Consider the following 129,920-nt stretch of genomic DNA (forward strand, 5'->3'; position numbering starts at 1 on the left):
CATATTTTCTGGATAAACATTATAATTCTTTTCTTTTATGTTTTGTGATTTGGAGTTATGTGTTAAAAACTCTTCCCTACAATGAAGTCATGAAGATATTCCCCTGTATTTCCTTTGAATATTTCCATAGTTTTGCTTTTTTACATTTAATTAATTTTGCTGTATGATTGAGGTAGGAATCCAATTTTCTTTCCTCCACACGGATAACTGATGGTCCTGTATATGTTTCCTAATTTCTTGAATTTTTAGTTTCTCCTCAATGGAAGTGCACACCGTGAGAAGGTTAAGAGTGCCCCTCGGGGGGCGCCTGGGTGGCGCAGTCGGTTAAGCGTCCGACTTCAGCCAGGTCACGATCTCGCGGTCCGGGAGTTCGAGCCCCGCGTCGGGCTCTGGGCGGATGGCTCGGAGCCTGGAGCCTGTTTCCGATTCTGTGTCTCCCTCTCTCTCTGCCCCTCCCCCGTTCATGCTCTGTCTCTCTCTGTCCCAAAAATAAATAAACGTTGAAAAAAAAAAAAAAAAAAAAAAAAAAAAAAAAAAAAAAAAAAAAAAAAGAGTGCCCCTCGGAAGTCAGCTGGGAGCTTCTGCCCTGCTGACGCCTGCGCTTGAATGATGTTTCCTTGTTTCTTGTATCCAGGTAGGGCTAAGAGACCAGGTCCTGGCTCACGTATAGCCTCGGTGGGCTTTCGTTCACTGATCCACCTGCTAGCCCTGCCACAGATCAAGTTTCCAAACACGTTCCGTTTGTCTATTCCTGTGGGATGAACACATCGTCTGAATTACAGTAGTTTAAAGTATGTTTTCATATCTGGCTGGGCAGGCACCCCCACCCCACCCTTGGTCCTTCTGTAGGAATGTCTTTACAACTTCTGGCTCTTTGTTTTTCCATTTAAATAACAGAGCCAGGTTGTCAGTTTCCACAAAAGAAATTTGCACAGACTTGACTTGTCTCAAGTGACTACAATTATTCTTTGCTCGGATGCTCAGATTGCCACAATTTGGCCCCATTAGTTGGGACCCTTTTTCCTTTCAGGCGTACAACAGACATTTTAAAATCATCTGAGTTTTCCGCCCGCAAAAAAATGATCCCAGTTCTTGACCTAACGTGTGGGATCAACTACTTTGAATAGGAAATCATGACAGAGCCCAAGTTTGGACGCTGGGGCACAAATATCCAATTGTTCCTTGTGCATATTGGCGACAGACAAAAACAAAAAACAAAAAACAACATTGCATATCCACTAGTAAGAGCTGGAGAGAAGGTATATCTTTCCAAAGTCATGAATTTACATCGATAGTTTCAGTGAACTCTACCATCACAAAATTCGCTCAAATTTTTACTGTAAAAATTTTAATTTTATCTTCTTTAAGCTTAATAACTATTCTTATAATTATAACCCCGTACCTCCTTCTCTGAAACATGAGGCTTCGCCAATCGTTACCAATCTTTGTTACATTTATGTGCATGAAGGTCCAAGTTGAGTCTCCAGCTTCTTCACATTCAGAGTCTGAATGAATCGTTTGGTTTTTTTTATTTATTTATTTATTTTTTTCAACGTTTATTTATTTTTGAGACAGAGAGAGACAGAGCATGAACGGGGGAGGGGCAGAGAGAGAGGGAGACACAGAATCGGAAACAGGCTCCAGGCTCTGAGCCATCAGCCCAGAGCCCGAAGCGGGGCTCGAACTCCCGGACCGCGAGATCGTGACCTGGCTGAAGTCGGACGCTTAACCGACTGCGCCACCCAGGCGCCCCTCGTTTGGTTTTTTTTAATGTTTGTTTTTGAGAGGAGAGAGAAGGAGAGAGAGAGAGCGCGCGCAAGCGGGGTTGGGGCAGCGAGAGAGGGCAGGACAGAGGATCCAAAGAGGGTCCCAAGCTGTCTGCACAGAGCCCAACTCGGGGCTCAAACTCACAAACCGCAAGATCATCACCGGAGCCGAAGTTTAACGCCCTACTGAGCTACCCAGGTGCCCCTAAATGAATTGTTTTGACCGCTCTGGTAACAGGCTTCTCCGTATCATTTCAGCTCAGGACCCCAGCTGCTTTAGAATAGTTGGGACCAACAATATAATTCTACAGCATATCAGAGAAAGGGGGGGGGGGTTCACCTACTTTTCCCAAATGCTTGAATTTTTATTACCTTATTGCGTATATCGAATTATATTTCGAATTATATATCACAGAAAGTGCCACAGCTTCTGGCGGCTTCTGACGGAGGGAGGCTTGGTACCTGAATGAAGAACGTTCATGATACGTTGACCAGCCTCTCTTCATCTTTGAAGAATCTAGGACACGGTGGCAGATGACGTCCTGTCTTTAGAGCTCTCCAAAGAAACGGATCCAACAGGTCTGTTGGTGTATATATAAGTATATACCAATAGGAAATGTATATACACGGAGAGAGAGATTCATTACAAGGAATTAACTCACACAGTCATGGAGGCTGGCGAGTCCTAAGATCTACAGGGTGAGTCAGCAAGCTTGGGACCCAAGAGAGCCAATGGTTTGTTCAAGTGCAAGCCTGAAGGCCCGAGAACCGGGAGAACCGATAGTGTAGTTCTAGACCAGTCCAGAAGCTGGCAGGCTCAGGACTCAGTTTGAGTCTGAAGGTGGGATAAAAGCCAAAGCCTCAGCGCAAGGAAAGTCAGGCAGGAAAACTCTTATTTGGGACGGGGTCAGGCTTTTGGTTCTATTCGGGCCTTCACTTGATTGGACAAGGCCCACTCACATTGGGGAGGGCAATCTGCTTTACTCAAAGTTCACCAATTTATATGTTAATCTCACTCAAAAACACCCTCACAAAAACATCTAGAATAATGTTTTGCCAAATATCTGGGCACCCCACGGCCCGGTCAAGCCAATACATAAAATGATGGGAACCATCACACTTCCCAACACCATGCAGACTCAGGTGCACATTCTAAGCCATCATGATCAGTCCACCCCTTTGCCGGTGGTTACTTCCAGGGGGGCAGCCCTAAGCTGTTTGGTACATGAGGTGTGAACCCTGCTCTTAGGGCTCCTAGGAAAAGCTCCCTTCATCCGAAGAGCGAAGAGCCTGCTCATGATACAGTGCTCTCTTCCTCCTCTGCGTGTTTTATGGTCGAAGGTGATGATGGCCAGAGAAATGGACAAGCTAGGTCCTTTGTCACGTTGCCACTGACTCAGCCTGCCCCGGAGCCCTCCTCCCTCCCATCCATCTCTCAGCTGAGATAAGAAACGGCCTTATTGTTCACGCCACTTCAAGTTGTGGTGTGTGTTCCTTGAGGTCGAGGGCTTCCTAATATAGATCTACCCAAAGAGACTTGCCCCTCTCTGCAGCCTTTAATTACACTGCCTGTCTATGACAGGCAATCTTCTGTAGGCATAATAAATTAAATGTCACTGCTGCATCAGGGTTCCATTTTTCTAACAACATTCAAAGTGACAAATATGTTTCTAGATTTTAATTAAAAGTCAACCATGCATGGTGCTGTCAATGCAATCTATCCATCAGAGGTCACAGAGGTGAAGACACTCTCTCCTTGAGGTGGCACATAGACACCTGTCACCTCTCCTGGTGCCAGGTTTCCCTTGGCAATGACTACAAGGTGTAACTCGATGTCACAAATGTTAAAATGTGAGAAAAATGCGAAACTTAGAACTGAAGAAGCATCTTTTTTGTTGGATGTGAGGAGGTAGACGTTTCTACTGGGTTTCTTTTTCTGGGGGGCGGAGGTCAGGACTGAGCGTGGAAAACGGAGATGACCAAAGAAGGGACTCTGAGCTGAGGACGGGATCGTCCGGTATGCAGATGGGGGACTTGACTTCTAAAGCATAAGATGCCACAAAGAGGATGCTCCTTTATTCTCCAGGTATGTCCTGTGCACCGCTCTGTCACTTTGTGCCCATAGCAGGAAACCATGAGCCACGGTGACCCATATTTCTGCTAATGCGAAAAGGTTTTCCTTCCTTTCTTCAATAACTGTTACCAGAAACCTCTACGGAGTGACGGTGCCAGGCCTTGGGCCAGGGACAAGAGACACAGAGGTAAATAAGGCACACTCCTTTCAAGGACCTCAGTGTCGCAGGTAAAGTGCACCAGCGATAATACGTGTATCATACGTGTGTGTGTGTGTGTAATAGATACGTATGTGCTTGTATATCGTAGGGCTATAGTCTGGATGTGCGTGTCCCCCCGCAAGTTCAGACGTTGAAATCCTATCCCTCGGGGCGCCTGGGTGGCTCAGTCGGTTGAGCGTCCGACTTCGGCTCAGGTCACGATCTCACGGTCCGTGAGTTCCAGCCCCGTGTCGGGCTCTGTGCTGATGGCTCAGAGCCTGGAGCCTGTTTCGGATTCTGTGTCTCCCTCTCTCTCTGCCCCTCGCCCGTTCATGCTCTGTCTCTCTCTGTCTCAAAAATAAATAAACGTTAAAAAAAAAATTAAAAAAAGAAATCCTATCCCTCCAGGTGATGGTATTGATGGGGGGGGCCTTTGGGAGCTGATCAGGTCATGAAAGTGGAGCCCTCGTGAATGGGGTCAATGTCCTTATAGGATACACCTCAGAGAGTTAACTCAATCTCTTCTGCCATGTGATGTGGGCCCTCTGGGGCATCCAGGAAGTGGGCCCTCATCTGACACTGAATCTTCCAATGCCACGATCCTGGACTTCCCAGCCCCCAAGGCTTGAGAAATAAATGTTTGCCATTTATCAGCTGCCCAGTTTGGGGTATTTTGTTCTATTAACCTGAATGGACTAAGACACACAGAGAATAAGAGTTGCAAGGGAACCCTCCAAGACATCGACCGCTCTTACCTGCCTCCTTCATATTTTGGACTCTATTAGTTTTTAAAAACTTTTAAAATGTGTATTTAAAAATTTTTTTTAATGTTTATTCTTTTTTTTTTTTTTTTTTTTTTTTTTTTTTTTTTTGAGAGACAGAGAACGAGCAGGGGGAAGGGCAGAGAGAGGGAGGCACAGAATCCGAAGCAGGCTCCAGGCTTCGAGCTGTCAGCACAGAGCCCCATGCGGGGCTCGAACTCACAAACCGTGAGATCATGACCTGAGCTGAAGTCAGATGCTTAACCCAAGTGCCCCTGTTAATATAATTTTAACTGGCAGGTATTACAGAGACGGGAGGGAGACCAGGGAGGAGGGTCTGCAGGGGTCCAGGTGAGGGATAGTGGCAGCTTGGGTGGCCAGGGCGTAGAGGACAAAGGGTTTTGCCTGGACTGGATGCTACAGAGGAGGGGAAGGAGGGGCTCAGTCCTGGACAAGAGAAGAGGAGGAGACAAGGACGGCTTGAGTGATGGGATGGGCGGTGGGGGGCACACTGGAAATGCTGTTTGGGGGCAGTCCCTCGGGTAGCACCTGCCCAGGTCGATGCAGGATGAATAACACCTCTGCAAGGTTCCCTTGAGCTGTTCACTCAGCATAACCTCCCTAACTGGAGAGGTTGGCTAAGAACCCCACAGCAAACCTCACCTCCCAGCGGCCTCTTTCAGGGGCAGCTGTCCATCCAGCACCCGAGGCTGGGTGCCAGTGCGGTCTACCAGTGGACCAGTGGTTCCCCTGCTCATTATAAACTGGGGGCTTACAAGCCAGCGCTGTGGGGCCAGGCCTTGTCAGGGCCTGTCCTGGGTGAGGCTCCCCCGGAGGCAGCTCCATGCTGCTCTCTGGCATGCTAGAAGGCCTGAGTAGTAGCTCTCTGGGGACTTCACCCATCCACCCCGTCTGGGTCACTCTGGGCCTTGGCAGAGAAGGGCCCGAGCAACGACTCTTTCCAGAGTGAGTGCAGAAGGTGCAGCCAGGGCCCGTTCACACAGGGTGGAGTGGGCCCCCAGCCCAATCTCCAGAATCTCATGGGGGAGGGGGATGGATCCTTCTCCGCTTTAGAGAAGGGGTCGTGAAATCAGGGAGAAAAGCGGGGCGGAGGCTTCCCGAGGATGGGGAAGGGAGAGATTTGCTGAGCTTTCAGGGGGCGTCGGCAGTGCTGGGATCGAGGGGTAGCCATGGCGGGAGGAGAGCAGGTCTGCACCTGAACGAATCAATTAATGAACAAATAGTAGCTTATCTTTAGTCCACTGTTAACTCAGAATCGAGAGTTGGAAAATCCACTCTCCCCTCGCGGAGCGAAAAAGTCTCCTGGTTAGTTTTCGTCTTCTCACCTGTTGCAGCTTGCGTTGAAAGATTTAGGTGCCGCGCTCCATGAGCAGGCGGGCTTCTCCCGCTCGGAGAATCAGGCCCTCCTTGGTGGTCGCCGCGACCCCAGAATTCGGCAAGTCTGCGCTGGAATCAGAGCGCGGTTCCGGCAACCCGATTGGCCGCCCCACACCCCGGCCGCGCCCCCGGACAAGGCCCCGCCCAATCCCCGCCCCTCCAGCCCTGACCCCGCCCTGTCTGCGGACCGACACCACGGCGCCGTCCGGCTCGCGCCTCCGCCCCCGAGCTCCCGCTCCCAGGCGGGCGGAGCTGCGGGCGAGGGGCGGGATGTTTTGGGGGGCGGGGGTCCCGATGACGGCATCGGAGCGCGCCGCGCGGAGGCTCGGAGTCTGACTGCACCCCTGGGGGACTGTGCTCCCACCGAGCAGGTGGGTTTGGGCCCGGGAGGGGTGGAGGTCGAGGAGGGGGGCGGGGGAGGCGCGCGCTCGCCCCCTCCCTGCGCAGGCCTGGGCCGGGTGGCAGCGGGAGCCGGCACTTGGGGAGCACTGGACCGAGCACGAGGAGCCCCGATCCTTGCCTACCAGCCTCCTGGAGGCCCCTCCTTGAGCGGGCGGAAGCGCCCCCTTCCCTAAATCGGGGGCCTGAGGCCAGCATCCCGGGCCTGGCCGGCAGGGGCGAGCGCCGACGCTGGGAGAGTCGGGCCCGCATTTGTAATCACTTTTCCAAACTCCGGGAGCTCCTGTCGCGTGCCCGCTTCCTCCCGCGCCAGACCGCACCCGTGGAGTTGTCCCGGAGCCTTGGGTGCGCGGAGTTCTGTGTCCCGAGCGCTGGAAGAGCTCAGGGTGCGGGGCGAGACGAGGCGCCCACTGTATTGCGCGATAGTTACCGCTGTATCCCCAGGGCCGGGCACCCAGCGAGGCACTGGAGGATTGAGTGAGGGAAGGGACGAACCGTTACGTGTGCTCAGAGAAGTTCAGTAGTGACAAACCAAGTGCTGCGGGCCCGTGGGTAGGAGGCGGTGTGGACCGTGATAAGAAGAGAACGGGGACGGGGAGAGTTTTTTGGATGCAGTTTCATCATCACTGTTGGGCAGCTACCAAGCGTCCGACCTTGTGCTGGGCGGTGGAGATCCAGCAGGAAGGGAGACGCAGGCTCCCTGCCTCCCAGCTCCCTCTGCTACAGAGTGGCCAGTGGCGGGTGGGAGCGTCACCGGGCGTCGTGTGTGCGCCGCGGTGCGGACACGGAGCAGAGGCGCTTCCCTGGCTCCCTGAGGGAGAGGGGGCCAGTCCAAGACCAGAGAAATGAGGAGCCTTGGGCAACACGGGGTGGGGTGCAGGAGGGGAGCAGACAAGGCAGGGCTGTTAAAGTTTGGATGGCCGTGGGGAGCCTCTCTTGGGAGAGTGTCAGCAGGGGGGGGGGGTAACATGATTGCATTTGCAGTTTTGAAAGATGCTCCTGGTTGCTGCGTTGGAGACAGAACAGTGAGGAAGCTGGTCACAGCCATCCTGTGGAGATGTCAGTGGCCGGGAGCGGGGCTTTGGCAATAAGACGGGGAGAAGCAGGTGCACTTGAGAGATGTTTAGGAGATGGAATTGGCAGGTTTGGTGGTAGGAGTTTGGTCTCGAAGGATCTGGCTTTTTTGAAGAAGGCGGGGCAGGGGGGAGTGAGGTGACAAGGGCGGAGGTGATGGAGACCCTGGTGGGTATTAGGGAAAGGGGCTCCCTGATGTGGTGGTGGTGGAGCGTGCGTGTTCTAGGAGATGGGGTCACCGGGGAGGGGTGCGGCTGGAACACGGAAGCCCTTGGGAGTCAAGCGGAGGAGTTGGGGGCCTTCTTTGGCCAGTGACGGGAACCACGCAGTGTTACCGTGTAGGACCGCACGTGGCCCTCGCAGTATTCGGACACCAGGCACCCTCCCTTCCATGTCCCCAAGGTCGGGAGCCCCGGGATCTGGCTCCGGGTCACCTGCAGGTGCTGATGGCCAGGGGCCTCTTCCTCTCTCTCCAGGACCGGGAGCTGCCCTCCCCCAGCATGGGGCTGGAGGCCCAGAGGCTGCCGGGGGCCGAGGAGGCCCCGGTGAGGGTGGCCTTGAGGGTCCGGCCGCTGCTGCCCAAGGAGCTGCTGCACGGGCACCAGAGCTGCCTGAGGGTGGAGCCGGGGCACAGCCGCGTCACCCTTGGTCGAGACCGCCGCTTTGGCTTCCACGTGGTGCTGGATGAGGACACGGGGCAGGAGGCCGTGTACCAGGCCTGCGTGCAGCCCCTCCTCGAGGCTTTCTTTGAGGGCTTCAACGCCACGGTCTTTGCCTACGGTCAGACGGGCTCCGGGAAGACGTACACCATGGGGGAGGCCAGTGTGGGTGAGTGACCCAGCGGGAGGCCCCGTGCCCTTGTGGAGTCTCCCCAGCTTCTGCCCCTGCGTTCCTGCTGCCACACCCCCGTCGAAGGCGAGCCGGGTTCCCAGTCTGACCTGCGGCCCCGGGTGGGAGCGGCCGTGTCGCGAGGCTGACCAGGACGGGAAGGAAGAGTCCTTGACGTGGGGAGCCTTTTGCACCTGCACAGAGATGGGGTCACACTGCGTGGCTCCGGGGACCTCAGGGGGAGGAAGGGCGAGGCAAGTCGGCTGGTCTCTGGAGGTCGTCAGGATGGCTGACACGGCTCAGGGACCCGTGTTCTAGTCAGAGTAGTGGGAGGGGGGATTGTTCTGGAAGAGCCGAGTTTGGCTGCTGCCTGGCAAGGGGGCCGGCAGTTCAGTGAGGCCCTGGAGCTTTCGTTTGGGAGGGATGCTTTGGGCCAGTTGAAGGAACTGCCCCACGTTAAGTAGCACAAACGTTCTCTCTCTTAGGTTACAAACGCATACGGGTGTGCCGTAGAAAGTTAGGAAAATACAAACACGAGCATTTGGTACCTTCCAGAAATCACTCGCCCTGATACCGTTCCAATTTCTCTGAGAAAATTATTTTACCTTTTAAAAAACGGATTATATTGTACCTGTGCTTTTATATCCTGTTTTTTTTTTCTTACAATATATCATCCACATGTCTCTAGATCATTAAATATTCAAGCTAATTAAAAAAAGTTTAATGTTTATTTTTGAGAGCGAGCGACAGAGTGTGAGCTGGGGAGGGGCAGAGAGAGAGGGAGACATAGAATACGGAGCAGGCTCCAGGCTCCGAGCTGGCAGCACAGAGCCCGACGCGGGGCTCGAACCCACAAGAGATCATGACCTGAGCTGAAGTCGGACACTCGAGCGACTGAGCCACGCAGGCGCCCCTCCAAGCTGATTTTTTAATGGTGGCTTGGCATTCCGTTGTGTATATAAGTTAACTTATTTAACCAGACCCCTATTGGATCTTAGGACGGACTCTTAGGATGTTTGCATTCTTTTGAAGTTATGAAGAGTGCTGTTCTGAACACCCTCTTATTACTTCCTTGGGATAAATTTAGGAGGTCCTTCCTTTAGCTAACTGAGCGTAGACTATAGTAATGAGCTCCCTGACCCGGGGAGTAATCAAGCCAACGGTATCTGATGATCTAGCAGAGATGTGGTGGAGGGGATGCTTATTACTTCATGAAAGGGGTTGGCCGAACCTTGAGAGGTTGCTTCCAACTCTGAAGTTCCCTAATTCTGCCTGACCTTCCTGGAGCGCGGTCTGGCTCAGGCTACCCAGCCATCCTGGCCTCCGCTGCCACGCTCATGCTGGGGCCCTGCCCTCCAGCTGCTGGCTGGGGCCCTGGGGCCTCGAGCCATGTCCGCCGGAGGCATGGTGGCAGGAGGCTCTGCCGTGTCTCCCCAGCCTCCCTTCACGAGGACGAGCAGGGCATCATCCCACGGGCCATGGCTGAAGCCTTCAAGCTTATCGATGAAAATGACCTGCTTGACTGTCTGGTGCACGTGTCCTACCTGGAAGTGTATAAGGAGGAGTTCCGAGATCTGCTGGAGGTGGGCACCGCCAGCCGTGACATCCAGCTGCGGGAAGATGACCGCGGAAACGTTGGTGAGGAGCTCCTGGGGCCTCCACTGGCTGGGAGCGGGGCATGTGGCTTGACGCGCCTTCACCTGCTGAGGGGTGGCTCACCTGTCTGGGAGGGCTACCTCCTGACTGCGAAACCCGAGCCCTGGAACGTTTTGCCTTCCTTTCTCCCGCCTCCCCGGAGTTCAGTATATACTTCTGTACCCAGAGTGCAAGGTGGGCACGGGCAAGCGGGAGCCCCTGGGGCCCGAGCCGGGATGGGCAGGACCCTTCCCCCCCCCCCCCCCCCCCCCGCCTGTCAGGCATGGGGAAGGGGCATCTGAGTCGGGAAGAGCTGGCGAGGGCTAGCCCTGCTCTGCCTGCCCTCCTGGCCAGGCCCGGGCTGCCCCTGCGCTGGGCTCACAGCCTTGCGTGTCCTCAGCGCTGTGTGGCGTCAAGGAGGTGGACGTGGAGGGCCTGGACGAGGTGCTGAGCCTCCTGGAGATGGGCAACGCGGCGCGGCACACGGGCGCCACACACCTCAACCGCCTGTCCAGCCGCTCACACACCGTCTTCACGGTGACCCTGGAGCAGCGGGGGCGCGCCCCCGGCCGCCCGCCGCGACCCCCTGCGGGCCAGCTGCTGCTCTCCAAGTTCCGCTTCGTGGACCTGGCGGGCTCGGAGCGGGTGCTCAAGACGGGCGGCACGGGCGAGCGGCTCAAGGAGAGCATCCAGATCAACAGCAGCCTCCTGGCGCTGGGCAACGTCATCAGCGCCCTGGGCGACCCCCAGCGTCGCGGCAGCCACATCCCCTACCGGGACTCCAAGATCACCCGGTGAGGGCCCTGCGGCCTGCGGCCCGCGGGCGCAGGGGCCCCTCTCCGGCCGCTGGGGGTCAGGGGGCGGCGGGAGGCGAGGCGAGGAGGGGGTGGGGCCCCTCCGGCTTTCCGGTCCGAGGCCCCCCGGGCGACGAATCAGGGTGCCGGGGCCGGGCGCGTCCGGGCGCTCCGGCGCCCCTGACGCGCCCCCGCCCGGCGTCCTCAGGATCCTCAAAGACTCGCTGGGCGGGAACGCCAAGACGGTGATGATCGCCTGCGTCAGCCCCTCCTCCTCCGACTTCGACGAGACCCTCAACACCCTCAACTACGCCAGCCGCGCCCAGAACATCCGCAACCGCGCCACGGTCAACTGGCGGCCCGAGGCCGAGCGCGCGCCCGAGGAGGCGGCGGCCGGCGCGCGCGGCCCCCCGCGCCACCGCTCGGAGACGCGCATCATCCACCGCGGACGGCGCGCCCCCGGCCCCGCCGCCGCCGCCGCCGCCGCCGCCCCCGCCCCCGCCGCCGCCGCCGCCGCCGCCGCCGCCGCCGCCGCCCGCCTGGGCGCCGAGTGCGCGCGCTACCGGGCCCGCACCGACGCCGCCTACAGCCTCCTGCGCGAGCTGCAGGCCGAGCCGGGGCTGCCCGGCGCCGCCGCCCGCAAGGTGCGCGACTGGCTGTGCGCCGTCGAGGGGGAGCGCAGCGCCCTGAGCTCCGCCTCCGGGCCCGACAGCGGCATCGAGAGCGCCTCCGCCGAGGAGCAGGCCACGCAGGGGCCCGGCGGGCCGAAGGTGGCCAAGGGCCAGGTGTGGCCCCGGGGAGGGAGGGAACGGGGAAGGGAGCCGTCTTCATACGGCCAGCGGCGCCCCTGCCCCTTGTCCATCAGCGCAGCGCATTCCGGATTCAGAGGCGGTGCTGATGACCTTGACCGAGTCTCAGGGTCTCTGTCTGTGAAACAGGGATAACGTGGGTATCTACCTCCTAGGCCTGTTGTAAGGGCCGAAGGTGTACCAAGTGCCCAGCGCAGCACGCTAGTGGAGCCTCAGTGGGTTCCCAATAATAGTGATGCCGTTATTATTGTTGATAAAAGTCTAATTCATAATCCAAGAGATGGCCCAAATAGCTTGCAGAGGGGACCACAGGCTGGGTGCGCTCTGGAGCCCCATTGCAGGCAGGGCTTGCAGCAGGGTAGCAAGCTGGACTAGGGGAAGCCCTGGCAGGGCAGAGAGAGGGCCGGGGTGTCCCAGAGACAGGCAGGCTTGTCGGCCGGCTCCTGCCCCTGAAGCCTCTCTCCTTGCCCCTATCATAGGAAGATGGGGCACTGCAGTTGCTCGCCCTGCAGAGCCAGGTGGCCCGGCTGGAGGAGGAGAACCGAGACTTTCTGGCGGCCCTGGAGGACGCCATGGAGCAGTACAAACTGCAGGTGGGGGCAGGCTTCCTCAAGGTGGAATCGAGCTGAGCTTCCGGGGACAAGGGGGAGTTAGCCAGGGCGGGAAGAGATGGAGGGGGCACAACTGAGCAACAGCGTGGAGGTGAGGAAGAGAATGGTGCGGGTGGTCGTGCCTGATGGCCATGACCCTGGATGAGAGGTGGGACTGGAGGGGCGGGCGGTCGGGTCCCCGTCGTCCCAAGGCAACTGGGTCAGCATTGCTCCCGGCGCCCTCTGGCGGCAGTGACTGGCATGAACGTGGAGGACTGACCTGGAGCTAGCGGGGTGGGGTGAGAGCTTGACCCTGAACAACTGGCGTGCGTGTGCGTGTGTGCGTGTGTGCGTGTGTGTGTTTGGGCAACAAGTGGTCAGAGGTATCTGGCCCTCCTCGGTTTTAGCCGAGAGAGGGTGGGGTGGCCCCTTTCTTCAGTTTCCCGCGCTTGTGCCTGCCAGCGTCCCGGCACCCTCCCCGTCCGCACCCCCCATCAGCACCCGGAACATGTCTTCCAGAGCGACCGGCTTCGGGAGCAGCAGCAGGAAATGGCGGAGCTTCGGCTGCGGCTAGAGCTGGTGCGGCCTGGCTGGGGGGCCCCAGGGCTCCTACGGGGCCTGTCCGCCGGCTCCTTTGCGCCCCGGCCTCACACAGCCCCCCTCGGCGGTGCCCACAGCCACATGCTGGGCATGGTGCCCCCCGTCTGCCTTCCCGGAGATGAGGTTGGCCCTGAGACCTGGGGAGAGGTGAGGAGGCCGCGAGGCTGGGGGTCTTGCGTTGGACGGGCTCGGGCAGGGGAAGGGCGGTGCTGCCGGATGTATCCGGCCTTTCCCGGGACCAGCTGTGAGATACCCCTTTCCAGTGCTCCTAGAGAAAGGGCCAAAATTTGGGGGACTCTGTAGGGCCGCTCAGAAGGGTCTGGTACCACTGGGCATCCCTGGGCTGGCTGGAGATTTTTGAAGTGAGGACGTTACAGAGGGAGTTGGGCTCCAGGCGCCGGATGGAAAGCTTGCACACCTCCAGAGATGGGGGGCTTATCACCTCTGAGGCCACCCCTTCTGTCTCTGCAAGTATACTTTTCCATGAGCCCTAATCTCCCTGAGCCCGGCCTTCTAGTCACTTGGGACCTTTTGGACGAAGGCTGTCCTGCATCTCCCTGAAAGTTCTGGGTCATCTCAGCTGTAAAAGCCCAAGGCATTGCGGGGAGGGAGGGTGTGGGTTTGACCGGAGTCTGTTATACATCCACCACTCTGGCAGGGCATTGCTGGTGAGCTGTATACAAAGATAGGGCAAGCCGTCATCCGTGGGGTCCCAGGTGCTATGGGCGCCACAGGGGAGGGGGCGCTGGGGGGTTGGGAGGAAGCTCCTACTCTCACTTGGGATTGGCAGGGCTGTGAGGAGGGCGGGCAGGGCCGGGCATAGGCACGAGCAAAGATGAGTGATGGAAAACGGCTGATGGACGGTGCCCTGGGCGCTTTCTGTCCTGAAACCCTGGCCCTCCCCTGGCAGGTGACAAATGGCAGAGAGGCTGGGGCCCAGCTGCTGGCAGAGGCAGACAGCCAGGGGAGCGGCTCTTCAGCTGCCTCGGAGGAGGAGGAGCAGGAGGAGGGGCAGGAGGAGGGGCAGCCGCCCCTGCGGCCCCCGCACCTGCGCAGGTGAGTGGGACCAGCTGCCCACCTGACCCGAAGCACCTCGGGAGCCAGGCTGGGCTGGAGGAGGGCCCCACTGTGGTCTCAGGGAGCCCTCACCTCCGTTGCCCCGTCCGGTGGGGAGAGCAGATGGGGACTGTGGGCTTGGAACCGGTGGGGTGAGTACGCCACAGGGTGGGCCCCGGGCCTCCTGGTTCTCGGCCTTCACGGCGGCCTTCGGTGCCCCCAACAGCCCAGCCCCCTGGCCTCAGTTCTGCCAGACCGACGCCCCGAGGCTCCGTTGACCCCGAGAGGACAGAAGACCACAGGGGCCTCTCTTCCTTCCTCTGAGTCCTGCTTCTGTCTTCCAGGAACGGGATCAACAAGTGGAGCCAGAGGGTGGGGGCCCGCCCAGGAAGTCCATGTGCCGGGAACGGCCCAGAGCTTCACCCCGAAGAACCGGGTGCAGCCGTCCCGGGGCCCAGAGGTGAGCTGGGCCTGGTGCAGAGAGGGCTCTGACCCTCCCCTCCGTGATCCTGGACTGGCTGTCCCAGACGGTCCACACGCCATGCCTCGCCGCCCCTGCCCGGGGCGTGCCTCTCCCCTCCCCCGCCTCCCCCACTGATCGTTGGGGTGGTGGCCTTGACGGCGGGCTTGTTACAGTAGCCGGTGGGAGCAAGGCCCCGGCGCGGCCCCGCCGGACCCCAGCTGCCACGGCCTCTGAGCGGCGGCTGGCCCAAGCCCAACAGAAGATCCGGGAGCTGGCCATCAACATCCGCATGAAGGAGGAGCTCATTGGCGAGCTGGTCCGCACAGGTGAGGCGGTGGGCCTTCGGGCGGGCCTCCCGCCTGAGGGTGGTTAGGAGCGGGGACCAGGTGGCTTAGTGTGGTAGCCGACTCAGCCTCTTGGGGCTGTGTGACCTTGAGCAAGTAGAATAGCCCGTCTGTGGCTCTGTTTCCTTCTCTCTAAAGTGGGGCTAGTAATTGTACCTGCTTTTTGGGCCGTTGAAGGGACTTCATTCAGCCGAAGCGCTAAGACCGGTTCTCAGAAAGCAATACCTACCTATTCGTGGTAGCGGTAGTTGTATTTGTCAGTCGCCTGCCGTGTCAGGCACCTTGCTGGGCACAGGATCCCCTACTCTTAGGGTGCAAACAATGGCCCCAAATCATGCTACGTCCGCTACTGGTGACACACGTAAAGAAGCAGCTGAGCCTTTTTATTTGAAGGGTTGTGTATTTATTACAAAATGCATTATGAAGGGCCGCCTGGGTGGCTCAGTCGGTTGAGCGTCCGACTTCGGCTCAGGTCACGATCTCACGGTTCGTGGGTTCGAGCCCCACATCGGGCTCTGTGCTGACAGCTCGGAGCCTGAAGCCTGCTTCGGATTCTATGTCTGTCGTCTGTCTCTCAAAAATAAATAAACATTTACAAAATGCATCATGAAGAATTTCAAACACAAGAGGAGGAAGGCTGGCACAGCAGGTCCCCGTGAGCCCGTCACCCGGATTTAGCATCACGAGCTTCTCCCATACATCCCTTTCCTTTGTCTCTTTTGTCTTCGCTGAGGTGTTTTGAAGCAAATCCCAGGCATCTTGTCATCTCACCCCCACACCGTTCAGTTTGCCTCTTTTTGGACACTTTAACCGACGTGCCATGAGCACGTCTAACGAAGCTCCACGTCCCCCCCACGCCCAGAGCACAAGCCTGTGCCCTCAGGTCTTTGGCAGAGCCCGTGGACAGCCGATTTGCTGGCACCCAGCTCCACACATGTCCCACACCGTGCTCGCGAGGCCTCTAAAGCGTCCCTTCTCCTGTCTCCTCACAGTCCTGTAGACTGTCCCAAACCCCTCGTGTTCAGGACTTGCCCATTGGCTTCCTTGTGGTGTTATTTAACTCGTCCCTCCGCTCGCCAGATTTCCCGCCAATGGAAGTCAGTTCTGGAGGCTTAATTACACGCGGGCCCAACCTGTGTATTTGTTAGTAGGTGTCAGGTGAAAATAAAGCCAATTTAGGGGTGGCCTGGGAGGCTCAGTCGATGAAGCTTTCGACTCTTGACTTCGGCTCAGATCGCGATCTCACGTCTCGTGAGTTCGAGTCCCGAGTCAGGCTCTGTGCTGGCAGCGCGGAGCCTGCTTGGGATTCTGTCTCCCCCTCTCTCCGCCCCTCCCCTGCGTACATGCACGTGCGTTCTCCCTCTCTCTTTCTCACCAAAACAAACATTTAAAAAAATAAAGCCAGTTTAACCCCTAATTTCTGCGGGTCATTGCTATGGATGAGGCTGATTTTTAAATTTTTTTTTTTCAACGTTTATTTATTTTTGGGACAGAGAGAGACAGAGCATGAACGGGGGAGGGGCAGAGAGAGAGAGAGGGAGACACAGAATCAGAAACAGGCTCCAGGCTCTGAGCCGTCAGCCCAGAGCCCGACGCGGGGCTCGAACTCCCGGACCGCGAGATCGTGACCCGGCTGAAGTCGGACGCTTAACCGACTGCGCCACCCAGGCGCCCCTGGATGAGGCTGATTTTAATTGAAAAAGTAAGTGGCTTAAAGGGAAATATGGTAAACCACTCACGGTGCCAGCGGTGCAGAGGCTTGGCAAAACCCCCGCAGGTGACCATGGCTGGCGGAGGTCTGGAACCCCTCCCAGGGGGGCCGAGCGATGGGCCCCTTGGGGGAGAGGCTCTGCCTGTGCTGATGAGGCCCCCGCTCTCTGTTCCAGGCAAGGCGGCCCAGGCCCTGAACCGGCAGCACAGCCAGCACATCCGGGAGCTGGAGCAGGAGGCGGAGCAGGTGCGGGCGGAGCTGAGCGAGAGCCAGAGGCAGCTGCGGGAGCTGGAGGGCCGGGAGCCCCAGGACGCCGGCGAGCGGTCCCGGCTCCACGAGTTCCGCAAGAGGGTCGCTGTCGCCCAGAGCCAGGTGCAGGTCAGTGTGGGGATCCCGGGGCAGTGGCTGGGGGCCTGGGACCAAGCCGGGTGGGCCCCGGGGCCGGGTCCACCGGCACCCGCGGGCGCTCAGGCCCTCGTGGCCCAGCCCCTGGCTGGCTTGGGGAACGGCCTCCGACTCCCAGGGTGAGGCCGGTGTTACACAGAAGTCAGCAGCGCTGAGCGGTGGGGGGGGGGGGGTCTCAGCTGTAAACACAGCAGAGGCAGGGAGGCCAGTGCTGCCTGCGGCCCAGTGAAGGGGGAAGGGTGGGCATCGAAAGCAAGCTACCCCTTCCTCATGCAGCCCCCCACCCCCCAGCCCCCCCGGCCACTTCTCTCTCCGTCCCGTCTCCTCTGTCTACCCCTCGGGCCGTCAGTCTGTCTGACTCGAACGTCTGTCTGTCACGCTGTTGGTTGGTAACCCCCTCCGGAGCTTCCCGGGTGTAACCTGAAACGGGTCCCTGTGTGCAGAGGGCAGGGAGAGACCAAAGAAAAGAGGCAGCCACCCCAGGTAGAAAGGTTTCCTAAGCAAGGGAGCTTGCATCCCAGTCTGGTCTTGGCGGCAGCAAGGTGAGTGGATCCCCGCACCCGCGCACCACATCTTAAAAGTTTGTGAGGCTCCCTGAACTGCGTTCAGTCGTGTGTACATGCAGCGTTCTCAGCGCCACATCACTCTCTCGAGGTCGTGTCCTTAGAGCCGCCTCGGGGAGTGGGAAAGGCGAGCAGAGCCCACGTTCCAAGGACAGGGGAGGGAGTGAGGAGCCTCTGATCACCTGGGTCCACCCAGCTCATGGGTCAACTAGATTCAACAAGGATCACACGTTAGCCGAACACACAACATTGTGTTTGGATAATGGCACAGGGGCCTCCTTGTAGGACAGTAATGTCCAAGGCCATTCTATTTTGGAGGATAGCTGTTCTCATCAGAGACCTTTCAGTGTTGAGGACAGGCTTCTTTGGCTGTCATTTAAGCTTGCTAGATGAATTTAGTAAGCGCTTCTATGTGTGCTATACTGTCCTCCAGCCCACTGGAGGGAACCAAGATGGCGGCCAAACGATCGTACTGTTGGAAAACAATGTCCGCCTGGCCTTGAGGAGAGGGAAGTTCGCAGCTTTAGGATATTGACCTGGGTGTGCGTACCGTACATGTTGGCTGGGGGAGGCAGCACTGCCAGGCGTGGAGAGATGGACTGGGGGATGTGCCCAACCAGGACTCCCACCTTCTTCCCTCTCCCAGTGGCACATTTACCATTCCGGGTCTAGTGCGTTTCACCAGGTCGGGCTTGTAGCAGGACAACAGGATCCCATTGGAGACCGAGGAGTTCCCTCGAAGTAACTCACCCATCCAGATGGGACACCCCAGGCAAGTTCTGGTAGACCATCCCTTTCCCAGGCGTGGTGGGGCTTGGTGTTCTCAGCAGCACAGCACATGGCTCCATGGTGAGAGTTGAGACAGTGGCTGTTTCCCATGACTTCCATACCTCGACGGGATTGGGTGCCTTGGCAAGAGGCCCCAGTCTGGCATATGGGGCACGGGCCTTACTGGTTGATCACTCAACTGTATGAAAGCCTGGGGGAGTACTTTAGTCCACCCAGCCAGAGTGGTTTTATCTGTTACTACTATAGTCTGCTGGGTTGTTTTGTTTTGTTTTGTTTTTTTGAAGTATAGTTGACATATTACATTAGTTTCAGGTGCACAACATAGTGATGCTCCAAGTGTGTACTTACGGTGTGCTCACGGCAAGTGTAGCTACCATCGGTCACCACACAACGTTGTTACAATCCCATTGACTTTATCCCCTATGCTGTGTCTTGCCCCATGAGTTCTTCATTCCATAACTGGAAGCCTGTACCTCCCACTCGCCTTCACCCGTGCCGCCTCCCCCTCCCCTCTGGCCACCATGAGTTTGTCCTCTGTATTTATGGGTCTGTTTGTGCTACTTGTTCTCTATATTCCACATATAAGCAAAATCATACAGTATTTGCGTTTCTCATATTTCACTTAGCATGAAACCCTCCAGGTCCATCCATGTTGTTGCAGATGGCGAGATCTCATCCCTTTTATATGGCTGAGTAATATTCCATTGTACATATACGCCACATCTTTATCCCTTCATCTATCGATGGACACTTGGGTTGCTTCCATATCTTGGCTATTGTAAATTACGCTGTAGTAAACATAAGGTGCTTATATCCTTTCAAACTAGTGTTTTCATTTTCTTTGGGTAAATGCCTAGTAGTGTGATTACTGGATCATATGGTAATTCTGTTTTTAATTTTTTGAGGAACCTCCATACTGTTTTCCACAGTGGCTGCACCAATTAGCATTCCCACCATCAGTGCATGAGGGTTCCTCCCCCCCCCCCCCATCCTCACCAACACTTATTTCTTGTCTTTTTACATCTAGCCATTCTGACAGGTGTGAGGTGATACCTCATTGTGGTTTTGATTTGTATTTCCCTGATGATGAGTCATGTTGAGCATCTTTTCGTGTGTCTGTTGACCGTCTGCCTGTTTTCTTTGGAGAAATGTTTGTTCATGTCTTCTGCCCATTTTTGATGTGAGTATTTTTTGGTGTTGAGTTGGGTAAGTTCTTCATATATTTTGGATGCTAACTCTTTATTGTAAATGTCATTTGCAAATGTCTTCTCCCATTCCGTAGGTTGCCTTTTAGTTTTGTTTACTGTTTGTTTTGCACAAGCTTTTTATTTTTATGAAATCCCAATAGTTTATTTTTGCTTGTTTTCCTTGCCTCAGGGGATCTATCTAGAAAGAAGTTGATGTCAGAGATGTTACTGCCTGTGTGCTCTTCGAGGACTTTTATGGTTTCAGGTCTCACATTTAGGTCCTTAATCCATTTTGAGTTTATTTTTGTGGATGGTGTAAGAAAGTGGCCCAGGTTCATTCTTTTGCATGTGGCGGTCCAGTTTTCCCAGCACCATTTGTTGAAGAAACTATTTTCCCCATTGTATATTCTTGCCTCCTTTGTTAAACATTGACCACATAAGTGTGGATTTATTTCTGAGCTTTCTATTCTGTTTTATTGATCTATGTATCTATCTTTGTGCTAGTACCATACTGTTTTGATCACTACAGCTTTGTAATGTAACATGAAATCTGGAGTTGTGATACCCACAGCTTTGTTTTTCATTTTCAAGATTGCTTTGGCTATTTGGGGTCTTTCATGGTTCCATACAAATTTTAGGATTGTTTGTTCTAGCTCTGTGAAAAATTCATTGGTATTTTGGTAGGGATTATATTAAATCTGTAGGTTGCTTTGGGTAGTATAGACATTTTATTTATTTATTTTTTTTATTTTTTTTTTTCAACGTTTATTTATTTTTGGGACAGAGAGAGACAGAGCATGAACGGGGGAGGGGCAGAGAGAGAGGGAGACACAGAATCGGAAACAGGCTCCAGGCTCTGAGCCATCAGCCCAGAGCCCGACGCGGGGCTCGAACTCCCGGACCGCGAGATCGTGACCTGGCTGAAGTCGGACGCTTAACCGACTGCGCCACCCAGGCGCCCCAGTATAGACATTTTAATAATATTTGTTCTTCCAATCAATGAGCGTGGAATGTCTTTGCATTGGTTTATGTTATCTTCAGTTTCTTTCGTCAGTGATTTATAGTTTTCAGAGTATAGGTCTTTCTCCTCTTTGAATAAGTTTATTCCTACATATTTTATTATTATTTGGTGCAGTTGTAAACGAAAGGGTTTTCTTAATTTCTCTTTCTGCTGCTTCATCATTAGTGTATAGAAATGCAACAGATTTTTGTATAACTTTGTATCCTGTGACCTTACTGAATTAATTTATCAGTTCTAGTAGTGTTTTGGTGGAATTTTTAGGGGTTTCTATATATAGTATCATGTTATCTGCATATAGGAGTTTTCCTTTTTCCTTTACCAACTTGGGTGCCTTTTATTTCTGGTCTGCTTGCAGTGGCTAGGACTTCTAGTACTATGTGGAATAAAAGTGATGAGAGTGGACATACTTTCCTTATTACTGACCATAGGGGAAAAGCTCTCAGTTTTTCATCATTAAGCATGATGTTAGCTGTGGGTTTTTCATATATGGCCTTTATTATGATGAGGTATGTTCTCTCTAAACCTACTTTGTAGAGGATTTTTATCATAAATAGATGTTGTACTTTGTCCAATGCTTTTTCTGCATCTATTGAAACGATCGTGTGGTTGTTTTCTCTTATTGATGTAATATGTCACATTGATTTGTGACTGTTGAACCACCCCCCTTGCACCTCAGGAGTAAATCCTACCTCATCATGGTGAATAATTTTTTAAATATATTGTTGGGTTTGGTTTGCTAGTACTTTGTTGAGGGTTTTTCTATCTATGCTCATCAGAGATATTGGCATGTAGTTCTCTTTTCTTGGTCATGTCTTTGACTCGTTTTGGTATCAGGGTAATGCTGGCCTCAGAATGGATTTGGAGGCTTTCCTTCCTCTATTTTTTGGAATAGTTTGAGAACAATAGGTATCACTCGTCTTTAAATGTTTGGTAGAATTCTCCTGTGAAGCCATCTGATCCTGGACTTTTGTTTGCTGGGAGTTTTTTTGTTTTTTTGGTTTTTTTTTTATTTATTTTTTTTATTTTATTTTATTTTATTTTTTTAACGTTTATTTATTTTTGGGACAGAGAGAGACAGAGCATGAACGGGGGAGGGGCAGAGAGAGAGGGAGACACAGAATCGGAAACAGGCTCCAGGCTCTGAGCCATCAGCCCAGAGCCCGACGCGGGGCTCGAACTCACGGACCGCGAGATCGTGACCTGGCTGAAGTCGGACGCTTAACCGACTGCGCCACCCAGGCGCCCCTGGTTTTTTTTTTTAATTACCAATTCAATTCCATTGCTGGTAATCAGTCTGTTCTAATTTTATTTCTTGGTGATTAGTTTTGGTAGGTTATGTGTCTAGAAATTTATCCGTTTCTTCTAGGTTGTTCAATTTGCTGATGTATCATGTTTCTTAATATTCTCTTTACCATCCTTTGTATAATTTCTGTGGTGTCACTTGTTATTTTTCTTCTTTCATTTCTGATTTTGAGCCCCTCCCCTGCTTTATTTTTGATAGGTTTGGCTAAAGGTTTATCAATTTTGTCGATCTTTTCGAGGAACCAGCTCCTGGTTTCATTGATCTGTTCTATTTTTTTTAGTCTCTTTTATTTCTGCTCTAATCTTTATTATTTCCTTCCTTCTGCTGGTTTTGGATTTTGTCTGTTCTCTTTCTTGCTCCTTTAGGTATAAGGTTAGATTGTTGATGTGAGATTTTTTTTCTTTTTGAGGTAGGCCTGTGTTGCCATAAACTTCCCTCTCAGAACAGCTTTTGTGGCATCCCAAAGGTTTTGGGCCATTGTGTTTTCATTTTCATTTGTCTCCATGTATGTTGTTGATTTCTTGGTTGGCTCATTCATTGTTTAGTAGTATATTTAACCTCCATGTATTTGTGTTCTTTCCAGATTTTTTCTTGTGGTTGATTTTTAGTTATGGTCAGAAAAGATGCATGGTAGGACTTTGATCTTTTGGAATTTGTTGAGACTGGTTCTGTGGCCTCATGTGTGATCTGTTCTGGAGAATGTTCCATGTGCACTTGAAAAGAATGTGTATTCTGTTTTAGGATGAAATGTTTTGAATATATCTGTTAAGTCCATCTGGTCCAGCGTGTCATTCAAAGCCACTGTTTCCTTGTTGATTTTCTGTTCGGATGATCTGTCCATGAATGTAAGTGGGGTGTTAAAGTCCCCTATTATTTTTGTATTACTATTAATTACTTTTTGTTTGTTATTAACTGCTTTATGTGTTGGGTGCTTCCGTGTTGGGTGCATAAATATTTACGATTGTTCTATCTTGTTGGATTGTTCCCTTAATGACTACTACATAATGTCCTTCCTTGTTCTTGTTACAATCTTTGTTTTAAAGTCTATATTGTCTGATAGAATAGATTACTACCCCAGCTTTTTTTTCACATCCATTTACATAATAGATGTTTCTCCATCCCCTCACTTTTTTATTAAGTTAATTTATTTATTTTGAGAGAGAGAGCGAGAGCGAGCATGATCAGGGGAGGGGCAGAGAGGGAGAGAGAGAGAATCCCAAGCAGGCTTTGCGATGACAGATTGGATCCCAATGTGCGGCTCAAACCCATGAACCATAAGACCATGACCTGAACCGAAACTAAGGGTTGGACACTCAAGTGACTGAGCCACCCAGGCATCCCACCATCCCCTCACTTTCAATATGCAGGTGTCTTTAGGTCTGAAATAAGTCTCTCTTAGGCAGTATATAGTGGGTCTTGTTTCTTTAATCCATGTCACGCTGTGTCTTTTTTTTTTTTTTTTAATGTTTTCTTATTTTTGAGAGAGAGGAAGGGAGAGCGGCAGAGAGAGAGGGGGGGGGGAACAGAGGATCCGAAACGGGCTCTGCACTGACAGCAGAGAGCCTGATGCGGGGCTTGAACTCATGAACCATGAGATTATGACCTCAGCTGAAGTCGAGTACTTAACCAACTGAACCATCCAGGTGCCCCGATACTGTGTCTTTTGATTGGAGCATTTAGTCCATTTACATTCAAAGTAATTTTTGATAGGTATGTGTTTATTGCCATTTTATTGTTTTTTTATAGTTCCTCTCAGTTTCTTTATTCTTTTGCTCTTTTCTTCCCAGTTCGCTGGCTTTCTTTAGTGATATACTTGAATTTGTTCCTCTTTATTTTTTGCGTATCTATTCCTGGTATTTGATTTGTGGTTACTGTTAGGTTTGTATCTAACATCTTCTACAAATAGCAGTCTATATTAAGTTGATGGTCGGTTAAGTTGGAACCCATTCTTTACTCCTCTCCCCACCACATTGTAGGATTTATGATGTAGTACTTTACAACCTTTTACTTTGTGAGTCCCCTGACTGATTTACAGATATACGTATTTTACTTCTTTCATGCTTCCTACTTTTCTTACTCTTACTTATGATCTTTTCTTTCCACTGAAAGAGTCCCATTTAACATTTCTTGCAGAATTGGTTTAGTGGTTGTGAACTCCTTTAGCTTTTGTTTGGGAAATTCTTTCTCTCTCCTCCTATTCTGAATGATGGTGTTACGGGGTAGATTATTCTTGGCTGCAGCCTTTTCCTTTCAGTGCCGTGAATGCCATTCCCTTCTGGCCTGCAAAGTTTCTGCTGAAAAATCAGCTCATGGTCTCATGGGGTTTCTCTAGTATGTAACTGTTTTCTCCTGATGCTTTTAAAATCCTCCATCACTACTTTTTGCCATTTTAATTACTCAGTGTCTTGGCGTGGGCCTCCTTGAGTTGATTTTATGGGGCGATTTCTGTGCCTCTAGATCTGGATATCTGTTTTCTTTCCCAGCTTCAGGAAGTTTTCAGGTATCATGTCTTGAAATAAATTTTCTGCCCTTTCTCTCTTTTCTTTCTGGGATCCTTATAATGCCAATGTTATTACACTTGATGGAGTCGCTGAGTTCCCTAAATCTGTTTTCATTTTGCATAATTTTTTTCTCTCACCTGCTCAGCTTGATTACTTTCCATTACTCTGTCCTCATCCATTCTTCTGCTTCTTCTAGTCTGCTATTTATTCCCCCTAGTGTCTTCTTAGTTTCATTTATTGTGTTCTTCATTTCTCGTTGGTTCTCTTTTTATGTTTTCTGTCTCTTTGTTCAGGGTCTCACTGATGTCCCCCACTCTTTTCTCAAGTCCAGTGAGTATCTTTATGACTGTTACTTTAAATCCTCTATCAGGCATATTACTTATTTCTGTTTTGTGTCGGCCTCTTGCTGTGATTTTGTCCTGTCCTTTCATCTGGGACATATCCCTCTGTCTCCTCATTTTGTCTAACTCTGGGTCGGGTTTTGTGTGTTAGGAAAGTCAGCTACATCTTCTGCTCTTGGAAGTGTGGCCTCATGAGGAAGAGGTCCTGTAGTGCAGTGTCCCCTGTTCACCAGAACCTGGTGCTTCACACATATCTCACATGTGCATCGTGTGCACCTGACTGTTGTGGCCGCTTTTGCCATCCGTCCAGTGGTCTGCAGGGGCTCTCTTTGTCTGCTGTGGGCAGAGTTTGGTCCCTGTGCCGTTAGTGGGCCAGTCTGGGGCCACGCCGGGCTTGAGTTGAGTCAGATCAGGGATTTGCCAGAGCCGTGGAAGCACCGAACTGCAGGGCCCTTTCCCTGTGTTTTCCCGAGAAGCTTTTGTGGATGCGCACGGCCTCCAGCAAGACCAGCTGTCTGCCCCCAGCCCGCTGCTGGCGCCGCAGTCAGACTAGTGTGGTTGTCTTCCCGTCTCTCTGGGGCAGGAGTCGCTTTGGAGTAGTGCCGGCCTCTGTGGGGGCTGCTTCCACACTGCCAGGCTGTGGCCTGGGTTGGATGGGCTCTGGCCCAGAGCATATTAGAGCGGACGGGTCTGCAACGTGCACAGGGGCAGGGCATCCAGTTTTAACGAGGTTTGTGAGCTGTCCTCTTGTGAGAGGGGACCTCCTGCTACTATGTCCAGGACCCGCCACGGGGGTGGAGGAGGTGGATCTGTAAAGTGTGGGGTGCGTGGTGTCTGCAAGGTTTGCGCCCGCCTTCTGGGGGAGGAGTCCTGTCTTGCTGGGACCGAGGCAGGTCTGGCTGCAGGGGCAGATCTGCTGGAGCGCCGTGGGATGAGGCTCAGTGTAAGTTAGGCAGTGAGTGTTGGTGTCGCGCTGGCCCCCACGAGGGGCTGTGTGTTGATGCTGGGGGGGCAGAGCGTGGAAATGGCACCTGCCAAGTCCTCTGTTCCTGGAGGAGTCCCTCAGTGATGTCTGTCCCTCCAGATTAGTAAATGACTCTCCCTCCATATGCCCTGGGCATTTTTCAAACTCCTGCTTCTGTCTGTATCTCCATGCCTGTGTGTTGTGCTGTCTCTTTAAGGGTGGGACTCCACTTCCTGTGGCCCTTGGGTTCTCCCAGACCTGAGCCCGCTGAGTTTTAAAGTTCTAATTTTTTTTTATTTTGCTTTTTTTTTGAGAGAGAGAGAGAATGTGCGTGAAGCAGGGAGGGGCAGAGGGGAGAGAGAGGGAATCTTAAGCAGGCTCCATGCTTAGCACAGAGCCTTACACAGGACTCGGTCTCATGACTGAGATCACGACCTGAGCCGAAATCAGGAGTTGGATGCTTAACTGACTGAGCCACCCAGGCACTCCTGAAGTTCCATGCTTTAAGTCCCACTACTTTTAAGAACTCTCAAAATTTGGCCCCTCTGGTTTTCAAAGCCAAATGTTAGGGTGATTGGTCTTCCCCGGGCAGGCTCCCTGGTGTGAGGGTCTGTTTCTGTCCCTTCTCCGCTTCCTTGGTGTCCCCCTTTCCCAGGGACGGTCCTGTGGTCCACGTAGCTCCCACCGTGTCTCCGCCCTTCCCACCCTCTTCCATGGGTGTCTTCTCTTCATTTAGTTTGGTTTGTTCTGCCTGTCTTCTGGTTGTTTTCTGGGTTGTTTGCTCCCATGTGTTTTCTAGTTGCATCCATGAGATGAGGTGAGCTTAGCGGCCTCCTACAACTCTCTCAGCTTTCATTTCAGCGCTCCAGCCATGAACCAGCCCGCTCACGTGGCTGGAGCTTTTATTCATATTCATGATCTTTCAGAGGCTGTGGACTGGATTTTGGACAAGGGAACTCCTCCAGCAGTCTGCATTTTATCGTGTTTTATTTTAGTTTTTTAAATGTTTATTTTTGAGAGAGCATGTGCCAGCAGGGAGGGGCAGAGAGAGAGGGAGGCAGAGAAACTAAAGCAGGCTGTGTGCAGTCAGTGCAAAGCCTGACACAGGGCTCAAACTCCCGAACCGTGAGATCATCACCTGAGTTGAAGTCAGATGCTCGACCGACTGAGCCACCCAGGCGCCCCCACCCTGTTTTTCACCCTTGTATGATCCCGTCCATCTGTCCACCCACCCTTCCATCCACCAGACTTTATAGCTGTCTGTCCATCCGTCTTCCCCCCCCCCCCCCCTTCCCATCTCCCTTCCTCAGCTCAGCTGTCCAAGAGACAGTTCAGTAGGATGGTCAAGAGCACGGGCTCTGGAGCCTGTCTGCTTGGGTTTGAATCCCAGCCCTGCCATTTGGTAGCCGTGTGCCCTCGGTCAAGTTTCCTGAGCTCTCTGTGCCTCAGTTTCCTAGTCTGCGAAGTAGGGATAATGATAATCCTATTTTTTCCATAGGATTGTTGGGATCGTTTGATACCCACAGAGCACGTGATGTGTGCCTCGTACAGAGAACATGTCCCGGTAGCCACCGTCTTTTGCTGTCATTAGTCCATTACCCACTGGCCTGTTTTCCCTTCCGTCCGTCCCTCTCTCCGTCCATCGTCCTTCGGTCCTGCCCATCCTGGTTGAGTGTCGGGGGTGGTGCCATCTCGTGGTGGCCCAGCCGAGGCTGTGTCGGTCCAGGTGCTGAAGGAAAAGAAGCAGGCGACCGAGCGGCTGGCGTCGCTGTCGGCCCAGAGCGAGAAGCGGCTGCAGGAGCTCGAGAGGCACGTGCAGCTCATGCGGCAGCAGCAGGGGCAGCTGCAGAGGCGGCTTCGCGAGGAGACGGAGCAGAAGCGGCGCCTGGAGACCGAGATGAACAAGCGGCAGCACCGTGTCAAGGTCGGGTCGGGTCGGGGGCGCCTGGGGACCGCGGGACCTCCCGAGCTGGCGGCTCGGCCTCCCTGAGTTTGTCCTCGCCCCTGAGAACGAGGAGAGCCCGAGGGCACGCGGGGCGGGCGGGACTCAGGAGGGGAGCCGTGCCCGCGGCCGGCGGCCGGCGGCCCGCAGGAGCCCAGTCCCAGGGAGACGTGGGTGGCGAGGCCATCTCCGGAGGGGCTCTGGGGAGACGCGGCCGCCCCGCCCCCCTGGGACCCTGCCCCTGAGCCGCTCGCCGGGCGCGTCCCCAGGAGCTGGAGCGGCGGCACGAGCAGCAGCAAAAGATCCTGAAGATCAAGACGGAAGAGATCGCGGCGTTCCAGAGGAAGCGGCGCAGCGGCAGCAACGGCGCTGTGGTCAGCCTGGAGCAGCGGCAGGTGGGCCGGGCCGGGCCGGCGTCCCCGGAGCCCCCGGCCGGCTGCCTCGGTCCCCCTGGGGCGCGGCGGAGGGGGGGCGCACCCTTCTCCCCCACTGACCCCGGGCGGTGGCCCGTGGGGCCAGGGGTGAGAGCTGAGTTCCCTCCGCCACCCCCGTCAGAAGATCGAGGAGCAGAAGGAGTGGCTGGACCAGGAGATGGAAAAGGTCCTGCAGCAGCGGCGGGCACTGGAGGAGCTGGGGGAGGAGCTCCACAAGCGGGAGGCCATCCTGGCCAAGAAGGAGGCCCTGATGCAGGAGAAGACGGGGCTGGAGAGCAAGCGCCTGCGGTCCAGTCAGGTGAGGCCCCGCCAGCGGGGTTTGCGCCGGCTGAGGTCCTGCCAGGTGAGATGCCATCGGGTGGCCCCCTCCCGTGGAGGTCCCTCCCGGTGACGGCCCTGCCGGGGGAGGCTCTTCCGGGCGATGCCCCTGCCGGGCAAGTTCCAGCCGCGTGAGGCTCCGTCCCCTTCGTTTCGCCCTCCGCACTTGCTGGGGGCCGTGCGGGCCAACGAGGAACAGCAGGTGTGGAAAGGGGGATGACCAAGGAGACGCAGGCCTCACAGGCGCTGGAGGCCGACGGACCTGGGCAGACGGCGGCCTCCCCGCTGCGCAGTGCTCTGTCCCCCCTGCGTCACTGCTTCCTCTTGAGTAAGGAGGTTCTGAGCCAGTGCCCTCTTCGGCCGGTGGAATCACAGTGGTGCCAGGATGGTGGGAAAGGGGGGACGTCAGACCCAGAGCCCAGAGCCCGGGCCCGGAGCAGGTGCTCGGACTCAGTGCCCGCGGGGGTCGAGAGTGCTCTGAAGTCCAGCAGGGTTCGGGGTGCTGCTGGATTGCCCAGTGCTGCCCCCTTTGTGCCAGGAGTGCCTTTTCCCATGCTTGCTGGGATCCTTCGGGGCCGTCTCCGGGGGTCCCTCCTCCGAGGCTCTGGTCCCGCTGGCCCCACTGGCCGAGCCGCCGCAGAGTCAAGAGCCGGGCCCTCCCGCCGGGCGGTACTCCCGGATCGTAGGGCTCTTGAGGGAAAGGCCCGCAGCCTCCGTAGCATCCCGTGGCTGGGCCGCTTCTGTGACCTCTGCGAGGGTGGGGCCGCCCCCTCCCTGACCCCCAGTGGCGCCGCCCCCAGGCCCTCAGCGAGGACATCGTGCGAGTGTCCAGCCGGCTGGAGCACCTGGAGAAGGAGCTGTCGGAGAAGAGCGGGCAGCTGCGGCAGGGCAGTGCCCAGAGCCAGCAGCGGCTCCGCGGGGAGATCGACGCCCTGCGCCAGGAGAAGGACTCGCTGCTGAAGCAGCGCCTGGACATCGACGGCAAGCTGAGGAGGGGCAGCCTGCTGTCGCCCGAGGTGAGCCCCGCAGCCCGGACCTCCGCAGCCGGCCTGGCCTCGGCCCGGCCTAGGGCCGGGCCCTGCTGCCCCCTGACACGCTTTCCCTGCGAGTGAGACCCAGGGCGTGGGGTGGCCGCAGCGGGCGTGCTGTCCTGGCCCTTCCTCCCGCTGCGGCCCCCGCAGCAGGGACGCATGGATTTGGCCCTCGCGGTTCCTGCCCGGCTGGACCCTGGGGGCGCTCTGTGTCCTGAGCCGTGTCAGCCCGCGCGTCCGCGCCTCGGCTCCCTGTGTGGGAATGAGCGGTGGCAGCACGTCCCCGCGCCTCGTGGCCAGTCCCTGAGCAGCCGAGAGAGCCTCGTTGCAATAAACTCACCCCGGCGGCCCCTCTGGTGCCCGTAGCAGACCCGCCGTATCTTCCGTTTGGCGTAGGGTGCTCTGTGCTTCTGTAGATCACGTGACAGGCGATACACCAGAGAGCAGCCCGTCAGCAGAGCCTGGCCTCCCCCGGGGTCGGCGCTGTGACGGAAGCTTCCTGTCCCTGCCATACCAGTCAGGGACACTTTGGATGTGCTGTGAGCTCAGGATGAGGCGACAGAGCATCTCCCTCATGGCTGGGTGCTGGTGACGTCTGCCCAGGGCTGCCATCCGGGGAGTGGGTGTGCGTGGTGTGGGCACCCGGGCCTCCCCTTCCACGCCCGCCCGTGTCCCGCAGGAGGAGCGGACGCTGTTCCAGCTGGACGAGGCCATCGAGGCCCTGGATGCTGCCATCGAATACAAGAATGAGGCCATCACGTGCCGCCAGCGGGTGCTGCGGGCCTCGGCCTCCTTGCTGTCCCAGTGTGAGATGAACCTCATGGCCAAGCTCAGCTACCTCTCGTCCTCGGAGACCAGAGCCCTGCTCTGCAAGTATTTTGACAAGGTGGGTCACCGGCTCCCGGGCCCTCCGCCACCTCCGTCTGGTACTTGTGTGGGGGAGGGGTCTGCTGGCAGCTCCAGACGGGGGTCTGTTTCCTCCCAGATGCGGGGACAGAATCAGGGCCAGCTCCAGTCTCCCGGGCTGCCTCAGACTCTCCTCCTTAAACCCTAACTTTCTTAGTGAAACGAAGACCCGGTCTCCTCTCCCCCCACTTTCCGGCCTCCTGGCCCCTTCAGTGCACCCAGATCGGTGGTTCTCGGCAGGGATGGTTTTCCCCCAGGGGACATCTGGCCGAGTCTGGAGATGCTTCCGGTCCTCACAGCCATGAGGGTAGAGACCAGGGATGCTGCTAACCCTACAGCAGGCAGGACAGGTCCCCACCACCACAGACTCCCTGCCTGAAATGTCAGTAGTGCGGAGCTTGAGAAGCTGGGCCTCAGCAAGGCTCTGCCCGCGCGCGGGCTTAGGAGCCTGGGCCTCGGAAGGAGCTTGAGGCAGGGGTAGGAAGTAAGCTTCCTCTTGACAGCTGACTCTTGTCATTTGGAAATCCCTGCCTAGAACACCGTTGAGAAGGTGTGGGAGGCCAGGTCTTGGCTCAGCGGGACACCCTGGTGATTCCTTAGTGACGTCCGCCCGTGGGGGGTGGTAGCTACAAGTTTGCCGAGTACCTGAGTACCTGAGTACCCGCCGCCGGTCGGGGATGGTCCGCGCTGGGGGCTGAGCCCGGCTGGGTCTTGGGACAGGTCGTGACGCTCCGAGAGGAGCAGCACCGGCAGCAGATCGCCTTCTCCGAGCTGGAGATGCAGCTGGAGGAGCAGCAGAGGCTGGTCTACTGGCTGGAGGTGGCCCTGGAGCGCCAGCGCCTGGAGATGGACCGCCAGCTGACCCTGCAGCAGAAGGAGCACGAGCAGAACATGCAGCTTCTCCTCCGGCAGAGCCGAGGTGAGGCCCCTCTCCCCGCCCGCGGCCCCTCCCCGCCTTCCTCGGCCCCTCCCCTCCTTCCTCCTCCGCCCGCCCCTCCCCTCCCGGCCTTCCTCCGTGTCCCCTCCCGTCTAGACCACCTCGGGGAGGGGCTAGCGGACAGCAGGAGGCAGTATGAGACCAGGATCCAAGCGCTGGAGAAGGAGCTGGGCCGCCACCTGTGGATGAACCAGGAACTGAAACAGAAGCTCAGTAGCCTGAGTGCGGCGGGCCAGAGCAGGGGTGAGGCTCACCTGACCCGGTTTGGGCCGGCCTCCGGGAAGGCTTGGGAACCCCTCTAACCTCCGCTCTTCCGCGGGCATCTCCCACAGGGGAGCTGAGGCCTCCGTTTCTGACGAGTGTCGTTGGTCTCGGTGACAGGTGGGGAGAAGAGGGCCCTGTGCCTGGAGAGCAGACCGGCTCCCGGGAACGAAGAGGAGCTGCGCCCCGTGCCCGAGCTTCTCTGGCAGCAGTCCCTCCCTGAGGGGGGCCCCCGCTCCCGCGACGAGGTGCGGGACTTGGTCCGGGCCCCGCTGCCGCTGACGTGGAAGCGCTCCAGCCTGTGCGGTGAGGAGCAGGGCGGCGCCGAGCCGCCCCTGGGAGGGCGGGCGCCCCCCGTGGGTGAGGCGGGCCCGCCCTGGAACCCCGGGCCCCCGCCCAAGCCCCGGCGGGACCCGCGCCGGGCCAGCTCAGGCATGATCGACGTCAGGAGAAACCCGCTGTAGGCTGTGCGCAGAGCCCGCCTCGCAGGGAGGCTGAGCCCGCTCCCGGGCACGGTCAACCCCGTTCGCTTCGTGAAAGACGGCCTTTAGCTCTCCCTCCAAATCCGGGTCCTGATCTTGACCCAGCCGGGATCAGCGAACCTGGGCCGCTAGCCCCAGTGGATCAGACTCCTATTTTTTCATCTGTAAATTCCTGCCCCTCATTTCTTTGAGCTCCGGTACCGGATTGCCATCTTTTGGCTTGAGAGTTCCCAAAAGGCAATTCTGGTCCCAGACCTGCGTGCGGGTGCCCCCAGTGCTGGGGTTCAGCCGGTGCTGGACACACAACAGTGAGTGGCAACCGGGTTGTGTTTTAAATGGTCTCATGTATATGGTGGGAAGTGGGAAGCTTGGCATAGTTTTAGACTTTTGTAAAACCATTTTATAATAAATGAGACGCTGAAGGGAAGAATGTGAGTTTTTACTTGGTTCGATTTACAAGACATGAGTCAGATTTGCGAACATGACAGGTGTGAAGGCTTTTTAGAGCCCCTGAGACAGGCCCAATTCAGAACCGCGGACCGGGGCCCCCACCAGGAGTCCCCAGAAGCTGCTCCTTGGGCCACGCCGGGCCTCTGTGTGACTCCGGTGCGTCCCCCCCCCTCACGGTGAGGACCGTTGGGCACTGGCTGAGTTTCAGGCCCGGGGATGTGGCTGCTCCAGGAACCACCAGAGCTCGGCCCTGCTGAGTAAGCAGAAATGCACGGAGTAGCAAGAGAGGACTTTATTATTGTACGGGGAAGGCAAGAAATTTATTCTGTCTGCCACCGCCCTCAGCTTTGTGCGTGGTGCTTTAGTTCACGAGCCCTGCCGGGATCTCCGGGTCCCAGCCTGACGGCAGCTTCATAAAGAACCCGTGAAGGGGCTGGGGGGGGCGTCGACTGACTTGCCTCGGTCTCTCGGAGGGCAGGGCTGGAATGAGCGCCTGGTCTTACAGTTCCTGCCTGCTTCCTGACTCCCAGCCCCAGCGACACCACCTCCCTAAGGAGGGGTAGGGCTGGATTCCCGGGGAGGGAGTAAAGAATGTGACAGCTGACCACAAAGAGGCATGGGGACCGGGCTGACTGCAGCTTCCTCTTTTGAACTCCCTTGGTCCCACTGAGCCCTGGCGATTCCCGTTTCTGCGCAGCAAGCCCAGGGTTACGTGGGACAGAGAGCAGCCTGGAACTTCCAACCCGGAGAAGACCGCTCAGAACACGTCTTCTGTGCTGGGGACACGGTGGCTCTGGCCACGCTCCGTGGTGTTTGAAGTTTTAAGTCCCCCGACCGGTTCCAGCCTCGCTAGCTAATCAGCTTCTTCCGTGTGTAAGTTCTGCTGATGGGGCGTCTCCTGGAGAAGGCTCGGCTGAAAGGAGAGTCTTCTGCCGTGGCCGGGAAAACATCCATATCCTCGTCTAGAGAAAGGCAGAAAGACTTAGTGGGCAGGAAGTCACTGAGGACAGAACAAAAGAAAACGGGCTTGAACTGGAGAGGCTACACCCGAAGACGGACTGACACCAGCACTGCCTGCAGGTTCTCGGGCTGCGTGAGCGCCCCCCACCCGTCAGCACTGATTGGACGGCAGTAAAAAATGGAAAAAGCTAAGTACTGCAGTTTGAACTCCCTCAGCTGGGTTTGTACATTCTTTTTGGCTCAGATTGTGGGGTTTATGCTGTTTCACGTGATTTATGTCTGAGTGTCAAGGGAGAGGAACCACCAAAGGCCCCCCACTCCTGCATTCCCCTTTAGTTCCAGGAGACCTTTCTAACCCATGCGCTCAGCAGACGCAAGCCACGGGGTCGAGGAAAGGGAAGCCTCGAGTCTGATCACGACAGCCAGTCCTCCATCTACCACAGTACAGAAGCTTCCAGTACAGAAGCGTGGAACCCGCTGTGGGAAAGCTGCCAGCGTGCTGCCCACCCCTCTCCTCCACACAGGATGCGGGATATCCACATCTGTCTGTCACAGTTTCAAGAAGCTGAAGGAAACACATCAGGATCTGAGGCCTGCACTTCTTAACTACACCGTGGGGTTCTAATGCGGAGATTCTTTGGGAAGAGCACGGGACCCTGCAGGGACGGTCCTCTGTCCCAGACCCCAGCCTTCCCTAGAACTCCTCCCCCAGACGGCCTGGCAGCCCCGAGCTGACCCCAGGGAGGCACCCAGCAGTCACTCCTCAGGACCTTCCGTGAACAATTACCTCTGGCATCGTTCCACCGAGAGGAAGGCGTTCTCCCCTGGAACAGCAGCGGAGACTGGGTCAGGGCCCGCAGCCCGCTGGCAGAGACGCCGCTCCGCACGGCACAGCCGGGAGAAGGCGTGGAACCTACAGGGACGCAGGGTGAGCACGGCTCCGTGGTACCCCATGCCACGGGGCCCGGGCCTCTTCAAGGAGCAGCTCTGAGGCACTCCCCCCAACCCCCAAAACCCACGGCGGCAGCCTCACCTGAAAAGAACACCTCGTCGTCCCCCGTGGAGGGCAGGTACAGCACGCTCGCACCCGGAGACCGCTCCTCGCTCTTGCGGAGTTCTGGGTCTCCTCTCTGCCCATCACACGCTCTTTTTGCTCGACACTCCATCTCCTCCTCAGCAGGAAGGAGCCTCTTCCCGGAACCCAGCCCAAACTGTCCCCAGGAGCAGGCTTCCTCGGCCTTCGGCATACTGTCCCCAGGAGGCGAATGGTCGGGCAGCTGGCACACCCCCTCGAGCTCAAAATCCCCCAAGAGGGGAATTCTGCTGATGCTGAGCTCGGGGCCTCGCTCCCTCCTCTCCGGCTCGAGTAGGGACACCCCTGCAGGGAGGTCAGCGCTGACCTCGCTCCTCGCAGCAGAGCTGCTGCCCACTGCCCGCTTCCTGCGGGGCCAGTCTCTGATGGTGTCCGGAGTGGTCTTCCCGCTGTGCTTGGGAGACGGGGTCCAAGGAACACTGCCGTCTGTCTGAAACGGAGAGGGGGTGCTAGAGGGGCCGCGGGTGGGGGTACAGGACTGGCAGATGTACATCTGTCCCCCGCTCTTGCCAGGGGTGCTGTGTGAGGGGCGGAGGCAGGGGGGAGACACGTAGGTGGCTTCGGGTCTCCCTGAGGACCTGCCAGCCCGGGGCAGGCCAACACCAGGGAGGGAGCTCTCGGCCCTTCGTAGGGACTCAGCTTCGCACAGACAGCCGGGGTCGATCTTTCTGATGCGAAGCTTGGGCAGGCCAGAAGCTCGCATCTCCAGCTCTACCTCGTAGGTCTGCGGGCTGGCGGGGGCTTCTGGAAGCTGAGCTGACGCCTGCAGATCCTCCAGCTGCGCGGCGGCCTGGCGCTGCCTTCTGTCTGCAGTGCAGCGCAGGTCGTAGGAAGGTGTCGGGGGAGAACCAGGCCCGCAGGAACGAGGGGATGGAAGAACCCCAGGGCTCGACGGAGAAGACTTCTCCTTGGCAACCATCGTCCTTAACTGCCTCTCCTCTCCCATTGGTGCCACATCACTTTTCAAGCCGTCACTGCCGTCAAGCTGTGCTTCGTCCAGGAGAGTGAGATACTCTGTGTCACTCGCCATCAGCAGAGGAGAGGACAGACGCCAGTCCCTCCCGAAGCCAAGCCCAGGGTAGCTGTGTCTTTCAGGGGAAGACCGAAGAGAGAGGCTCACTTCCTTCTGGTCCTTTCCGGCATCTGTGCCGGCAGCTGGGTTGTCAGCTGGGGCCTCTCTAGGAGCAGCAGAGGCACTAGGCTGGTGTTCCAGGAAGCTGCTTGCAAGATCCGAGGGCTCTCTGCACCTTTTTCCAGTTTTAGAAGGGGGCAGAGGGGGTGCGGGGTCAGACTGGGCATTCTGCAGGATTCTGGGAGGAGTTGAGGAAGCAGGACAGGAGAGAGGTGAGGCTACATTGGGGGCTTTCCAGGGCTCTCTCCAGTCCATTTCTCCGGGGGAAGGAGAGTTCGTCGAAAATTTCCGAAATGGACTCTTCTTGGAAACCTTGCCTGAGGGAAAGGTGAAAGGCTTCTCTGGAGGAGGAGATGGGGGAGGCACCAGACTTGTCATCTCCGGGCTCCCGGGGGTGGAGGCGGCTTTCTCCTTTCCTTTTTGTGCTAGCTCCCCTGCCTGGGAGGCCCCGGGGACACAGGGACGGTGGTGCTCTTGGTCTGGAGGCGTCTCTCCCCGCACCCCCGAGGCTGCCGCTCGCGGAGGGGACCCGGCAGGACTCAGACCTGCGGTCCCGTTGGGGGCTGCGGGGCAGGGGGTGCTTTCTGGACTGGAGGTCACCGAGAGTGGCCAAGTAGAATTCCGCAGAAATCCAGCTGGCTGACCACCTGGCCTTCCGGGGGTTCTTGGGATCTTCTTTTCAAGAGGAGAGGTTCCTCCTTTAGCCAGGGAGCAGCCTTTCTGAGGAGTGACTTTCGGTTGAGATGGTGAGCCCCAGTCCTGTGAGGAGTCTTTTAAGGACTCCTCAAAAATGGCCTGTTTCGCAGGGGTCACTTCAGTAGGGGGTTTCTGCCACCTTTCAGGGGTGCGCCGTGGAGTTCGTGGCATACGAGGGAACCGTCTCAGCGTCGCTTTAGAAGAGCTTGGAGATTTCCGGTTACTCTTCTTGGGAGTCTGTAAAGAAATGCTCATTTCAGTGCCTGAATGTCATCACCCATATGCTCTACAGAGCATCTGAGTCACCTCTAAGACGATCAGAAAGGCACATGGGAAATCCTTAACCTGGATTTCAGACAGTGGCACGTTTCAACTTCCAAAACATGCGCACTTTTCTTTCCCTAGCACTAAGCACCAAATCTGATCTTGGTCCTAAGACCAAGAATTTTCTTCAGATGCATACTACAGCTAAAACACTCTTTGCCTTCAATGGTGGATCACTCCACTACTGCCACGGTCTCTTCCACCGCACTGCTCCTGCTCCCTTCCTGAAGTAGCTTCTAGGTGTCACATCAGCTGCTGTTCACCTGCCTTCAACATGTGCTTGCTACACACCTGTCATGTGCCAGGCCGTGGGGGATGGAGTATGGAATATATGGATACATAAGGTCCAGCAACAAAGACGACGTCTCAGGAACAACACTCCCCAGCAAAAAAGCTCCCTTCCTTCTGGCAAAATGCAGTTAAACACTCCAACAGGTAAAGCAGGTCAGACACCCATCGTGATCATCTCAAGGGAATCCTGGTCTAGTGGGTATTTCACGTTGAATGGGGTACAGAAAGATGGTAACAGTGTCACCAGCGCACCGACAGGGATGTGCGTGGGACAACACGTGTTGGCAGCACAAGAGAGGACTGTCTAACCCAGCTAGCCTGAAGGGGAGACAGGAACAGTGAGTTAGGTCATTAAGAATGGGTATCAGCAGGTAAATGTAAAAGGTGGGAAAGCGGGGAAGAGGTAGTTTTGGTGCCTTTAAAAAAAAAAAATTTTTTTTAACGTTTATTTATTATTGAGAGACAGAGTGTGAGCAGGGGAGGGGCAGAGAGAGGGAGACACAGAATCGGAAGCAGGCTCTGAGCTGTCTGCACAGAGCCCGACCTGGGGCTCGAACTCACAAACCGTGAGATCATGACCTGAGTCGAAGTCAGACGCTTAACCAACTGAGCCACCCAGGTGCCCCTGGGTGCCTTTGCTCTATCATTTTCTCTGCCTAAAATGAAAACCAGCAGCTGCATGCAGACCTACGTGCAGCCTGACGTCACCGGAAAGGTGGAGGACAGAGCAGAGGGAGAGTGGGGGCCAGAGCCAGCCGATGGAGGCCCATGCCCATCTGGAGAGGACTGAACCTGGTTCTGTAAATCTGTGGTCTTCAAACCCATCGCCATAGCTGAGTGTCCTCCCACAAACTCTAAGCGGTTTATTGGGTTTCCAAATAAAAATTATTTTTTAACATAAGGATTCCATTTTCAGAAAACCCTGTTTAACAACAGGTCTCTAGAGCTTTAAGCAAAGTGATGCAGTCAGAAAGCTCACTCCAGGGGGTCCTGGGTGGCTCAGTCGGTTAAGCATCCAACTTCGGCTCAGGTCATGATCTCCCGGTTTGTGGGTTCAAGCCCCGCGTTGGGCTCGGTGCTGACAGCTCAGAGCCTGGAGCCTGCTTCGGATCCTGTGTCTCCCTCTCTCTCTGCCCCTCCCCCCACTGTGCTCTCTCAAAAATAAATAAATGTAAAAAAAAAAAAAGAAGGCTCACTCTGGCCTCTGGGGGCAGGATGGACTTGAGAGGGAAGAGGGAAAAGGCAGTTGAAATGTTCCAGGCAGAACTGGAATAGGGCAGAACTGCAGGGATGGAGAAAAGGGAATGGGTATAAATGGCTATGTCTGGGAGTGACTCAGGCTTCTCACGTGGATGACTGGATTGGGTGGGTAGTGTAAGGGCAACAGATGAATGATGCCTGTACATTTCAGGAAGATCTATACGTGGTGTATGATAAAAATGGTGGACGAAACCAAGAGACTAGATGAGATCATTTCTGTTTTCTCCTACCACCTTGGCCTCAGCCAAACTGCTGCCTTACATCCCTATATACCCAATAACCATTCATCTCGATCAACCCAACCACCCCCAAATACGTATTAACATCTACAGATCACCTGCTTTCTCGTCCCTAATGGTCTCAGTGGGTTTTTTGGGCCATGTTTGTTTCCCCCCACAAGACCACACTATTTTAAACATTATAGAAATGTTATACCTGATAAGCTGTAGGTATCTCAGAACCCAATGTGCTTCTTGAAGTCCTCTGAAGTCGAGCTGAACCCTTCTCAGAAGGACTGACCATCTCATGCAATGCCCCAAAAAGCAGGCTCTTGGGAGAACGAATACTTCGGTTTGGAGATTTTTCTCTTTGGTCTGCAAGTCAAAAATAGTAATTCTTTCTCAACTCCTGCCCTCCCAATACTAACAGAACAGCCAGTCCATACAAGAAAACAATTTTTTTCGAGCTACTGGGAGTGGGGGATCCCACCTAATTACGCCAGCAACCCCAATTATTGCTGCCATCTGGACTTTTAATAAGATTGCATAGTTACCTCAGCCCTTATGTGAGGCAAGTAAAAGAATTTAATTTGTAAATATAAAAACACATTATCTGATGATCCAAACTAATGATGGATGAAAGAATGAAGAACAAACAGGTATCCCCTTCCACCTAGGACCCGAGTGTAGAATGTGAACACATGGTGGAAATAACAGGTAATTTACCTGTTGAATGAATAAATTACCAAAAGGATAGTATGAATGACCAGCTGTAGGAATACAAAGGAAGGACACTGTTAGTGAATGTCATGGATCGTCCATCACTCTAAACCTCTACTGAATATGCCTGTTCTACCGCTCCAATATCAAGAAAGAAAATGCCAAGTTTTATACTTCTTTTCCCAAAAATACTTCCCGCCAAGTAGGCACACAACTAGGCGGTGGGCAAGCAAGTTACCTGATTTGTCTTGCTGGAATGAGTGAACTCTTTGCACACTTCGAGACTTGGGCTGAGACGCAGAATAGAAGGAACCAGAATTTGTCCTGCTGAGTGACAACTGCTTGATTCGAGGACTTCGTCTCAAGCTTATTTCTACAAAACCAGAATCACAGTTAGTAACCAGGGAGAAACGCAAGCTTTTTACATTTGCCTGTGTATGAAATGGGTAAAATTTATGTTATACCACATACAAAATGGACTGTCACAAATTACTGACCTTGAGACTTCTGAAGTGTAACAAAGTTACAAGGGGTAGGACATATGGCTCCAACAAAGTTGAGAAAAACCACTGACCTACCAGACTGTGACCTTTGGAAATCTCAAACTGCCACCCTTTTAACCATGATACTGGGTGAAAAAAGGGTTTATACAGTGTGACTTTTGCAAAAAATTTTTTAAATTTAAAAACTGCAGTTTTCATGTTTATGATACATACATTTGTGTAGAAACGACACCTGTCAGAGTATCAGTGAAGCTAAAATGTTAAGTATTTCTGAGTTGTGGGATTACCAAGCAATTATTAAAAATTTGGCTTCTTGGGGCGCCTGGGTGGCTCAGTCGGTTAAGCGTCCGGCTTCGGCTCAGGTCACGATCTCGCGGCTTGTGAGTTCGAGCCCCGCGTCGGGCTCTGTGCTGACAGCTCAGAGCCTGCAGCCTGTTTCAGATTCTGTGTCTCCCTCTCTCTCTGACCCTCCCCTGTTCATGCTCTGTCTCTGTCTCAAAAATAAATGTTAAAAAAAAAATTTTTTTTTTAATTTGACTTCTCTGTATTTTTTGTTTTACTTTTCTGATTTTTCTACAATAAACAAATTACTTGAGTCATTAAAAACATGACTTTGTTTTTGGAAAAAACAAAATGTTTGCTTTTGGAAACCCCTGAATTACATGTACTTTAAAAAGAAGCCACGGCACTTTGTATCACCCCGTGTTAGCCCGTACCCCGACCTCTGTTCCTACTGTGTAAAAAGGTTTCTCCAGAAATTCCCTCAGGAAATTCTGTGTAAAAGACCATTTACTAATAAACATTTACTGATCTACACTGCAGGCCCAGAGCTGTCATAGTGTCTGCACAATATCTTAGGACATGCTGAACACCACCACAAATAGAGGGTTTTCAAAGAAACTAGAGAAAACAGCACAAAACAAACACAGGTAATACCGTCTGCTCCTTTTTCTGGGGACTCTTCGACTATGTCAATATCAGGACCAGGCTCCGAGGACCTTAACGAATAACAAGCATAGGGATTATTTAGTATCACTCATGGTTCATGCACCATAAGCCTCACAAAGCAACAGAGACCACAGGGCTTAAGAGTACCAGTGTTGGCAAGCACTCTCATATACTTTACTGTTGCAAGTAAAATGGTTAGAACACTTTTTTGGAAAGTGGTTTTACAACATAAAAATTAATTAAAAATATGCATGCCTTCTAACCCACCCATTTCTCTCCTTGCAATTTATCCTGTAGATAACTTGCACAAGTATGTAAAATCTGTACACAAATAATGTCAAGATGAAACCTTCCTATTATTCCTGTTAAGTTCAGCTAAAAACCCTGGATGTTATATTAAAATGAACTACAGATTAAACAGTGACAAGAAGAGGCAGGTGGCTGGGGATCACAGGACCCAAAGAGAGACAGGGCAGTGAGCTCCCAGAGAGTTCCCTTTTTGCTTCCTGGATCCTGGACTGGGTGCTGGGGAAATTGATAACCCAAATATGCCAACAGGTACCAAAACTGCCCTAAGAAAAGTCAGCTTTCTCTAGCCAAAGAACCAGGAAAGGGGCAGCTTAGCACGACAAACTTTCAGACACTAACTACCATGGAAAACTGTGGCCCACCACACACATAGGCTGAGCCGAGATCCTAAACTTGCAGCCTGGCCCAGCAGTGATGATGACCCCTCCATGTAATGACAAATGCTTTTGCATTTTTGTTTTTTAATTTTTGAGACAGAAAGCAGGGGAGGGGCAGAGAGAGGGAGACAGAGGATCAGAAGCAGGCTCCGTGCTTACAGCAGAGAGCCGGATATGGGGCTTGAACTCATGAACCACAAGATCATGACCTGAGCCAACATCAGAAGCTTAACCGACTGAGCCACCCAGGTGCCCTGCGTGGGTTTTTTGTTTTTTTTTTTTAAGTTTTTTATTTTTAGAGAGAAAGTGTGAGCATGTGAGGGGACGAGCTGAGAGGGAGAGAATTTTTTTGAAGGTTTTTTAAAATGTTTATTTTGAGAGAGAGCATGTGCACAAGGGAGGGGCACAGAGAGAGAGAGAATCCCAAGCAGGTGGCACGGAGCCTGACGTGGGGCTTGAACACATAAACCATGAGATCATGAGCTCAGCCGAAACCAAGAGTCAGTTGCCTAAGTGATTGAGCCACCCAGACGCTCCGAGAGAATCTTTAAGCAGGCTTTGCACTTAGCGCACAGCCCAACATGGGGCTTGCTCTCACAACCATGAGGTCCTGACCTGAGCCAAAATCAAGAAATCAGACAGTTAAATGACTGAGCCACCCAGATGCCATGAAGAATGGTTTTTAAAATTGTGCAGGGGAGGACTGGGTGGCTCAGTCAGCTGAGCACCAGACTCTTGACTTTGGCTCAGGTCGTGATCCCAGGATCTTGGGATCAAGCCCTGTGTGGGTGGCTGAGCGCAGAGCTTGCTTGGGTTTTCTCCCTCCTTCTTCTGCTCCTCCCCCGTGTGTGAGCACATGCATACACGCTCTCTGAAAAAAATTTTTTTAAAAGTTTATAATGGAGGGGCGCCTGGGTGGCGCAGTCGGTTAAGCGTCCGACTTCAGCCAGGTCACGATCTCGCGGTCCGTGAGTTCGAGCCCCACGTCGGGCTCTGGGCTGATGGCTCAGAGCCTGGAGCCTGTTTCCAATTCTGTGTCTCCCTTTCTCTCTGCCCCTCCCCCGTTCATGCTCTGTCTCTCTCTGTCCCAAAAATAAATAAACGTTGAAAAAAAAAATTAAAAAAAAAAAAAAAAAAAAGTTTATAATGGAAATGCAAGCTGGTGCAGCCACTCTGGAAAACAGTATGGAGGTTCCCAAAAAACTAAAAATAGAACTACCCTACAACCCAGCAATTGCACTATTAGGCATTTATCCAAGGGATACAGGTGTGCTCTTTTGAAGGGACACATGCACCCCCGTGTTTATAGCAGCACTATCAACAATAGCCAAAGTATGGAAAGAGCCCAAATGTCCATCGATGGACAAATGAATAAAGATGTGGTATATATGTACAATGGAGTATTACTCGGCAATCAAAAAGAATGAAATCTTGCCATTTGCAACTACGTGAATGGAACTGGAGGGTATTATGCTAAGTGACATTAGTCAGAGAAAGACAAGTGTCATATGACTTCACTCATATGAGGACTTTAAGAGACAAAACATGAACATAAGGGAAGGGAAACAAAAATAACATAAAAACAGGGAGGGGGACAAAACAGAAGAGACTCTTAAATACGGAGAACAAACTGAGGGTTGCTGGAGGGGTTGTGGGAGGAGGGATGGGCTAAATGGGGAAGGGGCACTAAGGAATCTACTCCTGAAATCATTGTTGCACTATATGCTAATTTGGATGTAAATTTAAAAAAAAATAAAACAAGTTAAAAAAAATTTTAATTAAAAAAAAAAAGTTTATAAATGTGGAATACCCATTTGATGGACTGCTTCTCAGCAACCCCTCACCACCCCAAAAAGGAAGAAATATGGATACATACAACACCATGGACCAATCTCAAAATAATTATGCCAAGTGAAAGAGGTGACGCAAAAGAGTGCATTCTGTATGATTCTCTAGCCCTCAGAATTTACAGAATGCTGAATACTCTTTAGTAATAAGACAGTTAAGACATCAGTCACAGGGGCTCCGAGAAGGTGGACAGTGGCCCACAAGATCATTAGCAAGGCTGTGTGACTACACAAAGTAGCTAGGCAAGGATGTTACTCACCTGCCCTTGATTTGTCTATGAAGAAGCCTTCTGGAGACTTGCTTATGTACTGGAGTCTCAGCCACACTCTTAGTGAGCAGTTTGTGATAACCTAAAATGTAAATAGCATCAATTTCATTTAACCTTATCAAGAAGTGGCAGCAAGGCAAAGCGAGCAGTCTGCAATTCTGTATGGCTTACTACTCACCTGGAGTGGTTTCTGTTTGTCTTTACCGGAGGGGCTCTTAATTGTTTTGGGGCTAACGTCTAACCATAGGACTTAATTTAACATGATACGACAGTCAATCAGCATTAGAGATTAAATAATAAGCTAGTGTAAAATACTGTAAAATTCTAATAAGCAATTCTGAAAAAAAAAATATTTAATCAGGACTAATAAGTATCCATCTCACCAGTGCTTCTTATATTTATGATGAAATGATAGAGTATGAAAGTGCTGACATGCCACACAGATATTAAGATACTGAATAGCGAGAGCCATCTAGCCGGCATGCATTTCCGCAGTGGGATATGTAACCAAGCTGATCAATGGAGGACTAGTTTAGAGGGAATTAGAAGTGACCAGGAAGAGATGTCAGCAGGAATGTGGTGTAAGAACCTCTGAAATAACTCTTCCACAAAAGGAACGAGAACACTGGGCAAAAATGGGCAAAATCAGCTTTTTCAGAACTCTGGAAATTAACTAGTTTGCAACAATCCATGGAGTATTTATCCAAGAAAAACAGTGAATCCCAGTAACAACAGCCAAGTCCACGGAACTTTATCTTGCCCCAGCGCCCCCAGCCCTGTAGCCTTGAAAACCAACAGCCTGCAATCACTCTGCAGACCAACGGCCCAGGAGCCTGTGTGTGAACAGGGCCAAATGAGACTGGAGCTCCTCCAAAGCCCCATTCACAGATGTCATTATCTGACCTGTCTGGCAGTTCCCCCGCAAAAGCAAAATCTCACGGGCTCAAGTAGTCTCTGTTTGACCTCAGGACTCACCCAGTATGAATGAGCTTTTTCCAGGGAGCACTTACTGAAACCAACCGGCAGCACTTGTGAACATCACAGCTGCCTAGGGGAGTGATAACAGCTGGGGCAAACAACAAGCTAACCAAAAGCGTAAAAGGGGAAACTAGGGAATGAGGTGTCTATGGAGGACTCAACAAACCTTTAACATATTCCTGGGACCTAAAACTCCATGCAATGCAGGGCTGTGTGCACGCCCAGGGTAAACCCAAGAAGGCCCTAAGCTGTCACCCACTGCTCACCTTGAGGCTCTAGAAAAGCAGAGAGAAATATACGCTGCCTGGCTGAGTACTGAAGAAATGAGCCAACGCACCAAAGGCCCTCAGCAAAGGCTGAGAAACTTACTGGTTCCAGGCATCAAAGAAAATCTGTCCAATCATTAGCTGGATCGCTAAGCTAAGTGAGCAGATGTCAGTGGCCACACATGACAGAATACAGACTTGGGGCGCCTGGGTGGCGCAGTCGGTTAAGCGTCCGACTTCAGCCAGGTCAGGATCTCACGGTCCGTGGGTTCGAGCCCCGCGTCGGGCTCTGGGCTGATGGCTCAGAGCCTGGAGCCTGTTTCCGATTCTGTGTCTCCCTCTCTCTCTGCCCCTCCCCCGTTCGTGCTCTGTCTCTCTCTGTCCCAAAAATAAATAAAAACGTTGAGAAAAAAAAAAAAAAAAAAATTAAAAAAAAAAAAAAAAGAATACAGACTTTAAAGAATTAGTTCAGGAAAGTCACCAAACAAAAGCAGTAACAATAACAACAAACACTGGAGGGGAGGGGAGAAGTCAGAAGTGCCTTATTAGGTTACGTCCAGTTGTCAATAAAAAAAGAGACATGCAGGGGTGCCTGGGTGGCTCGGTCGGTTAAGTGTCCAGCTTCGGCTCAGGTCACGATCTCGTGGTCCGTGGGTTCGAGCCCTGCGTCGGGCTCTGTACTGACAGCTCAGAGCCTGAGCCCGTTTCAGATTCTGCGTGTGTGTCTGTCTGTCTCTACCCCTACTCGCACTCTCTCAAAAACAATCAAAAAAAAAAAAAAAAAAAAGAAAAGCACTGAAAGGGCAAAGACTCAACCAAGAATTGAATATCCAGCAAAATTATTGTTCAAAATGAGGGAGAAATTAGCACATTCCCAGGTTAAAAACAAATTCCCCCCCCCAAAAAAACAGAACTTTTCAGTAGCAGACCTGCCCCATGAGTAATACTAGAGGGGGTCCTTCAGGCTGAGAGCAAAGGGCACTCAAGAGTGAGGCAAATCCATGGGAAGAATCAAAGAGCACCAGGGAAGGAACTAGATAAATAAATACAACGTACAGCACAGAAGCAGTTTCCGTTTGTAACTCTCTTCTCCTAGGAGTTGAAAAATAAAGTGATCATTATAAATTGATGTTGAGGGGCATAGAGTGTACGAAGATGTAATGTGTATAACAACGGAGCACAAAGGAGGGGGTAGGAAACAGAACTGTATTTATAGGAGCAAAGTTTTTCAATACTGTTGAAATGAAGTTGGTATTAATCTGAATTAGGCTCTTAGAAGATAGGAATTGTAATCCCCAGAGGGAGTGATGTTACACTAAATAGTGCCATAAGAAGCTAGGGGTTGGTCTCTCCACCAAAACAGCTAGTAAACTGGCAGGGGAGTGGGGGGTGGGAAATGATCAGAATCAAGTATTTTTGGAACTCTGGAACCCAAGGAGCTACTTGCAACAATGAGGGACATGATTTATGCAAGGAAGATGCTGCTGATTTTTGGTAAGGGAACACCACGCATGAAGCTCTGATCTCCTTTCCCCAGCCTCACCGCAGCTGTGGGGAGAGGGGCCCACATTCCGGGAGCAGATGGCTGGTGATAGGGCAGACACCTTGTCCTCCAAACTTGGGGTTGTGTGGTTAATCTGATGGACCCCTGATGGGCGGGCGCAGACGCTTGCTCTGGTTTTGGGACCTCCAGGAGGCAGCTGCGTTTCCCAAGATGGCTATGGGAATATTTAAAGGGACAAGAATACTTTCTTGTTTTTCCCTTTTTAGAGTCAGACATTTAAGGAAATCTTGGTCAGGTTACTGGCAAACCAGAGATAACAGAAACTTCGGTGACCACACACAATATGGACTACATGTCTCTGTTTGGAAAACAGAGACAGCTGAAGTCCTCAATATGCGAAGAGGAGCAAACACTCAGGAGTGGGAGAATCTGGTTTCCAAAGTTGCCACATTATAATAGTCAGAATATCTAATCTTCAACAAACAATTACAAAATATACAAAGGAACAGGGACATAGAGCCCATCCACGGGAAAAGAAGAATTTGATGGAGACCATCACTAAGAAAACCCATCAGAATGCCTGGTCAAGGACAGTAAATCAGGTTTTCTAAATGTCCTCAATGACTCAAGAATATCACAAAGAAATAAAGAAATCAGTAAAACAATGTATGAACAAAATGAGACAGTCAACAAAGTGATAAAAATTATTAAAAGAAACCTAATTCTCAAACTATTCCAAAAAATAAAAGAGGAAAAAAAACTTCTAAATTCATTTGACAAGACCAGCATTACCCTGATACCAAAACCAAAGACACTACAAAAAACTACAGCCCAGTATCTCTGATGAACAAAAATGCCAAAATCCTCAACAAAATATCAGCAAACCGAATCCAGCAATACATTAAAAAAATCACTCACCACAAGTATGATTTAATCCAAAGATGCAAGGGTGGTTCAATATTTGCAAAACAACGTGATTCTTCACATGAACAAGAGAAAGAATACAAACTGTATGATCGTCTCAATAGACACAGAAAAAACATTTGACAAACCACAGCATCCATTTATGATAAAAACTCTCAACAAAGTAGGTTTAGAGGGAACATACCTCAAAGTAATAAGGCCATAGACGAAAAACCCACAGCTAACATCATACTCAATGGTGAAAAATGAGCTTTTCCTCTAAGATCAGGAAAAAGACAAGAGTATCAACCACTTTTATTCGACACAGTACCACTGGAACTCCTAGCTGTAGCAATCGAACAAGAAATAAAAGGCATCCAAATTGGTAAGGAAGAATTAAAGCTGTCACTATTTTCAGATGACATGATACTATATATAGAAAACCCTACAGATTCCACCAAAAAGCACTAGAACCGATAAATAAATTTAGTAAAGGTGCAGGATTGCAATTAATATACAGAAATCTGTTGCCTTTCTACACACTAGTAACAAAGTAGAAGAAAAAAAAAGCCCATTTACAACTGCACCAAAAAGAATAAAATACCTAGGAATAAACTTAACCAAGGAGGTGAAAGACCTGTATTCTGACAAGTATAAAACACTGATAAAAGAAATTGAAGATGACACAAATAAATGGAAAGATATTCCATGCTCATGGATTTGAAGATTTAATATTGTTAAAATTTCCATACTACAAAAAGCAATCTACGGATTTAAGATAATCCCTATCAAAATACTAACAGCGTCTTTCACAGAACTAGAACAAATACTAACATTTGTATGGAACCACAAAAGATCCCAATTAGCCAAAGCAATCTTGATAAAGAACAAATCTAGAGGTATCACAATCTGTGATTTCAAGATATACTACAAAGCTATAATGAAAACAGTATGGTACTGGCACAAAAATAGACACACAGATCAAAAGAATCAATACAGAGCCCAGAACTAAACCACTCTTATGTGGTAAATCTACAACAAAGGAGGCAAGAATATACAATGGGAAAAGAGTCTATTCAATAAATGGTGCTGGGAAAACCGGATAGTTACGTGCAAAGGATGACACTGAACCACTTTCTTATACCATATATGAAAATAAAATGGATTAAAGACCTAAATGTGAAAACTGAAAGCATAAAAATCCTAGAAGAGAACACAGGCAGTAACCTGACATCAGCAACTTCTTTCTAGGTATGTCTCCTCAGGCAAGAGAAACAAAAGCAAAAATAAACCTTTAGGACTACACTGAAATATAAAAAGCTTCTGCACAGCAAAGGAAACCAACAAAATGACAAGGCAACCCTACTGAATGAGAGAAGATATTTGCAAATGACATATCCAATAAGGGGTTAGTATCCCAAATACATAAAGAACTCATGCAAGTCAACACCAGAAAAATAATCCAATTAAAAAATGGGCAGAGGACCTGAACAGCTATTTCTCCAAAGACATACAAATGGCCAACAGAGACATAAAAAGATGCTCAAACATCACTCATCATCAAGGAAACTGAAATCAGAACTACAATGATAGGTCACTTTACACTTGTCAGAATGGCTAGTATCAAAACAAGAAATAACAAATGTTGGTGAGGATGTGGATAAAAGGGAACCCTTAGGAACTGTTGGTGGGAATACCAGCTGGTGCAGCCACTGGGGAAAATAGTATGAAGGTTCCTTTATTTTATTATTTTTTTTTTTGTAGACGAAATTCTTGATTTTTTAATATATATATACATACATATCTTGATTCTAAACCTTATGGTTTTGGATTACTATTTTTTACTTAAATCCAGGTTAGTTAACATGTAGTGTAATAATGATTTCAGGAACAGAATCTAGTGATTCATCACTTATATGTAACACCCAGTGCTCATCCCAACAAGTGCCCTCCTTAATGCCCAATGACAGTTCCTTTAAAAATTAAAAACAGAATTATCATATAATTCACCAGTACAATTCCACTACTGGGTATCTATCCAAAGAAAATGATAACTGCTAATTCAAAAAGATATACACACACCTCTGTTTATTGCAACTTTACAATAGCCAAGATATGGAAGCAACCCAAATGCCCATTGATAGATGAATGGATAGAGAAGATGTGGCATATACACAATGGAATATCACTCAGCCATAAAAAAGAATGAGATCTTGACATCTGTGACAACATGAATGGCCCTAGAGGGTATTTTGCTAAGTGAACTAAGTCAGAGAAAGACAAATGCCATATGGTTTCACTTATATGTGGAACCTAAAAAAACAAAACCAGACTCCTCAATACATAGAACTGGTGGTCCCCAGAGGGGAGGTGCGTGAGGGGTGGGTGAAATAGATAAAGGGAATTAAGAGGTACAAACTTTCAGTTATAAAATAAACAGGTCACAGAGATTAGTATAGCGCTCTACCCAATAAGAGCAGAATACACATTATTCTCAGGCACACACAGAACACTCTCCATTATAGGTCAAATGGTAGAGCATAAAATAAGTCTCAAATTTAATAAGACTAAAATACAAAGTTTGTTCTCCAACCACAATGGAGTGAAATTGGAAATTAACAACAGAAGGAATTTGGGAAACTCACAAATACATGAAGGTCAATGCACACATAAATAGTCAATGGGCCAAAGAAAAAATCACAAGGGAAATTAGAAAATATTTTGAGATAATGACGATGAAAGCACAACACACCCAAACTTACAGGACACAGCTAAAGTAGTGCTTAGAAGGGAATTTGTACCTGTAATGCCTGTATTAAAAAACAAGATCTCAAATCAATAACCTAAACTAAACCTGAAAAGGTCAAAAAGATCAAACTAACATCAAAGCAAGTAGAAGGAAGGAAATGCTAAAGATTACATAGTAAATAAATGAAATCAAGAATTAAAAAACAACAGAAAAACCAATGAAACCAAAAATCGGTTCTTTGAGAAGAACCATAAAACACCCAGTGCTTTATATGAAGAATCACTAAACTCTACTCCCGTCTTTGTTAAATTGACAAATCTTTAACTAGACTGACCAAGAAAAGAGAGGGAAAACCCAAACTACTATGAAAGAGGGAACATTGCTACTGAGCTCGCAGAAATACAAATGACTATTAGGGAATAAGGTGCACAACTGTGTAACAGTAAAATAGATAACCAAGAAGAAATGGACAAATTCCTACAAAGACACAAACACTGAAAACAGACTCAAGAAGAAACAAAATCTGAATAAACCTGTATGTAACAAGTGAAAGGATGGAAGTAGTTATCAAAACCTTCCCACAAAGAAGTACTCAGGACTAGATGGCTTTACTGCTGACTTCTACCTAACATTTAAAAAACAATTAAAGGGGCGCCTGGGTGGCGCAGTCGGTTAAGCGTCCGACTTCAGCCAGGTCACGATCTCGCGGTCCGTGAGTTCGAGCCCCGCGTCAGGCTCTGGGCTGATGGCTCGGAGCCTGGAGCCTGTTTCCGATTCTGTGTCTCCCTCTCTCTCTGCCCCTCCCCCGTTCATGCTCTGTCTCTCTCTGTCCCAAAAATAAATAAACGTTGAAAAAAAAAATTAAAAATAAATAAATAAATAAATAAATAAACAAAAAACAATTAAATTGTTGGGGCGCCCGGGTGGCTCATCTGCCTTCGGCTCAGCTCATGATCTCACGGTTCGTGGGTTCGAGCCCTGCATCGGCCTCTGTTCTCGCAGCTCAGAGCCTGGAGCCTGCTTCGGATTCTGTGTCTCTTTCTCTCTCTGCCCCTCCCCCGTTCATGCTCTGTCTCCCGCTCATGCTCCCTCTCTCCCTCTACCTCAAAATAAATACACATATAAAAAAGTTTAAAAACCAAATTGTTAAAATGCTGACACTACCCAAAGCAGTCTACATATTCAATGCAATCCCTATCAAAATAACACCAGCATTCTTCACAGAGCTATAACAAACAATTCTAAAATGGTATGGAACCAGAATAAGACCCCAAATAGCCAAAGTAATGTTAAAAAAGAAAACAAAAGCTGGAGGTATCACAATTCTGGACTTCAAGCTGTATTACAAAGCTGTAATTACCAAGACAGTATGGTACTGGCACCAAAACAGACACATAGATCAATGGAACAGAATAGAGAACCCAGAAATGGACCCACAAACGTATGGCCAACTAATCTTTGACAAAGCAGGAAAGAATATCCAATGGAATAAAGACAGTCTCTTCAGCAAGTGGTGCTGGGAAAACTGGACAGTGACATGCAGAAGAATGAACCTGGACCGCTTTCTTACACCATACACAAAAAGAAACTCAACATGGATGAAAGACCTAAATGTAAGATGGGAAACTATCAAAATCCTAGAAGAGAAAACAGGCAACACCTCTTTGTATATGTGCTGCCGAAGCGAGCACGAGGCAACACCTCTTTGACCTCAGCCACAGCAACCTCTTACAGACATGTCTCTGGAGGCAAGGGAAACAAAAGCAAAAATGAACTACTGCAAACTCATCAAGAAAACAGCTTCTACACAGCAAAGGAAACAATCAACAAAACAAAAAGGCAGCTGATGGAAAAGGAGACAATATCTGCAAATGACATATCAGATAAAGGGTTAGTATCCAAAAATCCGTAAAGAACTTATCAAACTCAACACCCAAAAAAACAAATAATCCAATGAAGAAACGGGCAAAAGACATGAATACTTTTCCAAAGAAGACATCCAGATAGCTACCAGATACATGTAAAGATGCTCCACATCACTCATCATCAGGGAAATACAAATCAAAACCACAATGAGATACCACCTCACACCTGTCAGGATGGCTAACGTTAACAACTCAGGCAATGACATGTGTTGGCAAGGATGCAGACAAAGGGCAACACTTTTGCACTGCTGGTGGGAATGCAAACTGGTGTAGCCATTCTGACAGTAGGGAGGTTCCTCAAAAAATTAAAAATAGAACTACCCTAAGACCCAGCAATTTCACTACTAGGTATTTATCCAAAGAACACAAAAATGCTAATTCGAAGGGGCACATGCACCCCAATGTTTATAGCAGCACTATCAACCAAAGCCAAGTTATGGAAAGAGCCCAAATGTCCATTGATTGATGAATAGATACAGAAGATGTGATATATATACACAATGGAATATCACTCGGTGATCAAAAAGAATGAAATCTTGCCATTTGCAACAACATGGATGGAACTAGAGTGTATTATGCTGAGCGAAAGAGGCAAAGAAAGATAAATATATGACTTCACTCATGTGGAATTTAACAAACAAAACGGGAAGAAAAGGAAAAATAAAAAGAGGAAGTGAGGCAAACCTTAAGAGACTCTTAAATAAAGAAAACTGAGGGTTGCTAGAGGGGTACTGGGTGTGGAGATGGGCTAAATGGGTAATGGGCATTAAGGAGAGCATTTGCTGGGATGAGCACTGGATGGTATATGTAAGTGAAGAATCACTAAATTATACTCCTGAAATCATTATTACACTATATGTTAGCTAAGTTGGATTTAAATAAAATTTTAAAAAAATTAACACCTTAATATATACGGTCAATTAACTTTTTTTTAAAGTTTATTTCTTTTGAGAGTGAGCAAACAGGGAGAAGCAGAGAGAGAGGGAGAAAGAATCCCAAATGGGCTCTGTGCTGTCAGCAGAGTCCAACGTAGGGCTTGATCTCATGAACCGTGAGATCATGACCTGATCAAGATCAAGAATCGGATGCTTAACCGACTGAGCCACTCAGGCACCCCTGGTCAATTGACTTTGACTAAGATGCCAAGACAATTCAATGAGGAAAGAAGCCATTTCAACTAATGGAACAACTGGATAGCCATATATGAGAGAACGATGTTGGGCTCCTATCTCACACAAAATAATGCACAAAAGTTAACTCCAAATGGATCAGACTGAAACGTAACTGTTTAAAGCTAAAAGCGGATTCTGTTCGGTTTTTTTTCCCTAAGTTAGGACACCAAACGCATGAGCAATGACAAAAATTCACAAACTGCTTTCAAATGGACTTTACCAAAATTAAAAACTTTGTGTATCAAAGAGCACTATCAAGGAAAGTGAAAAGACAACCCCCAGACGAGGTAAAATATTCGCAAATCATGTATCTGATGAGGGCCCAATATCTAGAATACATAAAGAATTCTTATAATTCAACAGTAAAAAGACAACCCAATTAGAAAATGGGCTAAGATTTGAATAGACATTCTCTGAAGTAGATCTACAAATGGCCAGCAGGCACAGGATAAGATGCTCAATACCAGTCATCAGAGAAATGCAACTCATAACCACAATGAGCCACCACTGCACACCCAGGAGGATGGGGAGAATCAAAGAAAGAGACCACAGGTGGGGGGGAGGTGTGGGGAAACTGGAACCCTCACACATCGCCAGCAGGAACGTGAAATGGTATAGCCACATTGGAAAGCAATTTGGTAATTCCTCGAAAGTTAAACACAGAGTTACCATATGTCCCTATAATTTCATTCCAAGGCATGTGCCTGAGAATTAAAAACGCGTCTACGTGAAATCTTGTGTGTGTTTATAGAAGCATATTCCTAACAGCTGAACAGTAGAAACAACTCAAATGTCCGCCAATTGATGAATGGACAAATAAAAGGCAGTTTATCCACACAATGGTGTATTATGGCAATAAAAAGAAATGAAGTGCTGAGATGTGCTACAACCTGTACATAAGGCTTGAAAACATTATGTTAAGTGAAAGAAGCTGGTTACAAGGACCACATAGTATATGATTCTACTTAAAAGAAATATCCACAAGCAGTGAATCCACAGAAACAGCAAGTACACTGGTGGTTGCCTACAGCTGGGAAAGTTGGGGGAAACGGGAGAGTGACTGTACTGGATATGTGGTTTCTTTCTGGAGTGATGAAAACAATCTGGAATTAGTGATGACGGTTGCACCACTTCATGAATACAACGAAGGCCAGTGAATTGCATCCTTTACTCAATTACTACAAGAACAAAAAAGAAAAAACCAAAACACCCAAAAGACTAGGAAAAAAACTGGTCATTATCCTTCATTTCTTTTTCACTGGTTTGTCAAACAGATACTTGTAGGGGTGACTAGGTAGGAGAGGACTGACCAGATCCCAGGATTAAGTCTTCACCCAAGCTTGGAGGAAGAGAGACCCCAAGGGGAAAACTGATGGTAACCACAGAGAGGAAAATGGAGGAGATCAATGAGCTTCTGCAACAGAGTCTGAAGACTGCTTTGGATCCAAGAATCCCCTTCTATTGGTTACCCTAAAATATGATACCTTTGGTCTTCTTCTTCAAGTTGTTAAGTTTATTCTCCAAACCTTCCACAACCGACACAGAATGGCTTCTAGGCAACCCCCGCTTTGCCAATCTCTTTGAAGGAGAAATCATTTCATGGTTGAAGAGATTTCTTCGAACTTTGGTCACTTCTGAAAGCATTAAAAAAAACAAAAGCACCAAATATTATCACTAATAAATGCCATATCTGGGAAAAGACAGACATCCAAAACAGAAAGCAGCTGATTAAGCTTAAGGAACTATTCTACAGACTGGCTTCTATGTTCACATTTACTAACAGGATTTTCTTAAGTATTATACTCATATGGTACATAAAGACTATTTACTTTTACAAATTCAATTTAAATCTAACTTTTCAGGAACACAAGGAAGGCCCACATCACTTAAATCAGAGTCTGTCGTCATTGTAAAATGGACACAATCCTCAGGAGGCCGGTAGTGTAGATCAGGGTCTGTTTTAATGTATGCCAGAATTGTGAGGATTTTCCTCACTTTGGGCCTTTTTACTGCTTTGCACTCGGCTCCAAGGAGAAAAAGTGTTCTTCTCAAATCCACAGATTTCACTCTGTGGATTTGAGTATTTCACGAATTTGCTGCATTATTTTAAATTCTCTTCCTGACTTCAGAACATGGGAGTGTGTGACCATTTATAGACTTAAAGTTGAGGAAAGTAGCTGAAGAATCAATCAAAAACTACCTGACAAAGCCAGCAGGATGGCATCTTCACCCGAAGCAAGATGGCCTATAGGGAAGCCGACTCACTCACTCACCACGGTAACTCTTCTGAGAGCAAGTCATTTAAATACAACCCCAATAAACCATGACCCACAAGTTGGGAGGAGCCCTTATATCTACCGATCAATGACAGACATTAAAGTTAAGGACACCAGTGATACCCGAGTTTCAAAAACAAATGCCTGAAACTCATTTATGATCTGACAGCCAAGCTGGATTTGTTGGTTTGTTTTCCCAAGTTTATAAAAGTTTAACATTGACAGAAAATGCCAATGACTAATTCATTACACGTAGAGTCATCATTAAAATTCACCAACTGTCAAGTTTTGTTTTCTCCATCACTCTCTACATTTATACAGTTTCCCACCAGGAACACAGCACAGTAAGGTAGGAACACCACAAAAAATAAGGGCCTATCACCCAGCATACTACCAATCTTCACATTTCTCTTACTGTCTCAATATCCCTTATGGCTTCTTGCCTCCCTGAATTTAAGATCCAGGCAGGGATCATATAGTGCATTCAACTGTCACACTTAAAGTGCTTTCATCTAGACCAGTTTCACTGCCTCTTTTCCTTTCTGTGGCTTTCATAATAATGGTGTTAAAGAAAAAAAAAAAAAAGATTTCAGGCCAGGGACACCTGGAAGGCTCAGTCAGTAGAGCATGCAACTCTTGATCTCAGGGTCATGAGTTCACCCCCCATGTTGGGTGTAAAGCTTAATTAAAAAAAAAAAATAAAGATTTCTGGCCCGTGATTTTGCAGAATGCAGTTATTTTGAGACTGTGTGAATATCTTATTCTAAGATATTCTTAGGACATATTTGGACTTAGGACATAAGATACCTGGACGTATCTCATTAACCAACGATCATATAAAATTATAATTTAGAACTGTATGCAGCTGTTTAAATACATGCAATTAAACTAAGTTTGTCATCCTAGTCAGTATATGCGTACACCGAGAAGACAAAGTATACCTTGCACTGTATCTTTTGCCAGGGCTGGAGGCTGCTGAAGAGTAAGGTGAGAGCCTTCCTGAAAGAGTAAACCGGCACTCATTAAAAAGAATAAAAATTCCACATGAAATCCTCTGACCCTCGCAGTTCCACTTGCCGGAACCCCTAACAGAAATACTTGTAAAATGCACAAAAACAGATATATGTTCCAAGGACACTGAAGCCTGCATTGTAGTGCAAAATAAGAAACACCCCAGGGGCGCCTGGGTAGCTCAGTCGGTTGAGTGTCCAACTTCAGCTCAGGTCATGACCTCGCGGTCTGTGAGTTCGAGCCCCATGTTGGGCTCTGTGCTGACAGCCCAGAGCCTGGAGCCTGTTTCGGATTCTGTGTCTCCTTCTCTCTCTGACCCTCCCCCTTCATGCTCTCTCTCTGTCTCAAAAATAAACGTTAAGAAAAAATTAAAAAAAAAAACACCCTAAATATCCATAAAGAATGAAAGACATTTTGATACATCCATCCAACAGACACTAAAAGATTAGTAAGACCTTTAAAAATAGAGAAGGAGGGGCGCCTGGGTGGCGCAGTCGGTTAAGCGTCCGACTTCAGCCAGGTCATGATCTCGTGGTCCGTGGGTTCGAGCCCAGCGTCGGGCTCTGGGCTGATGGCTCAGAGCCTGGAGCCTGTTTCCGATTCTGTGTCTCCCTCTCTCTCTGCCCCTTCCCCGTTCATGCTCTGTCTCTCTCTGTCCCAAAAATAAACGTTGAAAAAAAAAAAAATAGAGAACAAAGGAAGACTTATCGGTACATACACAGAAAGAGCTACATGATGGGAGAAAGTGGTGGGGGTGGGAAGGAGAAGTATAGTAGCTTAGTAACGATTTGTAACATTTATGCATAGGCGTGTGTCCAGGTATGTGGAAACCTTTGATGTGTGCTATTGGTGTATACAGAAAGGGGCCTGGGAAGAGGAGGGACACTCTTAACTTTTAACTTATTAAGGTTTCAGTTTTTTAACGATGATCATGTATACCTTCTATACTAAAAAAAGTAAAGGAAAACCCGTATAAATTAGAAGATGACTATGCTCTTTAAAAAAAAAAAAATGTGGGGTGCCTGGGTGGCTTGGTCAGTTAAGTGTCCGACTTCGGCTCAGGTCATGATCTCCCGGTCTGTGAGTTCGAGCCCCACGTCGGGCTCTGTGCTGACAGCTCAGAGCCTGGAGCCTGTTTCAAATTCTGTGTCTCCCTCTCTCTCTGCTCCTCCCCTGTTCATGCTCTGTCTCTCTCTGTCTCAAAAATAAATAAACGTCAAAAAAAAAATTTTTTTTTAATAAAAAAATAAAAAAAAAAGTTTATTTTTGAGAGAGCACATGAGTGGGGGAGGGGCAGAGAGAAAGGTAGACAGAGGATCTGAAGCAGGCTCTGCGCTGACAGCACAGAGCCCAAAGTGGGGCTTGAGCTCATGAACTGTGAGATCATGACCTGAGCTGAAGTCAGATGTTTAACCAAGTGAGCCACCCAGGTGCCCCCACTTTTTAAAAATTTTACAGTGACACTATGAGTATGGGAGAGAGAGACAGAGAGAGGGAGAGACAGACAGAGAGAGAGAGAGAGAGAGAGAGAGAGAGAGAGAGAGAGAATCTTAAGCAGGCTCCACACAGAGCCCAGTGCAGGGCTCAACTCCACAACCCTGGGATCATGACCTGAACCGAATTCAAAAGTCAGATGCTTAACCCACTGAGCCACCCAAGCACCCCGAGGATGACTATAATCTTAAGGAGTCTCTATATTAAATTATTTGCTATACAATAATCTAAAAATATAGATACAGCTATACAATGGAATTGTTTTTAAAGCTTGGGGTTGTTTCTTTCCCATTATGCCAATGTGTTGAAGAATGAACTACCACATGGAGGCTGACTTAAGGAGTGCTAGAAAGGACCGTGAATCATTGTAACATCTAGAGAGAGGAAGCCTGCCACTTCTGCTGCTGTCACTTTTGGATTTCCTGCTTTCCACTCATGATTCCAACATATAAGATTAGTGCCTGATTCATGGACACTTATGAAGGCACACTAAGGAAGTGAATACCACTAGCTCTTAAAATACAATCCCACCTCCAATCCCAAAGGACAGCTATACATATCTAGAAACAAAGCAAATCGTTGTTATGATTAATGCTTCTAAAACTAGTTCTTATAGAATTTTAACTCTTCTCAGAGTGCCTGCAGTTCCAAAAGTTTCAAGGTACTCTCTTCTTTCCTTAATAAAACATCAGTTCTACTTAATATTAACAGACTGCAGCTGGGTTCAAGTCCTCCCATCTACTGTCACAGAAAAGCAGATCACCTGGGTCCCGACAGCACTCCTCCTCCACCCCACCTTACTGAAGTAAAAGGTACTGAAAAGCACCTTCTGATCTGCAAAGTCCTATCATGATGCACATTACTTTTTCAACGGTCTCTTTGCTTATGTTAGTTATTATTTTGTGAGTTTTCTTATCTAGATATTTTGAATTCACTTATTCATTCCTAACTTTCACTTGCTGATTTTCTTTGTATCACCTCTAACTGTCACACTTTTGGGTAAGATGGTTTATCTTTAACAAATTTATAGTTCTTTACTTGTTGGATTAAAAACATCTACTTTTATTTCTATATTCTCCAATGACCATTTCCTCAAAGTAGAGACACTGCCTTTCAATCTTACTTGTTGAATCAACTCCTGCTGGAAAGAACAGACCTAGAAGCACCATTTCCTGTCCTCTGGAAATAACTTACATGTTTTGTAGCTCTCTTGGACACTTTGGGAATTTCAATTTGCCGAAGATTCTGTGAAACCTCTGCAATGCTTTTATGTCTTATTAACGCATTTTTCCTTTTAAAAACAGAAACAAAGAGCCAAAACACATTCAATAGAGGTGACAAGTAGTTACATTAGAAAAGAACCAGAGTTTCTAAGAGAACATTAAATAAAAGTCAGTTTTTTTGACACTGGTCTGAATCTGTAGCGAAATACGCCAACTTCACAATTTCCAAAATAACTGCTATAAATTCAACTAGTTATGAGCAATGAAGAACATCAAGAAAAACAGAAAGTACGCAGAAGCCCTCAACTTGTCTCATAAAAGGCTCCTGGCAACCCCATGAGGACAGGTAAGAAGGACACTGTGGACCACGTCATCAACACTGCATATTCCCTGGGTAGTGAAAGGCATCAGATGATGTAGGTTAGGAACTCTGAGAAGTGGTTTCTATGATTCAGAAGTACGGGCAGCTAGGAATTCAATTATTTAAAGGCAACTGCCCTCTGTCTGAACTACAACAGTGCAAGTAATTCCTCCAATCTCTGGAGCTCCCACCTTCTCTTCTTAGCTGATCTGGTGCGAAGCTCCTCCAGTTGGTCAGATTCAGTGCCGCCCGACACTGATCTCTGAGCACTTGACAGAAGAGGCACAGAAAGAAGCGGTGATCTGCTCTCCTGTGTCATGGAGTCATCGCTGAAAAAGTCGAGAGGAAGGACGCCAGCTAGCTTCTGAGGAATCATAAACCCCAGGCTGTCGTAAAGAGTTCCGAGCGTCTTCGGGATGGAGCCAATATACCTGCGGAACAGACTGGTTGAACGTGGAGCGGCCACCGTTCCACCCTCTCCGTTCCACCCCTCATCCAGCACAAGCAGTCCTCCCATTCCACGATTCGCACACAATACCACACGTGGTTCCTGGTAAAAGAGTAGTAAAGTTACTAGTCCTCAAACTCACAACTCCAAAATTTCTTCCAGAAACTTCGCGAGGTATGCCGAATCCTCAGTTAAACACACCATGCGCAGCAAATCTGTCACCTGAAGAAGACAGTGGAAAATTACCATATGCCTTCTACAGGGACGCTGAACGTCTTTGAGGCTGATTCCCAGGGGCCCTGAGCTTATATACTTGCCTCCTTCACCACTTGCTCCATATCATCTACACTTTCATGTATGGAAGGACACTGCAGACACATCTCCAAACGAAGAAATACCTGAAGCCGGCACCTTGAGAGAAAAAATACTTGGTCATATCGATCATGAGTGCCATTTAACTAAAAGCTCCTTCCTTAAGCAAAGATCTTTTTCCAGAAGAACCGACAACCAAAAAGAAGAGTCATTGCTTTCTCTAAGTAATGACATGATTATTAGATAAATGGGTAACTCAAACTGCACCTTAAAACATCACGAAGAATCAGGCACAAAGAGCCTCTTTGAACAATTGGCGATCTATTTTAAATGAATAGAAGCAAATCTTAGAGCTTTGTTTGGGAGTGGTGGTAAATCAGTCAATCAATCAACAAAGGTAGTTACTTACTCTCTGACTTTATCTTCATCCAGTTTTTTGCCCAGATTTTGCCGAAGACTTTTGCTAGTTTTTAAGAGGCGATTTTTTACCTGATTCAGGCAGTTCATCTGAAAATACAGAATTATTACCTAGGAGAAAACTGAGTTACTTATTATATCTAATTTATTTCACAGCTGACTAATGCCCTAAGAAGGGAAGTATATCCCCTTAGGTATTTCCCTCTTATTGAACGAAAAATAGTGAAATGAATGTTCTTATTTCATATCTTCAAAAAAAAAAAAAAAAACAGGGTAAAAAAGATATTTAAGAGCAAGGAGGTGTGGCTACAACAAGCTTGCATGTCTGACCTTAAAAAAAAAACCTTAAGGACTATAAATAACTCCTATCTATTTTTGAGAAGAAGACTGGCTTTCAGCACTAACCGTGAATAAAGACAATGACAGCATGGTCTAAACCAGTGGTTTACAATACTCCCTCTGCATAGAATCATCTACGAAGCTTTTTACAAGTACATATACCCAGGAACCAAGCCCAAGAGATCTGTTTCTGTTGGTCTTGAGGAAACCAGGCATTAGCATTTTTCAAAAATGTTCTAGGTGACTCTAAAGTCACCTAAGGTAAAAACCGCTGGTTTAATTCATGCAGCTAACATGTAGTTGAGAACAGAGATTTTGTTAGAAAAGAAGTACACGAAGGGGCGCCTGGGTGGGTCAGTTAGTTAAACACCCAACTCTTGATTTTGGCTCAGGTAATAACCTCGCAGTTGTAAGATCGAGCCCCCCACGTCGGCCTCCACACCGAGCATGAAGCTTTGCTTAGGATTCTCTCGATGTGTCCCTTTCCCCCTCTCCTCTGCTCTTTAAAAAACATTAAAAAGAAGTACATGTAATTACCACTACCCTCACCCAGCCTACTTCCTGGATTTCTGCTTTACCAGTTCATTGTGTCTACCTCCCCAGATCTGGAATTAAGTTCATCCCTTCTCTTATTTTTGAATCACACACTGCATAGCAATCATTTCCCAAGACATATGAACCAAACCCACCAACGAGCAACCAACCACTCCACCTATAATAAACAGCAACATCCATACTCTCTTACTTCCAATTCCTTGGTGCCTTTTGACTTTAGGAATGCTTTAATGGTTGAGATCATATTCCGAGCACATGAACGCAACATGGTTTCTCCTGTGGCCACAGTCTTTTGGTAATTTTCATGTATGTAAGACAGGAGCTCCTCTTCAGTTTTAAAGTCTGTGAAAAAAAAAATTAAGTTGATCATCACATCCAGCTGAAGTCACTGTATGGCTTAAGCCAGTGGTTGTCAACTAGGTATCTTGCCTCCCAGGGCACGTGTGGCTACCTCCGGGTTGCCAGACTGGTGGGGAGGAGGAGGGTGCTCCTGGCATCTAGTGAGCAAAGGCCAGGGATGCTGCTAAACATCCTGTGGTTCAAGGGACAGCCCCTAACAGCCCCTAACAGACATCCAAAATGTCAGTGGTGGGGAGGCTGAGAAATGCAGAGATCCTGATTAATTAAGGCTCTGCAAATCAAATGTACACATTATAAATTTAATGATAACTATTAATGGAAAAGAAACTATAGGGGTGCCTGGCTGGCTCAGTCAGTGGAGCATGTGACTCCTGATGTCAGGGTTGTGAGTTCGAGCCCCATGTTGGGTGAACAGATTACTTAAAAATAAAATCTTAAAAAAAGAAAAGAAAAGGGATGCCTGGGTTGCTCAGTAGGTTGAACGTCTGACTAGTGATTTTGGCTCAGGTCATGATCCCAGAGGTTGTGGGATCGAGCCTCGCGTCAGGCTTCACACAGAGCGGGGTGCCTGCTTGAGATTCATTCTCTCTCCCTCTGCCCCTCTCCCCTGCTTGCACTCTCACATGCGCACGCTCTCTCTCTCTAAAACAACAAAAAAAAACACCTATATAACCTCCAAACCCAGCAGAAAGGAAGAGGAACAAACAAAACTTGATTAATCCCAGTCTGCTAGAAAGGAAAAAACAAACAAAAAACCTAGAAAGCACAAAATAAGACTCTAAAAAACAGCCAAGCTTATCAATAATTATAAACATCTATTTCACAAATGCACATGCTGGTTAAGAGAAACTATCAGATTGGGTTAAAAAATTCCCTTATATTCTGGATGTCACCAAATATTTAGAAGTATCAGTGAAAACAGAACATAGCAAACTTGTATAATGCACTTAAATTAAAACTTAAAGGAAAGTTCATAGACTTAAATAATCTTTTAAAGAAGAAAAATAAAAACCAATTAGCTAAGGGTACAACAGAAGAAACAGCATGAGAGAATAAATCCAAAAAACAAAGGCAATACTAAAAACAGGAACAGAAATGAATTAAATAGGGGAAAAAAACCAAGAGAGATCAGCAGAAACAAAAAAATAATTCTCTGCAAAACCAGATACAGAAATCTATGGTAAGACTGAGGAATATTAAATAGAGAAAGGATAAATAAGCAGTATTAGAATGGAAAAATAGAGCAAAGATTTGAAACACTAAGAGGTGAGGTCAAAGTTCATTTTTTTCCATCAAGACACCCATCTGTTCCAGCACCATTTGTTGAAAAGATTATCGTTTTCCTACTGAATTATTGGGGCACCTTTGTCCAAAAGCCTGTACCACTGTTGGGCGGGTCTATTTCTGCTCAGAATCTAATCCAGAAACTGTGTTAATATTAATGGCACTTGAGTACTGTTAATTTTGCTCTCCCTTGAATGAACCATCCACATTCGTGAATACTTTTTTACTAGCTCATTAAAGATGTTCTGTCCCATTCAAACTGATTATCATCTGTGAATCTAGCATTCCAAAGGTGGGGAAAAAAAAAACTCTTCAAGGAGAAAACTTTTACTCCAGAATTCTCAAAAGAAATCAAAGGTAACATCATGCAGTTATTGTCCAAAGTTCACCTCCCACAGGACCGGCTCTGGTAGCGTGAGCTAAGAATGTGCCCTGAGGATGAGAAACACACTGCAATGCAATCCATTTTTTTAGCAAAGAAAGAAACAAATAGGAAAATTAACACTACTGGATGAAATTCTTCTGCCCAACTCTGAAAGACCTCAATACACTAGATGAGTCACAAAGCTTCCCCATCTCCCTCTCTTCCTCAATGGCTAAAGCTTCTTTAACTACCTGTCCTAGGGCCATGCCATGGCCCTTCTTGTGACTTTACTGAGGCTAATCTCCCATCTAGTACGCTCTTCCTTTACCCTCCTGTCGTCTGAATTCTGCTTGTTCCTTAAACTCCAGCCTGGGTTCCACTGCCTCCTTAGAAGCCTTCTCAGCCTCTTCTGGCCCAAAGCCGACCTTCTCGTTCTCGACACCTAGTATGTCTTTGCTGTTGTAGCTTCTTGGCTCTCTTATGTCTTACGTTGTATTAGTCCATTATGTACTTCGTGTGTGTGTGTGTGTGTGTGTGTACGCTCGCATGTACACATGCATATATGAATTCACTATTGTCATCTTTGTGATTGGATCATAAATCTGAGAATAGGACATGATCCTATTTTTATTGTATTCCCCGTAACACACCTTGAGGAATTCAGCAGATATTCAATAAATGTTCATTAACTGAAGGACAGGATTAAAATTTATAAAAATACAAGGGTATGAAAGAATAAGCGTGGCCTTAGACCCCAAAACGCGATGGCATCGAGGAATAAATACCTTTAGGTTTAGAGCTTCGGAGTGTTCTCCCTCGGTTTTCCACTTTATCTGCCGTTCTTCCAACGGCTGCCCTTGGGATCCCCTTCTCCCCGGTGGCATCTGGACTGCCATCTGGACACGACTTCTGGGCCTTCACGTTCAGCCTCGCGACATTCAACATCTTTAAGGAACGGCACATGGTGTTCATCTTCTGCCTCACTGGGGTGCGAGGGACCCCTCCTACCAAAACAGCATCGTGGGAAGACAAGTAAAATAGCTTTTACTTCTGCAGAATTAGTAATGCTTTAATTCAGACTCAGTATTCTGTGAAGGGATACTGCAATAAAGTACATCCCTTCAGGAGGATGTGAATGAGGTGGTTCTCCCATCGGTCTGTACCTACAACACAGAAGAGAAAGAGAGCTCTTCTTGTAACGGAAGTTTAGGAACTAAATATGGCAACAAGATCAGATGATTTTTAGGAAGGCAGAGGCCGAACAGACCCAAGGTATCATCACCCAGTGGTCACAGAGTTGTGACAAAAGTTCTGGAAGGCGATTGAGCGGTATGCATTGCAAGCTACTTTTCCCCCACTTTTTGATACAGTAACTTGTTCCAGATAATTTACACTAAGGAAGTCACTCAAAGAATAAATCCTATGCACCCCATATACTACGGTATTACTTATAATGATAAAAATTGAAAACCGTTCAACAACAGAAAAATTTCATCAATCTTGTGAGGCAATGAGGTGGAACAGTAACTGAAGAGGCAAGGCGGCACAGGGAAATAAATATTGATGAGTAGCATACAAAGTTGTACTTGCATAACTAAAAATGGAAATGGTTTATTAAGAAGGTAAGATTGTAGGCGATTTTTTAACATCACTTTTGTACTAATGTAATCATTTTCAAGTTTGAAATGCGAGAACTTGTCCTCTTATTCAGTTACCGTTTCAACCCCATTTTAGGGAATTCCAGTCTTTTAAAACACACACTCTCAAGAAAGACTGCACCAAGAAACAGTCTATGTGCATACGTTTCTTTTTGCTGTCTTCCTGATTAGACACAGTGGATTCTTCCCGAGACTTTCTCTGGTAGAGGTCAGAGAGGCAACACGTTAATTCACTTTCAGTTTTGGAAGACTCTTCCTTATTAGATGAGGCAGCCTGTAGTAACCTGTGAACAAGTCAAGATGTCTAGTACAAAGCTGAAATGCTGATTTTTCAAAATGCTTTAAAAACAAAATTCATTAGCCTTTAAAAGCTAATCAAAAGATATCCCCACAAGCAGCCTTCAAAAAATGTATTTTCTCTCTCTTCTCATTTATGATTTAAACAGACTCAGGGACAGAAGCCACCTGTTAACAAAACCATTAATCATTACATATGGTAGTGACTTCTATATTGGTGAGATCCTTAAGGTCCTACGGTACATGTCTAATTTAGGCAACTATTCCATAGTTGTTTTCTACCCACTGCCCATACATTAAAGTAGAAGACGATGCAATACAGTATAGTGAGTGTCACGGTGCCTTCTGAATAATTCTTTCACATCACCATTACATCATAGTAAACTAATCTGGAATTGATGAGAAGGGGAGGAAGTGTGGCAGAGGGGATTAGATATCAAATGCTTCTCTGCCTGGGGCTAAACATCACTAAGGGAAACCATGAAAAGAGCAAAACTTTGAAAACGTATTCCTTGTAGGGGCACGTGGGTGGCTCAGCCGGTTGAGCGTTTGACTTCGGCTCAGGTCACGATCTCACGGTTTGTGAGTTTGAGCCCCGCGTCGGGCTCTGCACTGACGGTGCACCCATAGTGCATGAGCAGCCTGCTTCTGATCCTCTGTCTCGCTCTCTCTGTCCCTCCCCAGCTCGCGCTCTCTCAAAAATAAGTAAACGTTCAAAAACAAACAAAACAAAAACTTATTACTTATATTTCACTATCTTCCATTATCTGATCTAAAAGTGGGAGGAAGTTATGGTGACATTGGTTGAATGGGCTGGGCTTCTCGGCTTCACACGTGCAGTTCTGAAGCAGACTAATTCTCCCTAAGTGTGCTGGGATTTCCTTTAACTGTAGGGATGGTTTGTTTTTCATTCTGTTAATTTTTTTTAGAACTTATGAGCCTTTCAATTACACAGAAAAGTAGTGAAAGCATTATTAGATGTGTTCTTCCCACAAAGATTAAATATTTGCTAAAGCTTGACCTTATCGACTTCAGATTCTTTTAATGAAATTAAGCATTATAGACACAGAAAAGCCCCAGTCTTTTCCCATCCTTTCCTTCCAGAAGTATTCCTAGACTTGTATCTGATTCATAGAGACATACGTATGTATTAAAACCAACATAAATTGCTATTGTATATGTTGGAAGTTTTAAAAAATACCATACATCATCCTTTTGCAATTTTCTGTCTGTACTCAACATTTTTCATGAGTATATAAATAGCTCGTTTATTCCATTTTACTAATCTATCTATAATGTTCTATTGTGTAACTATACCATAGTCTGTTTATCCGTTTCCCCGCTGAGAGCCGGTTCTTTCCACTTTTTCACTTGTAACGACTGGCAATGAACAATCGAGTGTAGCTCTCCTTGTATTTGTGCAAATATTTTAATGTAGACATGTAAAAGTGGAATTGCTGGGTGCCAGCATGTAAAGTTTCTCCTTTACGAGGAATACAAATCTCATTTCTTTATGTGCTATATCCGACTTACTGACCTTCGACAATCTAATGGGTATAAAACAGAATCTTGTGGGGGGTTTCTTACCGTCGTTTTCATTTCCATTTGCTTAAGCTGAGCATTTTTTTTTTTTTTTTTTTAAGTAAGCTCTACTAGGCCCAATGTGGAGCTCAAACTCAGAACCCTGAGATCAAGAGTCACACGCTGTGCTGGCTGAGCCAGCCAGGCACCCTGAAACGGAGTATCTTATCTTTTCAAATTACTGCTCTATTGGATTTCATTGTATGAATTGCTTGTTTGCATTCTGTGCCCAATTGCTTTTCTTCTTATTGATTTTTAGGAGCTCTGTACTAATTTAGATACAAATCCTCTGCTGGTTATATGGATTACAGCTACCTAGGCCTATGACTAGGCCTTTTCATCATATAGGAAATTCTAAATTATAGTCATATATTTTCCTTCATGGTTTCAGTGCTTGATGTTTTATGTAAGAAACCCATTCCAAGCCTGAACTCCTCCTGTGTTTTCCCTTAAGATTTTAAAGTTTTACTTTTCACATTTGTTTAAAATTTATCAGAAACTTATCACTGTGTATGCTGTGAGGTAGAAATCTATTTTTATTGCTTTTCTTCTGGAGAGCCAATTGTCACATCACCATTAATAGAACAGTCTATTCTTTCCCCAACAGTCTACTTATAATTCTGCCTTTGGTGTATGCTGCTTTGGTGTGGGTCACTCTTTGGGCTCCACTGCTGTATGGGTCTCTCTGTTGATCCTTGCACCAATACCACACCACCTTATTTATTAGTGCTTTATGGTAAACACTGCTATCTTATAGGGAAAAGTGCACCTGTCCTGTCTTAGCCCTGGCAAGCTATACCACATCCAGGAATCAGAAGACTCATTATTAAGTCAATTCTTCCCAAATTGATCTACAGACTCAATGTACTCTTAGCTAAAATCCTAGCAGGGTTTCCTGGTGGAAATTAACAGAATAATTCTAAAGTTTACATGGAAATGCAAAGTTTCTCAAATAGTCAAAGCAATTCTGAAAACGAAACCAAACAAAACAAAGTTGAGAGGACTAAAACTACTTGATTTCAGTACTCAAGACAATGTGATATTAACAACTTCTGGACTAGATTCTTTGCAGAAATAAACCTGCACAATGGTGGTGAACTGATTTGGACAAAGTGCTACAGTAATTTAATGAGAAAAAGACTTTTAATAAACAGGGTTGGAACAACTGGTTATCTATATGGCAAAAATAAACCTTGACTTTACCTCTTAATACTATTTTGAATTTCTGCTTCATCTTTTACATTTCTAATATGGTTTATGTCTTTTTTAAAAAAAATTACTCAATTTTACAATAGATAATTCCATTTTACTTGACTTCTCAAAAAATCACTTTATGTTTGTTGATTTCTATTGTCTGTGATTATTGTTCTTATCTTTATTACTACCTTCTTTATTTTGGGGATTTACTCTGTTATTTACTGTATTGGACCCTTAGCTAATTGGCTTTTAACGTTTATTTTTATTTTTTTATTTTTTGTTTTATTAAAACAAATTTTTTTTTAAGTTTATTCATTCATCCATTCTGAGACAGAGAGAGTGAGTGGGAAAGGGGCAGAGAGAAAGAATCTCAAGCAGGCTCTGCACCATCAATGGGAAGCCTGATGTGGGGCTTGATCGAAATCACGAACTGAGCTGAGCTGAAACCAAGAGTTGGCCGCTTAACTGACTGAGCCACCTACACTCCCCTTATTATTTTTAAATGTTTATTTATTTTGAGAGAGCGTGCGTGAGCAGGGGAGGGGCAGAGAGAGACGGAGAGAAAGAATCTCAAGCAGGCTCTTAGGTGTGAGCAGAGCCCAATGTGGGGCTCGATCTCACAAACCAGGAGATCATGACCTGAGCCAAAACCAAGTCAGACCCTTAACTGAGCCACCCAGGTGCCCCTAACTTTTCTTCTTTAAAAGACAGTTTAAGCTCTTAAATCTTCCTGTATGCATAAACTTAGCTGCATTATACAAATTTGTTATTTTTCATTTTTACTGAGATTTAATACTAAATATTTTCTTCCATAATGAGAACATTTTGTTTTTGTAATTAATTTTTCCCAAGTTTTTTAATTGTGGTAAAATATACTAAGTACACTGTTCAGTAGTATTAAGTAGATTCATAATGTTGTGCAACCATTACCTCCATCCATCTCCTGAGCTCTTTTCATCTTATAAGACTGAACTCTATCCCCATTAAACAATGCTCTCCATGTGTAGTTTTTAGTATTACTGGACTACACTAAGAAAATGCAGTATGCTAAAAAACCAAACAAACCCATAAGCAGATAAGTGAGGGCCGATTTCATCAATCAATATCCAGAGAAATAAAGTTTTACCAAAATGACTCCATCAGACTTGAACTAGCGCCAGTCAGGTTAGAACAGGGGAACCACTTCTCCATGACGGCCGCGCTCCAAGGACCGGTGCGGCCAAGCTCCTGCTGGGCCCACTCTGGAACAGGAGGAGCTACAGGGACAGGAGCAGAGATGGGAGAGGAAGGAGAGAAAAAGACGCATTAGGACCAAAGCAGAGAACCCAAACACCTGCTCCTCCCTTGGACTGGCCGCATTCTTACGAAGGATGCACAGCCGCATCACTAACAACACTCCTCCATCCACACCACCAACCCCAATGGGTCTATGCTGTCAATGAAAAATGCCACTCCCGACAGTGTACAAAACGCAGGCTTGCTCGCGGTCCCTCAAATGTAACAGACACACACCTTTCTCAGAGTCTCGGCGTCTGCTGTTACCTCTTTGTATCACTTCCTTCAAGCCTTTGCTCAAATATTACTTTTTCAACAAAGCCTGTTTAAAATTTCAACCCCCCACCCCTTAACTCTCCCTATTCCCTTTTTCCTGCTTTATGACTATGGCACTTATCTCTTCTAAATATACTATGCAATTTCCTTATTCACTGTCTGGTCTCCCCAGACTAGATGGTACACTCTGTAAGAACACAGACTTTTGTCTAGTTTGTTCTCTGATATATTCCCATTACTTAGAACAGTGCCTGCCATAGCAGGCACTCAATAAATCTGTTGAATGAATGGGATAAATATCAAATTGATTATATTTATATCTACCTGGCATAAATAGGGTTTGTACTGTTATTAGTAACAATGCACCAGATTGGAGGTGGACAGGAGCACAATACTTTCACTTTCAATAAGTATATTAAAATACAGGTTTCATCTCATACCTCTGATTTCACACCAGTTTCATAGAGCCTTTGGCCTCCTCAGAGGTGCTTCAGGATTTCTACAAATAATGATGATTTAAACTGCCTAAAGTATCGTAGCTTGCTTTTATCTGTTTTATAATAGATATTGGGGTTCTACGAAGAGCATAGTGAAAAAAATTCTGATGGTAGAAGAAACTATAAACCACTGCCCTAGAGTATGTTAGTTATCGGTTCAGAAGCTTACCACAGGTGGCAGGATCCTCAAGTGAACTGTGAATCTGACTCAGTACAATATCCATAACATCAGAAAAAAGGGACGCTGTATCCTGGGGGCTCTCTGCCACAACTGTTTGGAGAAAATGTCTTTGAAATTCAGCCTCCTCGGTGCGGAACACAGTGAGAATTGTAGCATTGGTAGAGAGGGGGGAAATAACTCCAGTGATGGGGGGCCAGCCTTCACCAGGGTCCACGCTGGCAACCTACATCAGAAGGTCTAATTAATTGAGAAGACTGTTGATGTACAGCTAAAGGAGAATGTAGCTTAGTAAAAGACAGAATGATAGTTTCTCCCAAAGATTATTACAAAAGACAAAACTGTGGAACAGACGGGCTGGATGGGTATTAGCGTTCAAATTGAATTTAGTGACCACATGATCCTAATCTCTCAATCTATAAACAAGAAAAACCTAAGGTTACCGGGAATATTTACTAAGCACTTATGTGATTTTAACTCACCGAATCCTCACAGCCGCTCTGAGGTAAAAAAATGATTATTACCCCCATTTTACAGAGGAGGGATTAAGGCTGAGGAATAAGTAACCTGTTTAAGGTTACCGAGTTGGTAAGAGGCAGAAGCCAAGCCTGTATGTGTATGAATTCGAAACCCATGCTCTTAACCATGAGGCAATACTACCACTTAAGGGATTTAGATACATAATTGCAGAACAGAGCAGAGGCCCAGCTGACTCCCTGAGTCGAGCTCTTTCATTCAGAACACACGTAACTCTTAGAAAGAACAACGTCGGTCCAGAGACTACAGTTTTTCTATGTTTCACAAAGGATCTAGACAGAAGCCTTCTGAGGTTACAGAGGCAAAAGACAAAGTAAGGTAAAAAATTTGCCAGTAGTTGAAAATAATCATCACCTTTCAATCAAATCTGGGTACCTATGTGTTTTTCAGAAGACATTTCTAAGTTTGTGGAACTATTAAACACTATTACATCCAATTTTACAGTGAAGGGCTTCATAGCAATGACATTTAGGATATAAAAATACATAAGTTTAGAAATATATACTAGAACACTCAAAAAAATAACAAGAAACCACACATGATTTCACCGCCCTAATACTTCCATTTGACCCGCTGCCTTTTCTTCCCATGTGAATATAATTTAACTTAATGGGAATCAAGGTACATGCAATTTTATAAACTGTTTCTTCACCAACAAGCACCGTCATGATGCTACCGTGAAATAGTATGATTCACAAAAACATCACCTGTGTCACTAAAGTATGTTATGTGGATCCAGCCTTGGCTCCTCTCAGACCCCTTATTGAACCGTACAAGTGCGTCATCAGACCGGAATAACTCAGCGTGTACACGGTACCTACCAGGTGTAAGTCTTCAGCAGTCAGCCTGCTTACCAGCTGCTGAAATAACAGTCTTTGAGTTGATCTGCTCTCCTCTGGACTTTGTAGCAACCAGCTATCGGTGCCCAAAATGCTACTCGCTGGGAGAGACCACCGGGCTGCTGTGCCTTTTAGGAAAATTCTGACCGGCTTCTGAAAGTGTCTCTGATGCATGGCCAAGGGCTCTAGGGTGACTGTCCATGTTTCTTGAATCTCTTTGTCTATTAGAAATAAGGAATATTAAAATTCTAATGTGAGAGGTACTAAAAATAGAATAGTAAGAAGAAAAAAATCAGATTGTCAGTCGAGGTGCTAGTAACTGTCACTTCACACTTCAACCGTCATTCCACTGCCAACAGGCTATCAGAGCAAGTTCATTTCGCTCTCTGGGAAGAGCGATAGATGAAAAGAATTACACGGGTGCAACTAAATGTCAGAACTTCTCAATAATTACGCCTTCGACGTAAGTATTCAAGTAATACTCATTACTTGCAAAAAAGACAACACTGCCTCTTAAGTCCAGGGTATCAGATCTTATTAAAATGTTAAAGTCTAAATGGGGCGCCTGGGTGGCGCAGTCGGTTAAGCGTCCGACTTCAGCCAGGTCACGATCTCGCGGTCCGTGAGTTCGAGCCCCGCGTCAGGCTCTGGGCTGATGGCTCAGAGCCTGGAGCCTGTTTCCGATTCTGTGTTTCCCTCTCTCTCTGCCCCTCCCCTGTTCATGCTCTGTTTCTCTCTGTCCCAAAAATAAATAAACGTTGAAAAAAAAATTAAAAAAAAAAAAAATGTTAAAGTCTAAAAACTAGGTATGACAGAACTGGTTAAACAAAACTACTCTTGAAGTTTCCTTAAACTGCACATAATGCATCACATAGTTTTAGGTTTACATCTCTAGGTAGGATTACTCCTGTGTGGAGACAGGATTCACAAAGGAGATTCACCATACGACAGACCACACGGCAAAGCCAATTTACGAAGAGTTCACCATGCTGGCTCTTCCTGGTAACAAGCACCATTCTCAGCGCCTCTTAACTAATTTATTTCTTCTCTTAATCAGTCATCGCTTCTCTATGGTCTTCAATTGTTCAATCTCTTCTATGAGGTGGGAAATCTTACCACCCCCTCTGCTTGAGCACCTGAACAATATTATCCTTCTTTACAACAGCTGGGAAACTTTTTTTTTTAATTTTTTTAATGTTTATTTTTGAGAGGGAGGGGGGAGAGAGAGGGAAAGAGAGTGAGCGCTCGAGCATGAGTGGGGAAAGGGCAGAGAGAGAGAGAGACACAGAGAGAGAGAGAGAGAGACAGAGAGAGAGACAGAGAGAGAGAGAGAGACAGAGAGAGAGACAGAGAGACAGAGACAGACAGAGAGACAGAGACAGAGAGAGACAGAGAGAGAGAGACAGAGAGAGACAGAGAGAGACAGAGAGAGACAGAGAGAGAGAGAGAGACAGAGAGAGACAGAGAGAGAGAGAGAGAGACAAAGAATCTAAAGCAGGCTCCAGGCTCTGTGCTGACAGATGAGGGGTTTGAACTCACAAACTGCAAGATCATGACCTGAGCGGAAGTCGGATGCTTAACTGACTGAGACACCCAGGCACCCCAGCTGGGAAACTCTTTAAACAATCACTCACTAGTTCTTTTCAAAGGTGGGCTGGCAGTTATACTGTGCCCACGTCCAACCCTTTCCTGTGGTACCTCTGATTCTACATAGGTATCTTTTTTTTTGTTGTTGTTTTTTTAGTTTATTTATCTTGAAAGAAAGGGAAAGAGAGTGGGGGAAGGGGGAGAGGGAGAGGGGAGAGAAGGAGAAAGAATCCCAAGCAAGCTCAGCACTGCCAGCACAGAGGCTGATGTGGGGCTCGAACCCATGAACTGTGAGATCATGACCTGAGCCAAAACCAAGAGTCAGATGCTTAACCCACTGAGCCAGCCACCCAGGTGCCCCTTTACATGGGTATCTTTTAATTACAAGCACTGAGCGCCTAGCCTGCTGGAAACTCTAAACAAGCGAAAAGCATGGATCTGCCTTGAGGAAATGAATGTACCTGAGACCATAAAAGCCCCCAAAATAGTATTTGCTTACCTTCAACAGGGAGAAATAAGATTCCTTCCATCCGTGGAAACGAGGCTTCATACGCAGGAGAATTATAGAGCAAACAGTTTAAAGTGGCATCAGATGGCAGAGTCGAAATCCATGGAGTGAGGGGAGATTCACTTGACAGCTTTTTTTCACTACCAAGTAGTATTTTCCCAGCTTTAGTACAATCCTGGCGGAAAGTTTCGGATGGTAAGATAGTGCCTCCTACAAGGTGGAGCAGTTGACACAATGTCCAGTACCCACGGTGATCTGGGGACTCCCACAACTGAAATAAAAATTATAAAGAACCTCAGGTAGTTATAAATGAGGCACCCATAAAGAAAACTTAGGGGACTAAAAGGCAACCGATGGAAGGGGAAAAGATATTTGCAAATGACATATCGGATAAAGGGCTACTATCCAACATCTATAAAGAACTCACCAAACTCCACACCCAAAACACAAATAATCCAGTGAAGAAATGGGCAGAAGACATCCATAGACACATTTCTAAAGAAGACATCCAGATGGCCAACAGGCACATGAAAAGATGCTCAACGTCACTCCTCATCAGGCAAATACAAATCAAAACTACACTGAGATACCACCTCACAGAGTGAGGTCAAAGTGGCCAAAATGAACAAATCAGGAGACTATAGATGCTGGAGCGGATGTGGAGAAACAGGAACCCTCTTGCACTGTTGGTGGGAATGCAAACTGGGGCACCCGCTCTGAAAAACAGTGTGGAGGTTCCTCCAAAAATTAAAAATAGATCTACCCTATGACCCAGCAATAGCACTGCTAGGAATTTCCCCAAGGGATACAGGAGTGCTGATGCATAGGGACACTTGTACCCCAATGTTTATAGCAGCACTTTCAACAATAGCCAAATTATGGAAAGAGCCTAAATGTCCATCAACTTTATTTATTATCCAACGAATGGATAAAGAAGATGTGGTTTATATATACAATTGAAAACTACTTGGCAACACAAAAGAATGAAATCTGACCATTTGTAGCAACATGGATGGAACTGGAGAGGGTTAAGTGAAATGAGTCAGGCAGAGAAAGACAGATACCTTATGTTTTCACTCATATGTGGATCCTTAGAAACTCAACAGAAGATCAGTGGGGAGGAGAAGGGGGGTGGAAAAAAGTTACAGAGAGGGAAGGAGGCAAGCCATAAGAGACTCTTAAATACTGAGAATAAACTGAGGGTTGATGGGGGGTAGGGGGGAGGGGAAAGTGGGTGATGGGCACTGAGGAGGGCACCTGTTGGGATGAGCACTGGGTGTTTCAATTTGGGTGGAAACCAATTTGACAATAAATTTCATATTAAAAAAAAGAAAGCAAGCTTAGGGAGATCAAGAGAAAGTCAAGCTGGCATCTACATTAAAGGATCAAATTCCACAATCATTGTATTTATTAAGCCAAACACAAATAATGGCCAGTATCCTGTTACTGTACAGCCTAAGAATATAACTACTACATACTATGCCTTCTAGAAAGTGCCCATGTAGTGAAAACAACACTTGAGTTCTATTTTCTGGCAAGGAACAGAAGTGATAAAAATCACTGGAGAGGAATCATGAAATGTCAAGAGTCAAAAGAAACATACAGTACATTAATAAAAATAATTCTGTCCTACACAACAGAACACAACAATGGCTAGGTACCAAGGGAGCTAGGCAGGAGCCCCTCTCCTAGAGGGGGATCACTGCTGACTCACCCACTCCACATGACTGTGTGGGGACCAAGCAGGTCTCAGTTCTGTCCTCACTGCTCTCACCAAAGTCCTCATCATCTCTTGCCTGAACTCTTACTGTACAGCCTCTAAAGTCTGTGTCCCGCCTCGAATCTGTTCTCCATGTTTCTCTAAGAAGTATTCTTCCAAATCATATATCACATCATGCTATTTCTCTAAAACACTTTCAAGGGCTTCCCACTGCCTCCACGATAACGTAACTCTTGGATAGCCCAGGCCTAAATAAACTTTCCAAACACATTATCTTTCCCTCACCCATCGCTGCTTTCCAGACACACTGAACCACTAATGTTTCCTGAACGTGCCCTGTTTTATCATCCATGCTTTTGTTCGCTGTTTCCTGTGTCTTCCCCTTCCCTCTTCACTAAGTTTGGTAATCTCGCTCAAATACTGCTTTCTCTGTAAAAAGCCGCTCTTCGTTTCCTCACACACAGCCAATGTTCCATTCGACCTTCTTTTAACAAACTTTTTTTTTTTTAAGGCATTAAACTCTTGTTTTATTACAACAATTTGGTCGAACTCCAATACCCATTTGAGCAAACATCCTGAACTGACCTACTTAATCAGTGGGAATTCTATCAGGGAGCATTGAGGTGACCCCCTCTGAGTCTCAACACCCAAGCATGGATTTCAAACTTTCATTGAGCAAACTTTATACGCCATAGATTAGTGAGACACAGTGCCTGTCTTCTAGAATTTTAAAGTTGGGGGTGGAATAAAACAGTAATAAAATGAAATATTTAATGCAGCATCACAATATAACATGAGAATATTCAAGTAGTATGGGAACAGAAGAGTGCCTACCCCAAAATATGATTATTGTGCTGGTTTGCCTACTCCACAGGACAGTTAATAACTGTAGACAATAAATTGCTATGGAAATGTGAGGTCTTCCAGGATATCTCCAAACTTTCCATATATTCAAGTTCAAAGAGGGGCATAAGAGTGCCCAAGGTCACAGCAAGGGAAGGACAGACTAGTCCAAGAACCCAGAACTATCTTGGATAGTGCTTTTAATAGAAGGGTTATGACCCTTTGATGGACTCGGATGGATCCTTTGATGGATCAATTTCCTGGCTTATGATCAGCGTTTAAAAAAAAAAAAACAAACCAGGATAGGAAATATCAGAGAACAGAAAATATCACATGTAACGAAGATAAACAATATATCGTAAGACTTTTCAGTTATGCATGCCAGTTTGGAAATTAATCAATATCTGCCGTTACCATCCATGTGTCCATGCCTGTGTTCACTGCTATAGGGGAGAATGGTAAGCTAGTTCATACACCACAGATCCTGATTGGGGTTTTCCACCAAAGGGAAACAAAAAATTTGTTGAAATTGTTAGAGATTCTGGCTAGAGGATGGCCAGGAAAAAAAAAATCTGCTAATCAATTGAAAAGTAAAGCTTTAATAAGAATTGAAAAAAAATCAACTTTTGATGAGAAGTAATATATGCACATGATTTGAAAAAACCACCATGAGGAATGCAAACTGGTGCAGCCACTCTGTAAAACAGTGTGGAGGTTCCTCAAAAAATTTAAAATAGGGCTACCCTAGGACCCAGCAGTTGCACTACTAGGTATTTACCCAAAGGATACAAAACGCTGATTCGAAGGGGCACATGCACCCCAATGTTTACAGCACCACTATCGACAAGAGACAAAGTACGGAAAGAGCCCAGATGTCCAACGATGGATGAATGGATAAAGATGTGGTATATATACACAACGGAATATTACTCGGTGATGAAAAAGAATGAAATCTTGCCATTTGCAACAACATGGATGGAACTAGAGGGTATTATGCTAAGCAAAATTAGAGAAAGACAAATATATGACTTCACTCATATGAGGACTTTAAGATACAAAACAGATGAACATACGGGAAGAAAACATAATACAAGAACAGGGAGGGAGACAAACCATAAGAGATGCTTAAATACAGGGAACAAATTGAGGGTTGTTGGCGGGGTGCTGGGTGGGGGGATGGGCTAAATGAGTGATGGGCATTAAGGAGGGCACTTGTTGGGATGAGCACTGGCTGTTATATGGAAGTGACGAATCGTTAAATTCTACTCCTGAAACCATTATTACACTTTATGTGAGCTAACTTGGATGTAAATAAATTTTTTTTGAAGTTATTTCAAAATAAAAAACACAATCAATATAAAGAGTATGGTTATATTTTTCATTTTTTTTTAATTTTTTTAACGTTTATTTATTTTTGAGATAGGGAGAGACAGAGCATGAACGGGAGAGGGTCAGAGAGAAAGGGAGACACAGAATCTGAAACAGGCTCCAGGCTCTGAGCTGTCAGCACAGAGCCCTACGCGGGGCTCGAACTCACAGACCGCGAGATCATGACCTGAGCCGAAGTCAGACGCTTAACCGACTGAGCCACCCAGGCGCCCCTATATTTTTCATTTTTATGCATATTACAGAATAACTGACAGACAAGCCTTAGTGATAGTTTCGAATCTGGAGATTTATAAATGTCCACAAGACTATAAACTCCAGGAAAGCATCGGTCTGGTTCACTTAATGGTACACTCAGCACACCTAGCAGACAGGTAATAAGTAGGTGTTGAATAAATCGGAGAGAAAGCCGAAAGTGTTCCAGGAGTCTCCTATGTTCCCTTTATTCTGCCAGAGTTCTGTGCTTGGATCCCTCCTCCCCCAGTCTGTGAATCCAGGTTCTGTTTCTCCCGTTGCATTTCCCAGATGGGGAGCTCCACCAGACAGGGCCTGGATTTTCTCTCCTTCCCTTTTCTCTGCCCTTGTAGCCAGAGCTCTCCAAGGACAGGACCCAAAGCTCCCTTTTGTCTCCAAGGTGTGGCCAGGCAGAGGCTTTTTGAATAGTAAAGGATCAATCTTCACCAGAAAAAAAAATTCCAGAAAAGCCTGTTTGATGGGACATTTTCTTAGGGGAAACACACAGCTAATGTGAGAAGGGAAGCCTCAGAGAAGACCCATCCCCTCAGAAGGTAGAGTGTCAGAACTGGAAGGGGTCTCCAAAAAGGTACCATCAATCTCCTTATCGTAAAGCTATTCCAAAAAGAGAAAAAGGAGAGAAGGATCTCCAAGCCCCATCTGTTAAGATTTCTAGCCAGTATTTGATATAATTTCAGAACCAAGTCTTTGTTGTGATCTGGTGTCAATCATCCCAAATCAAACACTTATGTGTTGAGTATGGGTCCAACACTTCATTTGCTGCCTTCAGAAATTTTAAGTTCTAGGATTCCTTTTTCTCCATGAAATGTTTACAATCCCCCTTAAACACTCTGTCCCTTCCTTTTGACAAGCCACTGCTGCCTTATTTTGCATTTCCCACGACTTTTTTGGGCTTTGTATGCGAAAGCACGTTGGAAATTTTAACATTACATATCATTATTTAAGCATCTGCTCATTTTCCATTTGTAATCTTGCAATTTAACCCACCCCTCGTTCAGTGGCAGGAGTTTTCAATAAGCAGAATCACATCTTTCACCTGGTTAACCCACTTCCCATCAATTAGAAGAAAATCGGCACTTTTACTGCTTAGGCCCCATGGATGGGCACTTGCTGAAACAAACTAAGCTCGTTTCTAGTTCAAACCTTTATACTTGTTCTTTGCCTGGAATGTTCTTTCCCAGCCTTCACATTCCTCCTCCTTCACCTTCTCTGCTTATAAAGGCCTCCCCTGACCATCACCCTATATACAACAGTCCCCCCACCCTTTTACCTCCTCCTGCTCACCTGTTTGATCTGTTAATCTTATCTGTTTTATGAATCTTCCTCACCAGAGGGTAAACCACTTCAGCTGACCACCGCACCCCCAGCAGCTACAACGTGCAGTAGGCGCTCAGTGCAATGGCTTGACTATTACAACAAGCAGAGAGCAGAAAAATGAAGGTAAAAATATATACTTATCAGGGGTGTTTAACTGAAGCTGGGGCCCCAAATGAGCCACTTAGAACCGGAAGTACCTAAATGTACTCCTTTAGTCAACAGATACTTAACTGAGCTCGCACAAGTTCAAGGTGCATCTGCAGGGGACACAAAGGGGTGTGCGGACCTGCCTTTGAGACGTTTTTAGACCAGATGAAAGGGAGAGACTTGCAGGAGCGGAACTGATCACTGGGAAAGGGTAAGTGCCACAAAAGTGGGTGGAAATTCAAAACAGAGACCGAGGTGTTGCCACTGGGCAAGGCGTTGGAAGAGAGGCTTAGACTCGCAAAGGCTTCCGGGTGGCTGATAAGACAGAACAAGCACTCGAGATTTGTTGACCCAAGAGACCATGCTTCACATGCTGGAGTATTCCCTGGGAAGGCGGACAGGGCCCAAATTGTGAAGGGCTTTAAACGCTGACCTCAACAGGGCCCAAGGACCTACCTGTTTTGTCGTGGAGACTGTCCCACTTTGTGACCACAGGACTTTCCTCCCGAACGGACCCATGCGGGTCAGGCTGGTCGCATTCTGGGTCTAGTGGCGGCTCTGCGGACGCCGCCAGGTTCCGGCTGATCCCGCAGGGCACCGTGCACCAAGTCGGACCTTACCAGTAACTCACCTTGGGCCACTCGGTGGTGTCCACCCAGTACAAGGTGATTTTTCGGGCGATCATGACCTCCTGCACTCGCTTGGGCAGCAACTTCTCCATCACCTGCTTAGGGGCTGGCGGGAGGCACTGGGCCTGCGCCTCGCACCCGGACACGAACTGCAGCAGCTCCCTCTGCGAATGCGGGCAGGGGGCCAGCAGGAAGACCGCGTTCACGAAGCCCCCGAGCGCAGTCTCGGCCTCCTTGGCCTCGCTCTCCACGTCCAGCAGTCTCCTCCCGCTGCTGCGCAGGATCGGCTTGGTGGGCGACGTGATCTCGGGCCGGTCCCACTGGTAGTCTAGCAGCGTCTCCATCAGGGCGCCGTGCGTGTGGCTGGCCCTGGGCGCCGGGCCCGGCAGGTGGGCGCCGTGGGCGCCGTCCCCGAGCACGGCGTCCAGCTCCTCCTCGAAGTCCTCCCAGGAGCGGGCCCCCAGCTCGCGGAAGTCAGACACGCGGGACGGCCGGCTCCGCGCCCCCTGGGAGTCAAAGAACTTGAAGGCCCAGCGGACCCTGGCCAGGCCGAATCGGCAGCTCAGGTAAGTGAGGAGGCGCAGGGCGGCCCGCCGGGCCGGGCTCCGGCCGGCGGCACCGCCCGCGGTGTCCAGCAGCAACATAACGTTGTGACAGCAGGCCATGCCGGCCGCGCCGCCGCCCCCGGGCTCCGGCCGGGGCCAGCGCCGCCGTCCTCTCGGGCCTCGGCTCAGGGAACCAGCGCCATTCACCACTTTCCCTCAGGAGTCCCGGTGGAAAAGCTCCCGCGCTCTCCAAGCGCTGCTGCCATTGGCGGAGTCAGCCCCCAGAGTCAGCTCCTACTGGTCGCTCGCCTTACGTAACTTACGTGAGTAACTCCCAGCCTTGGCGCTGATTGGAAGGACGACGGAGAAGCTCTCTGCCTGATTGGTGGAGGGCGTGGCTGTGAGCGGGGCACCCAGTTCCGGGAGAAACTTAACATTCATTGGCTCGGGCCTTCATTTTAAAATTTAAAGAGGTTGCGCTTCGGGGGCGTGTCCTTAAGATTCCCCTTCGGTCAGGAGGCCTGCGTTTGGGCGATTGTGCGCAGGCGTGGGTGCGGGCTGCTGGGAGATGTTTACCGAGACTGGAAATTTAGGACTGGAGGGGAATTTGAGACGGTCCGATTCAAACTGGGAGGAAGCCGCCCTAGACTTTCTATGGAATAGAATCCGATGATGAAATTTTCGTTTTGTGTGATTTAAGAAAAATTTATTAACAATTAAAAGTTCACTTTGCCCCAATAATTTCAAGGAATTTCTCTGAAGAAGGTAATTAGATCCAAATAAAAGACTTAGGTACATCATAGAGTTACTTACTTAATTTGAGAAAGATTGGAAAACAGCTCAAATGGGCATGACTAAACTACGGTACGGCCTAAACGGAAGGAACATCAGTAGCTTTCAAAAATATTTTCATATGTAACATTAGATTTTTTTAAAAAAGGACTGTGAAACAGCACATGCAGTGAGAACCCCCAATTTTCTATGCGTATATTTTTAAACTGTTATGATAAAACTGTACCGAAAGTTGTCTTTGGGTGATGAAGACATTATGGTGATTTTAAACATATATACCTATTTCACACTTTTCTGAATTTTCTATTCTGTATCCCCTTGTTACTTTTATAGTCAGGAAGAAATATACTTAGTGACTAAAAAGCATTTCCTGTTGCAAATAGAAGAAGCCAGGTTTCTAATCAGGCAACAAGGTAAAGGGAATATTCAAGGTAGAGGCTGAGGACAAAGGGGGAGTGTGTTTACGGTATGCTGTACGGAGGTCAAGGAAGGGTGGGAGATGGGACCAGTTTAAGGGACATGTTCTGCCATTTTTGAGTGGAGTGTTCTGTAAATACCAATTAGATCCCATTGGTTAGTGTGTTTTTTGAGTGCTTCTATATCTGTGCTGATTTTCTAACTATTCTCTCAGTTGTTGAGAGGAAGATGTTGAAGTCTTCAGCTACAATTGTGGATGTGTCTTATTTCTTTCAGTTCTATCATTATATTGCATCATATGTTTTGCATCTCTGTTTGATGCGTACACCCTTAAAATTGCTGTGTCTTCTTAGTGTATTGGCCCTTCTATCACTATATAATAGTCCTTTCTTGTAACTGGTGCTTTTCTTTGCTCTGAAATAAATTTATCTGCTATTAATATAGCCTGTCTTGCTTTCTTTGATTAGTGTTTGCATAGTATATCTGGCTCGGATCTTTTTCTGTTAACTTATCTATATCATTATGTTTGAAGTGAGTTTCTTTACATAACGTATAATTGAGTCAGTTTTAAAAATCTGTTCTGCCAGTGGCGCCTGGGTGGCTCAGTCGGTGGGGTGTCCGACTTCCCTTCAGGTCATGATCTCACGGTTCATGGGTTCAAGCCCCATGTGGGGTTCTGTGCTGACAGCTCGAAGCCTGGAGGCGTCAGATTCTGTGTCTCCCCCTCTCTCTCTGCCCCTCCCCCACTCACATTCTGTCTCTCTTTCTCTCAAAAATAAATAAACATTAAAAAAAATCTGTTCTGCCAATCTCTATCTTTTAATTGATGTATTTAGACTATCTATGTGTAATGTATTATTGATTATTAGGGCTTAAGTCTGCCATTTCATTTTTTGGTTTTTGTTTTTTCCTCCTCCTTCCCTCAGTGCTAATTGAAACTTTTTAAAAAATATTTTAATGTTTATTTATTTTTGAAGGAAAGAGAGACAGAGCGTGAGCAGGGGAGGGGCAGAGAGAGAGGGAGACACAGAATCCGAAAGGGGCTCCAGGCTCTGCACTGTCAGCGCAGAGCCCCACATGGGACTCAAACTCTCAAACCACAAGATCATGACCTGAGCTGAAGTTGGTCGCTTAACTGACTGAGTCACCCAGGCACCCCAAACCTTTTTTTTAAATTCAATTTTTATTTATTAATTTTGTTTGTTAGTGTATTTCTTTATATAGATTTTTATTATTATTATTTGAGAGTGCACGGGTGGGGGAAGAGGGGCAGAGGGAAATAGAGAATCTTAAGCAGGCTCCCCACTCACCACAGGGCCCAACGCGGCCACGATCCTATGACCCTGGGATCATGACCTGAGCCGAAATCAAGAGTAAGATGCTCCACCAACTGAGCCACCCAGTTGCCCCAGTATAGATTTTTTTAGGGTTTTGTCTGAGTATTACAATATGTGTGTATAACTTAACCACAGTCTGATGAAGTATAATGTAGTATAGAAATATTACCTCCTTTTAAGTCCCCTTACCCTTCCTCACTTAAAATTGTGTATTTCCTTTATAAATATTAATACCTACATTGGTTATAATTTTTGCCTTAACCATCAAACTTCTAAAACCTGAGAAGGAAATTGTATTGTCTTTACTCATACTTTTACTCTTTCCATTGTTACTTCTTTTTTCCTGATGTTCTAAGATTCCTTCTTTTATCATTTTTTTCCTGTGTTTTACAGCTTCCACTAGCCATTCTTTTAGAGTAAGTCTGCTTGCAGAAAATTCCTCAATTTTCTGAGAATGTTTTTATTTCTGAAGGACTGTCACTGGATATAGAATTCTGGGTTGACAGATCTTTTTTTTTTTTTTTCCACCCCCATCACTTAGAAAATGTAGCCCCCTTCCCCCTGGCCTCTGTGGCCTCTGCTGACACTGCAGGTGGGGGAACTGTGTCACCACAGGGGTTGTGCCAGTCCTGTTTCTCCACTGTGCCTCCTCCGACATCACCCCAGCAGGGGCAGAGGGGGCATTTTGTTCCCAGCGGATAGATGTGGGAGTCCAGGTTCCCTAAGGGACCTCCACTTTGGTCCTCATTACCATTGGGTGGGGATAAAAGTGCCAGCTCCCCACTTGGCCTCTGATGCCACCCTGGCAGGGGAAGGGGCTGCCTCGTGATGCCCAGCGTGGGCACAAGTGTGGGATCCCACTCAACCTTTGCTGATGGGGCTGAGACACTGTTTGCTTGTTTGTTTGTTGGTTTGATTTGGTTTAGCTTGGTGTTTTTTGGAGTTTTACCTGACGGGAGTGATTATTGTCTAGAAGTTTTCTGTCTTGCTTGTCTACCCCTTTCCTGGTCTTTTCACTGGAGAGAGCAGACTTTCCTCGGGGATTTTTTTAGTCTGCATCCATGGATGTATAAGGTCGCCAGCTTCTCCAGTATCCAGTCAGATATAAAAGGACAAAAGAAAACCCTGGGAACTCACTGCCATGTCATTCTTTGGGTCTCAAGGCCCCTAGCAAAGTTTGCCTCTTCTCTCAACCTCAAAGAGGTCTTCTCATGTCTGTGTATATAGAATGTCCATAAGTTTTCAGCTTTATTTAGTGGGAATAATAGGAATATGTGTACCCTATTTTGTCTGGAGCTAGAAGTCAGGTGTTGTTGTTTTTGTTTCTTTTTTTTTTTTTTAATGTTTATTTTTGAGAGAGCTAGAGCACGAGCAGGGGAGGGGCAGAGAGAGAGAGAGAGACCCAGAATCTGAAGCAGGCTCCAGGCTCCGAGCTGTCAGCACAGAGCCCGATGCCGGTCTTGAACTCACGAACTGTGACATCTTGACCTGAGCTGAAGCTGGATGTTTAACCTACTGAGCCACCCAGGTGCCTGGGGAGTTGTTTTTATAACTTCTCACGTTACACTGTATTCGAGCTATCTCCCTTTCACTTTCTAAGCTGTGAGTTCTTAAAGTTCTTAAAGGGCAAGAACTATGTTTTATTTGTCTTTGTATCCCTCTTGCCTAGCAGAGTAGCAATAAATTATTATCATAATTGAAATGCAGTATGTTACCAAGCGTTTCCCAGGTTAGGAATTTGGGCATATACACACATTACCACCAGAGGGCAGCAGCAGCAACCCTTCACCAGGGACTCTCAAGCCTACAAGCCCACTCCAGAATGAAAGCTTTCCCCAAAACTGCTTGTCCTTCATTTGGGTGAGAAAAGCAAAAATCTGGGAACTTACTGAAATTGGGCCTCTGAAGGAGAAAAAAGGACCTTGGGGTGGCTGACAAGGCTGCACCTGGAGCACGTGGGTCCCATTCTTTTGGGGAACGATGCGTTCTGTGTTCCTATAAAGCAAGAGAAGTCACATATTTCCAGCATCTAGAGGGACAGGCATAATTCTGGCCACTCTCAGTAATTCTGCGAGGCAGGCATTATTTTACAGATGAGAAAACTGAGGCTCAGAGGGGCTCTCACAGCTTGTAAGAGAGAGCACTGGAACTCTTTCACTGCTTCCCGCAGGAGATCCCAGGACAGCCTCCGCCCCTGATGGAGTGGACAGAAGGGACCTCCTTGGGCAATGGAGCCCAGGAGGTCCAGCAAGCCTCTGAGCCCTGCATTCTTCGTCTTCCTTTAAAGGGGTGATAATCCAGTTTGCTTTTAAGAGCTGTGCGATCTAGGGCCAGGACCAGCGGGGCCCAGTACAAAGTGAAAATGTGGGACCCCTTATTAAAAAAATTAAACATTTCAAAACAGCAGCGGCAGAGCAGTAAGTCAAGCACAGGGCCCTTCCAAGCACGAGGGGCCGGTGTGACCCTATAAGACACATGTCCACAGAGCTAGCCTGCCTAGAGCAATAACAGAAATAGGGAAATCATAACAACTTCCCTCTTTAGGGCAACTAATTTGAACCATACTCTTTCACTTTAAATATTTTATTTCTGTTAACCTTTCTGGGGTTTTCTCCCCCTGTGTGTTCTTTTATCTCTGCAATGAGGAGGTTGGACTAAACCAGCAGTTCTCAACCCTGGTTACACATTAGAAGCACCTGGGGACTTTTAAAAACTATCCAAAGCTGGCCCTACCTGGCAAAGATTCTAATTGAGTTGGGTTGCGGTGGGGCTTGGGCATATCACCAAACTCCCTCCTTGCTCTGAGTTTCTGGTTTTTGTTTTTTTTTTTCTTTTCTTTTCTAAAAAAAAAAAAAAAATTTTTTTTTTACATTCATTTATTTTTGAGAGACAGAGAGAAACAGAGCGTGAGCAGGGGAGGGGCAGAGAGCAAGGGAGACACAGAATCCCAAGCAGGCTCCAGGCTCCTAGCCATCAGCACAGAGCCTGATGCGGGGCTCGAACCCATGAACCATGAGATCATGACCTGAGCTGAAGTCAGATGGCCAACCGACTGAGCCACCCAGGTGCCCCCCCCCTTTTTTTTTTTGATGTTTTTATGTATTTATTTATTTTGAGAGACACAAACAGCACAAGGGGCAGAGGGGCACAGAGAGAGGGAGATACAGACTCCGAAGCAGTCTCCATTCTCCCAGCTGTCCGCACAGGGCCCAACGCGGAGCTCTAACTCACAAAGCGTGAGATCATGACCTGAGCTGAAGTCGGATGCTTAACCGACCGAGCCACCCAGGGGCCCAGTGAAACTCTGGTTTCTCCTTGAGGGTGATGATGACAAAAAATGTCCTTGCCCTCCTTTGAAAAAGGAACTGAGGTGTCTGGACCCCTCCAGCTCCCGTCGGGCAGGGCATCTTGAGGTCACAGGTCTGGGATTTTTACTGGCATTGACATATGTGTCCTTGGTGGGTCTGGATAAGGGGTGGGTCTTCTGAGGAGATCGTTTCTCTTCCACGCCAGGCATTTGTTCAACCAGAACATTCCTATTTAATCCCCAAAACCATTTGTACATCTCCATTTTAACAGTTGAGAAAAGTTAAGTAAGTTGCTGGACGTCACACAGCTCACTGAGTGGTCGCTCTACTTCCTGGAGGAGCAGGGCTGTCTGTGGCTCAGAGATGGGGTGGAGTGGGGAGCAGGAGTGCAGGCTGGGTGGTGATTGCCTCACCCCTGCCCTGTCCTCTCTCAGACCCCTCCTGACCTAAGGCCTGGGACCCTAATCTCTTGTTCCAACCTCACTCTGCTCCGACCCCAGCAGTGCTCCCTGGGAAACCAGGTCTGAGGGCCAGTGTGATTCCAGAGTCCCGTGGGCCTGGCCCTCTTTGTTGGCTGAGAAAGCCAAGCTGTGGCTGAAGCCAGTGAGGCATGGCCCAGGCCTGCCTTATCAGGACGGCACAGAGCTCAGAAACCCTTCACCTTGGGCCCTGTGACAATCGTTTGGAACACCAGGTCCACTCACCGATGGGAGAACTGGAGGATGAAAGGAAGGTCCCCTGGCAGGCAGAAGCCCATTAAGAAATGAGGCCAAAGCGGTGGTTGTGGGGCCACTGCGCCCGCTGAAACTCCTTACAGAATCAAAGCCCTTCTCCGAAGTCATTTATACAGCAAATTGTACTGGGTCTGCCACGTGAGGAGGCAGTTAGGCAGGGAAAGATCATGGCCTCGGGCTCTGCCCCAGGGCGGGGCTAGCTTCACCGAGAAGGAAGGGGTCTCACATTCCCTCAGGACGCTTGGAGGGGCTTGTTGTGGGGTCCTGGTGGCAGGGCGGGAAGGAACGGAAGCCCCAGACAATTTGGGGGGCGGGGCGTGGGCAGGACTGCAATCTCCCTAATGGACCCAGGGCCAGATCAGAGGATGGGGCGGAAGCTAATCTGGAAGCCCCACCCCTAGGCGTCCACCCACCCGCTTCGGACAGGGGGCCCGAGGGCTCACAGCCCCGCATTGGGCTAAGCCCATGAGGCCTGGACCAGCTAATGGGAGCCAGGAGGAAAGATTTCTATCACACTGTGGATCCCAGGACTGCGAAGTGGTTTGGGAGTGGAGGGCTGGGCAACCTGCTTTTAATTCATTCTTCAAAAAGCATAGGTCAGATGAAAAATAATTTTCTAAGATGAACCGTGATAGGGGATGAGAAACAGTCCCGGAGACAGATGGGGGTGATGTTTGCACAATAGTGCAAATGTACTTACTTAAGGCTGCTGAACTGTTTCCTTTAAAATTGTTAAAACAGTAAGTTTTATGTTATGCATATTTCACTACAATTAAAAAAGAAGAAGAAGAATATGATACTGTGGTTAGCTTAGAAAGCGTGTCAGGCCAGTCTCATCTGAGGCTGAAGAGAGGTTTCCGCGTGCTCCAAGAGCACCTGTAGGCTGGGGCCACCCAGCTTTTGCGGGAGGCACTGTCTTCTCCTCAAGGGTCATCATGACCCACCCAAGAGGTTAGAAATGGCTTTTAAAGAGCCTGACAGATGTGCCTCTCTTTTCACTCTTTCTGGCTATCCTTAGGTCCGTGAGATGGGATTTTCTCTCTCCAGTAATACTTGGGGATGAATGTGAGGAATGAGCCAGTAAATCAGGTTCTGGCTCAGGAAGCATTTTTTGCCACCACGTTTTAGGACTGATGAACCATTTTACAAAATCACAGGTGATGTGAGTGTGTGGAGTTTGTAGTGGAGAATGTAGGCTTCCAACCTCAGAGAGCCAGATAGTGACCCAGGGAGAAGGCACTCTGGGCAGAGATCCCATAATGCTCCCTGTAGGGGTCCATGGCACTGTGCTAGGCGCACAAAGGGATCCAGATAAGAAGCGACTTCCTTACCTGTAATGTATCTTTTTTTTTCTTTTTTAAGAGAGACAGAGAGCACACACACACACGTGTGTGTGTGTGTGTGTGTGTGTGTGTGTGTGTGTGTGTGTGTGTAGGGGAGGGGCAGAGAGAGAATCTTAAGCAGGCTCCATGTCCATCACAGAGCCTGGATTCAGGGCTCCATCTCCTGACCGTGAGATCATGACCTGAGCCCAAATCAAGAGTAGGATGCTTAACTGACTGAGCCACCCAGGTGCCCCATTGCCTGGAGTGTATCTTAAAAATTCACAGGAGCGGATGATACTATGTTTTTATTAAAAACATACAATGTCATTTTGGCAAGCCATATACTGAAACTAGAATGATATGGAAGATTAACTCAGTCCCCACATAAGGATGACATCAAATTTGTGAAGTGTTCCAGATTTTTTTAGCAGTAGATAGCTGAAAAGTAAAATTAAAATAAAATCCAATTTACGATAGACAAAAAAACAGAAAATACCTAAGAATAAGTTTAACAAAAGATGTGCAAGACTTACATAATGAAAACTATAAAACGTTCCTAAGGTAAATGTTTAAAGGATGTAAGCATAGGGAGAGACATACCATGTTCATAGATTAGAAGATTCAATATTGTTAATTCTCCTCAATAGGTTTATAGATTTAAATCATAATCTCCATAGGTTTGTTTATAGAAATTAACATGCTGATTCTAAAATTTATGCAGAACTCAACACCCAAAAAACAAATAATCCAGTGAAGAAATGGGCAAAAGACAAGAATAGACACTTCTCCAAAGACGACATCCAGATGGCCAACTGACACATGAAAAAATGCTCAACATCACTCATCATCAGGGAAATACAAATCAAAACCACAATGAGACACCACCTTACACCTGTCAGAATGGCTAACATTAACAACTCAGGAAACAACAGATGTTGGTGAGGATGCAGAGAAAGAGGATTTCTTTTGCACTGCTGGTGGCAATGCAAACTGGTGCAGCCACTCTGGAAAACAGGATGGAGATTCCTCAAAAAACTGAAAATAGAACTACCCTACGACCCAGCAATTGCACTACTAGGCATTTATCCAAGGGATACAGATGTGCTCTTTCGAAGGGACACATGCACCCCCATGTTTATAGCAGCACTATCAACAATAGCCAAAGTATGGAAAGAGCCCACATGTCCATCGAGGGATGAATGGATAAAGAAGATGTGGTATATATATACAATGGAGTATTACTCAGCAATCAAAAAGAATGAAATCTTGCCATTTGCAACTACGTGGATGGACCTGAAGGGTATTATGCTAAGTGAAATTAGTCAGAGAAAGACAAAAATCCTATGACTTCACTCATATGAGGACTTTAAGAGACAAAACAGATGAACATAAGGGAAGGGAAACAAAAATAATATAAAAACAGGGAGGGGGACAAAACAGAAGAGACTCATAAATACGGAGAATAAACAGAGCATTACTGGAGGGGTTGTGGGAGGGGGGATGGGCTAAATGGGTAAGGGGCACTAAGGAATCTACTCCTAAAATCATTGTTGCACTATATGCTAACTAATTTGAATGTAAATTTTAAAAAATTAAAAGTAAAATTAAGAATAAAATAAAACTTATGCAGATATGCAAAGGATCTAGAATCTCCAAAGCAATCTTGAAAAAGAAGTTAGAATACTTACATTACCTTACTTCAAGACTTAATATAAAATTACAGGAATCAACATAGTGTGGTACCATTATAAGGATCAAGCAATGCATCAAGGACAGAATAGAGAGCTGAAAATAGACCCACACTTGTTTAGTCATTTGGTTTTGGCAATGGTGCCAAAGCCAATCCAAGGGGGAGAGGAAAATATTTTTAATAAATGGGGCTGGGGGTGCCTGGGTGGCGCAGTCGGTTGAACGTCCGACTTCAGCCAGGTCACGATCTCGCAGTCCGTGAGTTCGAGCCCCGCGTCAGACTCTGGGCTGATGGCTCAGAGCCTGGAGCCTGTTTCTGATTCTGTGTCTCCCTCTCTCTCTGCCCCTCCCCCGTTCATGCTCTGTCTCTCTCTGTCCCAAAAATAAATAAACGTTGAAAAAAAAATTAAAAAAAATAAATAAATGGGGCTGAAAAACTGGATATCTATATAGAAAAAAATAGCCTTAATTCCTACCTCACACCGTACACAAAAAGTAATTAAAGATGGATCATAGATGTAAACATAAAAGCTAAAACCATAAGCTCTTAGAAGAAAACAGAGGTGGGGCACCTGGGTGCTTCAGTGGGTTAAGCATCCAACTCTTGATTTCTTTGGCTCAGGTCATGATCTCATGGTTTGTGGGATCAAGCCCTGTGTTGGGTTCTGTGCTGACAGCGTGGAACCTGCTCGAGATTCTCTGTCTCCCTCTGCCCCTCTCCCCTGCTTGTTCTCTCTCCTTCACTCTCTCTCTCTCAAAATAAATACATAAACATTTTAAAAAGAAGAAGAAGAAGAAAACAGAGGAGAATATCTTTGTGGCTAAGAGTAGCAAATGTTTCTTAGGACACAGAAAGCAATAACCATAAGTTAAAAAACTGATAAAGAAGACTTTATCAATAGTTTAAGCTCTGAAAGACCTCGTTTAAAAATGAATGGGCAAGGGGTGTCTGGCTGGTTCAGTCAGTGAAGCATGTGACTTTTGACCTTGGGGTTGTCAGTTCAAGCCCCACACAGGGCATAGAGATTACTTAAAAAAAATAATAATGAAATAAAATCTTTAAAAAAAAAAATGATGGGGGGCGCCTGGGTGGCGCAGTCGGTTAAGCGTCCGACTTCAGCCAGGTCACGATCTCGCGGTCCGTGGGTTCGAGCCCCGCGTCAGGCTCTGGGCTGATGGCTCGGAGCCTGGAGCCTGTTTCCGATTCTGTGTCTCCCTCTCTCTCTGCCCCTCCCCCGTTCATGCTCTGTCTCTCTCTGTCCCAAAAATAAATAAACGTTGAAAAAAAAAAAATTAAAAAAAAAAAAAATGATGGGGCACCTGGGTGGCTCAGTTGGTAAGCATCTGGCTCTTCAGCTCAGGTCATGATCTCACAGTTCATGAGTTCGAGCCCCACATCAGAGTCTGCGTGGACAGCACGGAGCCTGCTCGGGATTCTCTCTCTCTCCCTCTCTCTCTGCCCCTCCCCTGCTCATGCGTTCTGTTCCTCTCTCCCAAAATAAATAAACTTTTTAAAAACCCAAATAGGCGGGGCGCCTGGGTGGCTCAGTCGGTTAAGCGTCCGACTTCGGCTCAGGTCACGATCTCGCGGTATGTGAGTTCGAGCCCCGCGTCGGGCTCTGTGCTGACAGCTCAGAGCCTGGAGCCTGTTTCAGATTCTGTGTCTCCCTCTCTCTCTGACCCTCCCCTGTTCATGCTCTGTCTCTCTCTGCCTCAAAAATAAATAAATGTTAAAAAAAAAATTTTTTTTAAATAAAAAAAATAAATAAACCCAAATAGGCAAACTCTAGACTGGAGGAAACATTTGCAAACCATGTCTGAAAAGAACTGGTATCCAGGATGAGTAGAGAATTTCTACAACTCAATAAATAAAAAGGCAAACCACCCCGGTGAAAAACTGGCAAGAGATTTGAACAGATGGCTCACAAAAGATGATATATGACTGGATAATAAGCACACGAAAAAGACAATATCATTCATAATCAGGGCAGTGCAAATTAAAATAAGATATTACAACCTACGCAACAGAATTTAAACAGCTGACCCCCACCAAAGGCTAACGGGGATCGAGAGCGACCAGAACTCGCCTATATTGTTAGTGGGAATGTAAAATAATACAACCACTTTAGAAAAGGCCAGTTCTTTTCTTTCTTTATTTTTTAATGAGATGATATCACCTTCCTCACCTTCCACATTGAGCTATTTCCAAAATTAAATAAAGCAAGTAAAGCACCTGACACATAGTAAGTAGTAAGTAAGTAAGTAAGTAAATAAATAAATAAATAAATAAAGTAATAAATAAATAAAGTAATAAATAAATAAATAAATAAAGCACGTAAAGCACCTGACACATCAAGAAATGATGAAAAGGCCAATTCTTTTAAAATTAATTATACACCGGGGTGCCTGGGTTACTCAGTTGGTTAAGCATCTCTTTTTTTTTTTTTTAGTTCTTTATTTTGAGAGAGACAAAGAGCGAGTTGGGGAGGTGCAGAGAGAGAGAGAGAGAGAGAGAGAGAGAAAATCCCAAGCAGGCTCCATGTGGCCAGCACAGAGCCCAGTGTGGGGCTCAAACCCACGGAGCTGTGAGATCATGACCTGCGCTGAAATCAAGAGTTGGATGCTTAACCCACTGAGCCGCCCAGGCGCCCTCAAGCTCTGACCTGATTTCAGATCAGGTCATAATCTTGCAGTTTGTGGAATCAAGCCCCGTGTGAAGCACTGTGCTGACAACGTGGAGCCTGCTTGGGATTTTCTCGCTCCCCCTCTCTCTCTGCTCCTCCCCTACTCGTGCATGCACATACTCTTGCTCTCTCAAAATAAATAAATATTTTTTAAAAAACTAATTATACGCCAACCCTATGACCCAACAATTCCACTTCTAGGTATTGACCTGATAGGATGTATATGTCTACAAAAAAATATGTATAAGAATGTTCATAGCAGCTTTTCCTTAAGAGCCAAAAAACTGGAAACAGCCCAGACATCCATCAAAAGGAAAATGGGTAACAGGGCTAGAGTCATACGATGGAATATTATTCCTAATAAAAAAAAGAACAGGGAGCCTGGGTGGCTTAGTCAGTTGAGCATCTATCTGACTTTGGCTCAGGTTGTGATCTCACAGTTCATGGGACATCAGGCTCGCTGCTGTCAGCGCAGAGCCTGCTTTGGATCTTCTGTTCCCTTCTCTCTCTGCCCCTCCCTGGCTTGCACTCTCTCTCTCTCTCTCTCTCACAAAAATAAATTTTTAAACTTAAAAAAAAAAAAGAACAAACTATTGGTACATGCAACAACATAAGTGACTCAAAATCATTATGTTTAGTGACATAAACTTTAAACAAAAGAATATATTCTGTATGATTCAATTTATATAAAGTTCCAGAACAGGTAAAACTAACCTAGGGTAGAACCAATCAGAACAGTGTTGTTCTCGAGAGGTTGGGGGCAGGTATCAATAGGGAAGGGACATGAGGAAACTTTCTGGGGTGATGGTAGGGTTCTACATCTTGATAGAGGTTGGGGTGCACAGGTTTATGTATTTGTCAGAATTTGGCAGCTGTATACTTAAGAGTCTGTATCTCATTGCTTATAGATTTCACTTCAAAAAACTATAAAATACTGAGCCCTAGTTAACGATAAACATACTGAAGTAACTAGGGGGAAGTTACCTGCGTCTGCAATTTACTTTGAGATGCACAAAAAATAAAATGTATTGATGGATGGATAGACAGAGAGACATATGATAAAGCAAATATAGTAAACGAGAGACATATGATAAAGCAAATATAGTAAACTACTAAAAGTAGAAATTGGGCGGTGGGTATATGGATATTTTCACTGTGAAAATAATTATGTTTGAAATGTTTCATTTAAAATGTGGCAAACAGGGGCGCCTGGGTGGCTTAGTCGGTTGAGTATCCGCCTTCAGCTCAAGTCATGACCTTATCGTTCATGAGTTCAAGCTCCACATCGGGACTTCCGCTGTGAATGCAGAACCCGCTTCGGATCCTCTGTCCCCCCCTCTCTCTCTGCCCCTCCCCTGCTCACACTGTCTTTCTCTGAAAAATAAACACTTAAAAATGTTTAATGTTGAAAAAAGACATATAGCTATATCGTGAAGTAGCATATAAAATTTCTGTGAATTTTTATATGATAGGAGTGTTCCAAACAAATCTTGAGTATATTCCCTTTACTGGCCCAAAGTACCCCTTCCGCCCAGCGTTATACCTTAGTGATTCTTTCCCCCCTTACTTTCTCTTGGGAAACAAACAAAAATCTAGCAAATTGTGCCTGAGGGCCCTTGTTCTCTCTGTGACCAGAGATTCTGCTTCTTGGCAGTTTTATTTGCTGCTAGAGACTCAAGAGGGCTGCCTAAAGAGGTAATCAAGTTATAGTGGACTATTTGGATGATGTCAAGGCCTCTGGAGGACAGATCCCTCAGCATTCCCCAAGTGGAGACACAGAGGTGACCCGAGGCCTGGAGCCCCAGCATCCCCCAACAGGCACAGCGCAGAGGCTGACTTTGGTTTGGAGCTGGAGGTCCTTGCCTGGCCAAAGCCTTTTATCCCAGCCCCTAGGGGGAGTAAAGGGAAGAGGTGGGTTGGGGTCTGCTGAGCCAGTGCTGGGAAGCTGAGCATCAGGGCATCAGGCCAAGGGGATCCTCCCAGGTCACTATGGCACCTCCCTGCCTTCTGGCCCGCTGGCTTTTACTGCCAAGCTGGGTGATGGGTTAACTGTCAGTTAACCTGACAGTGCAGAGACCAGAACTGGCAGGGCTTGGGATGGGGATAGGGCTGGCTGGGAAAAGGAGGTCTTCACAGGCAGGACCAGATGAGGAAAAGACAAAGAGGACTTGACTTCTTTCAGCTGAGGGCCAGTGGTGGCCTGCCCTGGTCAGCCCATCCTGCCCACCCCACCCTGCGATTAATGTGGCAACTGTGAATCGTCAAGATGACAGGGAATCAGCACTGATGAATAGGTGTGCTAAGCCCCCACAGGTACCCACAGGCCTGGTGTCCTTGCCTCTGAGCATCTCTGACCTTGTGGGCATGGTCCTGGGCCACCCCCCCCCCTTACTTGTTAGTCTATTCTTTGAGTATCTTTGTGTGTTTATCCTGATTTCTTTTCTTAAAAAAAAAAAATCTGTTATTAAAAAGTAATATGTGCTTATCATAGAAAATGTAGACAAATTAAATAAATTGAAATAATCACCTAGAGATAACCTCTATTAAGCCTGTGATGTGGTTCCTGACCATGTTTATTTCCCAATGGGTATAGAGCCAATTAAAAAAAAATTAGATTATAACATGTGTGCTATTTTGTAGACTGTCTTTTCCACTTAGCAGTATATCATGGGGGTCTTTCCTGGTCATGAAATACAAGGAAATAATGATCATTTTCAAGACCTGCCTAGCATCCCAGTAACATGGATGGGCGCTAAGTTGCTTGATCTCCTCTAGATGGACATTTAGATTCTTAAAATATTTTGCTATTATACACAGTACTGTGATTACAAACATCCTTGGACACAAGTCTGCCCTTGTCCGTGATCTTTTTGTTCGTGAATTCTTTGATGTGAAATTATTCTCTTAGATGGAAGGTAAAATCTTTGTTTTAAAGTTTCAAAATCTTTGTTGGCTTTTTTTGCTAAATGAAATGGACACCCGATGTGCTCCCCTGTTCAGAATTCTTTCCCCCCGTCTTCTAATAATAGCCTTCTGTTTTTCCTGTAGGGAGCCAGGCTTCCCCCACTCCTCTACTTGAAGCAGCCAGAGTCCTCTCTTAACCCTGGCTGCAGTGTTCAGTTCAGAGATGGGCATAAGATCCAGAGAGAATTAATCAAAGTATTCCCTGAGACTCTGTATAAACTACTGTCACAGGGGGCTCTTTCTCTCCCTTTTGGATCAGAAGTCACAAAGATAGAGCCCCTGAATCCAGCTATGCCTGAAGCCTTCCCTCCCTCGGTCGTCCCGGTTAATTGAGTCAGTGAACATCCTTTGTGTGTTTGTTTAAGCTAGTTTTGTATGGGTTGCTGTCACTTATAAGTGAGGGAGTCCAGAATAATACTGGAAAGTGATACAAATTTATACTCTCAATAGCATGAGATGAAAATGCCAATTTCCAAGGCCCTCCTCCTTGCCACCCAGTTAACAGTATATCATGGAGGTCTTGCCGTGTCACGATTAGGGGCTTGAAGCAGTCAGCTATTCTGAAATGCTCTGGGTCGTGAAGGTGCGAGAGGGACACAGTATAATCCTAAAGTAGTGGGACCAAACGTGGGAGCTGACAAGGCAAACCTAGATTATGAGAAAATCATTCCCCAGAATTCTGCATGAAACCAGGAAACGCACAGGCTCCAGTGAGCATAGTAGTCAATGGACAGTGGGTCCTGCACAGACATGTGTTAGGTTTAAAAACAAACGGTCCAGGGGCGCCTGGGTGGCGCAGTCGGTTAAGCGTCCGACTTCAGCCAGGTCACGATCTCGCGGTCCGTGAGTTCGAGCCCCGCGTCGGGCTCTGGGCTGACTGCTCGGAGCCTGGAGCCTGTTTCCGATTCTGTGTCTCCCTCTCTCTCTGCCCCTCCCCCGTTCATGCTCTGTCTCTCTCTGTCCCAAAAATAAAATAAAAACGTTGAAAAAAAAATTTAAAAAAAAACAAATGGTCCACCAATAAGGGCAACAACCACATGCACGGACGTTTGATTGCTTGCGTCTTACAGCATTAAATTGCAGAAACTTAAGAGCTAAGGTGGCAAACTAGCATGCCATGGGCCGTATCCAGCTGAGCTACGTGGTTTGTATAACTTGCAGAATGCCTTTAAAGTACTTGAAAAAAGGAACCTAAGCTCTTACAGAAATGGTTCATCTCAGGGCTGGAGCAGGAAAAGCTCCCTTGGGGAACATGGGACATCAAGGTGTGCCTGGAGGGGAAGAGTGACCAAAGGCAGCAGAGATACATCAAAAACCACACAGAAACCATCTTCAAGGGCTCCCACTGGCCAAAGACGGAACAATTTGAGCACCAAAAAAGAATAAAGTCTGTGAGAGGAGCCTGGGTGGCTCAGTCAGTGAAGCATCTGACTTCAGCTCAGGTCACGATCTCATGCTTCGTGAGTTCAAGCCCCGCATCGGGCTCTGTGTTGTCAGTGCAGGGCCTGTTTCAGAGGCTTCCTCTGTCTCCCTGTGTCTCTGTCCCTCCCCTGCTTGTTCCTCTCTTGCTCTCTCTCTCTCAAAAATAAATAAAAACATTTAAAAATGTTTTATAAATAAATTTTTTAAAGAATAAAGCAGCGGCGACTGGGAAGCTCAGTCGGTTGAGCGTCCGACTTGGGCTCAGGTCATGATCTCACGGTTATGGGTTTGAGCCCCGCGTCAGGCTCTGTGCTGACAGCTCGGAGCCTGGAGCCTGCTTTGGATTCTGTGTCTCCCTCTCTCTGCCCCTTCACCAGCTCACACTCTGTCTCTGTCTCTCTCTCTTTCTCTCAAAAATAAACGTTAAAAAAATTAAAAAGAAAAAAAGAGAATAAAGGCTGTAACTGATGATACAATATTGAGTACATAAAAATCCAGCAGCCAGAGTAGTGAATACTTCAGAAAGGAAAAGAACACTTTGTCGTTACAGTGGTCCCTTCTGGTCTGCAGCGTCAATTACCCACAGTCAGGTGCGGCCTGGAAGCAGAGGGTCTTTTTTCTGGCATATCGTCAGAAGGTCAGTGTTAGCCTGACGCTTGTCACAGTGCTTACGTCATTCACCTCCCTTCATCTCCTCACGTAGGCATTTTATCATCTCACAGCCTCACGAGAAGAGTGAGTCCAGAACAATAAGATGTTTTGCGAGAGAGACCACATCCACATGAGTCTTAAGATAGCATAATGTTACAGCTGTTCTATCTCGTTATTATTGTCATTAACCTCTTACTGTGCCTAGGTTATAAATTAAACTGTATCATAGGTATGTATGTATAGGAAAAAAACATAGTATCTATGGGGTTCAGTGCTATATGTGGTCTCAGGCATCCACTGGGGGTCTTGGAACATGCTCCCCATGGATAAGGGGGGACTACTGTATTGGCCAAAGCTGTTGCACCAACTCTTTACTCCGAGAGTTGGTAATTAAAGCCAAAACATTATTTTTTTTTTTCTGCCATCCAGTAAGAACAAGTAGACCCAGTTTCAGGAGAACCTCGCAGCCCCAGTTGATGACACAAGAAAGCTCTTCGTTATAGAACAATGCAAGCTAATAAATGTCAAAGAAAGAGCATTAGAAAAACACCCTCTTGCAATCCCTAATGAAGTAATTGATTCCGGCAGAGGGTATCAATGGATGCTAAAACCATTAGGTAAAATGCTCCTGGGGGGCAATGATGATCTAAGGAAGAAAACGCAAAGTTACAAGACAGGGAATGATCTCAACCCAGTCTCTCATCTAACGTCTGTACTAATAGGACAGCGTCCTGTGCCTTCTGAGGTCCTGGATTAGGCAGTCAGCATCACCCGGGATACATTCTTGACAAAACGTTAACATCGACGTAATCAAGCCTTTAGCTCTAACTTCCAGTTTGCAGGGAATACAGAGGATAAGGGAACAAGTTAAGTGACATCACAAGGAAACAACCAGACCTATCTAGATAAGTAGGACAGTCAACAAGACACTGGTCTGAGTTCTTCAAATCAGTGTCAGTTGAAACACACACAAAAAAATAACAAAACAGGGGCGCCTGGGTGGCTCAGTCGGTTAAGCGTCCAACTTTGGCTCAGGTTATGATCTCATGGTTTGTGAGTTCGAGCCCCACGTTGGGCTCTCTGCTGTCAGCTCAGAGCCCACTTTGGATCTTCTGTCTCCTCCTCTCTGTGCCCCTCCCCGCCCACACTCTCCCTCTCTCTCTCTCTCAAAAATAAATACACATTAAAAAAGCAACAAAACGAACAGACCAGTGGGGATCTCTTCTGGATTAAAGATACTTAAGACACATAACCACCAAATCCAATTCTTGGTCCTCTATTGGATTCTGGTTTGAACAATCCATCTAAAGCATCGTCTTTGGGGTAGTGAAAGAAATACGAATGAAGACAGGGTATTTGTTAATTTTCTTTTCTTTTCTAAGTAGGCTCCACACCCAGTGTGCAGTGTGGGGCCCAATGTGGGGCTTGAACTCACGACCCCAAGATCAAAACCTGAGTTAAAATCAAGAGTAGGACACTAACTGAGCCACCCAATTGCCCTGGTGTTTGTTAATTTTCTTAGGTATTGTTAAGTAGCTACTATTTTGGAAAATATCTATGTTTTGAAGAGATGCCTATTGAAATGTTTAAGGATAAAATATTTTGTTAGCTTCTCTGATTTTGTTACTTTAAAATACTGAAGCAGAAGAAAAGTAGATAAAACGTGGCAAAATGTGAAAAATGTTAAATCTGAGTGATGAGTGTATTTGGATGTGGGTGTTCATCATACTATCACTCTGTTTCTCTTTATGTTTGGAGTTTTTAATATAATGAAAATTTTTAACAGATCAAGAATATTTGACCAATTATTACCAAATCTGGGTATTTCACATAAAGAAATCCACAGAGATCTGGCCACTGGGTCCATATTTCCAAATGGAAACATCTGGGCAGGGACTGCTCCTTCACTTCCTCTGTCCTCCACACGCCCTTCTCTCTGCTCACTTCCTCCACTAATTTACCTGCCTGGCCCTTGAAGACATTTGTGTTTGCCTGCAAAGACCCAACCATGGGACGCCTGGGTGGCTCAGTCCGTTAAGCGTCGGACTCTCGTCTTCGCCTCAGGCCATGATCTCACGGTACCTGAGTTCAATCCCCGCATCCGTCTCTGCACTGAGAGTTGGCTGACAGTGTGGAGGCTGTTTGGGATATATTCTCATTCTCTCTCTCTCTCTCTCTCTCTCAAAATAAATAAACTTAAAAAAACCCAAAGATCCAACCAAACATACGAGCAACAATTAAGCCATACCTCTGAGTTACACAGAGAATGAAGGCTCCTGGTAAGGAGTCAGGACCAGCTTTAGGAGCGGCAGAGTGAGTATCTGAGGACCCAGGCAGTGGGTCAGGGCCCAGGGGACTTTCTCAAGGCAGTGCGGTTGGCGCCCGAGGGGGGGGGGGGGTGGGATGTCTTAATCATGTGATGTGAGATCACTGATTACGTGTGAACATTTATCATTCTGCTTGCCCACCCCCACACACTTTTCTTATTTGGGGATGCCTCTACCTTTTGAGTTTATGTTTCCCTAAAGTAGAAACCAGAAACGTACCTTCCCGACTTCCTTTGCAGTAGGGGCATAGACGTGTGACTGGTGTCCACCGATCACGAGTTGGGAAGTGAGGGCCAGTTTGGGGGAGGGTGTCAGAAGCCCCCACTGCCCTAGGCAGCAACAGCCCTGCAAGCAGCCACACGTGGCCCACACTCCATCGGGATGGCAGTGACATCTCCTCACAGCAGCTCTGCCTTGTCCCAGCTCTCCAACCTGGCCTGGCGTCCTCACAGCGATTCTCAGGGGCTCCCGAAAGCCTTTTCTGTTCACACTCGCCACAGCGGGGTCTGTTGTTTGCAGCCAAGAGCTCGGAGTAATTTACCACCTGATCTCCCCATCCTGTGCCTAAAGAGCGAAGGAGACAACATTGCTGGGATGCAGTCAGAGCCCTTTGCGCCCATGTCCTCCACTTCTCCAAGCCCCGGTCGTGCGGGGAGTCAGCCCCTACTGAGACGCGAAGCCCCAGGGTGCTGGGGTGACACCAGCAGGACAGATGCTGAGGGAGAGAATCACTGTTCCACTGGCGAAGTCTGTAAAAAGAGCAGTGTCTTGTCTACAGTGTCTTGGCAATTTACTTCGTGTTTCTTGGCACAGAGGAGTCAGTCTCCTTAATCAGATCATACAAATGAGAGCTGGACTTCTGCCAAGACAGCCCAGCAGAGTTTCCCTGGGGCCTGTTTGAAACTTAAGAGTGTCCTGTGATGAATACTTCTTTCCGGGTGCTCGCAAAACTCAACGGATAGTTATCACCTTGGCCCGAGGACCCCATGAGCCTGGGATCCCCAAGATTCCTAGAGACCAAGTGCGGTAGATGTGAGCGGGGAAAAGGGGGAAGTAAAAGGAAAGAAAGCCGCACCCATAAATTCAGAATATTGAGCAAGAGACATCCAAATCAATTAGCCCAATGATGTATAGCAGCCATGTCTAAACACTGTGCTGTGACTCAGCTCTGTTGGTGCCATTGTGGAGATGAAACCCATGCACGTCCCGGGCTCCAGCCATCCACCCAGGGTCCCTCTCAGCACACGGTGGAAGGGAGGGGAAGACTTCCACTGGATTTTTCACTCACCCAGCCCAAACTCGTCCTTAGCCACCTGGGTCCGCCCACCTTCCTGCCTTTCTCTGGGACTTGAACCAGGAACATAGTTCTCCAGACACATGTGGCCACAATCCAGAAGCCAGCCACACTGAAACTCAGGAGTCATCATGGAGTGACTTATACTGCAAATAACAATAAATAATAGCCAGCATTTTGACAACATCTACTGTGCACCCCACACCGTTCTAAGAGCCGCAAGTCAAACCTTGCTTTAATGTTTTATCGATTGTCTAGACAAAGTGTTGGGAAAATGTTAAGCATTCAGATTAAACTTATAAGTGTGTTATGCCTGTGGTCATTTCACTGTGAATAGTGCACACACGCGTGCACAAGCACACACGCACGCGCACACACACACACACAAGCCTGGGGAAATATTCTTCCACTATTCAAAAACAATGATCTGGGGCACCTGGATGACTCATTCAGTTGCTCATCTGGTTCTTGGTTTCAGCTCAGGTCATGATCTCACGGTTTTGTGAGTTCAAGCCCCATGTCGGGCTCTGTGCTCGCAGTGTGGAGCCTGCTTGGGATTCTCTCTCTCTCTCTCTCTCCCTCTCTCTCTCTCTCTCTGTCTCTCTCTCCCTTTCTCTGCCCCTACCCCACTCACACCATCTCTGTCTCTCTCAAAATAAACAAACTTAAAAAATAATAATAACCTGATTTAGCAAAGAAGTAGCTTACGCTGTTGATTGATGAGTGAAATTCCAACATGTCTTTGTTTTCTTTCATCTTCCTCCTTCACATAAACCAGCAAAGTGTCCACCAACATTCACGTTAGATCTAGAGTGAACCACAACCATAGGCTGGCAATGGATATGAGGGTTTAGCATAAATCATCGTAAGTGTTTTGTGTGAATCAATTGTTTGTGTCGAATTTACAGTAAAGAGTATGTCTTTTTTTTTTTAACTTTTTTTTAATGTTTATTTTTGAGAGAGACAGAGACAGAATGAGAGTGGGTTAGGGGCAGAGAGAGAGGGAGACACAGAATCTGAAGCAGGCTCCAGGCTCTGAGCTGTCAGCACAGAGCCCGACGGGGGGCTCGAACTCACAAGCTGTGAGATCATGACCTGAGCCAAAGTCAAACGCTCAACCGACTGAGCCACCCAGGTGCCCTAGTATGTCTTTTTTTTAATGTTTATTTATTTTTGAGAGAGAGAGACAGACAGACAGACATGAGCAGGGGAGGAGTAGAGAGAGAGACACACAGAATTTGAAGCAGGCTCCAAGCTCTGAGCTGTCCACACAAAGCCCGACATGGGGCTCAAACCCGTGAACCCTGAGATCATGACCTGAGCCAAAGTTGGACGCTTAACCGACTGAGCCACCCAAGCACCCCTTATTATTTTTTTTATAAATGATGTGCTATACAATCTTTGAATCAGTAAAATTTGTGTACATATGTGTGCATACATTTTCCCTACATCCTCTGGTGGACCCCTAAGATTTATCTTCTCATCTCTCACCGGGGGGCAGCAAAGCACAAGCTCAAGGTCTCCCGTGTCCTGCACGAAACCTCAGCGTGCCAGCTGGCTTTGGGGCTCCTTCACTCCAGTCTGGGAGTCTGTGGATTGCTCCGTTTTGTGTCAATTCAGTGATTCGTTTAAGAGGATATTTTGTTTAATATTGTATTCAGCATTCAGTTTTTAGGTTTCTCACTGGGAGATTCACTCAGGCATCTAGTCTACTACACTGCCCTTTTCCATTGACACACGGGCACAGGGGGCCTGGCCAACTGAGGAAGCAGGCTTTGCTTGTTTGTGCTGTGTGTCCACTCCACAAGGATGCAGACTCAGCCATCACGGCACATGCAGCAAATTAATGGACGGCACCTGATTACTGGGCCATTTCCTGTCTTCTCCTGAAACGTCTTTGGAATCAGGGTGTGAAGGTCGGGACAGCTACGTCGTTCTGTTGTGGTTTCATTTTGCAAATGGTACAGGTGGCTTTGGCTTGGGTGTGAGTTATTGTTGCCATCACCATTATCAACATCCTCACCATCACCATCACCATTATAATCACCACCGTCTTGGTTCTCCTCCCGTCCCATGCAGTTTGGGAAGAGCCACATTCCATGGAAGGGGAGCCGTTCCTTTTAACTGGCATCCTTGGCTGACCGGTAGCAGCTGGGCCCCTGTTTTAGTCCGTTTGGGCTGCCAGAACGAAATGTCACAAGCTGAATGGGTTAAACAATAGAAATTCGTTTCTCATGGTTCTGGAGATTGCAAGTCCAAGATCAAAGGGCTGACCAGGGGCGCCTGGCTGGCCTAGTGGGTTAAGTGTCCGACTTTTGATTTCTGCTCAGGTCATGGTCTCACCGTTCATGACTTTGAACCCCGTGTGGGACTCTGTGTTGGTGGTACAGAGCCTGCTTGGGATTCTCTCTCTCCCTCTTTCTGCCCCTCCTCCACTCATACACACACACCCTCTCAAAATAAATAAATAAGCCTTTAAAAGCAAAACAAAACAAAAACCCCACAAAGTGCCAGCCAGTTTGGTTCCTGGTGCAAGCCTTTCTGACTTGCAGAAGGTCACCTTCTCACTATGCCCTCATGTGGCAGAGAGAGAAAGAGAACTCTCTGATGTCTCCTCTTATAAGGACACTGGTCCTATAGGATCAGGGTGCCACCCTTATGACCCCATTCAACCTAACTCCAAATGCAGCCCTACTCGGAGTTAGGGCATCAACATTTGAGTCTTGGGGGGACACGAGTCAGTCTATAGCCGTCCCTCTGACCAGGAGGCCCAGCATCAGCTATAGAGTTGGACAGACCCGAGTTCAAAGCCCAGCTCTGCTACTTACTAACTTTGCAAATAAAATATTTCACCTTTCGGCCCCTCCGTTCTCTATTCTGGGAAGTAGAAATAATAAGTCCCATTTTAGAGCGTTGTGATGATTAGTACATTAGCAAAAGTGTAGAAGGTAGCTTGCGCGATGCCTGGCAGATGGCAGGGGCTCAACATATACTTTTCTGGATGATGCCACTCAAAGTGTGGTCCTCGGACCAGGAGCATCGCCTGAGGTCATGACAGAAAGGCCTGAGGAGTGCCAGGCCCCGTCCCAGTCCTGACAAATCAGAATCCCTGTCTTCACAGCATTCCCAGTGATGGGACACGCATTGATGTTCCAGAGGCACGTTGAGAATGCGGTGGTATAATTCAGGGAGGCTCGGGGAGGGAGCTGGGGCCAAGCAGCCTTGTGATTGCCCTTGGCCAGTGAGGGGCCCCAAGGAATGCTGGACTGGTCACCAGCGGTTACAGAAGGCATGTCCTGGGCCAGTTCCTCTCCCGTCTGAACTCCTAGCTGTTGACAGAACCTGCTGTTTCTCATCTCTGGGTCTCCACGCCCGAAACTCTCTTCCCGGCCCTTTTCTGCCAAGCTCCTTTCTACTTATCCCCGAAAACTTGGCTCGAAGGCCACCTTCACCCAGAAGCTGTCTCTGCCCTCCCCCCATTATCTGGTTCCTTCCAGCCTTTTCACCCCATGCTTGTGCAGTGGCCACTCGCAAGGCTCCAGGGATGTGGAAAAGTCCAGACAGTTGTCAGTTAGGAGGCTGAACTTGGGATTGAATGCCTGCCTCTGTCACTTCCCAGCTCTGTGACTTTGAATGAGTCTCTGAATTTCGAGGAGCTTCACCTTCTTCATGAGTGAAATGGAGACACGGTTCCTCTGAGAGTTAAATAAGATAAAGGGCGTAAGGCAGGCAAGACTTTGCAGCTGCAACCAGGTGCCCGAGAAACATTGCCCTTCCTTATTTGCTTGAAATCAGCTTAAGTCTGACTCCAATAGACCGGAGGGGCCTTCAGTTTCAGTCCTTACCGGGGCCTCCTTCCTCCCCAACACCCCCCCCACCGACCCCCACTGCCCTCTCTGCTCACACAGTGATCTTGGCAACTTTCATGACTCGTGGAGGACGGGGGAAGGGCACTAGATCCTGAGTCCCATGCTGAACGGCACAGATTGGCATGCTTGAGCATGTAGGCTAGTGTAGTGTGGTTAAGAGGGAGGCTCTGGGGTGGGTCCCACCCCCACCACACATCAGCTGTGTGACTATGGGAAATTGGCTTAACCTCTCTGATCCTGATTCTCTCAAAATCCTCACAAGGGCCAGGGATTGTTAGCCCCATTTCACAGGAAGGCAAACTGGCTCAGAGAGGCCCAGGTCATGTGGTTGAAAGTGCTGGCGCCTGGGTGGCTCAGTCGGTTACGTGCCTGACTTGGGCTCAGGTCATGATCTCGCCGTTTGTGGGTTCGAGCCCCGCGTTGGGCTCTGTGCTGACCTCTCAGAGCCTGGAGCCTGCTTTGGATTCTGTGTCTTCCTCTCTCTCTGCCCTTCTCATGTTCATGCTCTGTTTCTGTCTCTCAATAATAAATAAACATTAAAAAAAAATTTTTTTAAGTCCTGGCAGAGGCACCCGGGTGGCTCAGTCAGTTAAGTGTCCAACTCTTGATCTCTGCTCAGGTCATGATCTCACGGTTCATGCAATCTCGGGCCCCATGTCGGGCTCCGAGCTGACAGAGCAGAGCCTGCTTGGGATTCTCACTCTCTCTGCTCCTCCCCTGCTCACACACTCTCTGTCTCAAAATAAAAATAAATAAACTCAGAAACACATTTAAAAAATAGTGTTGGCAGGGGCACCTGGGTGGCTCAGTCGGTTAAGCACCTGACTCTTGGTTCCAGCTCAGGTCTTAATCTGATGGTTTGTGAGTTTCAGCCCCGCATCGGACTCTGTGCTGACAGTGCGGAGCCTGTTTGGGATTCTCTGTCTCCCTCCAACTCTACCCCTCCCCTACTCATGCTCGCTCTCTCTCTCTCTCTCTCTCTCTCTACCTCTTTCAAAGTGAATAAATAGGGGTGCCTGGGTGGCTCAGTCAGTTAAGCATCCGACTTCCACTCAGGTCATGATCTCATAGTTTGTGGGTTCAAGCCCCGCGTCGGGCTCTGTGCTGACAGCTCGGAGCCTGGAGCCTGCTTCGGATTCTGTGTCTCCCTCTCTCTCTGCCCCTCCCCTGCTCATGCTCTGTCTCTCTCTGTCTCTCAAAAATAAATAAATGTAAAAAAAATAAAAGTAAAAAAACAAAGTGAATAAATAAACATTAAAAAAACAAAAAACATCGGCAGATTCAGGATTTGAATCCCCATGTGTGTGATTCCAAACACTGCCTGTGATTTTGCATACAGCAAGCTGTTGCCCCTCCCAGACTTACCATTTTGTAGCCTCACAGTGGTGTCCTGCCCCCTGTTAGCCCGGGGCCCCTGCAATGGGTAGGGGACTATTTATTTGCAGGCTCTTGCCCCATGCTCCCTCCTCCCCTCCACCCTCTCTCGTCTTCCTCCATCCCAACCCCCAGTGCCCACCCCGTGTAGGTGGCTGGGAACAGGCTAGCTGTTCCTTAGGCGTTAGTCTCAGCTGGCTGCCTCTCCTCCCCCTCAGATCTCCCTTATCTCGGGCCATCAGAATCTCTCCTGCCTTGGCCCCCAAGCCAAGGTCACCTCCAGAGGGTTTGGCTTGCTCACTACACAGGCTCCCTTCTGCCTGGAAATGGGGGATGGTTTTAAAGAGCCAGCTCCTTTCCTTTCCGGAGTCCTCTCGTTTCCATGTCAGGGGACCATGATGTGAAGAAGGGAAAGGAGAGCGGGCCTCAAACTAGAATTTTGTCCCACGCTTTGAACCTCGCTCATTGTATAACCTTGGACTAGTCACGTCGTCTTTCTGGGCCCCAATTTCCTCAACTGGGAAGAATGTGGCTGGACCAGACACTTCTCCAAGATCTTTTCCTTCTAGGAGTGTGACTAAATCTGTGCCCTGCACGGCTTAGTGAGTTTGTGACAGGTGTGTATATATATATATATAAAATACATTATAATAATTATAATACATTATATATGTATATATAATATACATATTTTTTTTTAATTAGGAATACTGGCAAGCCTGTGTCTCAGGATGAAGTCTCACAGACTGTTCAGCCCAGAGCAGGGGAAGAGAAAACCAATACCCAGGGGCCAGGAGGGAGCAGAGGCCGAAGCAGGCAGGGGGGACAAGAATCCCAGGGCTCAACTTTGGCCTGGGACCAGAATCAGAGACGGAGGTCTTGAAAGTGGGGTGCCTGAGCCCTACTCCAGAGCAATTAATCAGAACTTCTGGGGGTTGACCTGGGTATTCGTGGGTTTTTTGTTTGTTTGTTTTTTAAAGAGACTCCCCAGGTAAGTCAGCTGTGCCATGAAAGCCAAGAACCATTGTTTGGGAGCACTGGTCCTCAGACTGGAGCCCACCTCTGCATCCCTGGAAGAACTTATAACACACAACCTGCAGTTTCTGACTCAGCAGGTCTAGGATGGAGCCTGCGTGAGTCTCCGATTGCTGCGTTGTTTTAAATGAGGTAGACACACAATGTTAGTTTCCAGTGTACAACATAGTGAATCACTCCCCACATTTTGCTGTGCTCCCTGCAGGTATAGCTACCGTTTCTCTGACTTATTTCTCTAAGCCTAATGCTCTCCAGGTCCATCCTCTTGCGGCTTTAGCAAATCACCACAAACTTAACGGCTTACACGGCACAAATCTGTTACCTTACAGTGCTGGAGGTCAGGAGTTCGAAATGGGTCTCGGTGGACTGAAATCAAGGGGCCGACCGGGCTGCATTCCCTCCGGAGGCTCTGGAGGAGGCCGGCTCCGTCACCTGTCCCAGCTTCTGGAGCCCACCTGCCTTCCTGGGCTTGCGGCCTCTCCCTCCACCCTCCTGCCCTCCATTATCACATCTCCCGCCCTGACCCTAGCACACCTGCCTCCCCATTTCACTTACAATGAACCTCTTGACTGTCCTGGGCCCACTCAAATTATCCAGGATAATCTCCCCAGGTCAAGATCCTTAATTTAATCAACATGAGAGCCCACGTGAAGTAACATTTTCACAGACTCTGGGGATTAAGAATGGGGGGGCCGCTGAAGCCAAGGGCACACTCTACACACTGCATGTTAGCTAACTTGACAATAAATTGTATTTGAACCCTTTAAAAAAATAACAATAGGGGCGCCTGGGTGGCTCAGTCGGTTAAGCGTCCGACTTCGGCTCAGGTCGTGATCTCGCGGTCCGTGAGTTCGAGCCCCGCGTCGGGCTCTGTGCTGATGGCTCAGAGCCTGGAGCCTGTTCGGATTCTGTGTCTCCCTCTCTCTCTGACCCTCCCCCCATTCATGCTCTGTCTCTCTCTGTCTCAAAAATAAATAAACGTTAAAAAAAAATAACAATAATGTGAGCCAGGATTCTGGATACCACAGGGCCCAATAATTTGCGTTTCTCTTTTTAATGTTTATTTATTTTGAGAGAGAGAGAGGGCGCAAGTAGGGGAGAGCGAGGGAAAGAGAGAATCCCAAGCAGGCTCCATGCCACCAGCACAGAGCCTGGTGCCATGAACCGTGAGATCATGACCCGAGCTGAAACCGAGAGTCAGATGCTCAACTGACCGAGCCACCCAGGTGCCACAAGCTTACAGGTGAGGCTGATGCCGCTGGTCTGGGAACCGTGCTTTGAGAACCACCACTTTGGAGTTTACAGGGAATGAGATCCAAATGAGGTCAAGCTGTCCCGAGAAGAGGGTGTCTAGGGAGGGGTAGAGATGGGTAAGGAGGGTTTTGGCTGACATAGGGGAGACGATTTCTCTTATGCTGTTCCTATCCCGAGTCCAGGAAAGCCTCCAGGAAACGCATAAAAAGACATTCTAAGTAAGATCGGTGTTTCCTTTGGGTGTGACCCTGGGGACCCACCCCAAAGCGGGAGCAAGTAGACTCAGCCAATTTAAGTCATAGGTGGGAGAGAAGTTTTCGAAATCTTTCTTCACACGCCCGAGATGCTGCATATGGGCCCCCACGGGACGGAGCCGTGTAGATAGTAGCCCAAAGGCATCACTCTGTCCCGGTGGCACTCAGAAGTGTCACCTCCCTACAAACTGATACCTTTAGGACCTACAGCCTGGAGCACTCCCATCCCCTCTCTGATCCTATGGCACTGTAACCTCCCCCTAAATCTCTTCTTCTTTCCCTTCTCTTCCCTTCCTCTCGCCCCCTACCAAGTCCTGTCCAACCTCCAGGAAAGACCTTCTTCCGGGACACTTCACAAAGTCCCTTCCAGGTTTTACCATGTCCCCCAGTTGTCCAACCTTTTCCCTGACAACTGAGACGAGGGCTCATTTCATTATTGTTTGTTTGTTTTTTACTTATTTGTATTAGGTCTGGGTTCAGAAAGGTCTTGAATCAGACCCCCCCCCCCCGCCCTGTGACCCACATCTCCCGTGCATGAACTGCCCAGCTAAAAGGGGGCTGTCTGATCCAAACTCTTCAATTCAGCCAGAGAAAACGTGCCAAGGCCCCCAGTTTGTCAGCAGCAGGAAAAAAGTTTGTGTTCCTGACTCCTGGACCAGTGCCCTTTTAGAACCATCTTCCTTTCGTTCTGGGGATCAAACCTGAACTATCGCTAGGGTGACCCTAGCTATCACCCAAAACAGAGTGAGAGGGGGCATTATTAATAATTACACCAGGACAGCAGGTGTAAACAGGACTGCCCTGGGCAAATGGGACACATGATCATTCTAGCATGACATCTGAATGCCACCCACTTGCCCACCGGGAAAGCTTCTCTGTAGCCTTATGACTAAAGAGACCATGAGAACTCGTTCTCACTCTCCACACCCAGTGAGGGGCCGGAGGACCAAGCAGCCTTGAGGGTCTGGCCTTCCCAGAGATTTTCTGGGTGCTCCGCAGGTGACCTCCCTAACCCACCCGGAGCTGTGTATGCATAAACAGAGGCCCCATTTTACGGTCCCTGCCTAGCAGAGGGTAAGTGCCCTGCCAAGCCCAGTAGAACTCTGATTTCTGGTGCTTCCCTCTAGGTCATACCCACTGAATCAAAGTTCCATGTTGTAGAGTTTGAGTCTGCTAGAGTCGCTTTATTTATATATATATTTTTTAATTTTTTTTAATGTTTATTTTTGAGGAGAAAGAGACAGAGCATGAGCAGGGGAGGGGCAGAAAAAGAGGGAGATACAGAATCCAAAGCAGGCTCCAGGCTCTGAGCTGTCAGCACAGACCCCGATGCGGGGCTCGAACTCACAAACCGTGAGTGAGATCACGACCTGAGCCAAAGTTGGATGCTTAACCGACTGAGCCACCCAGGCACCCCCAAGAACTTCTATTTTTTTTAATATTATTATATGTTTCATGTTTGAACAGGCAGCACATTCACTGGAAAAGTATTAAAGGCACACAGTGAAAGTCTTCCTCCTGCGGACCTCCCCTCTTACTTCTCAGTCCTCACCTCCACTCTCAACACTCTTCTTAGGAGTGACTTGCTATTTGTAATTCTTTCGCTATTCTAGTTCCACTGCCTTTCCAAATAAACTTTAAAATGAGCTTGTCAGGGGACGAGCCTGGGTGGCTCAGTCAGTTAAGTGTCTGACCCTTGATTTTAGTCAGGTCATGATCTCAGTTTATGAGTTCGAGCCCCCGCGGCCGGGGGCTCTGGGCTGACAGCACACAGCCTGCTTGGGATTCTCTCTCTCCCTCTCTCTCTGCCCCTCCCCCACTTGCACTCTCTGTCTCTCTCTCAAAATAAATAAATAAACTTAAAAAAAAACCCTATAGCTCCCTTTTAAAAAAAAAAAAAAAGATCGGCTTGTCAGTTTCTACAAAAAAAAATGCTGATGGAATTTTTGGCACAATTGCATTGAATCTACAGATCCATGCGGGGAGAATTTTATTAAGCCCAGATTCCAAAACACGAACATGGTCTATCTCCCCGTGTTTTGGGCTTTCTTTGGTTTCTTTCACCAATGTGTTGTAGTTTTCAGCATACATATCTCGCACATATTTTGTTAGATTTCTACCGAAGTATTTCATGTTTTCTGTTGCTACTGTAAATGATGTTTTCAATTTTTTTCAATTTCCTCTTGTTTATTGCTAATATATAGAAATAAATTTGAGTTTTGTTTATTGACCTTGCATCCCGTGACCCCGCTAAAACTCACTGATTAGTTAACATGTATTAGTTAACACATAATAACACTAATGTTTTAATATTAGTGACAATCGCCATTCCTGAGCCATTCCTGCATATACCCCCCCTTTTTTTTTGCTCTAGTGTGTATTACTCTCTAGCACTTTATAATTTATCTACTTTGTTTAACGTTTGTCCTCCCCAACCCATATCATTAGAAGGTAAGATTCAGAAGAGCAGAAATTTTTGTGTTTTACTCACTGATTCCTTTCTTTCTTTTTTTAAAATTTTTCTGTTTTATTTTTTATATTTGAGAGAGAGACAGAGAGAGAGAGAGCAAGTAGGGGAGGGGCAGAGAGACAGAGACAGAATCCGAAGCAGGCTCCAGGCTCTGAGCCGTCAGCACAGAGCCTGACGTGGGGCTCGAACTCACACACCGTGAGATCATGACCTGAGCCGAAGTCGGACGCTTTACCGACTGAGCCACCCAGGCGCCCCCTCACTGGCTTATTTCTTAGTGCATAGGAAGCACTGAGTACATAGCACTTAATACACACCATTTGATGGAACGAATCAGTGAGTAGTGGCCTCCTACAGAATAAGTGGGCCACATTGAGAGAGAAAATTCTTCTTGCCACCTAAGGTGTCCCCTGAGGTGTGGGGGATCAGAGAGAAGATTCCATCCTCAGCAGCCCAGGTCGGTTAGACAAGGTGACCTTTAAGCTCTTTTCCAGCCTCCTGAAAACAACTGTGAAACTTGCCTGAGTTCCAGAACGGGAGTACAAACACCGTGTGCCTGACCGGTGTGGGGGGCAGGTGTGTGCTGTGCGGTGTAGCACAGGGAGGGCCGGGTGACTCTGGACGACGCAGGGGATTCCAACAAGTTGATCTGTCTGGGAGAAGCATCTTCCCATTCCCCGGGCGTGCGCCGCACGGAACCAGCACCCAGGAACTGCTTACCCACAGCGGCTGCTCAGGACCACAGAAGCGGGGAGAAGGCTAGCTCTTAGGGACCCCGCGTGCCCTCTTTACTGAAGGCGTGAGCGTCTCCTTTGCTTCTCCACGAAGCCTGTCAGGAGGGGAAGAAGTGGGTGGGTCCTGTTCACTGCTCCTTCTCCCCCCCAGAGCCTCCCTCGGTGCCTGAACAGTAAGGGATCCCTAGCACCCGGGTGGCTCAGTAGGTGAGGCATCCAACTTTGGCTCAGGTCACGATCTCACAGTTCACTTTGTGAGTTCGAGCCCCACGTCGGGCTCTGTGCTGACACCTCAGAGCCTGGGGCATGCTTCAGATTCTGTCTCCCTCTCTCTTGGCCCCTCCTGCACTCGCTCTCTCTCTCTCTCTCTCTCAGAAGTAAATAAACATTAAAAAAATTTTTTAATTGAAAATTATATTTTGGGAAAAAAATAAAAATAAAAATTATATTTTGGGGCTCCTGGGTGACTCAGTCCATTGAGCGTCCGACTTCAGCTCAGGTCATGATCTCGCGGTTTGTGCATTCAAGCCCCACGTCCTGCTCTCTGCTGTCAGTGCAGAAGCCCAATGCAGGGCTTGAACTCAGGAACCATGAGACCATGACCTGAGCCAAGATCAAGAGTCGGACACTCAACAGACTGAGCCACCCAGTGTCTGTGTGTTTTAAAAATGACACTGTGAGGGCTGTTGCACCTTCCCCAAAGTTGTTTTTTAACAGTAAAAAACTGTTTGTTTCCAAAAATATTTTCTATATTGAAACATGTTAACACACACACACACACACATATACATATACATTCTAGAATGATGTGCAACGAAATGTTGACAACGGTTATCTCTGGGATTTCAGGTCATGTTTGTATTCTTTCCTTTGTTTCTATTTGCCATAATGTGCTTTCTTTCCTTTATATTCAGAAAGAACAAGACTGCTATTGTCACCTTATGAAAACATTAAATTAAGTGAAAGCACATTTCCCTGTAAGAATACAGCTCGGAAATTACGTGAATCAAGTAGAAATGAACAAGGGCTTGGGGCGCCTGGGTGGCTCAGTCAGTTAAGCGTCCGAGCTCTGCTCAGGTCGTGATCTCGCGGTTCGTGAGTTCAAGCCCCGTGTCGGGCTCCGTGCTGACAGGGCAGAGCCTGGAGCCTGCTTCAGATTCTGTGTCTCCCTCTCTCTCTGCCCTTCCCTGACTCGTGCTCTTTCTCTCAAAAATAAATAAACATTAAAAACAATTTTTTTTCAAATGAACAAGAACCAGATCTAATAGCAATCACCACCACTGAACTCTCCCTCGGCTCCCAGAGCTGGGCCGCCCTCACCCATAAACCCCATTGTAACCTGTGCCATCGCAAGCCCCAGCTCTGACGCTCAGCAACCACCGGCTTGGGGGGCCCCTCTCCCTGGGCTGGGCCTGGGGGTGCAGGGAGGGACCTCGGAGCAGCCCCGGTCCCAGCTTCCGGGAAGCCTGGGGGATTGTTGCTATGGACGAACCACTGTCTATGGAGCAGGGGTGAGCTTTGGGTACCTGTGTAAGTTCTGGGCACAGAAGTCCCTGCCTCCTACCCTCTTCCCTTCCTTTCTCCTTCTTCCACTACCCCCTCCATCCTTCCTTCTCGCTCCTACTTCCCTACCTCTCTCTTCCTTCCTCTCTCCCTCCTCCCATTGTCTTTCCCTCCATTCCTTCCTCTTTCCCTCCACATCTCTGAGCCCCTGTCAGGCAAGAGAGACACCATGATGAATCACCCACTGTTGCCCCTCAAGGGATCTGCGGTCTGGAGAGGGAAACAGCTGGGTCCAGGGTGCCTTGTGCCCAGAGCCCTGAGGGAGAGCTGTCTGGAGCAGGTAATACCTGTGCTGAATCCTGACGGATTCAGAGGAGCTGGTCAGGAAAGAAAATGGACAAGAGTCAACCCTCCTGGGCAAATCTGTTGTTGCTTCAGTTTCCTAACCGGCCTCCACAGGACCAGCCCTGCCCAGAAGCCCTCCTTGGTGGGGACAGACTCCCTAGACGCTTCGTGCCACCGACTCCCTGGCAATGTATCTCACCTGGCCCGGCAACGGTGGTAGGCCATCCCTCCAGGGTTAGGCTCAGCCTCGGCCCATAAATCCAGCTGACTCAGGAATTGCCTTTGTGCTCAGGACTTCCCAGTAGGGGCCTGTCCCACCGCTCCTGCCGGGTCATGCCCAAGTTCCGCGTTCTCACTGCCGGTTTGGCAATTCTTCCTGATTTGGAGCCCAGATACTTCCTGCTGCTTTTAATCCAGGGTCATTTGCTTTATCCCCAAGGATTTAAAAAATGAAGATTAAAATCTCGTCTTCTCGCTCTGTTGGCAAACAGCTCTTCATGTGCTGGACAGGTGTGATTAGGTAGGTCTCTGTCACTGCTCAGCTCCTGGAGCCACATTAAGCCGAGACGGGAGGGAGCAGGAAGGTGTTCAGAGATCTTTCTCACTGCTCTCACTTCTGCCAAGGGCCCCTCCTGGGCACGCCGATCCACCTGCCATGTTCGGATTATAAGCTGTTAAAAGACCCAATCGGGGGTTATTAGCCCTCGTGGATAAAGCCACTGCCCTCCCCATGTTTCTCTTGGTTTTGAAAGGTGTTTCATGGGAACACAGGTATAGGGGAGGTTGGTTTCAGGATGAGTCACCTTTGAAAGCGACTCCAGACATGGGAGCTGGAGATCGGGATAAGAGGTTTGGAGCAAGAGAGAGGAAAGAGACCCATTGAACTGTTTAAAGAAAGGAGAACAAATAAATATGCATGGTTGTGTGATAAGAAATAAAATTGCAGGGGCGCCTGGGTGGTTCAGTCGGGTAAGCGTCCGACTTCGGCTCAGGCCATGATCTCGCGGCTTGTGAGTTTGAGCCCCGCATCGGGCTCTGTGCTGACAGCTCGGAGCCTGGAGCCTGCTTCAGGTTCTGTGTCTCCCTCTCTCTCTGCCCCTCCTCTGCTCGTACTCTCTCTCTCTCTCAAAAAATTAACAAAACATTAAAACAAAGAAATAAGATTGTAATAAATTCTACTCAAAAAAGGAGAGAGAGAGAGATTGGCAGAGAAGCTGCTGGAGGCGATCAGAAGGGACCATCCGCCATAGAGAAGGATGCAAAAACATCTGGGAGAGTTGCCAAGGGGCAGACAGAGGGACCCTGGGCTGAAGCAGTGTCTACAGGATGATCTAAGGTTGGGGAATGTGAAAGACTTTGGGGCCTTTATTTCTCTCCTTCCTTGATTCTATGATCACTGATGGCCCATCTCAAAGTCCTTGAGTGCATCCTGAATGCTCTGCAGCTCCAGAGACCAGCCCACCTTAATCTCCCCTAAAGGGAGTTGGGGGTAGAGGAATGTACCCAGGTCTTCAAACTGTCCCAACCCCAGGCACAGACCAGCCTCACTGCTCATGGCCCCTCCACCAGGTCCCAGATCCCCAAGGCCAGAAACCAACTAGGGAGACAGATCCATAAACGTCACCTTGTGAGACTTACATGATGGTGTGCTAAGAGCAATCTCAAGTTCATTCATTCATTCAATACTTCCTGTGTGCTACCTTATGCCGGCCCTGCTCTAATCTCTGAGGATAGAGTTGAGCCAGACAAAAATCTCTGCCCTTTGGAGGGGCGCCTGGGTGGCGCAGTCGGTTAAGCGTCCGACTTCAGCCAGGTCACGATCTCGCGGTCCGGGAGTTCGAGCCCCGCGTCAGGCTCTGGGCTGATGGCTCAGAGCCTGGAGCCTGTTTCCGATTCTGTGTCTCCCTCTCTCTCTGCCCCTCCCCCGTTCATGCTCTGTCTCTGTCCCAAAAATAAAAATAAACGTTGAAAAAAAAAAAAACACAAAAATCTCTGCCCTTTGGAGCTTACATTTTTTTTCTTCTGTATTGAGGAATAATTTACGTACAGTGAAATATATTAATCCTAAATGTAAAGCCTGATAACTTTTTAGAATTATATACATCCAAGTACTCACCACCCCCAATCCATAACTGCCTCCCCCTCGCCAACATAACCATTCCCCTGACATTTTTCACCATCAATGAAATTTGCCTGTCTTTACACAGCAAAGGAAACAATCGACAAAACTAAAAGGCAACATACAGAATGGGAGAAGATATTTGCAAATGACATACCTGATCAAGGGTTAATATCCAAAATATATAAAGAACTTATGAAACTCAACACCCCAAAAATGAATAATTCAATTAAAAAATGGGCACGCTTGAGGTTCTCTGTCTCCCTCTCTCTCTCCCCCTTCCCTGCCTGCTCATGCACGCACACTCTCTCTCTCTCACAGATAAACTTTTTTAAAAAAAAATGGGCAGAAGACATGAACAGACATTTCTCCAAAGAAGACATGCGGATGACCAACAGACACATGAAAAGATGCTCAACATCACTCATCATCAGGGAAATGCAAATCAAAACCACACTGAGAGGTCACCTCACACCTGTCAGAATAGCTAAAATCAACACCACCACAAACAACAGGTGTTGGCGTGGATATGGAGAAAGGGGAACCCTCGTGCACTGTTGGTGGGAATGCAAACTGGTGCAGCCACTCTGGAAAACAGTGTGGAGGTTCCTCAAAACGTTAAAAATAGAACTACCCTATGACCCAGCAATCACCCTACTGGGTATCTACAAAAATACTAATTCGAAAGGATATATGCACGCCTGTGTGTGTGTGTGTGTGTGTGTGTGTGTGCATTATTTACAATAGCCAAATTCTGGAAGCAGCCCAAATATCCATCAATAGATGAATGGATAAAGAAGATATGATATATGTGTGCGTGTGTGTGTGTGTATAATGTGGAATATTATATATATATTTTTTATTCAGCCATAAAAAGAATGAAATCTTGCCATTTGCAACAACATGGGTGGAACTAGAGTGTTATGCTAGGCAAAATAAGTCAGTCAGAGAAAGACATATACCATTTGATTTCACTCATATGTGGAATTTAAGGAACAAAACAAATGAGCAAAGGGGAACAAAAGAGAGAGAACGGCAAACCAAGGAACAGATTCTTAACTATAGAGAACAAACTGCTGGTTACGTGAGAGGAGGGGGGTGGGGGATGGGGGAAACGGGATGGGAACTACAGAGGGCACTTGTCGCGATGAGCATGGGGTGATGTAGGGGAACTGTCGCATCACTCGCACTGTGTGCTAACAGGAATTTAGATAAAACCTTAAAAAATCTTTGCCTGTCTTCAAAATGTATGTAAATGGAGTCGTAGAGCACGTACTCTGGCTCCTGACTTCTTTCATTTGTTTGTGAGAGCCATCCAGGTTGACTGCATGTGTCAGTAGTTACTGAGTTTTTATTTCTGCACAGTATTCCATTGTGTAAATAATCCGCAACTTGTTTATCTATTCCCTGAGTGATGGGCATTTGAGTTATCTACGGTTTGACATTTTTGTGAATAAAGTTGCTCTGAACATTCTTGTCTTTGGTGGACATTTACGCTCATTTCTCTGGAGTATATCCAGTGGTGAACCTAGAGTATCTGACCCTTGGAATGAATTTTTTTTTTTTTTTTTTTTTTTTTTTTTTAGGAAGAGAGCAAGTGGGAATAGGGGAGGGGGCAGAGGAAGAGATAGACAGGGAGGGAGAGGCAGAGAGAGAGGGGGGGGAATCTTAAACAGGCTTCATGCTCAGCACACAGCCCGATGTGGGGCTCGATCCCACAACCCTGGGATCATGACCTGAGCTGAAATCAAGAGTCAGATGCTCAACCAACTGAGCCACTCAGGTGCCCCATGGAATAGATCCTCTGTAATGCTCCCAGCCCTTGATACAGCAAAATTGTTTTCAGCAATAATAATGAAATTGATAATACTAATAATAATGGCAAGAAAGGAGACAGTGATATTTTATTTTATTGTACTTCATGTACATGTAATCACACTGGCAAAAAAATGAAAAGAAAATATTACCATACCCAAAAAAAGGATTAATACTTTTAAAGTATGTTAACTTTTTAATTATTTATTTTTTATTATGATTATTTTTAAAATTTACATCCAAGTTAGTTAGCATATAGTGCAGTAATGATTTCTGGACTAGAAATCATTGACTCATCCCCTCCTCAATGCCCTCCTCAATGCCCCTTGCCCATTTAGCCCATCCCACCACCCACAGCCCCTCCAGAAACCCTCAGTTTGTTCTCTGTATTCAAGAGTCTCTTGTGTTTTGCCCCAGTTGTTATATTAGTTTTGCTTCCCTTCCCTTATGTTCACCTGTTTTGTATCTTAAGTTCCACATATGAGGGAAGTCATGTGATATTTGTCTCTCTCTTGACTAATTTTGCTTAGCATAATATGCTCTAGTTCCATCCACACTGTTGCAAATGGCAAGATTTCATTCTTTTTGAGTAATATTCCATTGTGTGTGTGTGTGTGTGTGTGTGTGTGTGTGTATATATATATATATACCACGTCTTCTTTACCCATTCATCCGTTGATGGACATTTCGGCTCTTTCCTAAAGTGTGGTAACTTTTTAAAAAGAAGACCAAAACTTTTATCAGTTTATACTCTGTTTTACTGTTCTCAATTTTAAACACAAAAATGCCAGTAATCCCATAAAATGAAAGAACTAAAGTACCTTAGGTTCTGCTTCTTTGTCTTTAAAATCATGCTGCTATGGGGCGCCTGGGTGGCGCAGTCGGTTAAGGTCCGACTTCGGCCAGGTCATGATCTCGCGGTCCGTGAGTTCAAGCCCCGCGTCGGGCTCTGGGCTGATGGCTCGGAGCCTGGAGCCTGTTTCCGATTCTGTGTCTCCCTCTCTCTCTGCCCCTCGCCCGTTCATGCTCTGTCTCTCTCTGTCCCAAAAATAAATAAGCGTTGAAAATAAATAAATAAATAAAATAAAATCATGCTGCTACCCTTATTTCAAATACACAGTCAAGTGCAGGAGTCTGTCATACCATGGGGACTGGAGACAGAAACTGTAATCTGAAAAGGACTGAATGGTTCCCAACCTTTAAGAAAATTATCCTCAAAATGAATGCAGGTACAATGGAATATGACTCAGCCATAAAAAGGAATAAAGTCATCATCCATGTGACAACATGGAGGAACCTGGAAAACTTTGTACTAAGTGAAATAAACCAGACACAAGAGGACCAATCCTGTAGGATTCCTCTTATACCAGGTACCTCGAGTCGACAAGGTCATAGAGACAGACAGTATATGAGAGGTTACCAAGGGACAAGGGGAGGGGAGGTGGGGGGTTAGTGTTTCATGGGTAGAGCTTCCGTTCGGGAAGATGAAAAAATCTGGAGGTGGAGGATGGTGATGGTTGCACAAATGTAATTAATGTCGCTGAATTGTACGTTCAAACACAGTTTTGGTTTTCAATGGCAAATTGTAGATTGCACATATTTGACCACAATCAAAAGAAAAAGTGTCATTAAATAAATACATAAATGCACAAAGCCCATGTGTCTCGGGGGCCAAGTGCATAACCAGACATCCTCTAAATTAACTTCCATAAAGAATGCAATGCTTACGAAAGCATTCATTTGCATGCTGTAAAAATGTTAATTTGAGACCATTTTTAAAACTCAGTGGTGCCGTCAGTGAAGCATCCGACTTCAGCTCAGGTCATGATCTCTTGGTTTTGTGGTTTTGAGCCCCACATTGGGCTCCACGCTGACAGTGTGGAGCCTGCTTGGGATTCTCTCTCTTTCCCTCTCTCTCTGCCCCTCCCCCACGTGTGGTTTTTCTCTCTCTCTCTCTCTCTCTCCCCCTCAAAAATAAACAAACAAATAATGGTAATTATAGCAATTGTTTAGAACTTAGACCAAAAAAGATGTGGGGGGGGGGGTGGCACATTTTATCATCTTTTGGCATTGCTGGTCCTGGTGCACAGATAATAAAAAGCAGATTGACTTTTTTTTTTTAAGTAAACTCCACCCCCAACGTGGAGTTCAAACTCATGATCCTGAGATCAAGAGTCCCATGGTCTACTGACTGAGCCCGCCAGGATCCCCCAAAACAGACTGACTTTTAGTCATTTGCATTCTGTCCTAAATTCTCTGCAACAACATACTCCCTTATTGGCCACACACTGACTGAACTGCAGCTACCCCCTCACTTTGGATATATGCCTAGGAGTGGAATTTCGAGACAAAGAGTAGGGGTATATTTTCTTTTGACTGATTTACTCTCCCCTCGGGCAAGGCATGAGCGTTCCCCGATGCTCCACATCCTTGACAGCTTTTCTTATTGCTGATTGCTTCAATTTGAGTCATTCTGATGAGTATTATAGAATCTCATTGAAGTTTTATTTTGCGTTTCCCTGAGGACTAATTGTGTTGAGAGCCTTGTCATATGCTTACAAGCCCTTTACATAGCCTCTTTTTCAAGACTTTTGCCCACATTTTTGTTTGTTTGGTTTTCCTTTTCTTACTGATTTGAAAGAGATCTTTACATATTAAGGACACAAGTCCTTTGTCTAAGGTATATATTGTGAAAGTCTTCTCTTGCCCTTTTACTCTCTTAAATGGCATTTTTTGATAAACAGAGGTTTTTATTTTAATGAAGTCCAATTTACCAATTAAAAAAGTGCTTTTTATGTCCTGCTCAAAAGTTCTTTGCCTGTTTGTGAAGATTCCCTCCTGTGTTTACTTCCAGAAGCTTTATTGGTTTAGTTTTCACATTTAGGTCTGCGGTCCATCTTGAACTAATGTTTATGGCATGAGGAAGGGATCAGAGCTCACTTTTTTTCCCCTTCGGAGTAGGCATAAAAACTTTGTGTTCCCCACAGAATTGCAGAAGCAATTCTACACCATATATGTATGGATCTACCATGAACAATTTTTGTTTGTTTGTTTGTTTGTTGTTTCTTTTTTTACCATGAACAATTTTAAAGATACCACTTTCTAGATCCTCAACCTCCCTAGGTCCTCCTTTCTTTATTTTATTTTATTTTTTAAACTTTTTAAAATGTTTATTTATTTTTTTTTTGAGAGACAGAGAGAGACAGAGCACGAGTGGAGGAAAGGCAGAGAGAGAGGGAGATACAGAATCCAAAGCAGGCTCCAGGCTCCGAGCTATCAGCACAGACCCCGATGCGGGGCTCAAACCCACAAACCGTGAGATCGTGACCTGAGCCGAAGTCAGACGCTTAACTGACTTAGCCACCCAGGTGCCCCTAGGTCCTCCTTTCTAAAATGAATCTATTTGTGGGGCGCCTGGGTGGCTCAGTCGGTTGGGCGTCCGACTTCGGCTCAGGTCATGATCTCGCGGTCCGTGAGTTCGAGCCCCGCGTCGGGCTCTGTGCTGATAGCTCAGAGCCTGGAGCCTGTTTCGGATTCTGTGTCTCCTTCTCTTTCTGACCCTCCCCCGTTCATGCTCTGTCTCTCTCTGTCTCCAAAATAAATAAACGTTAAAAAAATTTATTTTTTTTTTTAATTTTCCTAATTTTATTTTTATTTTATTTTCATTTTATTTAATGAATCTATTTGCCTCTGTCATCAAACATCAAGCCAGTTTTCCTTTGTTCTCTCACTTACCTTTCCAAGTAGGGTTCCCTTTTCACTCCACCCCAGTCTGACCATGGTGCATCATCTAGATGTGTGCAAACCACTGGGGACCTCAATAAACAAAGGGGCAATTAGAACGTATGCGCTCCTGAGGGAGAGACCCCTTCAAAAAAGCACACTGAACATCAGCCGTAAATATTAAAGGGGCAGCATCTTATTCCATGGAAGGGACAAATTCTAGGTGATGAGGCATCTATTTAGCTTAGAATTAGAATATGGAAGTGAGGTGGTTGCCACCAGCCTATGCATTAATACATCTGTTTGAAGTGAAAACCGTATCCAGATTTTCCTTGGACAGATAGTCTAACTGGGTTGACTGGTTTGACAATGAATTCTGGCTTTGCCAATTCGCTTATATGGCAGAACTTTCCCATAAATTAAATCAACCAAATTTGTAACTCTGAGGTTCTGAAGAAAATATATACAACATGCAGGAAACGATATTTTTGCAGCTATTAAAATTATGCTTAGGGGGCGCCTGGGTGGCTCGGTCAGTTAAGCATCCAATTCTTAGTTTCAGCTCAGGTCACAATCTCACAGTTTTGTGAGTTGGAGCCCCGCATCGGGCTCTGCACTGACAGTGTAGAGCCTGCTTGGGATTCTCTGCCTCCCTCTCTCTCTCTCTCTCTCTGCCCCTCCCCACCTCGTGCTGTCTCTGTCTCTCCCAAAATAAACAAAAATAAACTTAAAAAGATTGTGACCAAAAATTTAGATGTCAATTCAAAACTATGAGAGTATGTCGTTTTCCAGAATCCTTTTAGGGGGTGCACAAGCACGAAAGTTTGAAGAAACCTGATCTAGAGGGCAGTGGTTCTCAACTCCTGGTTACAATTGGAATTACTTGGGGAATTTGAAAGAGGATGATAAATCAAAGGAGTTGGGAGTGAGCACTTTTTAAAAGCTCCTTAGGTGATTCAAAGAGCAGCCAGGCTGAGAACCACTGGTTTCCTCCTCCACCCCGCTCTGTTCCACTCAATCTAAACCTTTTCCTCTTCCTCCCCACCCAGCACCCAAGGCTATCTCCCTGACCCACACCCATGTCTCGCTCCAAGAATAGATATTGCCTCTTGGACATTTACATGTCCAAATACAACCTGTCCTAAACCAGGCTTGGCAACAATTTGGATTATGCATCAGTAAAAAATGCGGGGATGTACACCTCAGAATATGTGTATTAAAAATAAACCGTAAATATATGTTAATATGTTAGGCCCACCATTAAATGTCTATAAAATAGAAGTATGAGACTAAAAAGGAATATAAATACAAGTTCTAATATTTTCTCTCCACGTCCTATGGATGACCTCTGTGCTTTTGCACATGCTGGTCCCTTTTCCTAGAATTCCCTTCCCTTGTCTTTCTATGAACCTCCATTCATCCTTCAAGACCCAGTATGTATAACTCCTCTGAGACTCCACCACAGACACTTCCTATCTCCAATGGTGCCCCCAGGAGGCTCTCTATAGGCCTCTGTCTTTTCTCTACAGGCCTCTGTCTTTGCACCTGCCATACTATATTAAGGCATGCGGATGTCTCTCTCCCCTGGGGGCTCAGGAAAACATCGAGAGCAGCACCCATCATAGGACCTGGCTCATGACAGGTTTGCAATAAATGTGTGTTGGATGATAAAGTGAGCAAAGAGGAGGTGGTCAAAATATCTAACGTTCAGGGTAGCAGCAAAGGGTGGGGGGGGGGTGGGGTTGGAGGAGGTGGTGGGAGTGGAGAGGAGGTTCTGGAGGGTCCCCATTAGAAGAGTGTTGACGTTTCAGCGGCTGGTTTGGGGGAAGCCCGGGGTCCAGGTCAGCACTCCGGTTTGGCCACACCACTGCCTTCTGGCCGCACTTTAGTGCCAATGGCAAATTCCCAGAGGCCTGGCTGTCCAAGGACTCAGGGACTATTTAAAATTGTCTGGAGAGCGGTACCTCCATTTAGGCCGCAGAGAGAACTCCAGCCGCCCCCGTGGGGATGGAGGGGTCGACCCCGTGCAAGATCTCTCCCTTCCTCTCACTGCCTGGAAGGCCAGGCCTGGCCAGGAACCCTGAGGCCACTGACACTCCTCAAAGCACATTGCACGTTGGGGCTCCTGGGGCGCCGGCCTGGGAGACCTCCCCCAGGGGGCCGAGGGTGATGAACAGGGCTCGGCCTGTCTCTGTCCGTCTCGTCTGTCCCGGTGGGGCTGCCACGCACTGGACTCCCCACAGAGAGCAGCAGCGCAGCTGCGGAGGCAAGGGCAGTGGGAGGACAGAAGCCACGTCCAGCCCTCCCGCCCCAGCCCTGCTCCGGAGGAACCTGCAGAGGTAGTACAGAGCTCACGCAGGGCTTAGCCACCTGCTCACCTCCGGAGCAGGGGCACGGCGCTCCGGCCAGGAGCAGGGCTGGGCCAAGAGCTGCCTTTTCAGCGCGTAGGTGCTCCGCCCCATTGTCTGGCAACATCTGGAGACATCTCCAGCTGTTTCAACTAGGAGCGGAGGGTGCTATCGGCACCGGCATCAAGGATGCTTAGATGCTTAAAAAAAAACCCTTCACGGCTGACATCACGTCGCCTCCTTTTCCAGATCTGCTATCCTTTAGCTGTGTGACGGTAGGCAAGCGGTTGGAACTTTCTGAACCAGACTTCTCACCTCGTGGAAGACAAACACACGAGCAGAACAACCCTCCCGCGTGGTCAGCCACTGTGAGGAGGTGACACTGTAACACCCGGAGCTCCCAGTTCACAGAGCTGCCGCCGTGACCACGTCTGCTTCCGCCTTGCCCTGAACCCCTGCAATCTGGCTGCGAGTCTTTGGGTCCTGTAGCCACAACAGACTCTGCAGTGATGCGAGCTGACTCCCATGAACCGTGTGCACTGGAAACACAGGGACCCCGTCTTCAGGTGTCCGCGCCTCGTCTAGGGAGGGAGGGAGTGGGTGCTGGCAGGGGGTGGGTGCTGAACACATATGTGCTGGCCTCTAGACCGTAGGGAACACAGAGGGCCCCGTGGGGCATGCGGAGTGTGAACTGTAATCGGGCAGAGGGTGTGTGGGAGACTCCCCTTGAGCCTATGACTCCGGGCTTGCGCCCCAGGCCTTGGGGAGGCACACTGGAGACTTCCAATGACAGCCCCGCAGGGCTTTCCTCCAAACTTCTTGTTTACAAATTTGCAAGCCTACAGAAAAGTTACAAGAATTAGTACAATGCACACGCATGTACCCTTCACCTGGATCCACCACTTTGGCCCCCTCTCTCTGTACGCATACGCGCACACTACAGCTCAGGTCAAGATCTCATGGTTCGTGGGTTCAAGCCCCGCGTCGGGCTGTGTGCTCACAGCTCACAGCCTGGAGCCTGCTCCCGGATTCTGTGTCTCCCTCTCTCTCTGCTCCCCCTCCCTGCTCATGCTCTGATTCTCTCTCACAAATAAATAAATATTTTAAAAAAAAGAAGAAGAAGAAGAAGAACCCAGGCCAGTCGTCTTGCAGGACGTCCCTCGATTTGGGTCTGTCTGCTGTTTCCGCGTGATTAAATTGACGGTGTTTTTAGCAGGCGTAGCGCGGACGACATGCTGTGTCCTTGTCGGAGCAGCCCTCCAGGCCGAGTGAGTGAGATGTCTAGTTTCCCACTATTGGTGGCCTTACTTTCGATCCCACAAGAGGTCACAGAGGGGAGGACTTTGCAGAAAGGCCTGCATCCTGTCCCTTCCCGGCAGGCTGGTCACACGGGAGACCTCCCCATGGGCGTGGGGCGGTGGTACAGTCTGAGGCTCTAAGGGAAGAAAGAGGATGAGTGGCCAGAACTGCTTCCCGGGGCTCCAAACCGCGCTCCCAGAGCCCCGTGATTCCGGGGAGGGCGGGGCGCTCGCTCTCGGGGGTGGGCGGGGGGCGGGGGAGGGGGGGCAGGCTTTTCAAAGAGCACCAAAGAACAATGCCATCATCCGCCATCCAAGAAGCCACCCCTGGTTATATTTATGACCCTACGACTCGCAAGGGACTTTCCCATTCATTTCCCATGGCATCGGAGAGCACCTGCCACACTGTGTGAAAAGCATCGTGTGAAAGCCTTAGAGTCATTCAGACCTAACCACCCCGGGAGGCTGCTGGCACACCACTGTGTGGGTGGGAGAATGGAGTCACAGAGTGGTGAAGCCGCTTGCCCAAGTACACCCAGGTGGCAGCTCTCAGGACCCGGCCCCTTTGAACTTCTGGGCCGAGGGGCTAAGCATCTGGGTGCTGTGCTGTGAGCATGACAGCAGGTGGGAGCGGAGAGCAGGACAGACACAGAGGCACCCATTTGCAGACGGAGCCAACAAGGCCCGGACGGGCCGTGTGCACCAGCGAATCTGTGGGACTGGGACCGGCCCCAAGAACTCATGAGTCCTGGGCTGCTGGTGCCCTTGCCGCAACCTCAGGCTGGACGTGGGACCGAGGCCAAAGCTGCCAAAGGTGCTGTGACCATCTGCCCAGAGGGATGGGCACAGAGAAGGGCAATGACAGTGACTGTCTCTGCATAGCTCCCTCTCCTGTGCAGGGACAGCAGAGGCCACCGTGCCTGGGACAGGGACACCCTGACCCCAAACAGGACAATCTGAATCACCTCTGCCCCAAACCACACCACCACCACCCACCCCGCCTCCAGCCCTGCCAGCCCATGTAGCTGCTACGCCCTGCCTCTCCAGCTGGGGAGGGAACCATCCCAATTTGTCATCCCCATCTGTCATCCCCACTGGTCAAGTCACCCACATTTTAGGAGGAAGTGGCTAGCTTCTCTGGCAAACCCCTTTCTGGCCCGACAGACCTGAGCAGCCAGTTTCTTGAACCCTGGTCTCGGGATGAGCCCAGAATTCCAGCCTGTTGGTGGTCATGGGAAGTACCAGGTCAGGATGGTGATGTGGCCTGGAATCATCTGGATGGGGTCAGGCGAGAGAAGAAAAGCCAGAGGTCAGAGAAGGAAAGGTCTACCTCCTGTGCACTCTGCAAATCCTAGACCGGTCTGCCTATTCCATGAAGCCCACCCTGATCACTGCAGTGCCCACCAGGCTCTCCTCAACTACACGGGAATGTCCTTGATTCTGCTTTAACTACCGGGGCAAGTCACCTCGTGCCTCCTCTCGCATAGTACAAACTAGGGGGTGTCTTTGTGAGGCTATTTGCACCTGATGCTGAGCTGTGTATGCAGTAGGTGCTCTGTACATGCTTGATTGCTGAATAAATTAAGCTCATTCATTCATTCACTCACTCAAAAAATCATTAATGAGCAACCTCTTGAGCCAGGCTGTCTTCTAGGGGCCCTTGCCCCTGGGGATTGACATTCTGGCCTAGGAACAGATAATGTGAGGCCAGTGCTAGGAAGAAAGATCAGTGAATGAATGAATGAAGTGGAGACTGAGGATAGGAGGAAGTGGAAAGGGGCCCGGAGGAGAGAGCTGCTGTCTTTCCACCCCAGCTGCAGCGCCCCCATCACCCAGGGAGCATAGACACTCTGCAGAGAACCAGCCTCATCCGAGGTGGGGCAGCCTGCTGGCCTGGCCTTATCTTGGTAGCTGGAGAGAAAATGTTCTGGGAGATTTTTTTTTCTAGGTTTCTGAGAGCCATTCCCCCCCGGCCAGGGACACCAGCAATAAAACTCCTGGCCATTCGGGGGAAACTGAGAGCTCGGTCCACCACCAAGACCAAGGGGGCAGATGCTCTGGAAAGTGCGGCCGCATCAAAATGCTGCTGAGGGGTCATGCCTACAGGTCAGGGGCAAGGTGGGACTAGAGCCTGCGGAAGAATCTTCTCTTTCTTTCTCTATCTTCCTTCCTCCCTCCTTCCCTTTCTCCCCCTTTCCCGTCCTCTCTCTGTCCCTTCTCTCTCCCTCCCTCCCCCCCCAATGTGACCTTCCCAGGCCACTTTGTTTACATGTCGCTCCCAGCCCTCTCTCTCCCACTCTCCATTTTCTTTTCCTGGACGGCACCTGTCACCCTCACACATACCGTGTACTTCTCTATTGGTTTGCTTTTGTCAGGCAGCCCCTCCCCCCAGCAACTTCCATGTGGACAACGATTGACCTCCCAGCACCTAGAACAGTGCCTGGAACACAGTTGGTACTCAAAGAATATTCTTCTCCCCTTCCTTCATCCTTCTTCCTCTGCATCCTCACTGCGCTGTGGGAAGGGAAAAGGGTTGTACGTAAGACATATCCCTGGCTTACAGGAGCTCATGGCCCCCCGCCCCAGAAAATGGGTGACTCCAGAGGAAACTTGTGCCCCCACCGACTTCATCTCCAAACTTCCCGAGCCCTTGCCTCCTGCCCTCCGGTCTTCCTTTGCTGTGCACTGAGACGTCTTTCTCTGCAGCAGTGGGTGCACGTATCTGCAACCAAAGCCTCCTTCTGCCCTGCCCAGAGGAGGCAAGCAGCATGGAGTGGTGACATAGGACAGCCCCGAGTTTGAATCTCAACTCAGTTTCATCTGTAGGATGGAGCTCCGTTATCTACCTTGCAAGGGTTCCATTGAGAATTAGAGCACATCTAAAAGGTCTAGGGGCACCTGGGTGGCTCAGTCGGTTGAGCATCCACCTTCGAATCAGGTCATGATCTCACCGTTCGTGAGTTCGAGTCCCACGTCAGGCTCCGTGCTGACAGCTCAGAGCCTGGAGCCTACTTCAGATTCTGTATCTCCCTCTCTCTCTGCCCCTCTCCTGCTTATGCTCTCTCTCTCTCTTTCAAAAATAAATAAACGTGGGGCGCCTGGGTGGCGCAGTTGGTTGAGCATCCGACTTCAGCCAGGTCACGATCTCGCAGTCCGGGAGTTCGAGCCCCGCGTCGGGCTCTGGGCTGATGGCTCAGAGCCTGGAGCCTGTTTCTGATTCTGTGTCTCCCTCTCTCTCTGCCCCTCCCCCGTTCATGCTCTGTCTCTCTCTGTCCCCAAAAAAATAAATAAACGTTGAAAAAAAAATTAAAAAAAAAATTAAATAAATAAATAAATAAACGTTAGAAAAAAAAGATGTCAAATAACAAGGATATGAGAAGATGTTTACAAAATATTAAGTGAATAAAGCAGCTATATGTCAATATTACAGTATGAATTTCTCCCTCTTTCTCTCATATTGGTGCTGCCTCTAGTGGAGGAATTACAGGTGGTTTTCTTGTTTTTTTCTTTGTGTTTTCTGTACTTTTTTTTGAATTTTGTTAATATTTATTTATTTTTGAGAGACAGAGGCAAAGCGTGAGTGGGTGAGGGGTGAAGAGAGAGGGAGACACAGAATCTGAAGCAGGCTCCAGGCTCTGAGCCATCAGCACAGAGCCCGATGCAGGGCTCCAACTCACGAGCTGTGAGATCATGACCTGAGCTGAAGTCACGCGCTCAACCGATTGACCCACCCAGGCGCCCCATGTGCTTTCCGTATTTTCTAAAATCTCTACAGTATACTTGTGTTACCTTTTTAAAGAAAAATTAGAAAATCACATTTATTTTGACAAAGTATGGACTAAGCATAGGTTTGACTTAAATTCTATGGTTTACTCATGTCAAGATCACACACATTGACCAACAGACCATTCCCGATCAAGCTTAACGAACTTGTGAAAAACTTAACTGTTCTGATCATCTTTTACATATTTTTTCTTAATACCCTTTTTTCCTTTTTTTATTAAAAATTGTTTTAAGTTTATTTTTGAGAGAGAGACAGAGCGCGAGCAGAGGAGGAGCAGAGAGAGAGGGAGACACAGAATCTGAGCTGTCAGCACAGAGCCCAACGCGGGGCTCGGATGCACAAACTTTGAGATCATGACCTGAAGCCAAAGTCTGACTCTTAACCAACAGAGCCACCCAGGCGCCCCATGCCCCCCCCCTTTTTTTTCCAGGAATAATTTTAGATTTACAGAAAAGCTGCAAAGATAGTACAGAGTTCCCCTATACCACGAACGCAGTTTCCCCCGCCAACGTCTTAACTACCCACAGTACATCCGTCACAACCACGAAACCCACA

At 47.8% G+C, this 129,920-nt stretch overlaps 2 protein-coding genes and 1 pseudogene across 7 annotated transcripts; 2 read left to right on the forward strand and 1 right to left on the reverse strand.

Annotated features, from left to right (window-relative positions):
- Positions 1–8,171: 8,171 nt before the first annotated feature.
- Positions 8,172–31,868, forward strand: KIF7 (kinesin family member 7). Its single transcript, XM_030317384.1, has 18 exons — positions 8,172–8,499; positions 9,937–10,137; positions 10,535–10,928; positions 11,137–11,713; positions 12,217–12,330; positions 12,847–13,074; positions 13,838–13,983; positions 14,328–14,443; positions 14,620–14,772; positions 16,677–16,879; positions 27,302–27,499; positions 27,787–27,912; positions 28,073–28,249; positions 29,070–29,285; positions 29,980–30,186; positions 30,927–31,125; positions 31,240–31,386; positions 31,525–31,868. The coding sequence occupies exons 1-18, from the start codon at positions 8,172–8,174 to the stop codon at positions 31,866–31,868; spliced, it is 4,074 nt and encodes a 1,357-aa protein (XP_030173244.1).
- A 439-nt stretch (positions 31,869–32,307) lies between these two features.
- TICRR (TOPBP1 interacting checkpoint and replication regulator) lies at positions 32,308–80,631 on the reverse strand. 6 transcript variants are annotated; one of them, XM_030317377.1, is made up of 22 exons: positions 79,954–80,631; positions 73,646–73,925; positions 71,542–71,780; positions 70,175–70,409; positions 69,084–69,213; positions 65,027–65,166; positions 64,010–64,228; positions 61,407–61,558; positions 60,315–60,412; positions 59,911–60,004; positions 59,736–59,815; positions 59,337–59,576; positions 58,756–58,852; positions 55,998–56,055; positions 54,265–54,414; positions 43,275–43,365; positions 40,470–40,531; positions 39,269–39,403; positions 38,528–38,685; positions 34,330–36,454; positions 34,084–34,209; positions 32,308–33,298 (listed from the first exon to the last, which is right to left on the reverse strand). In XM_030317377.1, the coding sequence occupies exons 1-22, from the start codon at positions 80,614–80,616 to the stop codon at positions 33,186–33,188; spliced, it is 5,685 nt and encodes a 1,894-aa protein (XP_030173237.1). In that variant the 5' UTR covers positions 80,617–80,631; the 3' UTR covers positions 32,308–33,185. The 6 variants fall into 6 exon arrangements, with proteins under 6 accessions (XP_030173237.1, XP_030173238.1, XP_030173242.1 ...); XM_030317378.2 differs by lacking the exon at positions 79,954–80,631 and adding an exon at positions 75,369–75,609; XM_030317382.1 differs by lacking the exons at positions 73,646–73,925; positions 79,954–80,631 and adding an exon at positions 72,696–72,791.
- Positions 80,632–88,732: 8,101 nt separating this feature from the next.
- On the forward strand, positions 88,733–88,833 carry LOC115517383 (annotated as a pseudogene).
- The last annotated feature ends 41,087 nt before the right edge of the window (positions 88,834–129,920 follow it).

The sequence above is a fragment of the Lynx canadensis genome, chromosome B3, assembly GCF_007474595.2.
Source record: "Lynx canadensis isolate LIC74 chromosome B3, mLynCan4.pri.v2, whole genome shotgun sequence".
NCBI lineage: Eukaryota > Metazoa > Chordata > Mammalia > Carnivora > Felidae > Lynx > Lynx canadensis.

Coding starts and splice junctions, on each gene's coding strand:
- TICRR (XM_030317377.1), bottom strand. CDS start 80,616: ATGGCCTGCTGTCACAACGTTATGTTGCTGCTGGACACCGCGGGCGGT. Junction 71,781..73,645: donor CTTATTTCTCCCTGTTGAAG/GTAAGCAAATAC, acceptor TATTTCTAATAG/ACAAAGAGATTCAAGAAACA. Junction 38,686..39,268: donor ATTCCAGCAAGACAAATCAG/GTAACTTGCTTG, acceptor TTTGACTTGCAG/ACCAAAGAGAAAAATCTCCA.
- KIF7 (XM_030317384.1), top strand. CDS start 8,172: ATGGGGCTGGAGGCCCAGAGGCTGCCGGGGGCCGAGGAGGCCCCGGTG. Junction 13,984..14,327: donor CGGCCCCCGCACCTGCGCAG/GTGAGTGGGACC, acceptor TCTGTCTTCCAG/GAACGGGATCAACAAGTGGA. Junction 16,880..27,301: donor TCGCCCAGAGCCAGGTGCAG/GTCAGTGTGGGG, acceptor GTGTCGGTCCAG/GTGCTGAAGGAAAAGAAGCA.